The sequence below is a fragment of the Euleptes europaea genome, chromosome 10 (genome assembly GCF_029931775.1).
Source record: "Euleptes europaea isolate rEulEur1 chromosome 10, rEulEur1.hap1, whole genome shotgun sequence".
Taxonomy (NCBI): Eukaryota; Metazoa; Chordata; class Lepidosauria; order Squamata; family Sphaerodactylidae; genus Euleptes; species Euleptes europaea.
In genome coordinates, this window is record NC_079321.1 from 29818265 (window position 1) to 29944582 (window position 126318).

The 126318-nt window shown below is 42.1% G+C and overlaps 1 protein-coding gene across 1 annotated transcript; it reads left to right on the forward strand.

The window, feature by feature from the left end:
- The first annotated feature begins 3160 nt into the window (after positions 1-3160).
- MBOAT2 (membrane bound O-acyltransferase domain containing 2) lies at positions 3161-104587 on the forward strand. The gene is made up of 13 exons (XM_056856366.1): positions 3161-3257; positions 28684-28829; positions 34949-35026; positions 65554-65649; positions 71696-71751; positions 73487-73541; positions 78619-78802; positions 96684-96876; positions 98216-98319; positions 99849-99913; positions 100687-100819; positions 102277-102428; positions 103911-104587. The coding sequence occupies exons 1-13, from the start codon at positions 3186-3188 to the stop codon at positions 104128-104130; spliced, it is 1554 nt and encodes a 517-aa protein (XP_056712344.1). The 5' UTR covers positions 3161-3185; the 3' UTR covers positions 104131-104587.
- The last annotated feature ends 21731 nt before the right edge of the window (positions 104588-126318 follow it).

A 126318-nucleotide genomic window follows, 5' to 3' on the forward strand; every position in this document is an offset into this window, starting at 1 on the left:
CTCCCTACGCATTTTTCCCTTTAATAACGTGTGTGAGGTTTATTTCATGTATTTGTGTGTAATATGCAATTAAGGCATTCGTGCCTGGAAGCAACCACAAATGAAGCTGCCATGTACTAGATAAATCATTGATCTATCGATCATGGGTGCCAAACATAAGGCCCAGGGGGTGGATGTGGCCCCTTGAGGGCTCTTATGTGGATCACGAGCCAGCCAAGGCAGCCACTCCCCCTCGCTCCCGATCTGGGCAGCCAAGCAGCTGTGGGCTTGCCAGCCGAGGCAGCCACCTCAGCCAATCCCAAGGTGTCAATGATCAAAGACTGTTAAATAAAATACTGTAACAGTGCATTCCTGAAGGGGGGGCAAATGCTCTTAGGAGCCGTGTCACTTGCGCTGTGCCAACTGCCATGGATGCTGGCATAGTGCCACTTATGCCAGTCCCCCTGGATCGCGGTGGCAGCGTGGGGCTCGGGCACTTGGCGGGGCTTCCCGCCGGTATTCTCCCAGCACACGTCCCTGCGCCGGCGTCCAAGGAGGCGTAGCTGCCACTAGGCAGCTTCCAAACCCCTTTCAGCCCGGGAACGCCTGCTGGGATGGCGGCAGTCCTGTGCCACCTTTTTATGTGGCACAGACCCTATTTTTCCTATGGGGGGGGGGAAAGCCCTTTTTCCTGGTTTTATTTTGGAAAAAAAGGATTTCCCCCTCTACGGTGGTTGGGAAACCTCTGAGGAGGCTTCTCAGCTGTGCTGTTCTGGCTGCTGTGGTTTGCCCCACCCCTTCAGGAATGCACTGTAAAAGTGCTATTGTTTTAAGCATGTTCATATTGTAAGTAAAACAATAATATTATTAATTGGCTTTGCCTGTGTCTTCTATAAAGTTTGTATCTCTGGTACCTGACATTAAATTTTATGGTACACATGGCCTGGCCAGACCAAGTGACATTTATTTCATATCCAACCCTCGTAACAAATGAGTTTGACACTCCTGGTCTATCAAGGTCCATACTGTCTACTCTGAATGGTCTCAGTCAAAGAAGAGAGGTCTTGCACATCACCTACTAACTGATCCTTTTACCTGTAGATGCCTGGCATTGAACCTGTGACCTTCACCATGCAAAGCAGATGCTCTGCCACTTAGCCATGCCCCCCGTCCAGTATTCCACCCTATAGCTATCCCATATCCTGGCAGATGTTTGTGTAGCTTTTTTACTGAGACCTTACAAGAGAGGAGGTACTGTCAAAATGTATAGCTGAACCGTAGGAGTATTAAGACAAAATACATTCAGACCGATACATAGTCAACTCAGTTGCCCTTCAAAAAAAGGTAAAGAGTGATGAGGATCAGAGAACCATCAAGCTCCCATATATACGAGTCCGCACATTGCAATGGCAGGACCATGAGGAATTTACCCGAAAGGAAGTCGCATAGAATCCACTGGGGCTTATTCCCAAGTAAGCATATACATGTTTTGAGGAATGCAAAAAAGCAGGGCATACACTATCTAAAAGAAAGACTGACGGAATACCTAAAAGCTTCTTGCTCAGCCAGCGTGGTGTACTGGTTAAGAGCGGTGGACTCTGATATGGAGAACCAGGTTTGATTCCCCACTCCTCCACATGAGCGGTGGAGGCTAATCTGGTGAACTGGATTTGTTTCCTCACTCCTACACACGAAGCCAGCTAGGTGACCTTGGGCTAGTCACAGCTCTCTCAGCCCCACCTACCTCACAGGGTGTCTGTTGTGGGGAGGGGAAGGGGAGTGTAAGCCGGTTTGAGTCTCCCTTAAGGGGTAGAGAAAGCCAGCACCCAACTCTTCTTCCAAAACGTCCGATATTTCATATCTAAGTAGAGACACTGTAGATTACCAGGGACAATTTTTGGAGCATTCCCACAATCAGAAAAGATGCTGCTGCAATCGCATACAGGCAGAAAGTTGTAGTACAACCCTGCAAAGAATTGCATACCGGACATTGGAGTGACCCCAGTACCGCCTCGCACCGATAACCAGCACGGAACTGGCGCAGAAGCATCCCCCCGTCTATTAAATAAACGAATGGATACCTGCCCCCCCCCCCCAGGAACAAATAGCCGCTTCTCCGCAAGGGACCCTGTTTCTATTGTCCCCATCGCCGGCCAGGAGATCCCAGTTCCACCGGCATCCTTTTTAAAAAATATATATTTTTTTTATTATTTTCCCAAAATTATTATTAATCACATAGTTTAACAATGACATAAACCGCCGTGATTTATTTATTGGAAGCGTTTATAAGCCTTCCTCTTCCTCCTCCCCCCTACGTTTCGTCCACTCTCTGCACCCTCCCCTCGGGAAGACGCCGCTGACACCATCTCCCCCCCTCCCCGCCCCGCTGTCAAAATGGGAGGCTTGGAGAATTTACTGCGAAAATCATTTTTTAACGGGACCATTTAAAGGACACCCTTTGATCTAATCCCTTATTTATACTTTGTATTAATTTTTATATCAGGCATTGATTTAATAACGTTGGATACGACAGGAACAGGTTGGTTAAAATAATATTGGGATTAGCTCCGTTAGCAAAAGTTGACACAATTTATTTTTAGATGGGAGAGGGGGGGAAGTCATTTTATGGTTAAATTAGAGGCATTACTTGTTTTAACTGTTTATGGTTACTGTTCTATTGTTTTTGTCGATACGTTAAAGGAAGAAAATAAAAAAAATATTATAATATTTATAATTATTATTATAACATTTATAATTATTATTATATTAAAAAAAACACAACCCCAGTGGGAGCGCTCCCACCCGCCGCCTCGCCCGCACGCCCAGAACAAGGGCACCCGCCTGGGACCCCTTCGCCCCGCCCCGGCTGGCCCGCGATTGGCCCCGCTCGCCTCCCCTCCGCGCCACCCTCCCCGCCTATTCCGACAACAGCCGAAAGGCTCCGACGCCGCCGCACCGCGATTCGCCCGTCACTCAACGGCGGGGGGCGCGCGGCGATTGGGCGGCGCGGCTGCCACTCCGCGAGCCTCCTTGTTGTCACGACGCCGCTCCCGGCTGGGCTCTTCCCATCCCCGCGCTGCCTTAGCCGCCGCCGCCGCTACTGATGTGCCGGGCATAAGGGCGAGCGGGCGGGCGGTGGCGGCTGCGGCCCCCTTTCCACTTTCCCCTCCTCCTCCTCCGGAGTTGGGGAAGCGCCTTCTTTCGCCATGGCCACCAGCACCACCGGTTCCACGCTGCTGCAGCCTCTCAGCAACGCCGTGCGGCTACCCATAGACCAGGTGAGGACCCCGGGCATCCGGCGGCGCCTTTGCAATTGCAGGGGGAGGTGGAGAGAGAGGGCTGGGGGGGGGGAATAATTCGGGGAGGGGGCGGAGGGTTTCCCTTCGCGCTCCCTTACCTTATCCCCTCCCCCTCGTTCGAGCAGGCGATCCCTCCTTCTTCCCTTCCACCTCATCACGACCCCACCCCACGTTGCATCTTGCAAAATACAGGGCTTTTTAATCCGCAGGTTTGATTGGGTGGGGGAGGAAAACGTGGGTGTGCAACTATTTCTCGTGCGTGTCCGGGCTGTGGGCTGTGTTATGCACAAAGGTCTGGAGGAGAGGAGGGGGGGATGGAGGAGAGGCAGTGTCTTTTTACACACACCCCCATTTTTTTTGTGTGTATGTGCCATCATGTTCTTAAGGGTGTGTAATGGGTGGTTGCATGAGTGCAGTTCACTCCTCTGATAAACCCTCCGGGGATGCAAAACGCTGTATGGAAATCTGTGTATGGCTTTGAACGTGCAATTAAGCACCTCGAGGTGCTGTTGGGACTTTAAAAAAAATGGTTACAGGTGTTACGGTAATAAACAATACACCTAAAACGCCGTTTCAGAAATCCCAGGCAATGTATATGCAGTCTTAAGGCAAGGTAGTTACAGCACAAGCTGATCATATTTACTCAGAAGGAAGTCTCGTTCTATTAAATGAGGCTTACTCCCAGGTAAGCGGTTTTTAGGATTGCAGCCTGAGTTGCTTACTTTGTGCTCAGCCTTTTAGAACAGCAAATAGCTACAATCCTGGTTGTGTTGAAGTCTCTGGGATGGGGGGGGGGGAGTGAGGATCTCCTCTGTTTCAGTGTAGCCCCAGAAAGCTGTAACAGTATCACCCTTTTTTCACTAGTCTATACAAGGGATTTCAGTGGTTTGGTATGTAGCAAGCCTTTAACAGGTTGCAGTTAATGGGTGGGGTATGCTGTAGAGCAGTGGCATATATTTATTTTATCTCTGTGTCTGAATGAATACAGTATATTGGGATAGCTTTGCCTACAAGCAGTGTAGGGCACACTGTTGTATCTTGCCAGCAAAGCAGAAACTGTTGTGAAGTCCATGGATGTTGCAAGTAAAGTATGTGTGACAGCAAGATGCACAATGCCTGTGTGGAAACTGAGGCATACAAAACAAACTATTTGCCTGGTACTATAAAATAAAGGGGCAATATGGCTTCAGTTTACAGGCTGCCTGATGGACATGCTTGTCTAGAGACACCAATTTTAAGGACTTTTGAAACAGTACATCTCATACATTGACTAGAAGAAGGCTTAGAAACTAACTCGATTTTTAACCCCCCCCAAATGCTCTCTGATTCCTAAACATGCATACCATTAAAATGCTCTAAGCAGGCCATATAAACATGCATTTTTTGAAAAGAAATAAAAAGAAAACTTATCTTAGTAAAGGTTAAGTCCCTATTAACACAGGAAACATTTTTTCAACATCATAATATTTACTGAAGAGCAGTAATAGCTTCAAACAACTTTAGTAATATATTCTGTGTGGAGTTGAGTGACTTGTACATTCAGTATATTGGAAGATCAGTGTGATTGCAAAAGTTTAATGAAGAGGTCAAAGCTGGGGATGTGAAACCTATTCTGTTATATTCAGCTCCCACTTTGCTCAAAGGTATTTGGACAGATTAGGGACTTTATATAGCTTATTTGAATAGCAATGCTTTGAGGGAACAGACTCCTCCATATATGGTTTAGAGTGATTCTGTTCTGTGCTGGGTCCTTTCATTTATGTTGATTTCAGTGGAAAAAAATTTTTTTGCATTGGAATCAATGAGGCACAATTGATTTACTTAATTTGTACCCAGCATTTCTCCCCAGTGGGGTCCCAAGCAGCTTCTATTATTCTTCCCTCCTTCATTGTAACCTAACAACAACCTTGTGTGTGATAGCTTAGGCTGAGAGTGTGTGATTGGGCCAAGGTCACCCAGCAGTCTTCCATGGCATAGTGGGAATTCAAACCTGGGTCTCCCAGATCTTAGTCTGACGCTCTTGTCAGTACACCACACGTATTGAGTGTGAAACTCAGCAGAATTTAACTTTATCTGAGTTGCAGCCACTAGGTGTAAGCCATATTCCATCCCCCCTGCCCCCAATACAAGTAGAGTTTAAGCAGCTGAATGTGTATGGTCACGTCTTGTTTGTGAGGTTAGTTTACTGTGGGTACGCTGGTATTGCAAATACATCACTGTGAAGGGCAGAATCCTGTTTGGCTATAACATTCTAACCTGTGCCCACTGGATGTTTAGGAGCATGTTTACTGCAATAAATACTTGTATAGCAGATATGTACCTGCAGCAAACATGGCTGCTGTGTAGAAGTATGAAATGGTTAAATCTGTGAAAGACAGAAAGATTCTTAGCAGCAAGGGCCAGAAGACTGGGCTTATGACTTATCATATATCTGTGTAAAAAGTGTGAGTTAGGTGTTGTATTTCTTTTTAAACTGAGGCATGAGTATTTTCAGTCAAGAATTGTCAGCACAGCATTTTAAAATTCTGTGATAAGTGCTAGTTTTACTACTGTTTGGACCACTGAGAAATAAGTTTCCTTCTATTGGTTGTTGAGGCAGGATTATGCTCTTCTGATGCTGAGCGTAGTACAGTATAGACAGAAGAATATCCAAATGAAGCCGCTTTGTTTCCAGAGTACCAGAATTAAAAACACACACACATACCACCAGCAACAGAGAGGAACTTACAGATGCTATTGGAGGACTGCTGAAGATTTGTAACTGTAAAAATAGAAATGGGCGTGCTGGTAAAAAGCATGTTAAGTCTCTGCTTGGACTTCCTTTGACAGTTTGATGCTCTGTAGTTTAGTAAAGCAGCGTGATTTAATGTTGCCTCTTGATGCTTCTTGGACTGGTGGCAAGTCCTCACCTATCCTGCAAGCGTTTGAGTTAAGAGTGTAAGAGCTTTGCTGAATCAGGCCACACATAGTCTTAACTAGTCCAGTATTCTGTTTCACACACCAGACTTCATCAGGAAGCCCCAGAAGCTGGGCAAAAGGGCAATGGCTGTCCCGACACCTGGTGTTCAGTAGTACTGTGCTTCTGTGTGTAGCATGTCCCTTTCACTTCACCTTGTTATTGGTTCATCCAGACCCCTCCAGTGGTATCCCAGGGTCTCCTCTGGGGCCAGTCTTACTATGACATTTTCCTTTACTGGCTTCTCTGTCTACCTTGTGCCTCTGTGGGTGGGTGAACCGCAGAAACCCGTTCTTCAGACTCCTGATCTTGGGCCCTCATGACTTGTTTCTTATATCCTGCTTCAGAGATCTTTTGACTGTTGCATGTTTGTCCTTGCTTCCCTTATTATCAATAATTATTTTCATTTTTTCCCTCTCCCCACTTCCTCTGTTCTGAAGCAGCAGAATCCCATGCATCCATGTAATGATTGAAACTAGTGTTGCAACTTGGATAGCTATCATTAGTTTTCTAGCAATGTGCTATGAAGTAAGAAAAGGACTTGTTTTGCCATTTTCCACATGCAGATTGATCTCTTGGTAGACAATAGTAACGTTTCCTGTCCATTTTTCAAAAATAGTGTATCTTTCTGCGTTGTTTTCTACTTTTGTAATACCATTTTCTGCATTGTATGACACATGTCTAATACTACTTTGGCTTTGTTTAAGATTTCTGTACTCCTTGCCCTCCTACATTGCTTATTAGATGCCTCATCCTATTAATTGTACTGATTCACACTGTAATCCAACTTGAGTCTCAATAAGAGAGGCGGCATAAAAATGTTTTAAATAAAATAAATATTTTAAAGCATGTTTTTGCACTAATAAATTTGAAACAGTCATCATATTGACCAGCAGTAAAGATACTAAAGTTTTCATTGAATTGTTGGGAAGATGGTATGAAGCTGGCAGTAGAAAATGCCCTGGCTTAATTTTAATTCATATGGAACTGAACTGTCTGATTTTCTTCCTTTTACTTGTATTGGTGATCAAGAGCCACATTCAAGAGCTGTCCCAACATCTAAGGTTTTAAATGGGTTGAATGACTTGTCTTGGATGTTAACAATTGATAAACTTCCCACCTAATACTCAGAGTTACCTCTGCCTGATTCCAGCCTCTTCCTGCCTTTTTCCCATGGGTGGGACTTCCCTGTTAGTTCAGAAGGATCGGCAGGCTTTTTGCTTTGCTCATGTTCTGTGTAACCCTGATGACTATGGAAGATAGAAATCCTTTTTAGCAATGCCGCTTTTTGGTTGCCATAGAAATGGGCAACTAGTTGATAGACAAGAGGTGTTGTGAAGCTTCTAAGGCCAGTGGAGAAGAAAAGCTGCCATGTTAGACTCAACAGACCAGGCCTTGCAGTCCTCAGGGCAGGGGAGGAGCGGGGAGGGAAGCAGGGGGGAACAGATACACATAGGAACCCATTTGGGGTAAAACAGGTTACAGCTTCATTGACTACAGCCACTGGTGCATTGGCATGGCATAGGGCACAGATCCAGGAATCAATGGAATCCTTTCCAGCCCACTTGCTGAGGGTAAACCTGGAATGGCAAGTTCTGTGGTCCTTCATGGGCGCAACCCTCTGCTTGGCCTCCTTTGCCACTTGTGAGTGGAGCCAAGCGTCAGCCCCCAAGCTGGTCGTGTCGCTGCATGGCTTAAGGGGGTCCCCACCTGGGGCAGGTGTGCAGGCACAGCCTCCCCCCAAATTGGATCTGTTCCAATGCTTAGAATACCTCCAAAACTGTGGCAAGAAATAACACAATACAACTGCGCTACAAAACATGCAATGGAGGGAGGGACGGAGGGGTGACCGAAGCCAACTGGGCGCAAGCCCAGCAGCCACGTGGCTCTGTAAGGGAGAGGGCCATATCAGCGGGAACGCCCCGTCCCTCAGGTCTTTCCCTGGTCCATCCGTCCTGGCTGATGCAGACAGCTGGCTATTGGTCAGCTGGGCTCCACCCATGAGGCCAGCAGCCATGCCCGCACAACCTCACACTGCTGTTGGGGAGCAAAACCTCCTTCCCAGTCCCACCCCTCAACCTACAGCTGCAAAACAGCCCCAGGTATGTCCAGGGATGTGCCAAACTGCCTCTTGCTTGGAGCAAGTTATTTTGAACTCCAAATCTGGAAACTCGGGAATGCATCCAACCCAAAATGACAGCAGCTGGGGAAAACCAGGTGCAAAAAGGGTCACTGGAGGGACAATTCTGTAAGAAATGAACATATCCTATATAATAGAAGCATTGAGCTTTCACTTGTACAGATGCAAAGCAATACTGTATGTATAAATGCAGATGTGTGGTCTGTCTGCAAGGATGATACAACTTCAGAGAGTAGCTTATATGATGAAACATATTAAATAGCTGCGATCACATATGGAAGGTGGAAACTGCACTGTAAACTGGGTGTTTTTGCAGACCATCTCCAGTTTAGTTTAACAGCTCTGTACCTACTGAAAGCTCATTTACACAGATGAAAATCTCGTCTCTGGCTTTGTCCAATAACAGCCAGTGCAGTAATAGTACTCTTACTAAACCTGAATGGAGTTGCGAAGAAAATGTATAAAAGATGTCCCAACTGTAATGGTCTTGCACTATTGTATGGCCTCGCCTGTTTCATTCCACACTGCCACAATCCATGGGTAACTTGCGGGTGCCGGGCACACTTACCCGGCAAGTCTGTTGCTCAGTACCTGTCTGGCATCTCTTTTGAAGGCCAGACATTCTGTTTATCTAAATCCAGACTATGGTCTTTTGAGCCCCATTCAAGTGTTAGCAATTCCACTCTCTTGCCATTCCAAGGCAAGATGGATCTTCTAAGATGATGGAGCTTGCAGCAGCCAATGCATCTTCTAAAACCATGTCCTGAAGTGTGGGGACAGACCTTGCAACTTCCCACTGCTTGTCTGGGTGGCAGTCCTTTTTCAAATATTTCTAAATGCTGCCAATTATACACTGCCAACAGCATACGATTTACGGAAGTATTGTAATGGGGATGGGGGAGAGACTGGTGTATAAGATGATGTGGATAATGGGGTGGTGTTGCTAACTTTTGCTGAAGACTGTCCATATTTTTAAAAATAATTAAATGTAGTTTGAGAGGCTTCACTTTACATGGTGTGTGCATGTGTATTTCTTCCATTCCACAGTTGCTTTGGGTCATGCAGGATATAGGAAGGTGCAGGTCCTGTTTGCGCTTTAAAACTGCCTTCACCTTTAAAAAAAAAAAGCCAGCTATTATCTGTTTGTTTCCTCTGAATATTTTGTGAAGCCTGGGTTTGGGAAGGAAGAGTAACAGATTCTATAGAGGTGGAGCACTTCTTGGGTGTAATCTAAATCTGAAACATTTGTGTTCTGGTTGTTGTACATTTTTAGGTTCAAAACGGGCAGTAACACATTAGCATAGCATATTTAAAATACTTATCCTTTGATAATAATGATTCAGGAGGCAAGAAGAAATTTCAAACTTTAACGTTGCTGCCCATAATGAATTTATTTTGGGGCTCTATATGAAACATTTTAAAGTTGTATTGGACGTAGACAGGGTGTTTAAAATATTAGAATGGTGTAGTCCTCTAACTTTTAAAGCGTATTTTTAAAAAATTGTTTGGCCTTAATAAAAATTATATTTTTCAAACACAAATTTTTGAGTTCAGTTTATCCTTTGGCGATGTTTAGAGAATGAATTGAGATGTTTCTGAGTTTGTTTTGAGGATGTTACTGCTTGGGGAAACAGTGAAGTCTTCCGGTTTCTGTATGAGGAAGACACAGAACAAACTGGAGGCATGTCAGTTCAAGAACTCAGAAAATGAGAAATCCCCAAAACTGCTTCAGCTGTGTAACATGTAATGAAGTATTCCAAAGTAAATGGCACATGATGGCAAATGCTACTTTCTGGGATTATCCAATGATTGGTGGTGGGAAGTGCTGTCAAGTCTCAGCTGATTTATGGCAACCTCACAGGGTTTTCTAGGCAAGAGATGCTCAGAGGTGGTTTGTCATTGCCTTCCTTTGCGTTGCAACCCTGGACTTCCTTGGTGGGCTCTCATCCAAATTCGGACTGGGGCCGACCCTGCTTAGCTTCCAAGATGTGACGAGACGGGGCTACCCTGGGCTATCCAGGTCAGGTCACCCGATGATTATATTGTTAAATTTAAGTAACGTTTGACGCTAGTGCGCATATGCTATCCATAGTTTTGAGTTGGGGGGTTCAAGAATCAAGCAGGGTTTTGCATAGTACTGAATACTGAGGCTCTAAAAAATCATTTATATTCCACCTTTCTCCAATGGGGAACCAAAGCAGCTTACCTCGTTCTCTTCCCCATTTTATCCACACAACAACGCTATGAAGTAGATTAGGCTAAAAGTGTATGACTCCAGGTCACCCTTTAACCTTCCAAGCCGGAGTGGGGTTTGAACCTAGATCTCCCAAATCTAGTCTTTACATAGTTATAGTATCGTAATGCATTATCTCTCTCCTGTTAACTTTGTTAATGTATCAACAAACTTCAATCCAGTTTAACACAAATTGCTCAACTGCCTCCTGTCACTAATTTTAACCACGCATGTCATCTTTGTGAACATCGCTCTTCAATTTTTCTGTTTATATTATACTCAGTGGAGGAAAGTCAAGGTTCCCTGGGCTTGTTGTTGGGAGGTGCTGTTTGGTAGTCAGCTTCAGTGCAATGTTTATTTATTTTGTTATGTTATACAAAATTTATACCCTGCCTTTCTGCTAGCACAAGGATCACCAGTACGTTGTGAAGGATGCATCTTGCACCTTTTCCATTCACCATGGTAAAGAGCAGGTGCCTGATTTCTCTTCAAGTGCCAGAATCCACAAGTGTGCACTTTTATATGATTGATAGAAAAAATATAATCAGGAAGGAACTCTGAGGACAGATGCAAACCAGATTACAGAAACAGAAGATATGCCTTCATGCTTTCCCCCCCCACTCTTCCCCCTACACACCATACAAATGTAAGTTAGTCAGTCTTTATAATGACCCACAAGCCGTTCAGAAGCAGAATGAAACAGATAAAATAATATAATATTAATTAATTAATAATATAATATTAATTTTCTACATAAAATATCTCCATGCATCACTCGCCCTAATATATCTAACAGTTAAAAAGTTAGGAGGATCTAAGTAAATTATCCACTGAATGTTATCTCAGCCCATATTTTCATTGCAGAACACAGAACATAAGAAAGGCCTTGCTGGATCAGACCAAGGCCCATCAAGTCCAGCAGTCTGTTCACACAGTGGCCAACCAGGTGCTTCTAGGAAGCCACTAACAAGACGACTGCAACAGCACCATCCTACCACTAATAGGCATCCTCTGATACTAGAGAGAATAGGTATGCAGCATGACTAGTATCCATTCTAACTTCACAGAAACTTCACCACAGATACAGTAGTTCTTTTGTCAACCCCTGCCAATAAGATTTTGAGAGTCTTCTGCTCAGAGAATAGTTTTTTATCAGCCAACACAAGTTCTAATAAATCCAAGCATGCCTGTATATAGAATCTGGGGTGGAATCTACAGTGAACACATGAACCAATGTCTCAATTAGGTTAACAGAGCAAGGATAAAAATCTACAATTAGATGGAATGTTTTTGTATCTTCCTGTCAAGAATCATAGAGTTGGAAGGGTCATCTAGTCCAACCCCCTGCCCAATGCAGGAAATTAACAACTACCTCCCCCCCACATCCCCAGTGACCCCAACCCCAACATGCAGGATCCCACAATCGAAACACTCCTGACAGAGTGCAGGTGGTAACATGTTAAATCTAACCAGCATGAAGACATGGTGATACCATGGAACTGTTAATATAGATAGGTAAGGTACATATTGATGTGGGGTTAAATACTAATGGAGCACACACCATGGGCTTTAACCAATGTTTCTTAGAAATCAATATCCTTTATATGGTCATTAGTCACTAAATTAGCTTTATTTAACCCCATAGATTGTTTTAAAGTTATTTATTAAACAATACGATGGAAACAATATACAACAAAATACATGTAACAAAAACATGTATAAACTACATAAGAACTGGGCCCCGAAACTAGAGAATACATTGCAAAAACTAAACTAGAACTGTAGAGCCACCCAATGAAATGGTGCAATCCACAGAATGGGCAGAACAATGAAAACTGCCCAAACCACAAAAGTGTGAGAACATTCCCCCCTTCTTTCCCCTTTCAATTTATTGATTTGCTTAGCTTAATGGACACACATACTCACATATGGATTCTACCAGGGGCTTACAAAGAATTAGAGTTAAAAGCAATCACATTGAAAAAGTATGCATCTTACTTCCTAATTATTAAATTAGATTGTTAAAGGGCTGTGTGTGACCAAAAGTGGTCAATTTCTAACCTATTGGGTTGAGCCAAGTTGGAGTATAAGGATCAGTCATTAGGCTGTAAAGAAATTTGTTCTGATCACTGATGAAGAAAAGTCAGACTTTAAATCTAAAAGTTGCTATCCAGGTCAAATGTATAAGTGATGTAAGACCAGTTTCTAATCTAAGAAGAAGAGTTGGTTTTTATATGCCGACTTTCTCTACCACTTAAGGGAGACTCAAACCGGCTTACACTCACCTTCCCTTCCCCTCCCCACAACATACATCCTGTGAGGTTGGTGGAGCTGAGAGAGTGTGACTTGCCCAAGGTCACCCAGCTGGCTTTGTGTGTAGGAGTGGGGAAACAAATCCAGTTCACCAGATTACCCTCCACCGCTCATGTGGAGGAGTGGGGAATCAAACCCGGTTCTCCAGATCAGAATCAACAGCTCCAAACCACCGCTCTTAACCACTATACCACCTAGGCTATTTAAGAATTGTTCTCAGGGATTTGAATTAATTAGATAGAAGGAATAACCACCATACAAATGTGAAGGTGGAATCTGGATTAATGTGGTAATATATTTTTAATAAAATAAGCATGATGGTTTTATCCAAATGTGGGCTAGTAATAAAGTTGTGCACTGACCTTTCAGTTTAACAGGTCATATTTTTTTCCTGTGCAAATAACGTAAACTGTAGGTAGGGTATGTGCTTTGTCATGGCTTTACTTGTAAATGCAGATGACAGTTGCGTATTCAGGTGAGTAGCAGTACTGAAGTCATTTAAACTTAATATAATATGCAGACTTTCATGATGTTGCTGACTTTCATGATGTTGCTGAACAGAAGCATTTTATTTGCATAACAAGGTTTTCTCTCTGAAGCTTTCTTTTTGTGTATGCAGGGTCAGAACATTCCTATGCACCTGGTGGTGTGGGTACTAAAACTCTGGTACGAGCTAGCCCAGAGGAATTCGGAAACACATTTTCCACTTGTTAACATGTATTCATACTTGTAATGAATTATATGTAGCAAAGGGAAGAGTGCACTTGCAGCAGATCTTGAAATGTACCTTGAAACATAGGTTTGTTCTATAGCTAGGGAATGGAATATTAAAACTACTTTGTAATTAGAAGATCATGTTGTATTTCAGTCTGACATTGACCTAGGCATTTGAACTAAACCTAGAAAAGAGACATAAAGCACGTTCGCTCTCCAGGACTATGAAGCTCTGTGAGCTTGTAACAAATATGGCCAGAGCAATTTTACACGTTCCACAAACTAGGGAAATTTCACTAGACATGGATGTCGCACTCCATCTGACTTGTTGTTGACTTTGCAAGAAGGGTTATTTTGTTGAAGAGCTTAGGCACAGCAGAGCTCCTGAGTTGTGAAAGACTCAGTGGAGGAGAATGACAAAGATTACTACACGGTTATAGAAATTCAGCATGGTCCAAAGCCTGATCCTGGATGCGTTCATGGTTAAATAGCAAAAACTCCTGCTTTTTAAAATCATAAGAACATTTTTTAAAAATTCCGTCACTTAGGAACATGAGATAAACATGCACATACCCCACCATTTTTTCCCCTTTTTTGAAGAAAAGGGTTTTGTGCCTAGGCACATATGTCTTGTAGAAAAGTTCATTTAATTGGCACTGTAATCAGTCAGTACCATGCTGAAGCTAGCCAGATATGTAAGTGACTTTGAATGGCACACTTGCATTAATGCAGCCCTTGTAAATGTGCATGAGTCTGTCCTGATTCACTTTATGTAAATGATCTGAATTAAGGTAGGCTAATGTGTATGCCAGTGAATATTCTGGGGCCCTTTTAATGCAAGGAATATCAACAGAACAATGGTATTTATTTTACTAAAGTTAAAATTTCTTCTTTTCTCCCTTCCTTTGAGAATTAGAAATTCGTGCAAAATTCAGACACTGCAACAAAGAAATGCAATGCCTGGTGGCCTGAATGAATCAACATCATGAGAAGTGCTGTTTATGTAGAAAACCATGATTTAAATATAGTCTTATTGACTAGTGAGTTTAATCATGAAAATCTAGTCTTACTGATTAGTGATTTAAATTGTTATTTAAATCAAATCCACCCTGCTAGGTGGAAGGAAAACATTGGGCTAAAAGATATACCCCTTCCCTCTGTCTTAGGCTCAGTCTCTATTTGAAAAGAAAGCAGACATTCTGATCTGCTATCCAGATAGCAAGCCAGCCTAGGGCTTTCATTGAGGAGGACAATTATTTTAAACCTCCTTGAACCAAGAGGAAAGGTTGGATATAAATGTTTTAATAAACAAACAAATAAATGACAGACTGGTTTGCTTCCTATTTTCATGAGGTTTTAACGGTTTCATTTTTTTTATAGTTGTGTTTTTGCTGGAGCAGCCTTTGGATGGAAAGGAGCTGGGGGAGGGGCTGAGGCTCAGTGGTAGAGCATATGCTTGGCATGCAGAAGGTCCCAAATTCAATCCCCAGTTAAAGGGACTAGGCAAGTAGGTGCTGTGAAAGACCTCTTCCTGAAACCCTGGAGAGCCGCTGCCAGTCTGAGTAGACAATACTGACTTTGATGGACCAAGGGTCTGACTCAGTATAAGGCAGGTTCATGATGTAGCAGCCTCATATTCACTTAATCCACAAGCTTGTGTTTTAGGTTCAGATTGTTTCCATTTTTCAATAACATTTTCTGTACTGGGTGTCCAGTTTACGGTACAGTTATTTTAAACAAGCTTTATGAATATAGATTCATGTCTAAGATGTTGTTTGCTGCGGGGGACAGATCCTCTGTCCTCCAGTTTTGAAGGACTGAAGCTCACCTGGCTTCCAGATCACTTCAGAGTACTAGCCAAAAAACACACTGATTTATCACTGGGAAGCAATAGCTCTGCTCTAGGACTCTACCCCCATAAGTGCTACCAAGGAGTCCTAATGCAGTCATTATAGTTACTTCCAGTATAAAACTGAACTGGTTTTCACCCTATTTTCTGGTAGATAAGATTTCAGCACAGAAGATCACCACTTCTAGCAGGATCTTTGAATTTTTGTTTACAGTGTGCTTCTAGCCTGTGGACTGTTGAGGTTGCCAAACGTTTTATGCTTCTGGGTTTTACTAACTGATATTTAATTGTTGTTAATTTTAATGGTTTTTTATTTTTATCTTGTTTGTGTGCTGCCTTGAGCATGGTCTCTGAAGCATATAGATTCTGCTTTCAAAGGTAGTAATATCCAGACCTCCAATATCTGGACTGATAAAAAAACGTTTTGGGCAGGCAGGCATTACTCACAGGCCCTCATCAGCACCATTGATGGCTCAGTGTACACAAAATTATTAAAAAAATTGTTTAAAATTACATTCAGGCTATGTGTATAAAGTATATATAAAACATAAATGAATGTTGTGCTTAGACTTTGGCTCCATCCCCAAGATATCTCATTATGTATATGCAAAAATTTCAAAATATTCTAAAATACGGAAAGATCCAAAATACGGACCACTTCTGGTCCCAAGCAGTTCAGATAGGGGATACTCAACCTGTAGTGCAGGAGACTGCTTAGCAGGTTTATGGTGTACTCCTATGCAGTTACTCCACTCTAAGCCCATTGAAATGAATGGGTTTAGACTGGAGAAACTCCCTTGAGGCTTGCACTGGTAATCCCTGATGCATTCAGACTTTATTTTTGTCCTCATAGTGTTAATCTTCAGAAAGGGCTAGTTAATTTGCCTTCATTTTGAAAGTCAGTAATTAGGTTCATTCTTTTTTTTTTTTAAGCGTGCTTTTGTAAGGTGAAAGAAGTCTGATTTTCATGGTAGCAACTGTAATCCCAAATAGGAAAACCTCGTCAACAAAACAAAACCTTTACAAGAGTAGTCACTGTTTCTGGCCTAAGGTGATCAAACTTGCAGAACAGAAATAGAATTGACGTCTTTGTGTGAAATTCTGCAAGTTCAAATGTCTCCTTTCCTTTAGTATTCTTTTAAAAAGCACCTCTAGTTAATGTCCTTGATCTGTAGCCTGCTCAGACTAATCCAGCCAGGGGTTAAGGATTGTGCAGCAGTTTCTCTTCAGTTCTTCAGGTACAGAACAAGTCAGACTATTGGTCCATCTAGCTCAGAGTTGTCGGGTTTGACTGGCAATGACTTTGACAGAAGGCCTTCCCCGTATCTGTTGCCAGAGAATTTTTAAATTGATGACGATAGAGATTGAACTGTGGGCAGGGGGTTAAATCAAAAGCGTGTGTGTGTTTCTGAGCCACTGCTTTCCCTCCTCAACAATTCTCAGGCATTCCAGGGCTGGCAAAGAACTGAAAATGCTCCAGCTTAGCACGGCATGTTAAGAGAAAAAAAAGGGTTGAAAGTGAAATCTATCTGCTCCAATTATGAGAGTTCACTGAATCCTGGAGGTTGATTTCCTGTTGATTCCCTCCTTCACAATTCTTTGTGGTCCCCTAGCTTGTTATATATAATAGAGAAAAAAATCCCTTTAGTAAAAACGGTATTGACTCGATATGGTATTATCATTTGTGCTCTTTATATGGCGCAACATATTTATCTACCTCAGTAGAGCTGTAACAGAAGTGGGTCAGGTCCTGAATTAATGTCTTCCAATACTGCATGTTGGCTTGAGGTGGGGAAAGCATTCGGTGTACGCATTTGGGAGAAACTCTGAAGGGAACTTTTATTCTTTATTAATGGGAAATGTATAGGAGTTGAAGGTCAAATTTTATATACAGTCAATGGTAAAATAAGGTAGTATTGGCATTTGAGATTTTAAAAAAAACTGTACGTTGTTTATAGATGGGTATAAAATTTCTCCACTGAAATGAGATGCTCTTTGTAATACAACTGAATTTTCTATTTCTGATTTCACCGGATTTTTATTAAGTCATAGGTATAGCTTTTCTTTGGCAGCTAACATTTTATGAGCTGCCTTATTCTGTCTCCTCAATAAGTACCAGCCTTGGATTTTACTGCCTTGCATATATGTATGCCACTGGGACCACAAAGACAAGAGCTGTCAAGATACCTGGGCTCAGTGGGATGTGATTAATTAAACACGTTTCATAAGAACAGCACTTGTTCTAGGAAACTGCTAGAACAGTGTCCTCACATTTATTAGTAAGGATTGCTTTTGCAAGTAATTTGCAAACTATATACAGCTGCATTTAAAGTAGACTTGAAATGTGTCAGACAAATTGGGTTCAGTAGATATCAGCCAGTATTTCTGCATATATGCATAACGCAGTTTAGGTTAAAAGGTAAAGGTAGTCCCCTGTGCAAGCAGTGGGTCATAACTGACCCATGGGGTGACGTCACATCATGTTTACTAGGCAGACTATGTTTACAGGGTGGTTTGCCATTGCCTTCCCCAGTCGCCTACACTTTACCCCCAGCAAGCTGGGTACTCATTTTATTGACCTCGGAAGGATGGAAGGCTGAGTCAACTTTGAGCTGTCTACCTTAAACCAACTTCCATCGGGTTCGAACTCAGGTCGTGAGCAGAGCTTGGACTGCAGTACTACATCTTACCACTCTGTGCCATGGGGCATTGGCTAAATATCATGCCTATATTTTGATGCTGCATTTGTACAGAGGAGAAGTGCTTGGCGCTCATCTAGTGTTACATAGCCTCTTTTCTGCCTTGTACAGTTTCTTCTGTGGTGACTTTTCCAATCTGGTTTATTGTGGATATATCTAGGAAGTAGAATGTGCATCTGTGATGGTAATTGATGGTGCTATGTCTGATGTGACCCTCTGTCATCTTTCACTGATACTTTGTTTTCTAGACCTTGAGGCAGCGGTCAGAAACTGTAGATCTTGGGCTAGAACACTGGGCAAGGTGCCACATTGTCTTCAACCTTCATCCTCACCCACATATCAACATAACAATAGCTGACAAAACTACAGAGCTTCAGAACAGTATGTGCCCTTTCCAGGGTAGGCTTCAAACACTGCAGAAAACGCATGAGCAGTTTAGCCTGTTTGTTCCTTGGCCGTTCCTTTCCCACTCTCACCCGGATCATTAAGCTAATGCTACAAGGGTACAGGTGAGCACTGAACCAGTGGGCACAATTGTGGACCGACTTTGGTCTACAAATTCCCAGTTGCCTTGCCTATCTCTGCTTTAAAAAAACCCCAAAAAACTGGGAACTCTGTCCTCAACTCAGAAGCAGATTGTCAGGTTTTTAAACAAGCAGTGTTTAAAAAAGAATTCTTTTTGGAGGAATTCAGTAGGACTAAGGAATACCAGGGTTGCTGTGCAGAGGAAGGCACTGGCAAACTACCTCTGTTAGTCTGTTGCCATGAAAACCCCAAAAAGGGGTCGCCATAAGTCAGCTGTGACTTGACAGCACTTTACGCACAAACAAGGGCATGAGAAACCAAAAACAAGCCTTTTTTCCTGTCTAACCAGTTACAATATTACCCCTTTACTCAGGCATTTCAGGAAAAGTGACATTTCTCAGAAACTGGAAATGCCTAAATTTGAGATCCTGTGTGCTTTTCCATCTGAACAATTTAGCTCTGTTCACAAGGTACAAGGAATATATGTACAATCAGTGTACAGAGTACACTTGATTTTTTTTTGTGTGGGTTGAGTAATTCTCACGTTCCATTCAATACATGTACGGCTCAATGTGTGACTTAAACCCCACATTTATCCAGGTGCTGGTCCCCAGTTTCATTTGTATGAAACAGCCAATGTACGTCCTCTTGACAATCAGCTTATACGTGCAGTGACTGTATTTGCATTCACTGTAACATGTGAACAGGGATAGAATCTCAGGGTAGTTCCAGAAGGAAATCAATTGATTTCAGTGGGAGAATTAAACATGGTCTTGACTTGGTCTTACTTAGATTGTTGTAACTTTGCCTGGATTATATCCCTTGTATGTAGAATGATAACTGGATTTATACTTTCCAGAAAAAAATGTGAAGGAGTCTTGTGACACCTTAAAAGATTTATTGAATCATAGACACCCAAGGCTAGCGCCTGTTTTATTGGAAGCATCTGATGAAGTGAGCTCTACCCATTAAAATTTGTGCTTCAATAAATATATTTGTTTTTAAGGTGCCACAACACCCCTTTGTGTCTCTTGCTGTAACAGACTAACATGGCAACCACATAAACAACCACACAAGAATGTATCATTTTTTTAAAAAAAGGATAATAGTTAGACAAGCGAATGATATTTTTTTAACTTTAAAATTACTTTTTTATTAGACAGATTGTATGGTATTCATTTGATATACTGTTTGTATCCGTCTGAGCTTATTTTCTAATAGAAACGGTATTGTTGTTTTTATATATTTAATGATTTGCCTCTTCCCCTTTTTTCCTTTTGTATCCAACAAATATATAAATAATAAAAAAAAGAATGTATCATTTTCAAGGGTTTTTAAAAATTGTAATATAGAGGTTCACATTTCAAATTTGTAATATAGAGGTTCACATTTCAAATTTATTAATACGGTCGATTGACCAATCACGTGCCAATACATCAAAATTTCCAAACTCAATAGTTTTGCACCACAGAATTGCAGACTGCCTGTACATATAAAGGTGTAAGATCAATAAAAGCAACCCCAGGTTAAAATTATCATCTTAAAATTGATAAAATTGTAAAATATTCTAACAATCATGTTCTAATAAAGTTCTGCGTATTTTAATAGCAATGGCACAGAACTTGGCAGTTTGGAGTGTAAGCTGAAGGTCTTCTCCTAATAGGAGCTTTTTTGCCAAAAGCTCAAATGACTCTTCAGGGAATTTATCAAGTAGGGGGGAAATAAGCTTTGATCTAATTTTGTGGTAGAATGGGCAACATATCAGTGCATGTTAAGTATAGAGGTTAAGAGTGTGGCAACCACTTTGTAAGTTTCCTACTCCTGCAAGCTCATTGCATAAATTCAAGGCATCAATAATGTTACAAGTTTCCCATTTGCTATCTGTATCAATGGCATTTGCTGGTGTAAAGAAACTCGTAACGTGATGGTCTTGATTTCATGAGACAGGAAACTCACCATGATGATGCTGACCTCTGTGGCAACTTTGTAATGTTCAGAGATGGTCAAAGTGAAGGAGAAGATCTTGAGATATGTAAGGAGCAAAAGGTGGGGAAAGATTTTTAGAAATGGCGATGGTCTTCTGCACTCATCAAATAGACTTTTTTGGCAATTCTGCCTGCTGGCCAGTGTCTTGCTTACTTCAAAATTTGGGTTGTAAACTGCATTGCTTCCTTATACTATTGTAAATTAATTGACTTGTGAAGGTATTCCTCATTAGTTGGTGGGAATTCTTCAGTTTGATGAATAAAGGTAAAAGTAGTCCCTGTGCAACCACCGGGTCATTTCTGACCCATGGGGTGACATCACATCCCATTGTTTACTAGGCTGACTGTGTTTATGGGGTGGTTTGCCAGTGCCTTCCCCAGTCATCTTCCCTTTACCCCCAGCAAACTGGGTACTCATTTTATCAACCTCAGGAGGATGGAAGGCTGAGTCAACCTTGAGCCGGCTACCTGAAACCGACTTCCTTTGGGATTGAACTCAGGTTGTGAGCAGAGCTTGGACTGCAGTACTGCAGCATACCACTCTGTGCCACGGGGATCCTGTGTGATGAATAGGAAGGGGAAATATGGTTTTTCTCAAATTATACCTCCTAATGGGCTTTTTCTTAATCTAGGCAACAGAGATTTTACAAACATACTTATTGAGACTCCATTCCCCCCCCCCCCCAAATTCTCATTCATCAGCTTCAGAAAGAAAGGACAGGTGTTTTCCCAGTAATACAGCCTGGCCCTGTTTCATGCACCTAGCCTAATCAGTGAAATAGACTACAATCCTACTTTTTTCATAAAAGTGCCCCTCTGAACTGTTCAGTCATCCCATTGCCCTATTCCCTTTTATAAACATTCTGTTTTACGAAGTCTTTGGAAAGATTGTTTTACACAGTCTTTGGAAAGATTGAAGTCTAGGAGCCTTCTTGATCTGCTGGCAGGTCAGTGTTGCATAGATCCATGTGATGTGATCAGCTGAGTCAAGTTAGGGATCTATCTTCCAGGCTTAATGAAAAGTTAAAGAAAGTGCTTTTTTGCAGCTGCATCATCTTCTTTATTAATAATACTTGGTCCAGTATAACTCCAAGGCTGTTAACCAAGACTGAAAGGGACAGCTGAGCTGCTGCATTATGCACCAGCTGGAGTTTCCAAATTGATTTTGTGGGGAGACCAATGTACAGTGCATTGCAGTAGTCTAGCGTGGTGTGGATTGATGGCCAGATCAGGTGGCCAGATCAGCCATCTTAAGGGGGCATCTTTTGGGCTAGGCGGAGTTGGAAGAAAGCCTTTTTAGCAACTACTTGCTTCTCCACTAATACAGTTGTGTCCAGTATAACCCAATGCTTTTAATTGAGTCAGGTGAACTCCTTCAAGTGTGGGAAGCACAGTGTTCTTCAAGATCTCTGTCTTCCCGATCAACATTATCTCTGTCTTGTCAGGATTCAGTTTCAACTTGTTCAGTGAGCTTCATTTTAATACTCAAAAATGTATGTGGAAGATTAAGATGTCGCCCTAAATTTAAATTAAGAATATAAATTTATGGTAATACCATTTTAATGAATAATTATTCCCTTTTATATATGGATTACCGTAACTTTATTGTCAATGGTAGGGAAGGGAGTTGCCAAATGCCATATAATGAAATTCACTGTGTCTTTCATAAATGGTTGAGGAAGCTAAGGTTTTCTGTAAGATACTGAGCAGTAGAGGAACTGTAGCTCTTTCACTTTAATATGGTGTTTACTTTAAGGCTGTGCTGGGTCTGTGGTAAATTCCATTGTCTTTAAGTAGCAGTTTTGAATATTGCACTCACATTGAACCAATGCCAGGACCAAATGGCATTCAATCTTTGCCAGTGCCATTTCAATGTGGCATCCTGAGCTTGGAAGGACAGGAATTTGTTTCTACCCTTGATCACTTTGCAAGAATAGGTGCAACAGGAAATATTGCATCTTTTACTATAATTAAGGCATGATGTTTTCTTTGAGCTTGCTGGTAGTCTTGAAAGACATCAAGTACAATGGTGTGGGTAGTTTAAAAGTGCTATCAGTTTCTGCAGTTAGATCAGTGGAAAAATGGTTTGGCTGGAATCATTCTTGGGAAAATAGCATCCTTTTGATACAAAAATTTCTGTGGGATTAAAAAATCCAGCTACCATTCTAAAATACCAAAGCAGACAGTCAGGTCCCACCTTGGCACATCTAAGAGTTATGGTTTTGTCTTTACTTGGTCTTAGATGGATTAGTTAAGAGGAGACTTATACATTCATCAAAGCGTGACATCAGTGTCACCCCATGTAGCTTCAATGGTACTGAGGTTTTTTCTGATTACTCATACATGGAGTTTTCATTCTTGTTTGCAATACAGGTGGCAGTTGCAAGAGGTAATTGTTAAAATGCTTGTCTCAACAAAGGTCTGCTAGAATACACATTATCTTTTTAATGCAGTGTTATGCTAGCCTGTTGTTCACCTTCTTCACTCAGTTCTTGATTGGTTGATCCCCTCCCATTTCCAAACACTTGGGACTTAATTTCTGTGTTAATTCATCTATATGGGATTGTGTTGTATGGAACAATTTCCAAATTATTTCCCTCAGTGTGTGTTCTGTGATCCTGCTTAGCAGAATATCTGCGCTAAAAAAATGGTATCTGCTTTGTAAGTCCTTGAGTACAGAACTACGTATTACTCATGTAACACAAGCTCTAAAGCTCGAACAAGAATGGATGTCAGAAAGCCTTTGCAAAGGAGAGTAAATGACAGATGGGAGGAGTTGCTTCCTCCACTTGCCATTTCCACAGTCACATTTTCCCTGAGGCTGTTTTTTTTCCTCCAGAGTCAGGCTCAAGTTGTAAAATTTCCCAAAAAATTGATGCCACGGGGTGGTGGGGGGAAGTGTTTCTGATTCTTGGGGAGAAGGGAGAACACATTTGGGGAAAAATAAAATATGTGCCATACATTATCAAATTGGAGCTAAACTCTTTACTTTAGCAGCATAAAATGCACTATATGTAACTTAGTGCATAATGTAGTATTTATGATACTTAGAAGGTTAGCATTTTCAAACAATTTACCGCACTTGTATTCCCAGCGATGTATTAAGAGTTTGAAAACGTTATAAAAAATACTGTTTGCACTTTGGCCCCTTTAGCTGCGAAGATGTCTTCCAACCATTTATTAGCCGTAGTATCCAAAAACCCTTTTAAAGCGATGTTTTTGATAACATTTTCGAACTCTTAATACATTGCTGGGAATACAAAGTGCGGTAACCCCCAGTAATGATCAGTACAGTCAGATTTAAGAGATGGACCATTAAACTAATACTGTAAGGCAATGGTTCTCAATCTTTTGTATCTTAACATCTTACCAATCACTCCATCAAAGAACCAGGGTTCCTCCCATGATAGAAAAAAAAAAGCCTACTTTGTCTAAGAAGGATGTCTGTTTGGCAAAGGTGTATCCTGTAAGTGGAACTTTGCTGATAGTGCTGTGCACCTAACCCACTGGGTGAAACTTCAAAATAATGTTGGTTTATTTAATACCATATCATCACACATAGGAAGTGTCAAAGTAACTGTGAACAGAATTAGCCAAAATTAATCATTTATTACAATAAACAGTAATTTGGAAGAGATAATCAAGTTTCTTTCTCAAATTAGAATCGGTTTCTGGAAAACCCATAGTTTGATTCCGACCTTTTATTTTTGTTTCCACTGGCTTCAAAGAACTGAAGAATTCACAGAGATCAGAAGAAAAAACTCTCTTTGCTCTTTCATATGTCTTGATGGTAGGTTAAGTTGTGGTAGGTTACGTTGAGAGTGTATAATTGGTTCAAAGTCACCAAGTGAGTTTCCATGGCAGTGGTGATTCAAACCTGGGTCTCTGATTTTGGTCTGAAACTCTAACCACTATACCACACTGGTTTTTGCTGTTGAATAGCACCAAGCAGCTAGGCCTGGTTACTAATGCAAGCTGGCTGGTGGTTGCTGCTGGCTCTGACCCTGATGAGTCCTCCCTTAAAGCCCAAAACATCCTGGAAAGGGCCCTGCCCCCTCTCACCTGCCATTTACTGAGAAATCGAGGCTTGAATACTGCCAATACTCATGTGGTTGCCTAGCAATGGCTGTTGAGGTCATTCTTTTTTAAAGCTACAGGTGCTACTTCTATTATTTTGACTTTTTAAAACCACAGCGCCTGGGATGTTTGTCATATTTGTGGAAAGATCTGTCTCATCCGTTCATGGCTCCAGTCTCCATTAACTATGCACACATGTAGCTATATTGAGAATTAGATATATTGATGATGCATGTACAATAGACTATTGTTATTTGCGATTTGCTACCTGCAATTTTCCTTATTCGTGGCCTCTGGCCCAACCACATGATGCAGTTCATGGAGGAAGTATGCATGCCTATTGAGTTGTGGTGGCAGCCATTATGCTGGCCCGGCCAAGAGCGATATGTGACTTGAATATTGATGATGCATGTACAATAGACTATTGTCATTTGCGATTTGCTACCTGCAATTTCCCTTATTCGTGGTCTCTGGCTCAACCACATAATGCAGCTAGCCCAGACCCCCTCCCCCTTGACTCCAAGTGTTCATAGATCTTGCCATTTGTGCTAATCTAAGGAACAGAACCTCTGCAAACAGCAGGGGTTTACTGTGAAAATTTTGGTAAACACCAGTGCCTTCAGCTGCATACAGAGCTTCCTATGGTCGTGTGCCTGTAGAGTTGACTTCTTTATCATCTACTGTTACTTTGCTGAAAACATGATTTTTTTCCAGCATGTTGTCTCTTAGTCACTTTGATGTCTGTCTGCTTCCTTCTCTAATGAATCTGTGAGATGAATTGGTTTTGCAGTGAAAGGCGTAGTGACACTTTTATTCAAGATTAATCAGTGAATATTGGTATTTTAGGTTCTAAGTTTTGAAGTGGGCTAAACCAGGAATCATTATGATTATAAAATGAATGAGGGGCAGACAAAAATGTAAATTGCGTTGGGTCTCCCGTTTGGTACAAGAGCAGGATATAAATATATTTTTAACCTATTATTACCTCTGTGGTTCTGAGTCAGGACCCTGGTGGTTGTGACTCTCTTGCTGGTAGGCTTTGGAGGTAGGTAGATCTATCTGATTGTTTTGTCGAAGGCTTTTACGGTCAGAGTTCATTGGTTCTTGTAGGTTATCTGGGCTGTGTAACCGTGGTCTTGGAATTTTCTTTCCTGACGTTTCGCCAGCAGCTGTGGCCGGCATCTTCAGAGGGGTAACACTGAAGGACAGTGTCTCTCAGTGTCAAGGGTGTAGGAAGACCACGGTTACATAGCCCGGATAACCTACAAGAACCAATATCTGATTGTTTATTTGCGGCCCTTGGCCAGATAAAACAAGATACATGGACGCTTTGGAGGTAAGATGTGGTACAGAACAAGGTGTGAAAGGAGTATCTGGTTTGGGTTTACCTCTGCATAATGTCTGCTTAGCTATCTTTTCTTCATCTAGAGTTTCTAGGTAGAATTATTTCCAGCAAGGGATCCTCAGAAATATCCTGAAAAGGAAAAACAACAACAGTCACTCCTAAAAAGATAATGAAATCAAAAAAGAAGCCAAGCAGTAAGGCAATACAAGTGGCATGAAAGTAAGGGGTGGGGTGGGGAAAGTAGCACTAAAGTTTAAAGAATAAAGAGAGGAAAGTCTGTTTACAGTGAATTAAGTTCTTGTCTTTTATGCACTTTTTCATTAGTCAGAGGCAGCCTGTTCCATTCTTAGGAGAAGTGACTTTTCCTGCTTATCCAATTATCCAAATTTATGATCCAATTATTTTCTTTTGTAAGATCAACTTGACAGTTACCTTCAAAGAAAATTCCCTTCCTTGTCCATCCTTCTGATCAAAGGAACCCTTTTAATTGTCCCATTTTTAGCACTATGCACTGGTGTGTGCCGGGCTCATATAAGCAGCTCTGTGCTTATATGCTCATCATATAAGCAGCTCTGTGGCTCTTCAGCTTTGTCATCAGTGCTATAGCCCCTGTCTTCTCATTAAGCAAATGGGTGAATTATCATATTCGCCTGTCCTTCACCACATCTCTGATCTCCGGAGATGAGATCACATGGTTAGTCTGCTTCCGCTTAAAACAGATTATTTTTGCCCATAATAGCTAGGCCTGGAATAGACCAAACTCACAGAATAATCAGCTTGGAATTCTTTGAGGTTCACATACTGGGGCTGAGGACTAGATTAACAAAGGAAATTGTGATTTCCCCATATTTCAGTGACTGTAGTAAGACCTCCATCCCAGGATCAGATGTAGCCAATAGGAATTGGAACTTGCTGTGCCTGGAAAGCCATGGATTTCTGTTGAATTGGAGGAAGAACTTGCTGAAATATCCAGGAGTCATTCTGAGTGCAAGTTTGGAAACACAACTTTGGTGCCAGGGCAAGGATGAATGGATCTAATAATATTGGAGCCCCGTGGCGCAGAGTGGTAAGCTGCAGTACTGCAGTCCAAGCTCTGCTCACGACCTGAGTTCGATCGCGACAGAAGTTGGTTTCAGGTAGCCGGCTCAAGGTTGACTCAGCCTTCCATCCTTCTGAGGTCGGTAAAATGAGTACCCAGCTTGCTGGGGGTAAAGGGAAGATGACTGGGGAAGGAAATGGCAAACCACCCCGTAAAACAAAGTCTGCCTAGTAAACTTCGGGATGTGATGTCACCCCATGGGTCAGGAATGACAGAGTGCTTGCACAGGGGACTACCTTTACCTTTTACATCTTCTCAACATTGAGATCATGCCACAAGGAAGTGCATTCAGTAGTCCAGGTTATGTACCTGGCTACAACCGAGGCTTTTTAGAAGGATGTGGTACATATTCCTCCTTTCACCTCTGAATGTCAAGATGTCACATTGTTACATTGTATTGGAACTTTATGGTTACAATCCAATTATTACCTTCTTTGACTTATAGTTTTCTATATTCTGATTATAACTGCATATCTAACAGTACGTTTCTTACTTAAATTCTTACTTTCTGTAAGAATTCTTACAGCATTTGATACTGCTCTCTGAAGGACAATTATCTGTTTGTGCCAGAAGCAGCTTCTGATCTGATGATTGTATTTCATAGGTCTAAATCAATACATGAACTTAACAGGATTTGTTGTATCAGGCCTGTTGGCTTGCATACACAGTATATACCTTACATGTGAGATTTATATTTATCTGGTTTTGGAAATCTTACATACACAAGTTGCAAGTATTTCTTGGCTGTCTAGATCTTAACTGCCCTTCAGAGGAAAGCTACTAGTAGCAGTCATTTCTGTTATACTTCATATAGAGGCCCCTTCATTTGCCAATGTTTATCCTGTTATGTCCTTACGTGAGAGCCAGTGTGGTGTAGTTGTTAAGAGTGTTGGCCTAGTATTTGGGAGACCAGGGTTTGAATCCCTACTTTGCCATGGAAGCTCGCTGGGAGGAAAAGAGAATGATGTAAGTTGCTTTGAGTCCCCCTTGGGGAGAAAGGGTACAAATGAATTGAATGAATGAATGAATGAATAAATAAATAGCTCCACGAGAAGTCCCTATTATTGCTTTAGAACATACATTTACCCTTTCTTTCTTGTATTTGCTTATGATAAATATGGGGGAATGCAACTAAGTTTATCATGCTGTGCAGAGTTTCCCTTCCTTAATGGATGGAAGTATTCTAGACAAAAATCTTTACATTCTTTGAGTTTTGAACCTCCTTCCAGTGTACTAGCAGTTTGGGTTTTTCATGTTGGGGAATATTGTGGAAGTGTCAAAGGGGGTGAAGGGCACGTGATGGTCACGGATTATTCCACTTTCCTCGTGGTTGATTTTTAAAATTGCTATGTGCTCAGTCAGCTTACTGCTGAGTAAATGGAGAAAATGAACTGAGTAAATGCAGTGTTGAACAGGGCTGAGACTCTTGCATATAATGTGAATAATAAGCTCTTTTCCCCCCCTCTGCAGGTCAACTTTGTAGTGTGCCAACTGTTTGCCTTGCTTGCTGCTGTTTGGTTTCGAACTTACCTTCATTCAAGCAAAGCTAGTCCATTTATAAGGCATGTTGTTGCCACCCTTTTGGGCCTTTACCTTGCACTTTTTTGTTTCGGATGGTAAGTAATTTGATTCCCCTCCCCTCCTTGCAATACACAGGTTTTGCTTTCTCGTGTCAGTTTTTATTGTTACTATGTGTTATTTATGCCCTAACCTGGATGGCCCAGGCTAGCCTGATCTCGTCAGATCTCAGAAGCAAAGCAGGGTCAGCCCTGGTTAGTATTTGGATGGGAGACCACCAAGGAATACCAGGGTTGCTGTGCAGAGGAAAGCACTGGCAAACTACCTCTTGCCATGAAAACCCCAAAAGGGGTCACCATAAGTCAGCTGCGACTTGAAGGCACTTTACACACACACACAAATGTGTTATTTATAGTCCGCCTTTCTCACTTGGACTCAAGGTGGATTACGCAGAGCGAGTCAATGCAATGGATGGATGGGGCGTTCAATAAACAACGCAGTAGGATTAAGGTTGTAGAATCAACCAGAAGTCTAAAAACAGAACTGAAGCAAAGCATAAGTATTAATATAACACATTAAATGATGCAAAATTCCATAGTAGGCTCTTATTTTCAACAAGCTGTATGTTACAACATATGTTCCTTGTTGTGGGGGGGGGGGGGGCTGGGGGGAAAAGTGATTGAATCCCTCCAGTTACCATGTTCAGGGAAATTGACATGATGGGTTCCAAACTATGGTCAACTAAATAAAAGCTTGAGAGTGTTTTTGTTTCCTCATCATACTGTAAAGGTATTAAATTGTCCATGCTGAAATGAGAAATTATTCATTTCCCCCCTCTCTTGCTCTCATCCCTGACCTTCCTTTCATTCAGAGAGTTCAGTGCAGCCTTCATAATACTCTCCTCCCTCCCTCTGTCCTCACAAAAGCCCCCATGGCATAGATTCTCCAAGAGATATTAGTGTTTGGCTTGATAACGTTATGGCTGAATTGGGAACCTGACCCACGAACAGAGATTACGTTCTTTTAGTAAGGTAGCATTTGGCCTCCTGGTCCAAAAGTGGCAGCTCTTTGCCTCTCACCTGTAGCTATGAGGTGCTATAAGCCCTAGAAACGCCCGTGCTTTGTGCTTTATTTCTCATAAATCTCTGTCCCTCGTCCCTGCCCCTGCTGCAATATTTGAGATGGTTATACTGACATAACTTACTGGGCTGTCCTAAATATAAGATAATGGCTTGTACCTACTGGAATATTTCTGGGGGTGAAAGGAGTTCTGCTCGTGGAACATGACTTCCTTACCTCTCCCCTCCTGCTACAAACCAAAATGCACACACACACACAGTGCTGATCCTGTGTGCCTCTTGTCCTCTAAGGAGTTGAGTTTTGGGGTGGGCATTTTGGGCTGCAGTGGGAGAAAGGAGGTGAGAAAATCACACTCTTCTGACAGTCCTTCGGTCAGCAGGAAGACTCCATTGGATCCAAGGCTCTACATGCAAAGTATATAAAAATGTATGAAAATATTATTTATTTAACTAAATGTATTTAAATTGTAGGAGCCCCGTGGCGCAGAGTGGTAAGCTGCAGTACTGCAGTCCAAGCTCTGCTCACGACCTGAGTTCGATCCCAATGGAAGTTGGTTTCAGGTAGCCAGCTCAAGGTTGACTCAGCCGTCCATCCTTCTGAGGTCGGTAAAATGAGTACCCAGCTTGCTGGGGGTCAAGTGTAGATGACTGGGGAAGGCACTGGCAAATCACCCCATAAACAAAGTCTGCCTAGAAAATGTCGGGATGTGACATCACTCCATGGGTCTGGAATGACCCGGTGCTTGCACTGAGGACCTTTACCTTTATTTAAATTGTACACCAAAACAAAAAAGTATATCAGAAAGATGGCTTGGTTGAAGAGTGGTCTTCTTAAAATTGCTTCCAATTTTTACAGATCTTACTGACCCTCCAGTCTTTATATCCTGCCCATTTGAGCAGTTTTTGATCACAATTAACAGTTAAATTGTACACTAAAACAAAAAAGTATATCGGAAAGATGGCTAGGCAAGAATAGTTTTCCCTAACAGGCCTGATCTCAACATGCATTACATTCTTAATGTATGGAAGAATTCATATGTTTGTTTCAATTTGTACTCTGAAGCAGTAGAATCTTGCTGTGGGATAAACTAGATTTTACATGAAAATGAATGCTAACATCCCCCTGACACTTTTTAAAGGTCTGTGTCAGACACAGCTTTTCTTATTGGAGAAATGGCAGCAGGAGAGGGCACAATCCTCTACCCATTCTAAATAACCCCTATATTGCTTTCCCCCCTATGGAATTCAAAATATGTGTGTGCCAATTCGCCTGCATTTGGAACTCCATGTGAGAAAAGCCCCTTGTGACAGGAATGAGTTAATTATTCCCTTCCCAACCAATTCTCCATTTCAAATTGACCCTCAACTAGAATGCATGGATATTGTTTATGGTTTGGATCCTGTCGCACATGAAGCTGCCTTCTTCTGAATCAGAACGTTGGTCCATCAAGGTCACTGTGGTCCACTCAGACCAGCCAGGATCTCAGGTGGAGCGCTTTCATGTTACCTACTTCCTGAGCCTTTTAACTGGAAATGCTGGGGATCGAACCTGGGATGCATGCCAAGCAAGATGCTCTACTGCTGAGCCATGTCTGCTCCCCTGCTGCGTGGCCCAAGAGGGACACTGAAAAGGTTGTGCAAGATACTGTGAGGCCCAAGTAGACAAAAGGTGACACAGGATGGTGCTACAGTGAGGCAGGGAATTGAGAGAACTCCCTGTTGCACCTGCAAAAAAGCTGATAGGATCTAGTTCTGCCTGTCAAAGGGAGAGAGGGGATCTCTTATGCAAAATGCAGATAACGTTAGTTATGTAGCTTCCTGTCATCTAGCAAGTAAACGAGTTAGCCTGCTAAGGTGTCAAAGACAGATGGTACTGAACCTTGCTCAGAGCAGGCCAAAATAACATAATCAGTACAGTGATTTATTCTCCAAGGTGGTGTTCCTAATGCTGCTGATGCTTCAGAAGCAACATTAATCTCAGCAGTGTGGAAAGATTGGAAAAAAGCCTTGAATATAGAACTGAAAAGTTACGTTTCCTTGCCTTTTGCTTTGTGGTGTAGAAGTTTAACACTAAAAAATAAATAAAGTACTGAAAATGTAGCTGCTTTGTCCAGGAATCCCAGTGGTCCATGAACATTCTTCCACAAGCCTTTTGTAAGAAATGGGGGATGAGCCCTTCTCATGCCCATCTGGCTAGTGTGAAAATGGAGCCCAGGGGTTCTCCGCTTTGAGAAAAAGGGGACAAAATCATCTTCCCCTTTCGAAGTGCAGCAGCTTGTAGGTTACCAGTGAGAAAATATACTGATTGGATGCTGGGATTTAGTAGCTCAGACCTAGGAACTTCCAACTAGGCGACTGACACCAAGGAGGTAAAGCCCTCCTACTCTGATTACCAGTGGAAATTATTTCACCGTTAAGACAGGCAATAAAAGCAATGGCTGTTTTCAGTTGAATACCAGAAGTCCTTGTTTTGTATGGCACGGGGCTCTTTCTCTTAGAAACTCAGAGTTTTCCCAGGTTTCTTCTTACCCCTGTTTAGTTGGCCTCTAGTCTCGCTAGACGTTATAAGGATGTTTCTTGTGTTTGATGCAGATTCTTTCCCAGTCAGAGGATGAGTTTGTGGTCAGATCCATTTCAGTGACTTGGCCTCATAGGCTGTGTACTGACAATCCAAACGAATCAAACTTTTAAAAGTGTACCTAACAAAGTTCACAGAGCCAGGGTGGTGTAGTGGTTAAGAGTGGTTGACTCTAATCTGGAGAACTGGTTTCGATTTCCCCAGTCCTCCACAGGAAGCCTGCTGGGTGACCTTGGGCTAGTCACAGCTCTCTCAGAACTCTCTCAGCCCATGTGTAGGCAGGCTGTAGCAAACCATCTCTGAACGTCTCTTGCCTTGAGAACCCTACAGAGTCACCATGAGTCAGTTGTAACTTGACGGCACTTACCACTACAACAAAGCTCTTGCTGTGTTCATTATTCTGATATGTGTGCGGTCCTACATGGGTACTGTTCACACGCAGGCCTGCTGCAAAGAGTTTTTTGAAGCCCCCCAAAACCCTACTGGCACTCCCCCCCCCCACTGTCTTCCTACCTTTTACAGAATGAAGTAGAGGGGGCAGAGTTCCCTCCCTCAGTTCTCTTTCTGCCACCATGGAGAGAGGTTCCTCCATTGAAGTTCTGTTTCAACAGCTTCTTGCCAACAACAACTACATACCTCAAACCCTTACCTCCTTAGAGCTGATTGTCTAGGATATGGTACAAAAAGCATTCTTCAAAAAATGCAGGTCCCTTGGGTCCAGAATTCCATACACCTATGGCCATGATGAATGCTTTATGCGCTTTGGCGAAGAGCGCGATGTTTCGTTCTTATCTGTTTGTTGCCAACACAGTCCCGAAGCTAGGCACAATAGAGCTTCCCACCTAAAAGTGGTTCTCTGGGAAAAGGCCTTGTCCAGTGCTGCTTGTGAATAAAACCCAAGCAATATACTGCCTTCTGATGAATCCGAGCTTCTTCAGCTCCTATGGATCTGAGACCAAGCCTGACCACCTCAGATCTGAAACAAAAGCAGGGAAGACTATGGGCTCTGCTCCCACATTTCCTGAATATAGCTCCTCAGAACCACCTTCTAGGAAGGCGCATCACAAACATAAATACCCACTCGGGCAGCCCAAATCGAAATTGTTGTCTACCCTTCCTGTCATTCTATACATTGACTGCCCGCTACAGCTGAATGCTCACTCCACTCGAGTTCAGTCCACTTCAGGTGCTTTCCACCATGTTCTTTCTACCAAATCAATTTGCAAGGCTGCAACATGGTCTTCATCATGCACCTTCACAAGACATGACATGAGGGGTATAGATGCCACAAAAGAGGTGGCAGTAGGAAGAAGATGAAGATATGGTTTTTATGTACCAATTTTTTCTGCCTTTTAAGGAGAATCAAACTGGCTTACAATTTCCTTCCCTTCCTTGTCCCACAACAGACACCTTGTGAGGTAGGTGAGGCTGAGAGAGCTTGAAGAGAGCTGTGACTAGCCCAAGGGCACCCAGCTGGCTTCATGTGTAGAAGTGGGGAAACCAACCCGGTTCACCAGATTAGAGTCTCCTGCTCATGCGGAGGAGTGGGGAATCAAACCTGGTTCTCCAGAGTCCACTGCTCTTAACCACTACACCACTCTGGCTCTCAGAGTGGTCCTGTAGTCTGTATTCAGCTGAGAGCTCACACCTGCCTTCCTCAGACTGGCAAGTCAGCTCGCTGCTCTCCCATGTGGGACTGCCCAGGTGCTACAATGATGAAAACAAGGTTGCACTTACCTGCAATTGTTGTTCATTGGTTAGTCACCTGTGCAATCACAAAACCCTCTCTCCAGCCCCGCTGTGAGCTCTTTTTATAATCCATTAATTCTCCTCGTTCTGGCTGCAGCAGTGAGCTACCAAGGAAAGGTGCCCCCTCTATATCATGCTGTAAAAGGTGGAAAGACAGTGTGGGGGAGGGGGACGGAGCACCAGTGGGTATTTTAGAGCTTAAAAAAACTCTGCACCAGCCCTGCATGTCCGCAGTACCCATGTGTGAGTGCTCAGATCCACTCGATGGACTGAAGTTACAGATAAGTGCAACCCTGTTTAGTGTTTTGAGGACAACGAAGTGATAAAATTGACTGGCTAAATTGCAGGTAGCTTCTGATCTTGGCAATTCCACTACAAAGGGATTTTTAAAAGAACGGATGGTATTTATGGAGATATACCCATTTTTTCATTGTCTCATAAAAACACTCGTCGAAGAGCATTGTGGGGGAGTGTGTTGCTATGGGTATTATGCAATAGATATTTGTTTCAAATAATACAGTATTATAGATCTCTTCATAGTGGCACTGGCTGCAATTTCAGCGTTCCCAGGATATAATTTGAAATATTACATACATGGAGAACATGTGTGACCAGGGACTATGGCAGGATATACAATGAACATGTGGCACCACCTCTGAGTCTCTGAAACTTTATATGCAGACTTGGTAGAAATAAATTGAATAAAGATGATTTTATGGTTTAGGAATGAATTAATCAGGACAATATTTTTATTGCACAGAGCTGAAGAAGTACTTGGACTAACAATATTTAACATTTTTGTCCCCCTTAGGTATGCCTTACATTTTGTTATACAAAGTGGAATTTCCTACTATATCATGATCATTATAGGAGTGGAAAATATGCACAAGTGAGTACTGAGATGGTCATAAATGTTTTAAGTGAACTTTAAAAAACAAGCAAGTGGGCAGAGCTTTAGAAGATCAAATTGTCCACATTGAGTGAAATAGTGTGACTGAAAGACGGAAGACAGTCTAGATCTGTTTTTGCAAGGAGTTGGAAAGGTCTTTGCTGATTTTGTGGGGGAGATGATTTTATCTAAACAGATGTTTACAATTACTTCAGTGAAAATATTTATATTTATAGATCATATTTATAATATGATAATTATAGAAATTTGTGGTCTTTTTAATCTAATATTTTACAATTGAAAGAGCAAATTGCATGAGATATGGTGGCAAGCAGGTTTATCCTGGCACACAACCAGTGCAATCCTAAACAGAGTTACATCTGTTGAAGCCAGTGGGCTTAGAAGGGTGTAACTTTCTTTAAGATTACACTGTACATACTTTATATTGAACTTAATATATATTATTAGGTACTGTTAGGACTGTTTTCCAGTGTCTGAATACACCTGAAGAAAGTAGTCTTTTTATCTCTCTTTCGCTCTCTCTTCTGCTGTTCAAAGTGCCAAAAGCGTGTCACACTTACTGTTTACAAGAATGAACCCTGGGGAGGATGCTGTAATTCTCAGTATTTAGCGCTTAACATGTTTTCATTGCTTCATCATAAATTATGTGACTTGAAGGTTTGTAATACATCTGAGTGCAGAGTTGTGTGAAGGGTGAGAGTGTAGTATTTTGTTTCCCTGTCATCTTTTAAAGGAATAAAAAATACATGACACTCTTTTTGCCCTTGAGTAGTCACAGTGTGCGTGCTTTGATTTAACTGGGATTGTTTCTATTCAGCCTGGTTGTTGCCTTTTAGGGAATGCATGGGTTGTGCTTGTCTCTCCCTTCCGGTCATTCCGTCACACTAGAATATGTATTGTCGTATCTGTGTGAGCTGCTTTATATGGATGTGGTTACGAATGTTTGGGGGGATCTTTACTCAGTGCAAGAGGATGATTGAGGGTCCTATATGGGGGAAAAGCAAGATGAAATAGTTCAATAAAAGAAGAATAAATATCTAACTGCCAGAGATGTAGCATTAAGTAGCTTCTTTCCGCAGTGGGAGGGGGGAGGGTTACAGGAGAAATAACTCCCTTGTTTTAGAAATGATTGATATTGATCTGTAAAAGACATGAAGTGGTTTTGGCTTGCCCGTTTACATCCGATTCCTTTGGTTATGATAAATCCTAAAAACAATTGGTTTGAACGATTAAAAAAGTATAAATGATATGGATATTGAAAAGTCTTTTTAGGCAGTGCAGATGTCAAACTGTGTGGTTAAATGCTGTTATCTTCGGATGATTTCAGCGTACCCATCTGAACCTTGATTTTGCACATTTTGGTGACTCATTTTATGAGCCTGGAGTAAGAAAGACAACACCGTATGGGCAGTACGCTGAACTACATCAAGGCTTTCTAAAGCTGGTAGCTTGATTTTGTGGTATTACTTCAAAAACTTGTGCACCCTGGACTGCAGTGGCTTTCTACCATTCTAGACCCGGGACCTATCTTTAATCCCTAGGTAGCAGCATGGAACTGCAAGCACACGGCAGGGAGTCATGAGGTGTCTGAGTCATATGACAGGAATTAGGGAAGACGTCACTGGTTTCAAGGCTAGAACTGTGGGTATCAGACCAAGAAGTTCAAAGACAGGAAGCAGAAAGAGCAACCGGAAAGAACCAGAAAGAGCAAACCGAGGGCAAGAGCCATGTAGAGTCCATGTCAATCAAACCAAGCCAAGTTTTATTTCGATACAATATCAGCTCTAGGTAAAAATCAAAGGTTAAAATAATAAAATAAAATAATAAAAGTTGATGATTCTGGAAAGATCTTGTACTGGGAAACGTTTTCAGTTAGCCGTTTACGAATCCCACTAGACCGGAGGCAGAATTTGGCTACTTGAATGGTTATCTCCCGAGACGAGTCTACTAAGAGAAGGGAAACTTTAGCTTCTTCTGTTCTCCCAGGAAAGGATGATAATATGGGGAGAATGTACTGCGATCTTATGTCGTTGTAGAAGGGACATTGCAGAAGAACATGTTCTGCTGTTTCCAATCCATGTCAATCAGTGAGTGCATACTTCTGATATCTCTCTCCCCCCCCCCCAGTTTAAAAAAAGAGTTACGTTTTTGGTAGAAGAAACAGTATTTTAGCAACATAAACTTTCATAGACAATTGACTGTCTGAATAATTATTCAGTTTGTGATCATATGGCCTATTCCTGAATGGAAGTGGTTTTTTTTTTTTTACTGCAGAGGATCTGCTTTGTAAAGGGCAAAGGATAACTGATGCTTATTTCAGTTTGACTGTGAAAGTTGCAAGTACATCAGATGTGTTTGAGGAGTTAAAGTTGAATCCAGCAGGTTGGGCTAAATGGATGGATTTGCTTTTCACTGTGAATCTGCTGCAGTTTCATTTGAGATCAAAAGGGTGATGTTAAAATAGTAAAGTATATGAAGAGGAAGACCCAACAAGAGATGGATTGATTCTATAAAGGAAGCCACAGCCCTCAATTTGCAAGATCTGAACAAGGCTGTTAAGGATAGGACACTTTGGAGGACATTGATTCATAGGGTCGCTATGAGTCGGAAACGACTTGATGGCACTTCACACACCCACACACACCCACACACAAAGATAACCCCTTGTATTGATAGTTGGTTTTGTTTTTGACACTGGAATGTAGCATGTGAGTATTGATAGTTGGTTCTCTTTTTGACACTAGAATGTAGCATGTGTGTTTGGCTGGCAGAAGCCTTCAGAAGTAAAAGTGTATTTATTAATGAAGCTGCACATTCTGAGATGGTGCCACAGGAAAAAAAAACTTTAAGATAGCAAATACTAATGTGTGGTCTATGGATACATGCAAGCCTGTGGGAGCAGGATTTGCTGGGAGCTTTGATCTTTGCTGCTGTTGATGTATTCAGCTTCGTGTCATACAGGTTGAGTATCTCTTATCCAGACATCCGATACCTGGACTGATCTGAAAACCAGACCTTTTGAGCTGGCATGCAGGCATCAACTCACAGACCCTCAGCAGTGCCATTAATGGTTCAATGTACCCAACATTATTAAAAATATTGTTTAAACTTACATTCAGGCTATGTGTATAAAGCATATATAAAACATAAATGAATTTGGGTCCCATCCCCAAGATATCTCATTATGTATATTCAAAAATTCCAAAATATTCCAAAATACAGAAAACTCCAAAATACGGACCACTTCTAGTCCCAAGCAGTCCGGATAAGGGATACTCAAATCCAAAAATAAGCCACAGTCCAGGCAATAATTTTATTGGGACCAGCTTCAGTGACACAAAAGTTTATGCAAACCTTCAAGACACCAGTGTACATCTACTAACCCCAGCAGTCAGCACAAAGATCCCTTGAGATCACGGCCTGAAACATGGTTTTTTTCATCACATCCTGTCTTGGTTTTTTGTTTGTTTGTTACATCTAGCTTGCAGAAGAGTTTGCTGAGCTCAAAAGCTTGCACACTCTTTTGAGTAACTGTTGCTGGTCTGGATAAAGGTATTATATGGATGGTGGTTTTTTTTTTAGATTTAGATTTTAGATTTTTTGATTTTGATTTTTGGACCAGTATGGCTACAAACAAATAAAGGAAGCCACAGCCTTCAATTTGCAAGATCTGAGCAAGGATGTCAAAGAAAGGAAATTTTGGAGGACTTTCATTCATAGGGTCGCCATGAGTCGGAAGTGACTTGACGGCACTTAACACCCCCCCGCATGGCTACAAACAAGGAGCCTCATGGCGCAGAGTGGTAAGCTGCAGTACTGCAGTCAAAAGCTCTGCTCACAACCTGAGTTCTACCCCAACGGGAGTCAGTTTCAGGTAGCCGGCTCAAGATTGACTCAGCCATCCATCCTTCCGGGGTCAGTAAAATGAGTACCCAGCTTGCTGGGGGTAAAGCGTAGATGACTGGGGAAGGCAATGGCAAACCACCCTGTAAACAGTCTGCCTAGTAAACATTGGGATGTGACGTCACCCCTTGGGTGAGTAATGACCCGGTGCTTGCACAGGGGACTACCTTTACCTATGGCTACAAACACCTTCCGGGTGTCCTATGATCATGAGTAAACAATCTATGGAATACTGGTGTAAATCTTTGTTCAGGGCTGTTTTGTGTATGTCCTGTGGACTTCTGGAAGGCGGTGAGCAGTTCCACATCTGGGTGATCTGATGCAGGTTCATAATATGATTCATGTGTTCATCTCTAGTATAACTTTTTCTAACCCTATATCAGAAAACGTTGCCATAAAAAGAAGCATGCTGAGAAATATGAACAAGTACAGTCCATAAAGGTTTTGTGGATACTTGTTAGTAGTATAATCTGTACAAAAACCTGAAGGTTTTTTTTTTAATGAGGGGTTCACAAATTAACTCTGCTGCTGCATCATTAATCCTGATTACTATATGCATCCTAGAATGAGAAAGTTAAATGAAAACTGACTTCTGTGTGGTTGACCTCTTTCTTAAAACGGATTAGGGAAGTCTCGTCAGTCCTGATAGAGATGAATGAATTACTGGAAATTAAGAATAGGAAGTAGGCTGTGAGTTAGTACTCTCATTCCCTTCTTGTGAGTGAATTCCTCGATCCTGATGCACTATTCCCAGGTTGGGTGCTGAGTGTGATGCTTGCAAACCCATGTTGATGTGGATTTGAACAATCTGTGTAGCATTCTGGAGGGAGTTGCAAACATGCGAGCAGTGATGCTGCTTTACTATCAGGGGCAGAAATTCAAATTGCTACTTAAGCTGTCACAGCAAGGGGCTTACTCAGCAGATCAGGGGTGTCAAACTCCATTGTTACAAGGGCTGGATATAACATAAATGTCACTTGGTCAGGCCGTTCCATGCCTTGCCATCCTAGATTGAGAGTGGCGGGGTGGCTTCCTTGGATGGCTTGTAGGCTGGATAAGAGCTCTCAAGGGGCCGGATCCGGCCCGCGGGCCATATGTTTGACTCCTCTTCAGTAGATGTTCATTAAAAAAAAACTGATGCCCCTACCATGTCACACAGTGCTTTTGAAATTATCTGTTTTCAAAATTAATTTAAACTATAATGTGAGCGTGTGTATGTATGATATAGTTTAAACTTCAAGACACAAAAGCATAAAGTCTCTTGGCTTCATGAGACAAGTCCCATCATTATCTGGAAAAGACACTCTGAACAAGATCCAAATAGCTTATTGTAGAGATTGTATCTGCTTCAAAGTACGCTTTCATCTGCTGATGCACATGAGCAAGCTAGGCTGACTAGGCCAGCAAGCTAAGGATTTCATAAATCTTATGTATTACTACACTGCTTGAGTACCAAGCTTGATTCTTAAAACAAGGACAATCAATTTCAGAAGGTAAAATCCTGTTTTTTCCTCTTCTCATAACTCTTCAGTTTTCATCAAGGAGTGACTGCAACTTTCTTATATTTCTGTAATGCTTGTTACTATGCTGCCAAGTGATTTGGCTGGCAACAAATGAGCTCTGAATCACAGAAGTATTGTTATATGCTTTATTACCTCAGCAAAATTACTCCTGTCAAATAAATCAGTCTCTCCTACCAAAGAAAATGGCAAAATCTGAGGCATCTAGAAAAAGTCAGTTCAAATGTATGTTCCTTTTAACCATCATCTTTGCATAAAAAGGCTGCTCGCAGAATAGGATTAAGAAGTGCAGGGCAAGTTGTAAATGATACAATTGTTCTCTTGGAATGTTGGTGTGTTGACTTGAATATTCTTTCAATGAAAAGGCTTGATTTGAGTGTTTAGACTCGGCTAAGGCTTGCTAGAGTGGGTGTTGTACATAGCTCTTAAAATATGCTTTTGTCATGGAGCTTCTGATTAGGACAAGTGTAACATGATTGGCATGAATCACCCAGTAAACATAATCACTACAGCTGTTTAACATGAATATGTAAGAGACTTGCATTAGGAAAACAGGACAAAAGAACTATGTGCAATAGGGCACAGGAACATAACATTTGCTAAACATTTTTTTTTAAAATAACCAAAGTTTCTAGTTCTTTAGGGCAGATCATATTAGCGCTCCTCTACTAGGATATAATCATCTTGATGCTTCTTGTGTATGGGTTTGTTTGTGGTTCTTGAATTGAGGTCCTCTGAGCCCATATTCCACTAGAGAAATGGGATAAAAATATTTTGCATAAATTGTGTTTAAATTTTGAGATGATCATTTTATGTGCACTTTAGGAGATTAACTGGTTATGAAAGGAAGACTTAACTGACTTGCCTTTTAATTATCAGTTTCACCCAGAACTGTCCATTAATTAAGTGATAACATGAACTCTTGATTTCTTAGATTAAGCTAGAGTGGCGGAAAAATTCACAATTAAACCCAGTAATTTATCACTCAGAGTAGCTTTAACCTTTTTAATATTGCAGCATGCAGGAACTGTGCACATTAAGCCAGTAGATAAAATCAACCAAAGTAACAACACAATAAGAAAGCCACCCCAAAGCAACCTTTTCCAAAGGATTCAGTACATTAAAAAAAAAAAAAAACTTTCACCTGCCACTTAGAGTCAAGAAACTTTATGTAGAACTAAGGGAAGGATGTTCCACCGATAAGACACCACAACAAAAACACCCCTTGCTCTTTGTGGCTTTCATAAGTGGTGGTGGTGGGGAGCCAAAGCAGGGCCCTGAATCCCTGATAAATATATTGGATCTTAGGCATGTCTTCAAGGTTGAGCCTGTGGTTTCTTGGAATTGCAATTGATCTTCAGAGAACACAGATCAATTCACCTAAAGGAAATGGCGTTTTTTGGAGGGCAGACTCTTTGGTATACTGTATAGTCTAAAAGAAACCAAAGCCCTAGAGTGACATCACATTCCTGCTGAGCTTCCTCCCCTCCCCAAACTCCACCTGCTCCAGGAATTGCCCCCAAATCTCCAGATATTTCCCAAGATGAAATTGGCAACCCTGTCTTCAGGGAGCTTGGTCACAAATGGTTTAGAACTGTAAAGATAAGAACCAGCACTCTGAATTGGGCTTGGAAGCAAATACGTAGGTGGTGAAGATCTTTTAAGGATTGGCGATCTGTGTTGCTTAAAACCTTTGCAGAAATCTGATCTGAAGGTCACCAGAATATGCATAACCATGGCCAGATCCTGCTCCTTGAGGAGGTGTGCAACTGATAAACCTGTTGGATCTAGAAAAGGGCACCATGTTGCACATGAAATCCAAGCCTCCATCTGTAGAGGAAGATCTGAAAGCTCTTCCTTATGATATGTCTGAACTCTCATTCCAATATCCACTGCGCAGTATGTACCCTGTCATATCTATATATCTAATTCCCTCGCCTGCCCCCTATCTGCCTAAATCCGCAAATGGGGGGCATACTTACCCCAAATAGATGTTTTTGCAGACCTGGAAGACCCCTTAGGTCTGCAGACGAATCTGGCATTTAAAAACATGAGGAGGGGGTTTAACCCCCACCCCCAAATAAAAGGCATTATCAGCGCAAGTGCACTTACCTCAGACTGGTGGCAGTAATGCCACAGCCCAGGAGCCATGCTGGGCCCGGCGGGGGCCTTGGTGCCTGCCCGGAGTGGTCTGGGTAAGCAGCCGAGAGGAAGGGTGTGGGGAGAGGGCTCTGTGCGCCTGTCCGGACTGCTCCAGGCGAGCTGCCAAGAGTTGAGAGAGTAAGAGAAAGGAAGCCTCACTGCGCCATTGAGAGACAGGGAAGGGGGGAAGTGTCAATGTGGTTTTGAGAGGGAGGGAGAGGTCTTGGCGTGCTGTTGATTAGGAGGTATATATTTTGGCCTCTAAACCAGTATTGGGAAAAGCTTTAAACCGCTCAGACAGACTGTAGCGCATAGCACTATACTGTTGAGCATACTACAAAGTGTTTGCTCAGCACCGTTGCTTTGTACTTCTTGATTCTGAGAGTTTTGTTTTTTATTACAGTAGCATTTAATATGCAACTTTTTAATACTCAGTTGATTACCGTAAGGTTGCAATACCTTTTGATACATAGGGGTAGGCAAAGTCATATGAATTTTTAATGAAACTACTTGCTGTTTCACTTTCCCAGCCAATTCTGGTTTTAGCAGGAATTTGTGCAACTCATCACTAAGATATTTCTTTAAGCAACCCTGTTAAGACCAATCAGAGGTAAGAAGTAGAGTGTTCTTGTTCACATCATATGTGGCAACTTTTACTTTGGTTATCAATATGCGTTGTTTAAAATTTGGAAACCACATTTAAAGATCTTTGGGGTTAGAAAACATTTGTGTTTGGAAGTATGAATTTGGGTTGTCTTTGTGGATTTAGGGAGGGATGTTTGATGCATTAGGTTATTTTTAGGTTATAAACCTAAGATGTATTAAGGCTATACTCAGAAATGTAAATGATGAGAAACTTGTTTGCAAGCACGCGTGATAAACGTGACTCCCTGATTAGTCACGTAGGGCTGTGTATTCAGTATAATTTTGAGTGTGTGCAACATCCTTCACTGTTGTCATTTGCAATGCTAATAAACATGTTTGCTTACAAAACGAATTCAAGATCTGAATGAAATGTGTCCCACAAATATAAACACACGTAGGCCACCCACAAGGACTTGCAGGGGTCACTTTATTGTCTCCTGTATTCCCTTCCCACACTATGTCATCTTTCTGTCGTCCTGGCAGCCTGCATATCCTCTCCCCTTTCCCTGCTTCTTTTGACTTCACACAACACATAGTTAAATTGTGGAACTCCCTGCCCCAAGATGTGGTGATGGCTGCCAACTTGGAAGGCTTTAAGAGGGGAGTGGACATGTTCAGGGAGGAGAGGGCTATTCAGGGCTCCTAGTAAAAATGGATACTAGTCATGATGCATACCTATTCTCTCCAGGATCAGATGAGCATGCCTATTGTATTAGTTGCTGTGGAACACAGGCAAGATAATGCTGCTGCAGTAGTCTTGTTTATGGGCTTCCTAGAGGCACTTAATTGGCCACTGTGTGAACAGACTGCAGGACTTGATGGACCTTGGTCTGATCCAGAATGGCTTTTCTTATGTCCTTATGCTCTTATGACTTGCCAACCAACCTTTTAAAATCAGTCCTCCCAAGTCTTCAGCTTTATTTATTTACTTCATTTATACCCCATCTTTCTCCTCAATGGGGGCACAAAGCAGCCTTATATCATTATCCTCTCCTCTGTTATCCTCTCCTCTGTTATCCTTTCAACAACCCTGTGAGGATAATGGCTGGCCCAACGTCACCCAGCTAACTTCCATGGTAGGATGGAGTTTTGAACCTGGATCTGCCACAACCTAGCCTGGCAGGAAACACAAAGGTCCCCAATGTTGTACGAACGAAAGAAAAAGGGGAATAAACTAAACCAAAAATTGAACTGAAAAACATTAGGGGTTGAGCTAAAAGCAACAGATAACAACAGAAAATAAAAGGAATATATTTATTCAGTGTGCACTGATTTTTTTTAATCATCAAAGGGTGTGAGAATTAGGCTTCATTAAAATTACTGCAGACCTGAATATTGCTGAGATTTAAAAAAAATCAGACAAAGTTAATGAAACAAGAATGACACAATAAACCACAAAAGACCAGACATGTTTCAGCCACTTGGGCCTTCTTCAGTGGTCACCAGTATAAAAGCTTAAAACTCACATCACACGTCTTTGAAAGATTTCTTGTTGATGACACCACATCCTACAAGAATTGTACAACCTGTACCAGGCTATATAACACTGCAGTATTTGTGTGTTGACATTGAAATATAAGACCGATGCTTTCTTTTTGAAATCCATACAACGCCACACACAATAGGAAATGAACAACCACCTGGTCAGGGTTCCTAAAATATGTTATATTGTATGCTATTGGAATATGGATTTTATGCTTGTATATTGGTGACCACTGAAGAAGGCCCAGTGGCTAAAATGCGTCTGGTTTATTGTGTAATTCATGTTTCATCAACTTCGTATGCTATGGTTTTTATCTCAGCAAGACTCGAGTCTGCAGTAATTTCAATGAAGCCTAATTCTCAGGCCCCTTGTTTTCAATCTTCAGTCGATGCACGCTGAATAAACATATTCCTTTTTATTTTCTAATTCTGTTGCCTTTAGCTCAACCCCTTAGGGCTTTTCAGTCCCCAGTGTTGTACCCACGAGCATCATGGGCACCCTGGTGCCCACCAGGTGTATTTAGAAAGTGGGTGGGGCCAGGTGGAGCTTCTCAGCAGGACTTCTGACTGGCCATTGCAGATCTGATTGGCTATTCAGATTTTAAAAAGCTTCCACCGCAGCACAAAACACACAGATTGTGTGGAGGCTGCTGTTGGGCCCAGGTGAGTTGGGTGACATTAAGTTCTCTGAGCCACCGGCATACCTGGGTGAATCACACATACTGCCAGTGGGTCCTGCACATCCTCCCCTGACCACCTCCAGTTTTGGCATCGCCGGGGAGGGGGGCGTCACCACCTCAGCAGCTGGCAGGAGTGGCAGGTTTCATGCCTCCTCTCCTGCTCCTCTTCAGTTTTGTCACATCAGCAGCTGATGGGGGCAGAGAACAGTGGCTTCTGCCCCCTCTCCCCTGTTGCCCTCCTCCTTGCATGCTTGCTGCCCTTTAACAGTTGTATATGCTTGCCCAGAAAACTGTTCTGTTTTTTTTTTTTTGTTTTTTTTTGTATACCCCTCCTTTTTTACTTTTAGGCTTTTTCTTCAAACCTAGATTCGAGTCCAGTAGCAACTTAGAGACCAACAAGCTTTCCAGTGTATAAGCTTTCAAGAGTCAATGCTCCCTTCGTCATATACAAGTCGGAATGGAGATCTGAGTCCTTATATCCCAGTCAGAAGGTGGGAGGGGTATTGCAAAGAAGGAACGCAGGATGCAGAGGTACAATACGCATTGTAATCAGCTTGATTAGAGCAGGAAAATTATGCTTAAGAGCAGAAAGTTAGTGTCTGTAGTGACATAAGAATCCTATGTCCCTGTTCAGCCCTGGGGGGGGTCCATTGTTCTGAATCTGTGAATGAACTCAAATTCAGCAATCTCATAATCTCCCTTTGAAAAGCTATTGCAAACCAACATGGCTGCCCTCTGAAACTTTCTTCAAATGAAGGTCTCTTTTCTCTCTCCAAACCCTAATCCACAGATTTAAGTATCTGCATGTCGGACCATGTTGAGATTTATACACTGATAGAGTTAATAATGTACTCTTATGAGGACCAAATCTTAGTGAGGCCAAACATGTGGGAAGCTAGCCCTAACTGTGCCATCGTAAGTAGAGTTACACTTTTCTATCTCTGCTGGGTTTCTAAATGCGTGAATCTTCTTTGTTGTTTGGTGCTCCCACCAGCCAGAATAGTACTTTAGATTCCCATGCTAGTGCTGTGGCTACAATAAGTTTAGAGTGGGTTGTCCTTTTTCTATGGCTAGTCAGTGATGGTGTCGCAATTTGTAATTTACTGGTGCACAGTACAAACTTGTCCTGTAATGCTTGTTTATAATTAAGTGCTATTTCCTCCTAGGGTTCTTTTCTGGGTTAGAAACAGGTTGTGTGAAGTCCTGTGCAAACATGCTCAGCTCTCATCGGACAAGTACCTACTGATAGTAGCTTCATAGGCTCATCAGTCAAAGTTATTTACTGCCGCTGCTTTCTCTTTGCAACTCTTCAATTGATGTGCAATCAGGCCATCTGACCAAGCAGCTTTTTGTGCAGAGAGCATCTTCACTTGAATCAGACTTCTTGACTGCTTCTTGCAACGTCTCATGTGGCTGTATTCTCACATCGAGATCTAAAAACCCTTCTTGTTTGTGTGTATGTGACTATTGAATTTCTGAGCATTACACAATGCAATATGTGTGTGTATTCTGCACCATTAATGTGCATGTACCAATATGCAAAGACAAATTCCTTTTTTGTGGTTTTACTTATAAGACTCTCCAAATTTGCAAAAGTTCATACTGGACTAAATGTTGTTAGTCTTTGAAGGTGCTGCTGGACTTGTGTTTTATTTTGCTCCAATAGATTAATACAGTTATCCCTTTGTTACAGCGGTAACATCTGTATCTGGTTCCATTTTTTCTCCTTATGGACAGCTGCTTTTGGGTTTTTGATACTTATTCCAAGTTTCTTTGTGTGGCTTCTAAATAGCTGCCATGACTAGTTGTATGCAAAGTATGATTTACTGTTTTGTTCTTAGATCTATCGTAATATACTCTGCTTTCTGTCATGCTTACAGTTGGCTCATTTTCAAATGCAAGAACAAAACACTTGAATTCCAGGTTGCTTTTGCAAAAACTCTTTTAAAACTTGAGCTCTGGTTTGGCTTTGCTACAAACATGTTACTGGGGTAAATTGGTTAATGACCTCAGGCACTTCTCTTTTGCTTGAATAGTTGTAAGGATTAATTACTGTGTATGTAAGCAATTCTTCACTTATCGAGATTAATGCTTATATGTGAACCATTTTACTAATCAGTGTATATATATATACTCAGTATATATATGTGTATGTATGTGTATGTATGTATGTACACACACACATACATGCACGCGCACACACACGTGTGTGTGTGTACAGGGGATATGGAATGGTATAGTATAGCCCGATCTCATCTGATCTCGGAAGCTAAGCTGGGTCAGTACTTGGAAGGGAGACCTCCAAGGAAGACTACAGAGAAAGGCAATGGCAAACCACCTTTGCTTAACAATTTGCCTTGAAAATCCCACCAGGGGTCGCTGTAAGTCAGCTGCGACTTGACAGCACTTTACATACACTTATATAATCAACTAGTTCACTGAAACAACTGATTAGTAAAATGGTTCACATAACCATCATTCAAGTTTATGCCCCAACTACAGATGCTGAAGAGGAAGAAACTGAAAATTTTTGTGCAAGTGTCTAGGAAGAATTTGATCACACACCTAAACGAGAGGTGTTGATAATAAAAAGTGACTGGAACGCAAAAGTGGGAAACAAACCAGTGTAAAGAAATAGAAGAGAACAACAAAAAAGGAAGACAAAAGTAATGACTGCTGAGGAGTTTCATGAGTTTAAAGTTGACAATGAAGAAATTGTTCAAGCTTTTCTATTCTTTGGCTCCATCATCAACCAAAAGGGGGAAAAGCTGAAGTATGTAGAAGCTTGTGCCACAGTAAATCTGTTAGCCTTTAAGGTGGGTTTTGCTGTAAAACACCAACACAGCTACTTCTCTGGAAGCAGTTTCTAGTACTTTTGGGAAAAGAGCTGTTAAACTCAAAACAGATCGGGCCATTTCTGAGAACAAATCTAGTCTTTTGCAGCTCCTTTGGGGATTTTCCTCTTGTTTTTGTTTGTATGTGGAGAAGAATGAAGCAACAATGTTGCAAAGGAGAACAGTAGCTTCTTCAACAGGATCAAGTTTTTCTTCCCTTACAAGTACATAATTGAGAAGTGCTTGGATGTGCAGGTAATTTTTTGAAGAGGTGCTTAAACTTGATGCTTGGAAAAATACCACTTCTAACATCTGTGTTAAGCAGAGGGTCAACAACCAGGACTCTTTTTAGGATTACTGGTATGACAGCCTCTCTAGCCCCTACTTACTACTTTCTACATGAGTATTACTTCCATGTAGGAAACAATTTGCCCATACCTGGATGGCCCAGGCTAGCCTGATCTTGTCAGATCTCAGGAGCTAAGCAGGGTCAGCCCTGGTTAGTATTTGGATGGGAGACCACCAAGGAATACTAGGGTTGCTATGCAGAGGAAGGCACTGGCAAACCACCTCTGTTAGTCTCTTGCCATGAAAACCCCAAAAAGGGGTTACCATAAGTCGGCTGTGACTTGTCGGCACTACACCCCCCCCAGGAAACAATTTATACCTTGTGAACATAATCGTCATCAGTTACCACCATTCTAAATGTGCAAGATTCTCCTAATGTTGATAAAAGCTTCCTAGTTGCAGGATGTTTGGCAAAATCTTAGTCTTTTGCTTTAACTGCTGAAAGTGATTTGATTTATTCTCAACAACTGCATTTTAAAGACAGCATCAGTATGAGCAGCTAGGCCTTGCTCTTTTTGATGCAGGACCAGTGAACCTGTTGGCTGCTTCCACGAATTTTATGGATGCTTTAAAAATACGACGCAGCTGTTTTATACACTAACAACCTGCATCACAATTGGGCAGTATACACAATATACACAGCCTGGGGCCAAACTGATAACAAAATAAGAACCCCTGAGGACATTTGAAGGAGCTGGGTATGGGGCAGTTGAGAGCAAACTGGGATGGAATGAATGGAAAGCAGGATAACTAAAATGGTAGGATACTGTCACATGCATAAGCCTCAAACATAGCACCTGTTCTTTTTAAGCAAAAGCTGCTCATCAGTGAGGCGTTGTCCCTTGAGAACATAGTCCAAGCACTGATGACAGTAGTGGCTCATGAACACCAGAACTGCAGTTCTTTCAGCTTTCCCTTGTCCTGCTCAGTTGTCTAGATGCATACGGCTTAGAGAGCAACAAAGAAGGAAAAGGCAGTAATTGGGGGGGGGGGGGGTTGAGGAGATACATAAAGGGCCAGTGCTGATTATTGGCATCCAATGTGGTTTTAAGTTGAGACTCTGCTGCTTGTAAAAGAGCTGCTTGTAAAATAGCCTGACTCCGTAGGCCAAAATAACTTAGAAAACTTCTAAGGCAGAACTTAACCCCCTCTGGTGATGCAGATTGCACTGAATTTTTTGGGTGAGAACTTCTGCACATTGAAGAAATGGCATTAAAGGGCCCCAAGAGATTTGCATTTCTACACATCAGCTTCCTTAATTGGGTAAGGGCCCTTGTCTTTGTGTGTGTGTGTGTGTGTGTGTGTGTGTTAAGTGCCATCAAATCGCTTCCAACTCATGAATCATTGTCCTCCCAAACATCCTATCTTTGCCTTGCTCAGGTCTTGCAAATTGAGGGCTGTGGCTTCCTTTATAGAGAATGGAGGGTATCAAAAGACTGCAGAGGATAGAGGACAACAAAATGTCATGTGGAAAAAAAAAGGAAATGCAGCATATTGTGAATTAATGCACTTGCTCAATCAGATTCATAAGTTGTAGAAAATAAGGGTCCATTGCGTGGACTGGAAAGTGAAATTGTAACAGGAGATGAAGAGCGGGCAGAACTCTTCAATTCCTACTTTTCCTCAGTTTTTTCTCATGAGGGAAGTGGTACTCAACATGGCATAAACAGAACATGTGATGAGGGAAGGGATTTGCAGCCTAGAATTGGCATTGGGGTAGTGCACAAACACCTGGTTTCTTTAAATGAAACAAAATCCTCTGGGATGAATTGCACCCAAGGGTACTCAAAGAACTTGCAGATGTAATTTCGGAACCTCTGTCCATTATTTTTGAAAAGTCTTAGCAAACAGGTGAGGTGCCAGAAAATTGGAGGCGGGCAAATGTTGTCCCCATCTTCAAGAAGGGGAAAAAGGAGGATCCAGGTAACTACCGACCTATCAACTTGACTTCTATACCAGGAAAAGTGTTCAAACAAATCATCAAACAGTCCGTCCTTCAGCATTTAGAAAGGATGGATCTGATCACTAAGAGCCAGCATGGGTTTCTCAAGAATAAGTCATGTCAAGACTAATCTTATCTCCTTTTTTGAGAAAGTTACTACCTTGCTGGATCAGGGGAATGCTGTAGACATAGCTTATCTAGATTTCAGTAAGGCTTTTGATAAGGTTCCACATAGTATTCTAGTTGACAAATTGGGAAAATGTGGGTTAGATCCTATTATTGTTAGATGGATCTGCAACTGGTTGACAGATCGTACCCAAAGAGTGCTAGTTAATGGTTCCTCGTCCACTTCTAGAGAAGTGACTAGTGGAGTTCCACTGAATCAATTGCCTCGCTCAATCAGATTTATAAGTTGTAGAAAATAAGGATTTTAAAGATGAACATGATAGGGAGAGCGTTCTACAACCGTTATAGGACAGTCTTACTTTTGGTTTGATTTGATGCTTAAAGCAATTAAGACTTTAAAAGGGAAAAAAGATATTTCAACAAATGGAATAATCCAAGCCTAAGTTGGCTGGAGGAGCACACTGGGGGACGATTCTGATTTTCCGTACTTTTGTCATCGTGAGAAACAGTGGAGACCAGAGATGTGGTTTTTGTAACTCATGTGTTCAAAAAATTGTGCTACAATTTATGGGAGTCTGACAAGCACAAATAATGAAGTTCCTTGTTGTCCCTTGGTGTTTCCTAAGGCAACAAAAACAGTAGTGCTCAGTTACTTCTACCATTATTGTTGCTTGCTTGCTTTCCTGGAAGGGTGAGAAAAGCTGAAGGATTACAAAGAAAACAAAGCCTTGAAATCTGTACAATATGATAAGAACTGAAATTCTTCAGATAAAACGTGCCCTTGTTGCCAAGTAGCTGGGACTGCACACTTAGTTCAGAGAGGAGATAGTGTACCTACCCCAGTTTCATTTTTCAGCATGTCGTGGTCATTAGTTCCCCTTTCTGTATAATAGGAATAGTATTACGTGTCACAGAGGGAGTTACAAGAGTAGTACCATAAAGCTATAAAACACTTTTGCAAAATGCTAGTGATGTGTAAATGAATAGTTCCACTCGTTAACATTTGCAGAACACAGATTCAGAGGAACATCAGCAATTGGCAGAAAAAGATGTCCCCTGATTCCCAGTGGTCTCTTTGTGTTTAATGTATACTGCTTTAGTTTATGCCTAAAGGGGGGGGGGGGGAAACTGATGAAACTTAAGGGCTTCCCTTAAAACTGATACGGAAACTTCAACAGGTCCAGGGACCCCTTGGATGGCACACATCCAACTGGTGCTCCGCCAGCTGCACTGGCTCCAGATTGAGCACCGAATCAGGTTTAAGGTCTTGGTACTGACCTTTAAAGCCCCCAATAGTCTGGGACCAACGTACCTACAGGACTGCCTCTCCTGGTATAGCCCCCCAAAAGAGCACTTCACTCGGCTGGAGAACATCTGGTGGTGATCCCTGACCCAAAAAACATCTGGCTGTCCTCAACCAGGAACAGGGCTTTTTTGGCTTTGGCCCCGGCCTGGTGGAACGCTGTGCCCAGCGAGGTTCTGCAGGGCTTGTAAAACTGAGCTGTTCCACCAGGCATCTGGTTGAGGACAGTGACAGTATTTCAATCGGTATTCCATCTAGCTGGCCACTCCTTCCCCAGTTTCCCTGCTATGTGCCCGCAAATGGGATGAAGTTATGGCTACTACAGTTGTGATTTATCAATATTTTTAAGGCACCTGGTTTTATTGTAAACTGTAACATGAATTGTTTAAAATTTGTTTTAAACTGTTGTCAGCCGCTCTGAGCCTGGCTCCGGCCAGGAAAGGGTGGCTTATAAATAAACTAAATAAACTAAACTAAACATAATTTTTACTGATATTTTTACTGGTATAACTTGACAGCATTTACAGCAGGTGGTGACCACTGAGGGCAGGAAGCCTCCAAATAGTCCTTCAGTTAAGTATTTATAACATTTGTATCCCATCTTTCTGCCCAATCAGGGCCACCAACATGACTAATAATGAAAACAGTGTAATAAAATATAACACCATTTACGGTGGTGGGCAACGTACAGTCCACAAGTTGATTGAAGTCTGCCACTTAATTATCCTTGGGAGAAGTTCTGTGTACTGTGACACGTGGACAGGCGTTTTCCCCTGGCTGTAATGTTCCTTTCAGAGACTTTATTCCAAGCGTGTTGTGTAAAATGGGTGCCAGAATGGTAGCGGTCATGCCTTGTAACTTGCGGAAAGGAGTTTTGAAAAGGCCTAAGTGGCTAAAGAATCTGTCTGCCCTTCATGCAGTGAAATTCCATTTCATGCTTATCTGTTAGATGAGCATGATACAGACAAGATAACTCACGCTAGACTTTTATGAAGCAGCTTTTTCTCCCACAGGCTTTTTCTTCCAATGAAAGGATTAATGTGGAACTAATTGAAAACCGGAAATGTCTCTGTGGTTGGTAGTGTGCACTCTTCCCCCCCCCTCTAAAATGGGCAAATAACTGGCTTTTCAGTGGTTCTCTGCCTTTTTGTATTTTTATTTAGTTATTTGTGTATTACGTTTATATGTTGCCTTTCTAAAACCTAGAGGTGGCTTATATAGAATTTCCAGCAGGGTCTCCCATCCAGGCATGGAGTTTCACGGCAAGTAGGGATTTTAACTTGGGTCCCTAACAGTGCTAAGGAAAGTTACTCCGGTCTAAGCCCATTAATTTCAATAGGTTTGACTGGAGTAACTCTCCTTAGGAATGCACTGTAAGTGTACTGCACCACTCCTCCCTCTGAGAAACTATTGCTTTAAATTCCAGTGAGAACGTAAATAAGATTATTGTCTGATGCAGGGCAGTAGGTTGGATACAAAACTGCAAGCTGTGCTCCTGCACTGGGGAATGTTATCTCGCTTTCTCCTTCCCACTTCAGCCACCTGTTCTTCCCAAAAAGCTACTCTCGAGGGTCAGAGTGCCCTTGGGAACAATACGGGAGGCAGCAGGGGATGAGGAATTAGCAGAAATCATCCTCCCTCTTATGTGAGTGCAAATGGGAGCTTGGATTTAACCCAGCCCTGCAGGTTTTCCTTGGAAAATGATGGTTTTGAACATATCCTTTTTATTTCAAAGCCAGATACGTTCTGCTTGCAGGCAGCCTTGCAAATTAGTCTGGAGAATTTACTGCTCCACAAATGTCACTTCCAGCACACACAATTACCTACACCTTACAACATGAGTCGTTTGGGGTCTACTTGCCTGGCAACAATTCTTATCGGTAGTTGTTACTTGTAGCAAGTGGTCAGGCAAATTACTATTTACAGAACTGGTTGCAGGGACTCTAAACGAGGCTGTAGTGTTGCTTCTCCCAAAAAGCTCCAATTTTATTTTATGTGCATTGCTTATTTGTGTAAACGGACTGATTTAAAATATGTAATAAAGAAGCCCTAAGAAGATAATTGAAAGCTTGCCCATGTTGTAGGCTTAGCTTCAAAGGATCCGCCACCGCATGAATGCCACCTATTAGTAGGAATCTGATATGGAGGATCAGGATCTTTTGTTTTGATCAGAAATGAGGATATGTACAAATATCTTTAAATCACTTTTTCTTGTGGTCCCTGTGTTTTGTTTTTCCTCTGCACAAGTTTTGCAATGGCTTCAAGTGAATCACTTGGTTTTTATTTATAGGCTGTCTAATTGAACTGTTTTGCAACACAAAATGGATTACTGTATATTACCTGAGTGTTTCATAAGGTCCTTTCCTAGAAAATCAAAACATTTGTCAAATAAGTCTAAATAGTTTTGTTCAGCAATATTCAGCCCTTCCTCTGCTGCACTTTGGAAAAATGAGTCAAAGCTGGCAAGTCTTTGTTTCCCTCCATGCCAACTGTGCAGATAATTTCTTCTTTACATACTTTCTGTAATATTAGGGCAGCTTTAATCTAAACTATTGAATGCCAGTTAATTCTTTTAAAGTAATTATTAGAGGTTTGATTCTCCAGTTCGGGGCAGCTTTTCAAAAATCTGATTGGGCAACGAGTCCTGAAAAGTCCCAAGATCAAGAACCTTTAGGCAAGTTGCGTACAATGCACACTAGTTTTGTTTAGAGGTTGGCTATGACGCCCAGCTATAAATTACCCAGAATAAGAGCTGAAATAGAAGTGACATTGTACACGTGTTCCATTGAGTATTTCCCAGCTTTTGTTTTACATTAGGCATGTCCAAACTGTGGCCCCCGGGCCGCACGTGGCCCAGGACAGCTATGAATGCGGCCCAACACAAAATCGTAAACTTATTTAAAACATTATGAATCAGCTATCATTAGAGTTAGTGTATTTTATGTGCGGGCCAAGACAATTCTTCTTCTTCCAGTGTGGCCCAGGGAAGCCAAAAGATTGGACACCCCTGTTTTATATGTAGCCATATTTCCACTTGTCTATCTCTCCGGCAGTATTCCATGTGTCTTTGGTGTCCTCTCAATCATGTGGATGTTTGGTAGCACTCCCGTGGGTTCAGGTGGAGTACGAATACATTTGCTTGCTTCTGTTTCTTCAGCTACTTGATGATGCTTTTGTTTTTGTTTTTTTGGAAATCCATCCAGTGGGAGTGGGTGGAAATAGCAGATATTGTCGAGGTATATACTCAGAAAAAGTGGCCTCTGCAAAAGAAGGAAGCCTTGGGCACCCTGGAAAGTAGTGTTTTTCTCCCTGTCAAAAAATATGTCTGTTTTCTGGGAATTAATGGGTGGCAGAGGGACCAAGACTACTTTCCCACATAAATATGAGACACTCAAACCCTCACATACACTTCCTTGGCAGCAGTAGCTAGGCATCAACTCCACTACTTGGCAGGGTGCCAGAGGCCTTCATATACTTCCCTCAAAGTAGTAAAATACCTGTTTGGAGTCTTCTACTGCCCCTGCTCAGTTGGGCAGGCCACTACTCAGCAAGTGCGTGACTCCAGACTCACCCCTACGACTGAGCTGTTGATCATTTTGGAGCTGTGTGTTTTCCTGGCACTTGCTAAGGGTTCTGACCATGCCTCCGTTTGGTGGTGGAATGAGGGAGAGAGGGCAAGCACCAGCAGCCATCGTCCTAGAGGATGACTACGCTGCAGAAGGGGATGCTGAAGTCATATATTGGGTCAGTTTCCAGGGAGACAGAGAGAAAGCAAGGCCAGGCAGTCTTATGATATCTCACTCAGTGAGGTGGTGGGGCTTCTTCTTAGCAGCCCAGAGCTGACAAAATCTCATAGGTTGGCTCCTGGAGCCTCGGGGAGGGGGGGAGGCAACTTGAAGAAACCTTGAGACCCCCTCTCTTTTCCAGCTGAGATAAAAGTTCTCAGAGAATGGGCAGTGGTATCAGCTGCCACATTCCTTACATTTTCACTCGTAATATCAGATTCTTAATGTTAAACATTACCCTTTTATAAAGAACTGTAGTTTACACTCTGTGTATATTTGATAATTCAGTCATAGCTCTGTTGACAAACCGTATTGTTATTCAACTCCCAGATATGCTTTGGACTTCATGGGACTTTCTAGACTTTCTGGATAGTCAGGAACAGCCTTGCATGTTTCTGTTTTATTGCCAAAATCATTTACTACAAACAAGAATTTTAATTAATGCAGTTTATTAATAACAGTTGCAGTACTGAGCATCTGCTTGCTTGTAACTGGGTTTTTCATAAACCGTGTGCTTCCATATTCATTGCTACAGCAGATTCTGCTGTGATAAGGGAATACTAACGACTGTGTAAAGTTTGTGTGTCAGATTATTATTATGCACGTTGTGCTTGAATTCATTTTCCCCGGTGCTAATTATTTGAAATGCCATCTTCCGTTTATTATTTTCAGAGCGCTGTCCTAACGGAAGCAAGTATTGTCAGTATCGGTTTTTGTATTACATGGTAAAACAAACGGGGAGAGGGAGCTGTGTGGAAAGGGAGTCATTGTAGATTGTTCTGCAGCACAACTGTTACCCAGAACAGTTTTTTTTTGCAGACTTGGCCTGCAACTGTGAATATTAGATCTCATTTATTTTTCCAATAGTTAACTTGTATAAAAAGTCTTATCTCAGGACTACGAAAGCTACTCCTGTACAAAGAAAATGGCAATACCTTTATGCCTAATGAGTAGTTGACCTAGGGTTGCCAGGTCCCTCTTTGCCACTGGTGGGAGGTTTTGGGGGTGGAGCCTGAGGAGGGCCGGGTTTGGGGAGGGACTTCAATGCCGTAGAGTCCAGTTGCCAAGGCGGCCGTTTTTTCCAGGGAACTGATCTCTATCGGCTGGAAATCAGTTGTAATAGCAGCTATTACCTGGAGGTTGCAAACCCTGCAGGTGAAGTAGCAAGAGAGGTATTCTTTTTTATTTTGACAATCCAATAAGGAAGGATCAAGTTTATGATTAATTCATTTGAAGTAAATATTGCACTCCCCAGAAATGTTAGGTATGAAGGATACAATTTCTTTACTAGAACTCACAAATACAGGAGAAAGCATATAGCCCCATAAATGACCAATTTAAAGTTTTAAGACCTAACTTCTGATTTGGGGAGCTGAAAGTGAATCATTTAATGGGTTGCATAGTGTGCTGCATGAAGCTGGAGAAAGACAGCCAGATTATTGGAGCGTAGTGCCTAGGAAGTGACGGGGGGCATCAGAAAAGCCCTACAGTTAAAATAAAAAAGCTAAAAGACAACCAGCCTTAGAGCAAAGGTTCAGCAGTAATAGCAGCCCCAGACAGAAGCACATAGAGGTATGTAGAAGTAGCCAAGGCCTGCTAGAAGTGTGACATCAACTTCTGTCCAACATATGGAAAAATGCTAAAAGGTGGTAAATTATACATTTTAGGAAAATGATTACAATTAGAGAAAATGTTAAAAACAAGTTAGTCTTCACTGGGAGACACACTGCTTGGATTCAGTGGAGCATTTCTGCAGGCAGAAGGATTTCTGTCCGTGGAGAAACTTCTTAGCTTGTCCCTCCTGCTGCTGCCCAAAATGCTCCCCAATGCTGCTTTTAATTGTTACACTCAGTTTGTTAGCTCTGAGAAGTGGGTGCATATGGATTGTCTTATACATTATCAGAACACTGTGGGCACAGAAACTGACCCAAAGACTCAATAAAGCATTCAAAGCTGAACCATTTCAACAGTCAAGTACTGGAATAATGTCACACTCTGGTAAATGTAATCTGAACTGCAGGTATAAGTATAATGATTGCAAAGGGGTTGTTGTGTTAGTCTGTTGTAGCAAATTAAAACCGAAGTCCAGTGGCGCCTTAAAGACTGTTTATTTCAGTATGAGAAACAGCTTCAGATCTGTAGTTTTGTTATGAAGACGCTATAGAAATAGACCCAGAAAAATTAAAAGGATGCTTATATGGTGGGTTGGATTCCACTTTGATTTCCATGCCAATTTTTGCCAATTCTCCCACTTTGTGCAACAGCCTGAAATGTCCACCAAGGAACAAAATGCTGCTCCTTGGAGGGACCACTAGGAATAACATCAGGGAAAATTAGAGTTCTCCCATGAGTAGAAGGATTGGCAAAAGTCATCCTCCCTCCTTGTGGCTATGGAAATCAATGCAGGATGCAAGCTGATGTTTTTAGATCCAGATTGCTTACTGGAGCAGTCTTCATAAAATTAATCCATAGATTACTGATCATACACTTTATCAAATTCAAGAAGCTTGGAAAGGATTGGGATTGCACATAACTCAAGGAGATTGTCAAGGTAGAACCCAAGGAGTGGTTCAGTCCAATGGTCGTTTTGAGAAAAGGAGGCAGAGAATAGATAAGGACTGAAGAGAGAGAAGCAGAGCAACTGCGTACTATAGAAGTCATCAGTAAATTGGCAACACTATTTTTATGGACAAAGCAGAAGGAAAATGACCCAAACTAAAAAAAAAATGTTGGGTACCCAAAAGGTTGGGTGAAATAAAATACAATTAAACAATGAAATATATTTATTACAAGGTGCTCATGCATATACTCAAAACAAGCCCTTATAGCAACAAATACAGGGTTGATAATCTAAAACCACTTGCCAGATGCGTTTTGCCCACCAGGCCTTCTTCAATGGACTAGTAAAACATTATGCACACACAAACCTTCATTAACAAACAAAGTGATTTCATATTAGCCCGGATAGGTATTATAAGGTTTATTACAGGTAGACTCTGTGCTTATGGTACCAGAATGTTACTGAAACATGTTTGGAGTTGTAAAACTACACCTCCAAGGAATTTAGTTTAAATATATCTTTCTGGAACGGGCTGGCATTACATTCAAAGTGTGCATATCAATATCAACCTAAAAAATTATGATTCTTAGCCTTTGTGTAAAAGACAAACTCTTGTTCTCATAATTGACTGGAGAATCTTCCAGACAGAATATATAACTGGAGCGTCTTTAATGTCTGTCTGATTTTAATAATTTGGTGTTGAAAACCTAGTGGATATTATTCTAATAGCATTCAAAATGCTAAAAATAACATAATTGCCCACTGGCAATGAAGCTAGCATTTGTCCAGAATTGCCTATGTTGCATTTGCCAAGAATGTTAAGACTTTGAAATATCACTGGTATATTAGAATGGCTGAGAACACTTAGCTTAATCTAAGTGAACACAGAACAATATCCCTGCATTCATTATGCCAATACCTGGCTGCTGCACTGCATTTTACATGTTCTTCAATTTGTTTCACGATAAACTTTAGCTTGAAATTGGCATACAGAATTTAGCTGATGAAAAGATGCTATTATAAATTCATTGTACGTACAAAGAACTATACCAATGAGTCAAAATGTTAAGGTATTGTGAAGAATTAAACCCAGTTATTTAGCACAGTGGATAAAAATCAACTATTTAGAAATACAAATAAAAAAAGGATAAACAATTAAATTGGATTTTTAAAATAAAAAGATTTTTGAGGAAAAATCTATCTAAAGATAGTTTTCTGTTTAAAATACATTATAGTCCAAAGGTTATTCATCATGAAATAAGGATTAGTTTTTAATTATGTAGCATGATTCTGTATATTCATGCAATGTTTACATTTTTCGGTAAATGAATTCCATTAATCCATTCACTGTGCCATGCTCTTCCAGGGGTTTATGTAAAATTATTTTTGGCAGTTTTTCTATCTGGAAGATATCTCAGGTGCTTTGTTTTGCAGTTCTCAAAAATGTGAATTTGTGTCTGCAGAGATAACATGCCTCTTCTTCACAGCAAAAATATTTAAAAAATAAACATTCAGAGTTGAGAAAAAGACCGTAATCCCATTGTTCCTGTGCAAATCTATGTACGCAGAATCAGCCCCTTACCTCTTAAGTGCTAAGTTTCAATAAGTTCAATGAATAGAAGATTGTTTGGGGTGGAATAGATCTGCACAAGGAGCTAAATGTGAGGAGGGAGAGGCAAGTAGTAGAAATGAAAGGGAAACCTTTTGAGCAGAATACCCCACAAGTGTTGGGATCTTTGTGTGTATAGCCTGAGGTTTATCATATTATTCTCTCCCTGGAGGAGAAAATCTATAATTAGGGTTGCCAGGTCCCTTAGCTCCACCGGCGGGAGCTTTTCAGGGGCTTGGCTAGGACATGCGATGTGTGCGCTCGCCTGGCATGATGCGTGTGCGCATTCCCCATGCTGCACCTATGTCACTTCCGGGTTTACCCGGAAGCGACGCAGATGCTCTAGCGATCTCCGCCAAAACTCTATGGTTTTCATAAAGTTTCAGCGGAGGTTGCTCAAATGTTCGTGTCGCTTCTGGGTAAACCCAGAAGTGACATGGGTGCGGTGTGCATGTGTGCATGCACGTGTTGCTGCCGAACCTCAGCGGGGTGGATTGGCGGGATTTTGTCTGCTATCACCAGGCACTTGGCAACCCTATCTATAGTGGCAGCAGGCCATAAAAGAGGACCCAGTTTGGGAATATTTTAATGAAGTTCCTCTATTTATGGGTAAGGCAGGCATGCGTGCAAAATGCAAACACTGCAACAAAGAAATGCCCTAATGAAACTGGAGATAGTTCACCTCGCAATAATTTCATGATTATTTATCTATGTATTTCTAATAGTATACCCAAATCAGTAATTTTTTGATACAACTGTAAAACTAATCTGAAAAGTTATTATTCTAAACTTGAAACCTTCCGGTTTGGTGGATGGGAAAGAAGAAAATTGGGATACATTGATACAAGGAGTAGATAATGTGTTTAAAATACGTGTTAATAGTAGCCAAAGGAATCATCCTTCCTGTATACACAAAGGTGTAAACATTGGGGTGAAAAGGCCATAAAATACAAAAGGCTGCAGGTAGGTCTGTGACATTTTTATGTAGAGCCAAAATGTGTATGTGATGAGAACAGTGACCCTTTCACAACTAGGAATTGATATTACAGGTAAAGTCTCCCATATTCTGACTGACCTGAAAACCGGACCCTTTCGTGCTTTCAATGTTTCCTCTCACCTACAAAAATAAAATTCAGTGGACACTGCCTCATTGCAAGTGGGGACTGAAAGCCTGCCATTGTTAGTTTTGTTTGTTGTTGCTGTTGTTGCTGATACAAGTATTCTGGTGAGATAGTTACACGTTTGCCTTCTGATGGTTCAGTTTACACAATATTATTAAAAGTATTGTTTAAAATTACATTCAGGCTATATGTATAAAGTGTATATAAAACATACATGAATTTGGGTCCCATCCCCAAGTTATCTCATTATGTATGTGCAAAAATTCCAAAATATTCCAATATATGGAAAGATCCAAAATACGGGCCCCTTCTGGTCCCAAGCAGTCCGGATAAGGGATACTCAACTTGTACCATCTTTCTAGCTGTGCTACCCTAATTTGATCCTTAAAATTGCAGAGAAACTAATAAATCCAGTTACATCCAAATGGAATAGAATAAAATTTGCTGATAAATTCTAGTTCAGTATTTTCATCCAGGTTTCTTTAAAGAGTTTCTGTTGAGGTGTGGTTACTTCAGCAGCAGAGTATTCTAAAGGACTGTAATGCACTCCTAATGACTGCTAAAATTAGCAGTTTTTAATGTCAGACTCATGTATATGGACTGACATGAATCCTGTAAAGTAGCAGTATTGTTGGCAGAGGATGACATTTAAGGATGAAATGGTGAATGAACTGCTGGTAAAGATAGGTTTTGTAATAGTGGTTAGCAGAGCAAACATGGCAGCTGTTGTCATAGTTCTGGAGCCTGGTCCCTGTGTCTATTAGATGGTCCATGGCTACTGGTGAATAGCTGTTTATGTAACTGAAATAGGGCTACCATTCAAGGCCTGCAAGAGAAGCACCTCTCTCTCTGCAATAGGCTGTTGATCACTGGTGATAAGTTGGATGTGAGATTTTGCTGGAAGCTCTAGGTGACAAGTGGTGATCCATCTTTCTTGTTTACAGAAATCTGAACATTCTATTCATGTACACATAAAGATGTGAAAATGTCAGCTTTAGCAGTGGATGCTGCAGATGATGGCACCATATAAGAAGTATATCCTAACTTAGTAACAATCTTTTCAAGTAACAGCTCTGTTGTGATAAATTTAGTCCTTGGGCTGCTATGAGTAGCATGCTTAGTTGCAAAAATCATCAATGCTTCTACCCTTACAGTAGGATAATCTTGGATAGTATTTAAAGCCCTAAAAGCACCCCCCCTCCCTAGAGGACCCCCCTCCTCTTTACAAGGACTTCTGGTGGTGCTTGGCCTTCCGGTAGCTCATTTAACCTCAACCAGAACAAGGGCTTTTTAAATTGTATTCCCAACCTGGTGGAATGCTCTGTCTGAAGATACTTTTGCCGAGTGGGACCTGTCTAGGTTCCTCAGGGCCTGTAAAATGGAATTATTCCTTCAGGCATTCCACTGAGACAATCTTACTGGGCCTGCTATCAGCTTCTCTCATCATCATGCCAGAGTGCCAGTGTATTAAATTGTTTTATAGAATATTTGTATTTTGTATCTATGTTGTTAAGTTGGAGGAACGCTCCTCCCTGCTGCTTGGGTATACCTGGCATTGTGGTTCCCGATATCCCTGTATGCTGCTGTGCCTGCTCATGACAGCGTCTAGGGCTTCAACCATGAGACCTTATTTTACTATTCATAATACTTTGAGTTTCTGCTCATTCTTCCCTGTTGCGCTAACTTGGGCAGCACAGGAACACTTCGGTCTGGTCAACGAGTCTCAGTCAGCTGTACTGGTGGTGGACATTACTGAGTATCTGGGATGTTTAAAAACTTTCTTGCTGGTATTGTTTCAATCAGTGTGCTTTGCTGTGCAAAAGGGAAATTCTCGTCATGTATTCTGCACCAATGGTAGTGCATTCCTAGCATTTCTCTCCCAAGATTGTGGGGGGGGGGGGGAAGAGATGAGAAGAGAATGCAGAAGGAGTTACTGTTGCTAGAGAGAGGGAGCATCTGAAAGGTGTAGCAGCTGTGCTACATCAAGTAACAAGCTGCCAGTCCTGGGTGAGTCATGCAAACCACATGATATCAAATTGCCCTGTGTTGTTGCTGAGCCTGGCCCTGATGAGCCCTCCCATCAAAGGCCAAAACAGCCCTGGAAAGGGCTCTGTCCCTCCCCTACCTTTTACTGACAGAAACCAAGGTTTGTAGGCTGGCAATACTGTTGTGGTTGCTTGCTACTGTTCAACAGCAGAAATCCCATGAAAGCCAGCGTGGTGTAGTGGTTAGAATGTCAGACTAGGATCTGAGAGACTCAGGTTTGAGTCCGCATTCTGCTGTAGAAGCTCACTGTGTAGCCTTGGGCAAGTTATTCTCTCTTAGCTTAACTTACCTTGCAGGGGTTTTGTGAGAATAAAATGGAGTAGAAGAGAATGATGAAAGGGTCTGGGTCCAGATAGAGGGTATAAATGAAGTAAGTAAATGATAAATAAAGCTGATGATGCAGATCAGATAAAAGGTAAGTTGGTGGGTGGGAAGGAGAAAAGAAAGCAGTGAAAGGTGAGGATATGAGGGTTGCCAGAAGGAGGGAAAGAGGAAATAGTTTGGGGAAGGGGGTACAGGGAAAAGAGGCATCCCTCACTAGTCCTTGCAGATACCCCATCATGCAGCTGTACCTGGCACCATGCAACATGGCCCAGGTTGTCCCAGAGAGAGGCTGCCTGGGAAGGGAAGGAGGGAAAGCTGAAGACAGGAGCAAATACAAGAAGGTTGGCTGATGGGTGGAAAGGAGAGAAGGAAGCAGGAAAGGGAGAGGCTATGGGGGATTTCAAGGAAGGGAATGAGAAAATAGTGGAGGAGGGGTAATGAGATGCCCCGTGCAAGTCCCTGTGGGTCCCCCACATGCGCCCCCTTATGCAGCTAGTCTGGTGTTTTGGACTGGGTTTTCACCAGTACACTGAAGACACCCAGCTTTACCTGTTGGGATGGCCAGCCAGACACCGCCCCGGACATACTGGCCAGGTGCATGGAAGCCGTGATGAAATGGTTGAGATAGAGCCGACTAAAATTAAATCCATCGAAGACGGAAGTCCTGTGGCTGGGCCAGGGAGGGTCGAACGTTGTACGCCAGGTCCCAGCTCTTGATGATGTTCAGCTGACACCTGCATCCACCGTCAAGTGCCTGGGTGTAATTCTGGATGCCCCTTCTCAGTGGAGGCCCAGGTCTCAGCCGTAGCCAAGGCGGCCTTTTACCATCTTTGCCAGGTGAGGCAGCTGGTGCCATACCTCTCCCGCCTTGACCTAGCCATAGTGATCCATGCAACGGTCACTTCCAGGCTACTCTTCTGTAATTCACTCTATGTGGGGCTGTCCTTGAGACTGCTGTGGGAACTCCAGCTGATCCAGAATGCAGCAGCGAGGATCTTTACAGGGACCCTGCTGAAAGCACATATCCAACTGGTGCCCCAGCAACTGCACTGGCTTCAGGTGGAGTACCGGATCAAGTTCAAGGTGTTGGTATTAACCTTTAAAGCCCTACATCTTATCTGTGGGACTGAAAATTGACTGGCTGTCCTCAGCCAGAGCCTTTTCTGCCCTGGCTCCAGGCTGGTGGAACTCTCTATCTAGTGAGACCAGGGCCCTGCGGGGCCTGATGCAGTTGAGTTCAGTAGGGCCTGTGAAACTGAGATGTTCCACCAGGCCTATAGTTGAGGGCAGCAATGGTTTCCATTGTAGCTGGCCTCCTTTCCCTTTCCCTCCCCCTCTTTCTCTGCATGTTAACTGGGTGGGCTGATTGGGGATCCTGACCATTCCCCTCTGGGCTGGCTGCTTGCTATAAATTATGCTCCATCTGGAAATTAGATTTAAGATTTATGGTTTCAATGATAAATATTGTTATATATTAACACTGACTGAGGGTTGTATAGTGGTTTTAATGACGTAAGCTTCTCCGAGCCCGGCCTAGGCTGGTGGTGGTGGGGGGCGGGATATAAGTTTAAATATAAATAAATCCCAAGGGAAAAAAAAACTGATTTACAGTATTTTCACTGAGTTCATGCAAAGGACTATAACAGCTAGCTATAAGTGGTTTAAAATACTGCACTTATGTGAAACCAATAAACTATTCTCATTTCCAAAAAAACGCAAATTGAAAGTAAATACTTTTTTCAAAACATGGACTTTTTATTTGAGACTGGAACCATTCAGACAATGTGCATGAAGAATGTAATTGGCTTAGTACTGTAACTAACATTTCAATGTTTAATATGCACTTAAATCTAGATAGGTTTATATATAAGGCCATTGAGACTGGTGGTCTTGCTTCCAAGCACAGTAAGGAGTATGGCCATTACTTTGGGCTGCATACCTACAATCCTAAAGCTACTTAACTGAAAGCAAAACACGCATTATATCTACAATGTATTAAAATAGGATTATAAACTAAATGCATACAGTCTTGGTAATTATTTGGAAAAGTATGATTTTAATGTCTTTAAATAATTCATCCAAGTTTATAAGAATGACTGGGCATATATCATAGATCATTTTTTTTTTCCTTTTCAGATATTGTTTTGTTTTTGCTTTGGGATACCTCACTGTGTGCCAAATTTCTAGAGTCTATATCTTTGACTATGGACAGTACTCTGCTGATTTTTCTGGGTAAGAATAAGTAATATATTTCCTGTAACGCAAGTTATTTTTGCTGCTAACTATGATAGAATTAAATAAACTTCCTAGTAATTCATAGATATATGAATAATTGAAAGATGTAATTAGTTCCTATGATTATTTTTTTCTGATAGCAGGGGTGTTACCCTAAGTAGGCAGTTTCCACTTTAGTTTGGGGGAATTACTGGAAACATAGAGCGAGAAGGGGTAACTGGGATTGATAACCTATGTATACCAAGATAATCCAGGGTAAAAACTCTTAAAAGAGCAAGCAGTTGTACAGTTGAAAGGAGCTAAGAAATGTAACTCAAGCAATGAGCATGCACACACGAAGCATACAAAAGCTGACTAAGAGAAAGGGGAGGAAGTTGGATAGGGTTTCAGGGATGGGTGATAGTTACCAATCTTGAAGGGACATCCAGGGAAAGCAGCACTGAAGAGGAAAACAACCAGCATTTCCAGGAGCAAAAGGAAGAGCCCCCCGTAAGTGGGGGTACGTGCACGAATCCAAGGCACACACACTATGTATGAATGGCCAAAGGACCAATGTTTATATCCCAAAATGGGTCCTGAGGCGGTATGAAGTAAGCTGGCAGGAAAGCCAGAGACAAAGAATTGATTGCTTCTCCGAGGTTCCAACAATAAGGTAGGAGAGGCTTGTTGAGTCATCAGGACCCAAGAGAATGCCTGAACTAATTATTCTCTTGAATACTGACTGATTGCTGGGATGGGTGCGGATAGGATAAACAATGGTCTGCTCAAAGCACTGATTAAATCACCTTAGGGTGACACAGTGGGGATTAGCTGGCCCCATTGTTCAGCCAGGTACACCGTGGGGCTAACCACCTTCCTGCCCAAGCTTGACACACAAGATGGATCCCAAAACTCTCTGAGAGGCATCCAGTTTGTGGGGAGCAGTGTCTTGCTCTTATGCCAGTCTTTGGCCCCCGTGCCTTTGTGGCACCCCTTAGTGGGAGGAGGAGTCCAGCTGCTTACAATTAGCTCCAGAGTGATCCATCCACCCATGGGTAGTGCATCTGTGCAGGGAAGAATCACTCCTGTGAAGTATGAAGGTGCTACAGGGGAGCATGGAATAATTCCTTCATCAGGAAAACCTGTGTGAAATGTGCTCCCATCCCACTATCTACCCACAGATACCTCATATCCTGTTCCACATAACCCTGCTTTTTAATTCTAAGGATCTGAGTAGATATTGGTTTTGGATTTTGCTCTGGACCAATACAGTTACCAGCTTTTGCGTGTGGAGATTTCTGTATGACACGCCCATCTCCTGTCTTCCCCAACTATTGGAGAGTTGGCACTAGATTCTGAAACAATTCCATTCCAGGGTATTGTTGTAAGCTAATGACACAGCAACTGTTTGATTGGTGTCACACTTTGATTTTTACAGTGCTCTCTCACTTCACATGCTGCCAGAGACAACTGATAATTGAACAGTAGTAAAAAAGAACAAATTAATCTTCATTTCCCTCTTTTTTCAATGTGTGAAATGGCAGACTAATAGCTAATGGCAGTTAAATCTAGGGAAAGGAATAGTGGTAAAAGATAGCATTCCTGTTGGAGCTTGAAATAAAGGTGGAATGTCATGATAGATGGGTATGGACATGGATAATGCAACCGAGTTGAGGTGAACGTAAAAGATTTTTGACAGTACTATGTCGCCCAGATACTAAGTATGTTTGTGTGTTGTCATGCTGTCATTAAACTCCTGCATCATAAATGAAACACTGTTATCAGAACTAAAATATAACCTAAGGAAAATCTAATATGTGACAAAAATGAATGGGGCAGAGATACTCCTGGTCTGACTAAGTTTGGTCAAGAAATTGTTAGACGATACATATACATGTGTGTGTGTGTAAATGTATATGTGTGTGTATATATGTTATATATGGATATTTATTTATTTTTTAAAAATTCTAGCCCTTCCTCCCCAGCCAAGGCCAGGCTCAGGGCAGGTATCAACAGTAAAAACCCCATTACACATACACATTTATCTCATTAAAACACTTAAAACAGTAAATAAAACAAATTGTCAAATCACTAAAAACCATAGATTGCCATCTATGTAATGCATGCAGCACCTGCTGTGTCAAGCAAGCAGGCAGGCCCAACCCCCTCTAGCACTATTGCACTGAATACCAAAAAAGAGGGGGAGAGAAGTAGGGAAGCCAGCACTGATAGCACCTGTGGCTGTCCTCAGTTACAGGCCTGGTGGAATAGCTCTGTCTTACAGGCCCTGCAGAACTCTTTACATATATTATATGTATATATATATGTGTGTGTGAGTTTGTGTGTGATGGTACTCACCTGTCCTACCTTTTTTCAGGGCTCTCCCAAGTCCTGATCTCATGTACCAGCCTGCCCCATTCAGCTAGCTAAAGAGTGGGCTACTCAGTAATAAGCTAGAGGGGTTCTACAGAGGGATGCAGGAAATGGTGGAAATTGGCACAACCTTATATATGAGTACTGGCACTTAAAGATTAATAAATAAAAAGCACGGTATATATCTCACTTAAGTGTGCATCGGGGGGAAATCCACTGCTAAAGGTTAAAGGAAGGAAGTATAAATGTTGCCCCAGGTTTGGATCCAAAGAACCACAAGTAGCACTCTGCTTGCAAAATTAAACTTTCCTGTCTCCTCCTTCCATAGCGGTTCCCTGCACCTCCCAAAAAGATATTCCTGTGGGGTGTGGCATGGAGCCCTGTGGTAGAAAAGGGAAATTGAAATGGCAAGAAATCTTTCATTATAATTAGGAAATATGACCAAGAATATTAGCATACTGGCTCCACTCTTATTTAACCTATACATTAATGATATGGTACCACAGCTTTGTAATATGGACTTTCATCCCCCCAAACTGGCAGGGAAGCATATCTCAGTGCTGCTGTATGCTGACGATGCAGCAATCATATCAAGAACACCAATAAGACTTAGAAGAGCCATGGATGCAGTAGTAACATATTCCAAGGAGGGCAATTTACAACTTAACTACCTAAAAACTAACATTCTGGCATTTGCCAGGAGACCCAAGCTACTATCATGGAACATTGAGGGCCACAATATAGAACAGGTCAACTGCTTCAAGTATCTGGGAGTAATCTTCCATTCCTCTGGAAGTAGAAAAGCCCATAGTGACTATGCAGCTGGGAATGCACAAAGAAGTGCAGCTGTCATATTAAAATACCTCAGGTCCAAAGGTGGCCACTACATCCCGGCTGCCCTCAAATTGTTTGAAGTCAAGTCGATTGCTCAGCTTCTTTATGGCACACAACTAGGACCTTGTGGTAATATATCATTGATAGAACGTGTGCAATCTAAGTTCCTGAGATCAGCCTTGCAAGTCCCAAAATACGTTTCCAATGCCACTTTACGCCTTGAAACTGGCCTTACACGAGTTGAGGCCAGAATATGGATGGCTGCAATTAACGCCTGGCTCAGGCTATCCTGCCAACCTCGAGGCCTTGCTCCTTTAATTATTAAAGATGATTTCCAATCCTCATGGAAATGAGCGGTGATAGATAAAATGTCTACATTCGGCTTTACACCGCAGGTACTAACCCACATGGGCTATGATCTGGCTAAGGCAACAATTAAACAACGTATAATCGACACAGAGCGTCAAACAGATCTTACCATAACACCAAACTTCATTATTAGTGAACCCTGCAGATACCTTACTACTCCCATGGAGTATCTAAGAAGACTTGAAATTCCAAATCATCGAAGAGCTTTCACCCTGGCCAGATGCCAAGCCCTCCCGTCAGCCATCCAGGAAGGCCGCTACAGAAAGATGCCATATGAGGAGAGAAAATGCCCCTGTGGTTCTGGATATATAGAAACGCTTGAACATGTTCTTTTTCATTGTCAATATTATACAGCTATCAGAGAAAGGTTCATCTCACCACTAATTCATAAATCTTCCAGCCAGTATGGACAGTTCCATATGTCATCCCTGCTACAAGATGTCAACTCAGATATAATGTGTTCAGTTGCTAGATTCTGTGCCGCTGCAATTGACATACGACGGAGGAGAGGCTGTGCTAACCAGCAGTTTTGAAAATGAAGGCAAACAGTTATATGTGCTTTCCTTTTCTTACCAAGTGGTTCATTCATTTTACTAACTAATGAACCAGCATGTTTTATTCAGATGTTTTTTTAGACGACTGTAAATTGGTAACTTACCTATTTTATTAGTGCTGGTCATTGACTGTAATAAAATTTCTATTCTATTCTTAAAGTTCTTGACATGCTAGTTGGCCTTTAAATGCATTTACTACATGCCAAAGTCAATACAACTCCTGCAGTTCAGGAATAACTGTATTGAGTTACATTCCCAATGGCTGGCAGAAATGACCTACTAGCACAAAGGATTCTGTGGGAGAGTTATGCTGTGCCACAATATTTAAAACAGTCCTCATGATTCCACTGGTACAACCAGAAGAACATGTTTGGATATAGTCTTCTTTGAGCAGTCCTCTAGTATGAGATATGAAATTGATTTCTAGCGACTGGAAGATGCTTTCCACATGCAGAAAGACTCTTTTGGATATAATACCCCTTGGCGGGAGCTAGCGAGCTTATGAGTTGGGGTCTCCAGGTTTTTGCTGCTGTTGCAGCTTTAATTTTTGTGCTGCAGTATATTTTAAAGATTGTTTTTGGTTTTAGTTGATTTAAGAATTTATTATGGATTTAGCATGCTGTGACCTGCTTCAAGCATGAATGCAGAGAAGCAGTATATAAATATTTTAATAATAATTGCTCATTTGTGTTCTAGAGGCTAGACACAGGAGTATATTTAATGAGATATTTTTTTAAAAGATAACTGGATGAGAGAAACTTAAGTAGTTTAAGATCAGTTGGCATAAAGAGTAGTAAAACTGGAAACATACTAGGGTAGAGATATTAGTGGCTGGCTGTGTAGTAATTGATGGGCTCAATTAACTTTGAGTACTGGGAAAGTGAACAGCAATGTGGATTAAACTGGGGAGCTGACAATTTGCATTAAAACATCTTAAGAAATTTTAAAATTGGAGCATCTTCAGCCAGTCATCTTTGAAATAATACCAAATAATTATTAAAATAAATAACAATACCAAAAGCTTATTAAAATAAATTTGTGTTGTAAAAAGTGTGTGTTATTTTTCTACTTTGAATTGTGTAATCAGGGAGTGGTGTTCTCCTGGGAGCTGATGAATCTTGGTTATATTGCATTCTCTGCTATTATCATTACCCCTGTGTCTAAAAGGCAGCAAACAATATTTTCAGTACTGTGCAGGAAAACCAATCTACTCCCTACAGGCTGACTGCACAAAGACAGTAATTACTTTTATTACTTTAAAATAAGTTCAGTTTTTCAAAGTCACTAATATACTCATATGCAAATAAGTGGTTGAATTTACATATTTGAATAGGAGAAAATATAGTTATTTCGGTGGTGCCTGTTTATCAGGGGCAGTCCTTACTTTCTGATACCTTTCCTTGGTAAACAGCTCTGCCTTTGGAGAAAATTTTGAGAATGCTTAATATATATATATATATATATATATATATATATATATATATATATATATATATATATATATATATTGCACGAGTTGTTAATGTTCTTTTAACGTTACCTGTATCCTGCTGTCACAGACCAAAAGCAAAATGTTGCCTAAAAATGAAACAGTCCTTGACTTTAAGCCATGCCTATTCAAAATTTGACCCTCTCCTTAATCAAATATTGTACCCTTAGTTAAAAGACAAATATAACAATGCAATATTTTTTTCAGTTGCTGTCTTAGTATGGATATTAAAACCAATAGTTTATTTTCCCAGAATGCCTGCTTGTGTACGTGTTGTCTGCCTGCGCAAAACACTGCTAGCAATGATAGAATTGAAGTTCAAAAAAAAAAGTAGAAGAAAAGTGTCATTCTGGTTAAGCTTATCTTCTCATAAGAAAGTCTTTTCAAAATGTGAAATCTGAATTTTCTGCTTTTGAAGTTTTTCTTTATTCTTCCTTTGCCATAGCCCGATGATGATAATTACACAGAAGATTACAAGCTTGGCTTATGAAATTCATGATGGTAAGAGTTTTTTCACCCAGCTGAATTGTTATTTTAATATGTTCTTTTCAAGCTTGAAAAATTAAGGGATGTGGTGATATTTATTTTTTTATGCCTTTCTGCAATTTTTGTGTGGATTTACTAACCTGTCTGAGTGGCATGTTATGTGATAGCTAATTAAATGAAGAAAATAAACACATAGGAATGACAACCGGGAAACTCTCAAGGGACACTTTTTACCTATCCTAAATGTGCTGCAAAAAAGGTAAAGGTAGTCCCCTGTGGAAGCACCGGGTCCTTCCTGACCCATGGGGTGACGTCACATCCTGACATTTACTAGGCAGACTATGTTTACGGGGTGGTTTGCCATTGCCTTCCCCAGTCGTCTACACTTTACCTCCATCAAGCTGGGTACCGTATATACCCGTGTATAAGCCGACCCTCGTATAAGCCGAGGTGCCTAATTTCTCCCCAAAAATGGGGAAAAATTAGGCACCCGCGTATAAGCCGAGGGTCGGCTTATACCCCCTCCCCCCCAAGACTTACCTTCTGGGCTCCTGGCGGCGGGAAGCGGCGGATCCGGCGGGGGCGGCGGAGCGCCCTCCCCGCGGCCGCAGAGGGCCTCTAGAGGCCTCTCCCGGCCGGGAGAAGGCGGCGGGGGGGGGGCAGAGCGCCCTCCCCGCGGCCGCAGCAGGCCTCTAGAGGCCTCTCCCGGCCGGGAGAAGGCGGCGGGGGGGGGCAGAGCGCCCTCCCCGCGGCCGCAGCAGGCCTCTAGAGGCCTCTCCCGGCCAGGAGAAGGCGGCGGGGGCGGCGGAGCGCCCTCCCTGCGGCCGCAGGGGGGCTCTGGAGGCCGCTCCCGGCCTGGAAAAGATGGCGGCGGTAAGTTCCCCCCTCCCTCCTCCCTCCCCCCTCTACCGTATTGACCCGCGTATAAGCCGAGGCCGGCTTTTTCAGCCCTTTTTTTGGGCTGAAAAACTCGGCTTATACGCGAGTATATACGGTACTCATTTTACCAACCTCGGAAGGATGGAAGGCTGAGTCGACCTTGAGCTGGTTACCTGAAACCAACTTCCGTCAGGATCAAACTTCAGGTCTTGAGCAGAGCTTTTGACTGAAGTACTGCAGCTTACCACTCTGCACCATGGGACTCTTTTGTGCTTTTGAAATAATCTTCAGTTTCAGTGTGTATATTGAAGGACCTTTGGGAAATAGTGCTTGTAGAGCCCAAACTGAACTTTAAATGCACAGCGTAGTTATCTCTTATCAAATGAATGTTTGGATCCAAAGGTGCTGTTACAGTTATGGAATGGCACTTCCGTTGCTGGGGATGACTTCCCCGCCTTCCACTTTGCTCCCTACACTTCTCCCGACAGTGCCTTGACTCCGTAGGAGCTGAACTTGGGGAGGCTTTAGTTAGCTGAAGTGGTGGTGGGGGGAACGTTTTACTCAGATGCAAAGCACCACAGTCCCCAAGAAATTCAGAGTCTGAACACTGCTTTGGTTTTACTAAGTTGTTCTGTACCTTGCCAAACAGTTGTTAATAAAGATTAAAATTTTAATGTGGCAGTATATGGAAATTTTTGCAGCTGTTTATCTGTCCGTATATACAACTGCAGTTGACATGATTGATCACTTTGAAAAGCATGCTTCTAAAAAGAAGTATACCTTGAGACTACAAAAATGCTCCTGGTCCTTCATTTGCCAAATGAATTTGGGAACTAATGGGTTCCACTCCATTATTTCCCCCCATCCACAGGAATGTTTCGAAAGGATGAAGAACTGACTCCATGTCAGCGGTGCTTGGCTGTGAGGTAAGCTTTTTCTTTACTGCACTGTGAACTGCTATCTAAATGCCCTCAGCTGTCAGGCAGTCTGCAGCATATGAGGTGGCGAGCAGGAGCCAGAGAAACTCCTTCCGTTGCCTTGCTTTCACCCACGTTGTATTTTGCACTTGTTTTGGGATGCATCGACAGGGTGGTGATGATTTTCGGTTCCTTCTGTTGCAACTGCAAATACAGAGATGTTCACAGTGTCAATAGAGTGGCCACGCAAATGTTCACCCTGCACTTTCCTTACCCTGCCCCCATGGCTTCTGTTTTCCTCAACAACACTGTAGGATTTTGGGGGCTTAAAAAATCAGTAGTTGACATATCACTATATCATTAGGCTACAGCAGTGGTCCACAAACGTTTCGGGCCACGACCCCCTTGGTTCCACAAACTCAACCCCAGTGCCCCCTACTCTATCCAACAACACACTTGAAGGGGTCCACCTCTAGCGCCCCCCTGCTGCCCCCTTGCCTCTTAGTTCTCCTCTCGATAATCCCACTGCCCCCCAGGGGGTAGTACTACCCACTTTGGGAACCACTGGGCTACAGCAATATGTTAATTATAAAAATTTAAGCTATTGCAGTTCACATGAACACATGAAGCCGCCTTATACTGAATCAGGCCCTTGGTCCATCAAAGTCAGCATTGTCTACTCAGACCAGCAGCGGCTCTCCAGGGTCTCAAGCAGAGGTCTTTCACATCACCTACTTGCTTAGTTCCTAACTGGAGGTGCTGGGGATTGAACCTGGGACCTTCTCCATGCCAAGCAGATGCTCTACCGCTGAGCCACAGCCCCTCCCCCAAGGGAGAGACTACCATCTGAGACCTCCTTCATTCACATGTTGTGAGCCACCCTGAGCCCTGCCTTGCCAAGGAGGGTGCATTATAAATGTGATTAAATAAATAAATAAATGTCAGTACTGGCAATCACCAAAGGATGGGAATTCACTGTAACATATACATAGTTTTGCGTTTTTGCTGAGCTTGTGGGCCAAACAATATATGGACTCCTTATGTGTCCAAGAACTCCCGATGGAATTGTTTTCTTTAGTAAAGTAAAACAAATTTGTAAACTTCACAGTTAAGGAGGCAGGCCTGGAATGTCAATCAGACTTGAAAACCAGCACCAAGTGAAGCTGTTAGACACTCTGTTTTAAAGCCATTTGGTAATAGACAAATTGCATTTGGTAATAGACAAATCTCTATAGCAGGGTACCTCAACATGGCTCTCATTGGCACTATGGTACTTCCCCTGGCCTTCACCAGACTTTTCAGAAAGTGGGCGGGGCCATTGTAAGGCAAGGCTTGTCATTTGCTGTCCACATTCTAAGGAAAGGGTTTTTCCATAGCTGTAGTAGTAGCTGGAGCCACTGATGGAACAGGAAGACTGGTAAGCATCTTACTCAGTGTGTGGTTCCACTCCCCCTCAAGCAGAGAGGTAGGGAGATTTCGAACCCCACTCCCTTCTTCTCAAGCTTGCTGTCCTCTCATTATCACTTCCTAACTTAAGATTATATCATCAAGCGGCAACGTTGGTATGAATCAAAGACTGCATACTCTTCCCAGATGATAGAAATATCAAATTGGAATTGGCAGGCCTTCAATGTGGATCGCACTATTTACTCTGGGGGAAAGATCCTAGGAGATATAAGAATATCGAGGGAAATCCAATTCTAGAAAATATGATCAAGACCTGGCGAAAACTCCAACCAAGGCTATGCCCTAACCCCTCATTAATGATGGCCCCCTTTAACGTTTATGGATCCACGGAAGAAAGACGCAAATATGGAGCTATAAGATACCGAGACTTGCTAAATGAAGATGCATCAATCAAATCTCTTCAAGATATTCAAGCTGCCCATCCACAGATATCTTGGCTACAATACCATCAACTGATCTCAAGGCTATAGGAAGATTGCATGGCCCGGGGGAAACTGAGGCCTGAAATGGAATTTGATAAACTAATAAGCAAGGCAAAAGAACATCTAATGGGCAAAATTTACAAACTACTGATAATGCATGATACAGAAAAAGAACAAGTTAAGATCTGCCAAGTTAAGTGGATGGAGAATTTTGACGAAACTATCTTGCTTGACGAATGGGAACAGCTCTTTCGAAGAAATCTCAAGTTTACTTGTTGTCAAAGCATTCACGAGAACTGGCTAAAAATGTTACATAGATGGTATATAACACCAAGTGATATTCAAAGCATGAATAAATTGACATCCGGCTTATGTTGGAAATGTCAAAAGACCAGAGGAACCTTTTATCACTGTTGGTGGACATGTGAACTGGTGCAGAAATTTTGGAAGAAGATAAATGCAAACCTGGAAGGAATTCTGGGACAGTGTATAAAGTACGATCCTAAATTGTTCCTCTTAAATAAAACACCCGATACAATGAGTAGGGGACAGCAGGACATTGTAAAATACCTTGTAACAGCCGCAAGGGTGGTGATGGCGTCAGTCTGGAAAACAAATAAGCTCCCAAAAATCCAAACATGGATAGATAAATCCCTCGAGTATATTTCAATGGCTAAATTAACAGAATTATTGGAAGATAATACTGTAGGTTCTTGTAGGTTATCCGGGCTGTGAGACCGTGGTCTTGGTATTTTCTTTCCTGACGTTTCACCAGCAGCTGTGGCAGGCATCTTCAGAGGAGTAACACTGAAGGACAGTGTCTCTCAGTGTCAAGTGTGTAGGAAGAGTAATATATAGTCAGAAAGGGGGGGGGTTGAGCTGAATCATTGTCCTGCAAAAAGTATCAAAGGTAATGTGCTAATTGGTTCTCGTAGGTTATCCGGGCTGTGTAACCGTGGTCTTGGTATTTTCTTTCCTGACGTTTTGCCAGCAGCTGTGGCCGGCATCTTCAGAGGAGTAACACTGAGTAACACCTTCAGTGTTACTCCTCTGAAGATGCCGGCCACAGCTGCTGGCGAAACGTCAGGAAAGAAAATACCAAGACCACGGTTACACAGCCCGGATAACCTACGAGAACCAATGAACTCTGACCGTAAAAGCCTTCGACAATGTAATGTGCTAATCATTGTCCTGTAAGTATTCAGCTCAACCCCCCCTTTCAGACTATATATTACTCTTCCTACACACTTGACACTGAGAGACACTGTCCTTCAGTGTTACTCCTCTGAAGATGCCTGCCACAGCTGCTGGCGAAATGTCAGGAAAGAAAATACCAAGACCACGGTCACACAGCCCGGATAACCTACAAGAACCAATGAACTCTGACCATGAAAGCCTTCGACAATATTATAATACTATAGATCAGCATCAAGAAAGATGGTAATCATTTTATGACTTCATCAAAACGAACAGAATCTGATGTGAGTTTATCGTAGATGCGATAACATTATGACTGAAACAACAAACAGTAAAGAAAAACCACAAGTGAGGAGGGCAGAGTAGGAAGTTTTGCAATCGCAAAAGTTTAAATAGCAGAGGTCCCGGGGCAAGCTTTGTCACTTTAATTCATCACCAGAGAAGACCCCCGTAGTGAAGGGTATGCTAGATATGTTCTCCTCTTCCTGTTTCCCTCAGTATCCATCTATCAGATAACAAAACTAAATTTCAACGGGGGAAAAGCAATCCACGAACCAACTCAAGTTAAAACTGGGGCAAGACAAAAGCTCTGACAGAGGCCGGGAATAGAATGGAGATAATAAATAGTAGGGAAATGTTTGTTTGTTTGCTGCTGTTGTTGGTTAATTGTTGTTGTTTGTCCCTCCCCACCTTCCTTCTGTATCCCCGTTCTTAAGAAAATAAATAAAATATTATATATATATATAAAAGCTTGCTGTCCTCTCAGGGCTGAACCATACTTCTACCCAAAGAACAGATAACGCTAACCTTGACAAGCCAAGAGCCAGATTCTGAATAAGGCAACTTCATGGGTTCAGCTTGGGATGCTAGGCTATTCTTTTGCAAGTGAAGAGGAAGGTATTGCATTTGGAAGGTTTCCACCTCCTGTGGGAGCCATTTTGGGGTGATACCACTCTTACTCAAGACTCCAAAGGTGAGGGGAGGGGCTGTGGCTCAGTGGTAGAGCATCTGCTTGGCATGCAGAAAGGCCCCACGTTCAATCCCCAGCATCTCCAGTTAAGAGACTAGGCAGGTAGGTGATATGAAAGACCCCTGCCTGAGACCCTGGAGAGCCGCTGCTCGTCTGAGTAGACAATACTGACTTTGCTCATTTTATTTAGGGACATTTTTCAGGAGCTTTGGTGTTTGAGATTTGCCTTTTGGATTTCTCCTCTAAACAGTGTTTCCCCTAATAATCCACTTATTAATGCAGGGGTACTCAACATGGTGCACATGGGCACCATAGCACCTGCCAACACCTTTCTAGGTGCCTACCAACTGTTTTTAGAAAGTATGGTATGGCTCATGGGGCCCTTGCCTAGCAGCGCTTCTGATTGGCCACTAGAGATCTGATTGGCTGTGCAGACTGAAATAATGTTGTTTCAGCAGCTACTGCTCATGTGAACACACATGAAGCTGTTATACTGAATCAGACCCTTGGTCCATCAAAGTCAGTATTGTCTACTCAGACTGGCAGCAGCTCTTCAGGGTCTCAGGCTGAGGTCTTTCATATCACCTACTTCCCTAGTGTTGGTTTTATTCTCTCTCACTCCTCGTCCACAGCATATTTTTAAATTGCCCCACTTCTCCTCATGCTTGGGCTTCCTCTGTGTGTGGTTCTTCGTCCTGCAGCAGCCATTTGGTAGTTGTGCCCAATAACATGTGTCAGAATCTCAAAGGTACCCACAAGCTCAAAAGGTTGGGGACCTCTGTATTAGTGGCTTCTCAGCCCACATACAAAATTCTCGTAAGCCACTAGTGGGCAATAAGGCTTCTTGAACGTATGCTCTATTATCTCTCTGTCCGCCTGTATAGATTAAAATGCAGATCTTATATCTTTGTTCTTTTCCTAATTTCAGTTAGATTATCATCACTGCATGGTATTAATACTAGTCTTATAAGTAGGCTTCTCTTTAAAAGCATAAGTAAAAACTCACCAGTTGCTTGTCTTTGAATTACAGACGCATGCCAAGTCTACTGGAGTATTTAAGTTACAACTGTAATTTCATGGGTATCCTGGCAGGCCCATTATGCTCTTATAAAGACTATATTACTTTCATTGAAGGCAGATCATACCAACCGACACAGTCTGAAGCAAATGGGAAAGAAGAGATAAAATATGAACAAACAGATCCCTCTCCAAATGTAAGATCTATGACTTTTGCAGTGCTGCTAATTCTTATATTGTCATTGCATGAGAAGCTTGGTTTGTGTTACTTGTTCTACAGGCATAGTTCCCAAATCGTATATGGGCCATGAATGGTGGCATCCATAAATGATGCAGTTGTGCTTTCAAAAAAAGAAAGCAGTCCCTCCGTTTACAAGTAAATATTCTCCACTGATGCTCACTTGATTGTTTTGGCCTTGTGGACCGATATTTAATAGCTTGGAAACAGTTTCATATAGTAAAATACCCACCTTCTTTTGGAGTTTGCAGTATAAATGAGCTCCATTGGGCCGAGAGGAGAAAGAACGAGAATAAATGGAAATACTGCATACCATTTATTGTCCAAAGAAATAGCACACTGTGGCTTTGTATCCAGACAACCAGAAGTGAAATAATATCTGTGTAATGGCTCTTTTCAGCTCCTCACCCCCAGCCATTTACACACCCTAAAAGCTCCTCTTAAGAGTTAGAGAAGCCTGTGGCACAGCATAAAATTTCTCTCATATTTCACTCAACTTTACTTTTCCCTAGTTTATACTGAGGCTGAGTAGAATGCTTGCTTTACTTCTTTGCTGCTCAGCTAAAGACCCTCATTTGCTGGCCAAGTTTCTCTCCTTGTGCATGCATGTACACAGCTCTCAGCTGTTGTTGTGTCATGGGATTCTTCCAGCTCAATAATGTTTCCTGTTGTAGCTTCTTAAAATAATGTATGGCTTCCCCCCCCCCCCCATCTATGCTGTTGATGCATATCTCAAGGTTTCCATCAGCAGGGATCCATTCTAAAGAGCCTATATTTCTGCAGAATGCTTGCAAAATGCTTTTCAGCCTAAACTGTTGCATTTGCAAAAACCATAAGCTGCCATAACTTCATCTGTTCACAAGGTTCAGGACCCAATATTCCACCCCTTTGGGTATTAAACCATTCCAAAGACTCCTATTCAATCCTTTTATAAAACAGTAGTCAAAGAACCCCACCATTTACAAAAAAACCAACCTTGAGACAGGCTGAGTATTAGCATGAAGAGCCATGCACAGACTTTTAAAATGTGAACAAAATCACTGTAAAAGGGATCCGTATGTTCATAGTATTTACAGATTTTTTTAAAATCAAAGAATGGCAAAAAGAACCCTTGTAAAAATATGCAGGCATTAATTTGGGCAGAGTTCTTGGCTTATATATGCATTGTAGGTTCTTCCTTTGTTCAAGCCCTAGTTCAAATACAGCTTCTTCCAAACAGAGAAGAGTAGATGTTGGCTACCAATCTCCCCCCACCAAGCATCTCTGTTCTAACCCAAAAGACAGACTGCTCCTATGGATCATAATAAAATGTGCTTTACTCAATGAGGAATTACCCAAATAGAGGAGATGTGGAATACTGGACAAAGTGTTGACACGTACAAGAAGGTGACTTTTTAACCAAACCAACTGAGAACAATGGAGTCATTACTTTTGACAGAGATGGCTTATCAGCCATTTTACAGCTAGTATTAGTCTGGCAGGAAAGGAAAGATTCTTCCAACAAACCTTTAACAATCATGCAATTAGTGTGTGTCAGACCTGCTGGCTTCTGCTGTGCGTGAGAGACAGGAGAATTTCCACATTTGTCTATTAGTTAAAGACAGGTTGAAAATAGAAAGGGAATGGTTGAACTCTTTGGCTGTCTAGAATGTAGCTGGGGGGAATTTGAACATCTTGACCAAAACTGAAAAAAGACACCCATTCTTTTTGGATGTCTAATGCATCTATATGTGGGGAATGTATTTCATTAACAGGGGGAGCGATGGGAATTGTAGTGCAGTTTACATTATGCTTTACATAAGCAGAGATATCCTTTGACTTTGCCTCTTTGTGTTAGCATAATCCTTTCCCCAGGTCCTGACATGATAGCACACCTCATGTTTAGCTCCAGTTTCAAAGTAAGCATCTTATTTAGTGAACAATGTTAACTGTGTGCCTTCATCTTTGTTCTCTTCCTGTCAGATATTGCCTGTCAGATGCAGGACGAACCACACTGCAAAACAATAGCGCGCGCACTTGTTGTGTTGGAAATATTTTAGTTTTTTGATAGGATGAAATGGCATAACTAGCCCTCAAAGTTAGCAAAGGTTTGCATTTTCAGCTTTATAGTATTCACTTCCCCACTTAAATCTGATACGTTTTATTTTCGTATCATTAAGAAAGGAGGCTACTAATACGTCGACCTGGACAGATGAGGCATTTCCTTATTTCGTGGTTGGTGACATTCCCCCTATTGGTAGATCATGATTGACGGGGACATGAAAACAGGTCTAGTCTTGCTCTATTTTAATAGAATTTGGCATAAAGCATGAGAAAGTGTACACGTTTGAATTTAGCTCAGGATATCTTCTCTCAGGGAGCCAGATCTATTGTATAGCAACAATCACTTAACCTGATGCTACTATACATCTGCTGTGGAACTTCTGCTACTATACATCTGCTGTGGAACTTCTGCAGGAACTAGGGGTTATGGCCATTACTTTGCTGACATCCACCAAGGAGTCTTCTTCCAACAAATGTCCCTTCCTCCAGGGGAAGAGCCACTTACATTGGAGGAAGGCTTCAGACTTTGCTCAGTGGATAGGTTTGCCAGCTACCAGGTACTAGCTGGAGATCTCCTGCTATTACAACTTATCTCCAGCCGATAGAGATCAGTTCACCTGGAGAAAACCCGGCCGCCGCTTTGGCCATTGAACTCTATGGCGTTGAAGTCCATCCCCAAACCCTGCCCTCCGCAGGCTCTGCCCAAAAAACCTCCTGCCGGTTGCGAAAAGGGACCTGGCAACCATATCAGTAAAGTAAGAGGGTAAGGGTAGGATCCAGCCCCACTGAAAATAACATTCCCAAATCTTATCCTTCTTTCTCTCCCCCCAGGAATGCAAATGTGTGATGCGACATCACGTCGTGCATTTCATTGTCCCCTCAAGTCACAGTCGAAGACGTGTAGCAATGGCTGTAAAGTCTGTGTGGCATCATGTTGCATGTTTTGCATGACTCGGCGTAACAAGCGAAAAGAACGGGGCTGTTCTTTTGCCAGCAGCTGCACGTCAGCCCTAAAATTGATACGTATAGTCCTGGCCTGGCTTTCTTGCCTACAGTTGAAGTGTGTCTTCTGTCAGGAAACCATGGCATAATGGGTTTTCTCCCTGCAAATACTGATGTTGTTAGATGTGTAATTACTTACAGGTACAGGTACAGATTTTTTGTATATAGCCAAAGGCCATTACAATCAAGTTGACAAAATCAAATCAGATTCAACAAGAAAACTAGTTAAAATCAAGTACAAAAATAAATGTAAATCAAATACAAATATTGTCCAGTTTAACTGCAATGCTGGCTTGAATTTTCCTGGCTGCTAGGGCAAAAAGAGACATATTGCAAGTAACAGCAGAGTCAGTGTCGGACAGGAGAAAAGAAAGCTTCTTCTGATCACTAAAACAGCTAATCTTAGATAAAAATGAGGTGAGGAATTTAGATCTAGTTCATGGTACAGGGAACAATGCAACAGGTAATGGGGGAGGTCCTTGAGTTCTGAGGATCTGCAAATACATAAGCGAGAGGCCATCGGGATTTGGGCATAGCGTCCGGCTAACATGGCTATTGGCATGGTCTGAAATCCTATTGATGTAAAAGCGATAGATGTAATTACTTGATTTTTTAAAAGTGGCCACTGTACATTTTGTAAAATTTCAAGCAGTAAAAAGAAACTTGTTTAATGATATTTTAGCAACATTAATGCATCTACATTGGCTTATGTAGTGAATAGAAAAGTGGTGTTTTACTGTATAAACTTGCTAGAAAGGGTCTGAAAAGCACAAGGTCAATGTGAGGATCTATATAGAAACCCGCCTTCAAAATATCAAGTAATAACTTATTACAGGTAGGTTTCCTTTATTCGTACTGCTCCATATGCTTGACATTTTATGTTGTTTATGCTGCATTAGCTTTCTGTGTTATTGTCGAGAGAATGTGTGTATGCTCTTGATATTCTACACTTCCTAACTGGTGCTAAGAAAAAATCTAGCTGCATTTTTATAACACCAGTGAGTTTTGCGTGTGTTTTGGGAAATCATATGGATTGCATAACTCCTCTTGCATTTGCTTAATCAAGTTGCCCCTTCAATTTGTTTTCTTACATAGAGTCACACTTCAAAGTTTGTCATCTTGCTGAAATGCTTGTCAGATTTTTTTTTGCCAGATTCTCAAAGATTTTATTCAGTAAAAGAATGCATCGTTAGATTAAGTTTAACTTTCATAAGTTAATGATGATCAGCAAATGTGAAGCTGTAGGTGAAGGAACTATGTTCTGCCTAATCTAATAAGCTTCCTTTCTTGTTTGAATTTCATTTCTGTAGCATAAAATTAATGACAGCCCCTTCTGTTAAATTTGTTAGGCGCATGATGGTGAGTTTAATGTAGTGGTTTCTACTGTGTTAATTGCATGTTAACTGAAACTAGTCAACGTTTCTGAAGTGACTTATTTCATATATCCCTCCTATTATGCCTTTTTACAAGCTATCGTTTGTTGGGGCTCAAAGTGGTGTCAACTGTCTGAAATAAATGTCTATCTTCGTAAGTTTCTTTTTCTTACAGCTATTAGCTACCTGTTAAATTCTTGTGTTCTTGTAGAATAAATCCACTTTGCTTCTGGCTTCTTCTTAAGAATATTTTTAGACGCTGAACCCCTTGCTAATTGCCTGCAGTGTGTGCATAACTCAACATGCGGCAATCCCAAATGCCACAAGCAGTCAAAAAGCTTCACTGAGCTAATTGCAATTTGTGAAGCTGCCAGGAACGCATCACACTGAACTCCCTCCAACAGGTATCTTAAAATAAAGTTTTAATCGCTTAGGGCCTGATCCACTGAGATTAGTCCAATGTCTTTCCGTTGATTTTGAGCTGGGGGTAAATTTTAGGTATCAAATAATTATTTCCCAAACAAAGCACTTGACACATTCAGTAAACTCTGTATCACCTTTCAGTGTAAAAATATTGTATTCTTCTGCAGCTTACAATTGTGTGTTGCTAACATCGCATAGCTTGTGTAATGTAACTGTGGAGAACATGAAGTAAGAAGGCCTCAGCCATGAAGTCAGTTGAGTTCTTTGGATGGTACCTCTCAGCCTTAGATCTCAATTCGTTAATATAGTTGGCACGTTTCAACCTAGTCCTTTCTACTAATGGTGGCACCCAAAGCTTGAGTACTAGTTTTAAAATAACAAGTACAATAAATGTGTTTTTTTAAGCATTAAAAATAGACCAGAAAACAGGGGCTATGGTGAGCCCAAATGAATCCTCTTTGTGGCCCTGCTGGAGGCCTGTAGGGGGAGAGGGGCAATGCTGGCAGAAGTCCTCACCTTGGCCTTTGGGTGGTCTTGCTGCTACAGCTTCTGCCTCTATAATCTATAATAAGGCCGGTGTCATTCTTCGAAGATTAATGTATGCAAAGTACTTTGTGTATTCCTCCTGTTCATTATTTATTCTGTGAGGTGGATTAGGTGGAAAGGATGCCAAGATCATCCAGTGAGCTGGCCTAGGATTTTAACTGGGTTGCTTACATATCTTAAACTCACCACTATGGGCCCTGTACCATACTGACTCACTGATGTATTGAGGGAAAAATCATAACAGCAAAAGCAGAGTGTGGTGTCATACCTTTTGCTGAACGATGCAGTGTTTGGTATAAAACTCCAGAGTGAGGAAGCCTTAAATGGGGTGGTGAAGATTACTGTGGTAAAACAGAAATACAACTATTGTGAGTCCAAATTGATACAGCTGCATGATTAAAAAAAGCTATTTCAGCATTAAGTATTTAAGGCACTCGGGTCCTTGGAATAGAGACTTCATCTTGGCTAAAATTTTAAGATGTAAAATTTCATTTGGCATTTTAAGTTCAACTTTAGTCCTTTGAAATGGATATGAAATATTGATACTTTTTGTGTGTGTTTTGCTAATCAGTATTATGTCAGGATCAAATCCCCCACTCTGCCATGGAAACTTGCTGGATGACCTTGGGCCAGTCACACACTCTCAGCCTCGACCCTGGCATGTATTAGGACAGGAGACTACAGGGGCATGATGCGGAGGCAGGCAATGGTCAACCGCTTCTGAATGTGTCTTGGATTGAAAACCTCACCAGGGGTTGTGATAAGTTGGGTGTGACTTGACGGCAAACCCCCCCCCCCACAACTTATGTCTGTTCAGTAGTGAAGTCAGGGATGTTGAGAGCCACCCTGGGCTCTGGACAAAGATTCCATCTAGGCCCCCTCATGTGACCTTCATCCTAATCAAATATCATAACAAATCATTTGGCTGGCTATATCCACAAGTTTATAATAATAAAAGGATCTGCATTTCTGTCTGTCCATTTGTGGCAGGCATCAGAAAATAAAACTAGGATTCTCAAAATTGGCCACCAGCATCAGGATGATTGTGGGAGTTCCAGGTCCAAAAATGAAAGGAATCGGAATATCTTGGCCCAGGTTATCTTCACCTCCCATGCTATTTGCAATGGAAGCTAAGCCTGTTAAACTGTTGACTAGGATCTGGGAAACCCAGGTTTGAATCCCCACTCTGCCATAGAAGCTTGCTGGGTGACCCTGGGCCCATCATACACTCTCAGGCTAACCAACCTCACAGGGTTGTTGGGAGAATAAAATGGAGGAGAGAAAAATGATGTAAGCCACTTTGGGGTCCCCCTTGGGGAGAAAGGCGGGATATAAATCACATAAATAAGTTCTAACTTCTGTTTCTCATTTGTTACCACTAAGGCAGATTAACATTAATTATGCTTGTAAAGGGTGGAGGGGGCGAAGCATCCTTTTACTACTTTGATAGATTATGGGGAAATATTAACCCCTCCTTCTGTTCATAGCAGTAGTTTGCTGCTATTATGTGCTAAATTGCCAACCAGGGTGGATGAGAAGGAGTTAAGACTGAGAAATAAGGGGGGGGGGAGGTAGAAGTGGAGATTGACGAATGCCAGATCATGAAAGGAAGAGAGCAAAACAAAGGAGGAGAAAAGCGTGAAAAAGAGAGAAATGTAAGAAAAGACAACAGAAGGTTTTTTTTTTAAAAAAAATGTTTTGCTGCCGCACACTAATAGGGCTGCCTCTTTGCAAGATCAGGCTGTGCAGGAGCTGGGTAGAACTAAAAGAAGAGGGAAACCGTAGACTGCTGGAGATAACCTTTTTAGGAGGCTGCATCCCGGCAATGACTGTAGCTTTTCTTGGCTGGTCTTACCTTGCTCCAACGTTGGCATGGCTGTGCTCTGCGTTCCCTGCACCCCTAGTGGCTGCAGTCAGAACTGCATTACAACGTTTCATGCTTTCCATGACTGCAGCATGATGCTGGCTTCAGGGGCCCTCCAGCTGACTTGGGCCCCCATAGTTTTGTCTCCCCAGTACCCCCCTCTGGATGGCCTTATTTGGAGTAGGATCAAGGAGTTCTGGATTCAAATCCCCACTTGTCCATGAAGCTTCTTGGGACATAATTATTTTGAGAATAGGGGTAGGCCTTGCACAGCATTCAGGGTTCCTTGGAGGAGACGTATGGTAAATCAAAATGAGTTCAAATTTTGGAAGAAACAAATATGTGAAAAGAGTATCATCTTTCTTGTGTGGCTTAATGATGGTTATCTGGTTAGTCTGTAATTTCAATCTGAGATTCCTAAACAGCAATCCTAAACATATTTACTCAGAATCCTATTCAGGTCTGTTCACTGGGGCTTAACCGTGTGTTTGAATTGCGCTTTTACTGGTTTTTTTCATTGCTATGATGAAAGTTGGACAATGAAGAAAGCTGACAAGAAGAAAGTTGATTCCTTTGAAATGTCATGTTGGAGAAGAGTTTAGAGATACCATGCCAAAAAGACAAATAAGTGGGTTCTAGATTAGGGCTGTGCACCATTTCCCCCCAGTATATATTGGGTTTAATAAACCCGGAAATTTTAATAAATAAATAAAAAGCCGAATATAAGGATTCAGCTTTTTCAAATCAAAAATTGGGGAGTTTATTAAACCTGAACCCCAAAAATATGTAGCGCAGAGCTGAACGCTGGGCTTGGTAGAGCCCAGCGTTCAATTCTGTGCCGTCTGCTCCCATGAAAGTCCATGTGGACTTGGGAGGCGCCCCAGTGTTCAGATTGCCACTGCCTCCTGCCTCGGATGTCCACATGGACTTCGGAGGTGGCAGGCGGTAGAAACCTGAATGCTGGGGCGCCTTCCAAGTCCACATGGACTTTGGAGGCAGCAGTGGTGAGGATTCAGTTGGCAGGTAAGGGGGGAGGGAGGGACGGAAGGGGGAAATGGTGGTGGGGCCAAAGCGGCCCTGAATACTGCCCCAAAATATGGCATTATTCAGGATCCACTTTTTCATCTCCCTTTAAGTGCTGCCAATTTTTTTACTGGTAACCCCCCCTCCCTGAAAAATACAGAAAAGGTATTTTTTGGTCCTCCCCCCCCCCCCCAGTTCAGCTTTAGCTGAATGCACACCTCCATTCAAGATCTAATCAAGCCTGAACTCTTTCTAGAAGCTAAAATGACTAAACAGAGGCTATCATACTTTGGTCACATTACAAGAAGACTCGCTGGAAAAGACAATAATGCTAGGAAAAGTTGAAGGCAGCAAGAAAAGAGGAAGACCCAACATGAGATGGATTGACTTCATCAAGGAAGTCACAGCCCTCAGATTGCAAGATCTGAGCAAGGCTGTTAGTGATAGGATATTTTGGAGGTCATGAATTCATAGAGTCACTGTAAGTTGGAAGCGGCTTAATGGCACTTCACATACACATAGGTGATGCCACAGCAGTATAGTAATTTTATTGGTAACATATTTGGCATGAAAGCACTGCTTTCCTACCCTTGAAGTGCCGGAGATGATAAAGTAACCTCTCATAATGATTTTTAATTTTTTTTAGTTTTATTGAAGTATGCAAAGTATTACAGAATATGCCAAAATAGATAAAATATACCCCCAAAAACATAGTACAGAAAAAAGAAAGAAAGCGAAGGAAAAAAAGAAAAGAAAAAGTGAAATATAAAACAATACAAAACCCGACTTCCTCTCATAATGATTTTTATCGTGCGGGATCCCAGTTCACCAGTATGCTGGTATTCCTTCTGAAGAATTGTCACAGTCCTTAATATTTGCCTCAAATTTAATATTATAAAACTACGTACTGTACTCGTTCTTGACTAAAGTCCCATTTGTGAATTATTTATTAAAGATGCCCAGAAGGAGAGTATTTTAATATTTGGGAAGGCTCAAAGCCTTCAATCAGAGAAGTCCAAGGGGGGACACCATGATGATCCCTGGGATCAAATATACAATCTGAGTTCTCAGTAGGAAAGAAGCAAAGACCCTTATTGAAACATGGGCCATTAATGCACGGGAGGTTTTGCCTTGGATTTGCCACTCTCTAGATGTACATTTTCCCCATCTGAATTCTCAAAACTCAACAATAAGCCCCTATGGAGAGTTTTGAGAAATCGGATGGGGAAAATGTGAATAAATGGCCATAGTCTTTTCCTCTTCCTCCAGATATTGCATTTAGAATGCAAATAAAAACCTTTTTATACATTAACCATCTTCAGGCTGCTAAACATTCTTTGTCTTAAATAACCAAAATTAATAGCTGATGTTAGAGAAGAGTGGAAATGTTTATGGCTGATGTTAGAGAAGAGTGGAAATAAAAGGAATATCTTATCAGGAGAAGTCATAAAACTATAAAATAATGTTGAGTGTATATTGAAGTGATTCATAGAACAGGATCTAGCAGTTTGCTTTTAAATGCATCTGCCGGTGCGAAGAAATCACGGGAGAAGTTATATCCCTCTTCTATAATAATTCCTGCTGCATCTAAATAAATTAAACAGGAATACATTTCATGTATGTTCATTACTCAGCTAATGTAGGATTATACTTAGTATTGTTTATACTGTTGCTTCTTGCATTCATTGTCATGCCTTTCACTGTAGTTCTTATTGTTAGAACAGTATCGTTTTCACTTTCCCTATCCTTGTGCAAGAAGAGGTTAGTGTGACTAGTAAGCATTGGTTACCCTTTCTCTTCCTTCCCTCTGGCTTAGTTACATTTCAGTGATTACCAGTCTCCTTAGATTGTATGTGATTGGACTGTTTAGCAATAGCATAGTACATGGTGGTTGGATAATGTTTTTTGCAGGGTTTCTTAGTGGAAAAATACTTGATAATATAAGAGCCTTGCTGGATCAGACCAGCATCAGGTCTCACACAGTGGCCAACCAGTTACTCTGCAGGTCCAGCAACGGGCCATAGAGGCCGAGGCCTTTACCTGATGTTCCCTTTATTTTTTAATTTATATTATTATTATATCCTGCTCTCCCTGGCAAAGCCTTCTGGTACTGGTATTCAGAGGTTTAGTGCCTCTGAATGTGGAGGTTCCCTTTAGTCGCCATGACCAGTAGCCTCTGGTAGACCTGTCTTCCATGAATCTCTCTAATCCCCTTTTAAAGCTGCTTTTGCCTGTGATCATCACTATATCCATTGGCAGCCAGTTCCACATTTTAATAACTTGTAATGGAAAGAAAAAGTTTTATCTGTGCGCTCTCTACCGCATACATAATTTTATAAACCTCTATTGTGTCTCCACTGAGGCATCTCTTTCCTAAATTGAAAAGTCGCTGACTCTTCAGCCTTTCCTCAAAGGGAAGGTGCTCCAACCCCCTCATCATCTTGGTTGCCTTCTTCTGTACTTTTTCCAGTGCTGCAATATCCTTCTTGAGATATGGTGACTAGAACTGCACACACTATTCCAAATGAGGCCGCACCATAGACCTATAAGGGGCCATTATAATATTGGCCCCAGAAGGTCGGACCAGAACCAGCGGGTTGAAATTAAATCAAAAGAGTTTCCAACTGTTAGAGTGATTCCTCAGTGGAACAGGCTTCCTCAGGAGGTGGTAAGCTCTCCTTCCCTGGAGGTTTTTAAGCAGAGACTAGATAGCCATCTGTCAGCAATGCTGATTCTATGACCTTAGGCAGATCATGAGAGGGAGGGCATCTTGGCCATCTTCTGGGCCTGGAGTATGGGTCACCGGGTGTGTGTGTGGGGGAGGTAGTTGTGTGTGGGGGAGGTGAATTTCCTGTATTGTGCAGGGGGGTGGATTAGATGACCCTGGTGGTCCCTTCCAACTCTATGATTCTATGATCCTGTGATTCTATTTTCAGTCCTTTTCCTAATAATCCCCAACATATGAGTTTGCCTTTTTCACTGCTGCAGCACACTAGGTTGACACTGTCTTGGAGCTGTCTACTATGACCCCAAGATCTTTTCCCCTCTCAGCAAGTTCAGACCCCATTAATCTATACTTGACATTGGGATATTTTTTGTTCCAGTGTGAGCACCTTACACTCATCTGCACTGAACTTCATTTGCCACATTGTAGCCCACTCACCCAGTTTTCAGAGATCCTCTTGGAGCACTTGACATTTTGCCTTGGTTTTCACCACCCTGTCATCTGGAAGCTCGGCTACTACGCTGCTCAAATAGCACTGCCCCCAATATCGATCCTTGTGGTACCCCACTGCTCACTTCCCACCACTATGAGAACTGTCCATTTATTCCTACTGTTTGCTTCCTGTCATTTAACCAATTTTTAATCCATAAAAGGACCCATCCTTTTATCTCATGACCGCTTTATTCAGGAGTCCTTGGTGAGGTACTTTGTCAAAAGCCTTTTGAAACTCCCAGTATATAATGTCTACCAGGCCATTGTTGTCTACATGTTTGTTCACTTTGTCCCTTTTGGTTTGATCGTGTGAGGAGATGGTAGTCTTCCGTAATGGAATTGTGAATTTCTCTAGATTGCACACCACCAACAAAAAATTTAGGTACAAAACTTGATCTGTCCGTTTCTCAGGAAGATTTTTTTTAACATTACTAAATATAGTATTAAGAATAGCCGACATTCTAATACAAACAAAAACTAAAGTTTTTTTTGGGGGGGGGGGAACTGACTAAAACAGGACTAAACTTTTCCTGTAGATCATCTAGTGCAATTCTGTGTCACAATGAATGATCCTAAATATATCAATCAACATATGCATAATGCCTGAATGCCAGTGTGTACAGTGGTTAAGAGCGGTGGACTCTAATCGGGAGAATCGGATTTGATACCCCACTCCTACACATGAAGCCTGCTGGGTGATCTTGGGCTAGTCACAGTTCTCTCTGAACTCTCTCTCAGCCCCACCTACCTCACAAGGTGTCTGTTGTGGGAGAGGAAGGTAAGGCAAGTCTTGTAAGCTGGATTGAGACTCCTTAAAAGGTAGAGAAAATCACTCTTATTCTTCTCTCCCTCTGCCAATATAATAAACATTATCCTGGCTCTAGTACACTGCAAGAATACAAGTAAATTGGGGATAAGCAATAGTGCTGTAGCTACAAATTCCTATCCTGTAACATGGAAGATACTGAACTAAAATTTTGTATAGGAGATAATTGGGGTGCCGAGGGGAGAAGTATCCATTTTAAGTATCCATTTAATTCCTATCCTGTAACATGGAAGATACTGAACTAAAATTTTGTATAGGAGATAATTGGGGTGCCGAGGGGAGAAGTATCCAGACACTCCATTCCACCAACTATACACAACTCTGGTGGTCCATTTATTAAAGGAAAGTGAGTTGCATTCAAAAACCCTGAGGAAACAAATATTCACTATGTTACTTATCACCCATTCCATTAAGCTGGAAGCATTTAGCTGTACAGCAGTGGCAGTCTCTTTGCTTCAGTACCAGGCTGGTGGTTTATCTGTGACAAAGAAGATGCTGCATCTATTGGGATGGTGCCCTGGTGGCTAAGTGAGTTATAGAAAGTCATGACTGAGGGTGAAGAAAGCATGAAGGTGAACACCAACATTGCTCAGTCCACCAGAGTACAAAAGGTAAAAGGCAGAATTGATTATGATATCCAAACTGAGTTCTTAGTAGAGGTTCAGGGTGAATATGCCTTTCTCAGGAGACCTTCAGAGATCTAGTGCTATTTGCGGGTGTCTCTGTGGAACTAGCAGGACATTTGCAAAATCCTTTTTTAAAAAAATTGTAACTCGAAAAAATGTAATTTCCAACCTATAAGCAGCAATAAAAAAGGACCCAGGTAGCCCATATAATTAAATATTGTTTACTTTTAAAGAAATAAAATGTAATTGTTACACCGTAAGGTAAAAACATAAATTTGATATTTAGATAACAGAGCTTCTGGTTGGATACTGCAAAATTAGTCAACATAATTTTCTCACCCTCATCATAACAATAGGCTGTAGAAGTTCTATACTGGATTTACATTGGTACAGTCTAAGAGTTTAAATCAAACATTGTACAATGGATTAAAAGTCAGTTTTCCTCATAGCCCCTGAGTGTACCAGCTGAGATTAGAACGTGAGACTTACACAAGATGTTTATATTCTCTAGAAAGCTGCTTGATTTATAATCTAGGCCAATTTTGCCTTGTCACCATAGACTTTCTTGAAGTGCTGTTTGTTGTGAAATGTAGCAGGAATTGTGGCAGATGAGGCATTTTATGAATGGATGGCTTTTAAAAACTGAGCAAAATTAAGCTTGTTAAAACATTGATATCTGCTGCTTTTTTTGTCCCCTTTGTAAAATCAAGGCATCCGAGTAACATAAGCAAGTTATACCAAATGCCCGTACAGTCCTTTCTCTGAGCAACAAATAAACAGGAGAACTGGAAATAAAAGGCAGGTTGGAAGCAGAGGTGGTAAAATGACAAAGCATAAATTGTGTGGGAAACGTGCTCAGCAGTAAACGGGTAGATAAGTTTGCATTGCATACTTGCTGCATAAAACTGCAGAATTGGAAAAATCACAGGTTATAATGCTAGAAGGGTATTTGTTATGCTATAGGAGTACAATTTATTCAGTTAATTAACCGTTTTTAAAAAATTACAATCACAACTGCTGCTAACCAGAGGCAGATAACACTGCAAGGTGACTTCTGTATGGCAATAATACTCTGGTTTTCTTGGTGGCACTGCAGCACAGCATAAACGAGGCTTCCACGTGACCGATATCCCTGTATTTCTCCCTGCCCCATTCCCTTACAGTGGCCATTCTCTCCTGTCCCATGTTCCAGGTAGGGGTGCTATTTTTTTTAATAGGCAGGTAATATATTACTACAATGTCATGACAATCAGACTGTATCATCCTATGAATCTTCCACTCTTTTTTAAAGAGCAATATGATATCGAAACTGAGTTCCCCTTATATTGTGGCAATATAAGGGGAAAGGCATGTCTGGTGTGACTTATTTCAGTGGACCAGCTGCCATTGTTGAGACTGTTGTGGTAAGAATTCTGTTAAGTTGAAAAGCGAGAACATCCTTACTTCTACAAGTGGATACATTGAAGATCGTATTTTTGTGTGTTATGTCTGTCTGGTTCACTGACAGCTAACAGCCACACTATTACAAATTAAATTACAAATAATGTGCTTAAATCTGTTATCCATTAGTTGCATACAATATATGATTGGCAAAACCTCTCATATGCTATACATGCACTTCACAACTTAAATCAAAGAAAAGCTTTGAAAGGTGATGGGTAGGATTTGGAGAGGGCAAAGAAAGAAGAAGCAGAAGAGTTGGTTTTTAGATGCCGACTTTCTCTACCACTTAAGGGAGAATCAAACCGGCCTACAATCACCTTCCCCTTCCCACAACAGATGCCCTGTGAGGTAGGTAGGGCTGAGAGAGCTCTAAGAGAACTGTGACTAGCCCAAGGTCACCCAGCGGGCTTCATGTGGAGGGGTGGGGCATCAAACCTGGTTCTCCAGATTAAAGTCCACTGCTCCAAACCACCGCTCTTAACCACTACACCACGCTGGTTTCTAGAGACCTCAGTTAAGACTGGGTAAATCATATTTCAAATGAAGGGTGGTGGTGGTGGGGCGTTGTACATGGCTATATGTTTTCTTGTTGCAATCTGTATTGTGGGAAAAGACCTGGCAACATGTATCAGCATCTTGCTCTCTGCTATGGAATTCAAATACTAATGCAAAAACAACGCCAGTTGCCACAATGAGAAGCCAGGTACTACAAATCTTAGGCCGAGTGTTCCCTGCTTCTAATCCTGTGGGGCTAGGATCTCACTGGCTGTAAAACACAGAAGAGTGCAGCTAAAGAAAAAAAAAAAAACCAGTCTCCCTAGTTTCACCCCTTTCCCCTCTTGCCCAGAATAAACGTTAGGTCACCACCATGGCTAACAGGTGAGGTGAAGGAAGCAATTAGAGAAAAAAAGTCTTCCTTCAGAGACTGGAAGGTTTGCCCAAACGAGGCGAACAGAAGCAAACACAAACTTGCACAAAGGAAATGCAAGCAGAAAATTAGAGATGCAAAAAAAGATTTTGAGGGGCATATTGCTAAACACATCAAAACAAACAAAAGAAATTCTTTAAGTATATTAGGAGTAGGAAACCAGCTAGGGAAGTGGTTGGACCATTGGATGACAATGGGAGTAAAGGAACTCTAAGGGAGGATAAAGCGATTGACGAAAAACTAAATGAATTCTTCTCATCTGTCTTCACTGTTGAAGATACAGGGCAGATTCCTTCTCCTGAACAGAGATTTTGGAGAGGGGAAAATGAGGAACTGAGGCAAATAGTGGTAACAAGGCAGGAAGTCCTAGAACATCTAGACAAACTGCAAACTAACAAGTCACAAGGACCAGACGGTATTCATCCTAGAGTTCTTCAAGAACTCAAATGGGAAATTGATGAACTTCTAACAAAGATATGTAATATGTCCCTTCGATCAGCCTCTGTATCAGAGGACTGGAGAATGGCCAATGTAACACCCATTTATAAAAAAGGTTCCAGGGGGGACCCAGGAAATTACAGGCCAGTTAGCTTAACGTCTGTTCCGGGTAAATTAGTGGAAAGCATTATTAAAGATAGAATTGTCAAGCGTATAGAAGGGCAAGGTCTGCTGGGCAAAACCCAACATGGCTTCTGTAAGGGTAGGTCCTGTCTCACTAACCTATTAGAGTTTTTTGAAAGCGTCAATAAGCATGTGGACAGGAATGAGCCTCTGGATATTGTGTATTTGGATTTCCAAAAAGCTTTTGACAAAGTCCCCCACCAAAGACTGCTAAGCAAACTTCATAGTAATGGGATAAGAGGACAAGTCCTCTTATGGATTGAGAGCTGGCTGAAAAATAGGAAGCAGAGAGTAGGAATCAATGGTCAGTTCTCCCAATGGCGGGATGTGAGCAGTGGGTTGCCTCAGGGATCTGTGTTGGGACCGGAGCTTTTCAACCTGTTCATCAATGACCTGGAGTTGGGGTTAAACAGCGAAGTAGCCTAGTTTGCAGATGACACCAAATTATTTAGGGTGGTTAAAACAAAATCGGACTGTGAAGGATCTCTGCATACTGGAAGAATGGGCATTAAAATGGCAAATGAGATGCAATGTGAGTAAGTGTAAAGTGATGCATATTGGGACAAAAAATCCCAACTTCACATATACACTGATGGGATCTGTGCTGGCAGCAACAGACCAAGAAAGGGATCTTGGGGTGGTAGTGGATAGCTCAATGAAGATGTCAACCCAGTGTGCGGCTGCTGTAAAAAAGGCAAATTCCATGCTGGCTATAATTAGACGAGGAATAGAGAATAAAACTGCTGATATCATACTGTTCTTCTACAAATCTATGGTGAGACCACACTTGGAATACTGTGTACAGTTCTGGTCACCACACCTAAAAAAGGATATTACAGAGCTTGTGAAGGTGCAGAGAGGAGCAACCAAAATGATTAGGGGACTAGAGCAACTGTCCTATGGGGAGCGGTTAAGACACTTAGGGTTGTTTAGCTTGGAAAGAAGGCGGCTGAGGGGAGACATGATAGAGGTCTATAAAAATATGCATGGTTTGGAGAGAGTGGACAGGGAGAAGTTTTTCTCCCTTTCCCATAATACTAGAATACGGGGTCATCTGCTAAAGCTGGAGGGTGAGAGATTCAAAACAGATAAAAGGAAGTATTTTTTCACACAATGCATAGTTAAATTGTGGAACTCCCTGCCCCAGGATGTGGTGATGGCTGCCAGCTTGGAGGGCTTTAAGAGGGGAGTGGGCATATTCATGGAGGAGAGGGGTATTCATGGCTGTTAGTTAGAATCGATACTAGTCATGCTACATACCTATTCTCTCTAGTATCAAAGGAGCATGCCTATTATTTTGGGTGCAGTGGAACACAGGCAGGATGGTGTTGCTGCAGTTGTCTTGTTTGGGGACTTCCTAGAGGCACCTGGCTGGCCACTGTGTGAACAGACTGCTGGACTTGATGGGCCTTGGTCTGATCCAGCAGGGCCTTTCTTATGTTCTTATGCTGATCAGGACCTTCAAATTGGATTGCTTAGAGCAGGATGGAGAAAGAGAGAGCTGTCTCTATATCTGAAGGTGGGTGCGGGGTGCATGCATGAAATCAGTGTGCCCACAACTAATGCTCCAATATACATGTGAATGCATAATTTAAGCTTCTAGAATCGCAAAACTCTTTCATATGTCACTAGGAGCCATGAAAAGTGGGAAAGTGAGGTACTTCTACCATCCTGATATGAGGCCACCCGGTGCACGTTGTTTTCTGTCTCCCCCTTGGAGTCTTGAGGGATTTTGATTGCCACTAGACTACTAGAAAGCTAGTCAGGTCCTGCTGGGGTGTAATACCCATTTTGAGCGAGCAACGGCGATGGCTGAATGAAAAAAAAGAACACTGTTAAATAATTCCATTCGCAGTTGTATTTTTAAAAGATGCTCACCAAGCCTAACATGTTTGCATGTTTCAGACAGCTGTGGCGCAGAAACTTGTTGTGTGTGGACTATCCTTATTGTTTCATATGACTCTTAGCAAAACGTTGCCTGTAGAGTACAACATTGACGACCATTTCAGAACTACAGCATCACTGCCTACAAGGATTATCTACCTGTACCTGTCTCTTATGGCTGCCAGGCCCAAATACTATTTTGCATGGACTTTAGGTAAGCAAGTTTCTTACCATGTATTTGTACATACTGTATAATATTGTCCTAATTTAAAGGCCAGGCTTGAGACAGTGCCCTCTTGTGGGTTGAGGGAGAACTATTTGCAAACTGTGTGTGTGTAAAGTGCCGTCAAGTCGCAGCCGACTTATGGCGACCCCTTTTTGGGGTTTTCATGGCAAGAGGTGGTTTGCCAGTGCCTTCCTCTGCACAGCAACACTGGTATTCCTTGGTGGTCTCCCATCCAAATACTAACCAGGGCTGACCCTGCTTAGCTTCTGAGATCTGACGAGATCAGGCTAGCCTGGGCCATCCAGGTCAGAGCATTTGCAAACTACTGTGAAGTTTTTAATAAAGAACCAGATACAAATTGATATTCAGCTGCTAACAAATCCGTTTACCTGAGTTTAACATTAAAACGCTACGTGCGATTGTATGCTGCTTGGCATTAAGTAGCAGCTGTTATTGCTTTTAATCATAATAGCATTATTGCTTCATAAAATTAGTTAAATGTTGGGCTAGAACCAAACAATGGAGTTGGATCTAAATGTGCTTTTCCACTTTACAGAAAACCTTCCTTGAGTGGAACACTACCCACTGTGAGTGGAAGGGATTGTTTCTGTGAGTCAAACCTTTGGACTTCATTCCATGGTTTAGGTCCAGCCCATTCTGTTTAATAGTTTAGCTTAAAATTCTTATATTCTGTGTTCTATGCCTGTGTTTTTGTTTTTTGAAAAATTGCTAGCATCTCTGTACACCTAATCAATAATTTTATGTATTATTGTTTTAGGGGGAATGGGTTGAAAAGTGTAAATTAACATGCAGTTAATTTCAAAATGGCTAACAACCTGTTTTGCTCATCACTCTGACACTTCAGTAACTCAAATAGTTTCCTGGTGTTTTTCACTGGACTTAGATGTACCTTGTTTGAGTCCATTAATATGGTAGCTTAACTTTTGCAGCTTTTTAGGCTGATAGCAGTAGATTTCTGTAACTCTGAAGGGGGAAAATATCCTTTTGTGTTTTTTTAAGGGATTTCATTTTTTATAGCATTGCATCTTAAGAAACGATGCCCAGTATAGGTTGCCTGGATTTAGGAGGTGGTACTCAGATTACAATGGCTAAAGAGTCAATTGGGGTCTTGTGAATGCTACAGTTTCAGGAAATGGCAATAATTGTAAAGAGACAAAGAAATTGTTTTCATCAAAAGTTGTGAAGAACTGTTCCAAACCTCCCTTTGGGAGAAAACCCCAAAACGCAAAGCAACTTTTATATGGTTAATAACCTGGTATCTAGTTATGTATAACAAATTGCCTCCTTTGTGTGTGTGTGTTTGCAGCTGACGCAATCAATAATGCAGCAGGGTTTGGTTTCAGAGGCTATGATAAAAATGGAGTCTCACATTGGGATTTGATATCAAATCTGAGAATTCTGCATATAGAGGTTGGTACACAGATCTTTTGTAAACGTTTGTGGAAATTAAAAATGTAGCATTTGTATATGGCCCTCTGATATAACATCTGTTTTTAATTATTTAACTGATTAATAATTGGGGATTGTTTTGATGATGTTAGCTGCGCTGAGCCCAGCCTAGGCTGGGGATAGGGGGCAGGCCATAAATCGATAAATAAATTAAATAAAAGTAACATACCTTGAGGTAGGGGGTACAAAACTGAAGTTGCCGCTGCAAAATTAAATACTTGAAGGGGCAACTGGTATTCTGAATTGTTGAAGTAACCCCCTCCCCCCACAGGATTTAGTATAATTCCTTCACGTGTGCCACAATTCAACCCTGGCACTGAAAACTGGCTTCAGGGATAAACCCTAGCAGGATACATCTCAAACTAAGCCATGACTAGATCCAGAGGTGTTCTCTCTTCAAAATTCAGGGGGTTTGATGGGAGGCTAAAAAAAACCAAAACAGCACTCCCAAGAAGGAAAAGCAGAGGATTGCAAGATCACAACGTGCTAGAAAGATGATTTATCTGTGCCTTGGCATGCTTGGATCACAGTCTTTCCCTTCCTCTAAGTTGGCTCCTCCTTTTTGCCAAAACATTTACACCCCAGTAATGGCAGCAAAGTGTGTAGCTGCTTCCATTCGGGGTATACCAGTATCTGAGACTTAAACTGTGGATGAATCAGCATCTTCTCAGACCACCTGCTACTCCAGAGGCTGAAGCGGAACAGCTATCAGGAGGCAGAAGTTAACAGAATGTGTTTCCTCTTAGCCCCAACAGTAACTGTCTCAGTATCTCTCTCAGCCCCGCCTACCTCACAGGGAGTCTGTTGCGGGGAGGGGAAGGGAAGGTGATTATAAGCCGGTTTGGGTCTTCCTTAAGCGGCAGAGAAAGTCGGCATATAAAACCAACTCTCCTTCATCATCTGCAATCTTACAGAGTCGCGGTGGGGAATCCTAATGTCGAATTGGGTTTTTGTTCTGGTTTTGTGCCTCGGGCCCTCTGAAAGTTTGTGTTCTGCCACCAGAGGCTGGGGGGTGGGCAGTATGGTGCAAGGATTGAGGGGAAGGGCCGTCCTGAATGAAATGAGTGAGTGGCCAAGTTCTATATTATGCTGGATGCACTCTCGGTATGGGTATGTGTGCTGGGGACACGTATGCAGCTGTCTTTGGCAGAACCAGCTCAACAGCTGCTTCTGGCATGTTGGAGCATCCTTTGACTAGTGCGGTCTCAGAAGGCTGCCTAATCCCTGTGCATGGGTGAACCAGCTGTGCTCTGCCAGCAAGTGTAGCTTACTGGCTCTATTGAGGACTGTGCAGCTGCAGAATTTGAAATAACGCAGCCAGGGCAGCTCAAAAATCTTTTTTTTTCCATCCTAAAAGAATGCTTCATCAGTTGCCTGTCACTATATATTTAATAACTTCTTAATATGGTTTATTGTATGGTATAAATAACTGTACAGGGGAAATCACTTCCGCTCTACAGAAAATAAAATTGATTTTTTTAATTTTACAGTTTTCAACAAGTTTCAAGATGTTTCTTGATAACTGGAATATCCAGACAGCGCTTTGGCTCAAAAGGTACAGTCTGTGATGTCCTTTTTCTTGCTAGCCTTCTCTGAGGGAGTGTGGGAGAGTAAATTTTGCCTGATGATAGTCAGGTCTGAGGTATTTCTGCTCTGGCTAGCAACCTTGCCTAACTGTGTGCTGAACAAGAATAGTTTAGCTGCTCTTTTTTATATGAACTTATGTTTGGCGCTTTAGTAGTTTCTTTGGTGTCGATCTCTCTTGACCCTACTTTATGGGGACAACATTGTGATGTTCTGCCAATCTCAAGATGCCGAAGACCTCTGAGACAGTTGTTTTGCCTGCTCTGGTGAATGCCTCAGAAAATGGCTGGAACTTTTAGTTCATGGTGACCAAACATGGGTAGCATTAAAAGAGAATGGCTCCTGCTATGCTGCCTGTGGGTCATTTGAGGGACCATCTTGGAGTTTCTCATAGAAGGGCATAATCAGTTTCCAGTTGCTCGCACTTTAAGGCCAGAAGCTATCTCCTGGAAGACTTGCACTCAGAGCAGTGGAGTACATTCAGCATATATGCTAACCATTTCTTCTGTGGAAAAATAATGTCATACCTTATAAGGAAATTAATTCCCAGGCTGGGCTGTCAAGTTTCTTAAAGGATTTGGGTTGGGGGTTATTCGGTGGCGTGGATCTCCACGGATGGATGCTGCTGTGTGGAACTTTAAGTAAAATATAAATTGAATTACTTTATGTAGGTTGTTTGTAAAAAAAACAACAACACCCTAAACATATTTTCTTTCTTTTCCTTCCCTCCCCTTAAACTTTTAGAGTATGTTACGAACGAGCCTCCTTCAGTCCAACAATACAGACTTTTATCTTGTCAGCAATTTGGCACGGGGTATATCCAGGATATTATTTAACGTTCTTAACGGGGGTGCTAATGACACTTGCAGCACGAACTGTAAGTACTAGTGCAAGTATGCTCTCGATGATTATGAATAGTATAAATACAAAGCCACATTATAAACTTCAAAGTGGCGCTTGGCAAGAGGCACCAATCTTGAAATGTCTTGCACAGGTGAATAACTGCAAGTTATTGATTTGTCCAAGTCATTGAAACTTGCAGCTAAGAATTACCAAAACATTTATTTATTCAGAATATTCTATGTGGCTTCTTCAGAGTCTTGGTCAAGGTGGCTTACAATGAAAAACCAGAGTATAAACTGCAAGCCATTAAAAATACACAAGCAGCATAAAAACTATCCATAAAACAGAGCAGACCATTAAAAAGGTGATAAGATAAATCCCTGAGTAGAGTGATGTGTTTTAGTCTGGTGCCTAAAGGAATGTAAAGTAGGTGCCAGGTGAGCTTCAAGTGGGAGGACATGTCAAAGGCAAGGTGCCACCACGGACAGTGCTCTGTCTCTAGCCGCCACCTGCCTCACCTCTGAAGGCGGGGGCACAGAGAGCAGGGCTTGAGAAGCAGACCCTAACTGATGGGCTGGATAGTATGGGAGGGCATGGTCCTTCGGGTACCCTGGCCCCAAGCCATTTAGGGACTTAAAGTAAGAACTAGAACTTTGAATTGTGCCAAGAAACTGATGGGTAGCCAGTGCAGATCTTTCAACACAGTTTTTTTTAAATGTCATTTTGGCTTTGTAAACTTCGGATAAGTAATAAAAAAAACAGTAAATGGTTTTGTAAGAGCAATCCATCCATTAGCTTAAAAACAGGCCATGGTTAGTGTTAGAGAACTGTCTCATTGGATGTTGTGATGAGAGTACAGGAAGGAAGACGTCTGAGAAGGCTGCAGGGACTGGTGTAACAAGAGAGGAAATGTTGGGAGGGTTGGGTCAGGCAGGAGATGGGAGTGTGGAGGACCAGAGAGCAGGTGCACAGATTTTTATCTATTCAGTCAAGGACTGATAGCTTTTTTTGGTAAGCTGTTTTACAGCCAGGGTTTCCAGGGAGTAAAAGGAAGCATGAAGTGGACCAAGCATGAATCGTTTCAGCCTATTCCTAATGCCTTTCATAAGATCAAATGACTGATGTTCCTCATTGGTTTCAATCTGTATTAGAAAGAAAATGATGGAAACAAGCTTGAGACTTTAGTTTCTCCAGCAATCTGAGCTTGACAGAATACGTAGTCAAACGTCTGATGGGGAAAGTATAAAGAGAAGAAATAGGGCTTACTCATAGACACACAGAGTTCAGCTTCCTAAAGGAAGTGCTGTGAAAATCCAGTGCTGTGAAATCTACAGCAAATGGAATCCTTCCTTATGAAAACATATTGGAGCAACATGGTGTTAAGATCATTTTGGCTGTTATCTAGATTGTAGTTTCCTGTAAGCACTGTAAGGATGCTACATATTGTAAGGATGCTGAGGTTCTACTTAAGTGTATCACTTCTATGTTTAGATAAGGAAGAACATTAGGCACTACTTCATTGATTCTCCAGCCACTAAATTATGTTACGATATGATGACGTGGATGACAACTCAAGTAGCAATAAGTTATACTGTTGTACCATTTGTACTTCTCTCTGTAAAACCATCTATCAAATTCTATAGGTAAGTGGACACTTCATTAGCATTTAGAAAAAATATTCTAGTGGCAAGTTTTTGTTTATGGCATATGCATTATGTAGATTAGTTCACTGACAACTGAGGAAGAAGTAATCAGTGTCAGATTTCACACGCTTGGGATTTCAGGAGATACTTAGTGCTTCATGAAGAATCAGACATCTTACTATGCATGTATGTATTTATTTATATCCCGCTTATCCCTGATTGGGGACTCAAAGCAGCCTTTCACATCGCTCCCCCCTCCTACACTTAATCCCAACAACCATCTTGTGAGGGTAGGTTAGGCTGAGAGGTTGTGATGGGCCCAGGGTCACCTGACAGGCTTCCACGGCTGAGCAAGGGATTTGAACCCAGTCGTCCCAGGTCCTAGTCGCGCACTCTAACCACTACACCACACTGGCAAGGTATCCTTAGAATCTCAGATATTGTTTTAACAAACAGCTCTTAAAATTATGGAGAGACAATGGAAAATATTCAGGCAGTATCTGCAGAAGTCCTCGGGTGTTCATGAGGGAAGAATTTTCATGCCCTTCAAGATTTTGTGTACTTTCTCATTGTTTCCAATCATTTCATTCTAACACAAATAGCCTGTTATTTTCCCTAGCCTACTTAGTACTTCAGAGTTGTGTGCTGACTGAATAAGGCCAAAAGCCCACAGGACGCGCACACACGGTATAAACTGGCCCCTTAGTTACTTTTTGTACTGAAATTCATTAAATGTGTGAAACTAAGGTGAAGAATGGATTTACAGTAAAAAAAGAAAAAAAGAGGAGTTCACTAGAAATTTCTGCTCTTTTTAATGATCACATTGTTGCAGGGAAGGGGGGGAATAAAGAAGCCAGATTCTAACTTGCAAGAGATTTGACCGCTCCTGTCTATAACAGCTCTCATACTGACAGTGTTGCTGGAACTTGACCTTTCCTCTCATCCCTGTAGGTCCCTACCTTGCAGCTTCAAAGATCGTGAAACTCCCTCAGTGCACCTTAAAAAACTAACCACATTTATTCCACATTCGCTTTTGTGAGTCAGAGGTCACTTCTTCAGATACTATGAAAAAGAAATCCTAATCCACATTTTTATAGGGAAAATTACAGAACGGGGGGGGAAGAGAGAAGTTGGGGCAGAGAGAGCCTTGATAGGAATTTCTGAAGATAGATGTTAAGTTGGTTCTTGTAGGTTATCCGGGCTTTGTGACCGTGGTCTTGGTATTTTCTTTCCTGACGTTTCGCCAGCAGCTGTGGCAGGCATCTTCAGATGTCCTTCAGTGTTACTCCTCTGAAGATGCCTGCCACAGCTGCTGGCGAAACGTCAAGAAAGAAAATACCAAGACCACGGTCACACAGCCCGGATAACCTACAAGAACCAATGAACTCTGACCGTGAAAGCCTTCGACAATAGATGTTAAGCATTAGTGTAAAATGCTATAGATCAGATTGACTTAATATTTATTTTTATTTCTTTGTTCAGCTCCTGGTATTTCTGCCTCCACGTTGTCTGCATCGTAGTGTTCTTGATATTTACGACGAAAAGAACTCAGAAAGGAAGTAAAGAGCAAGAAGGCATCCAGGACTCTTGTTCCAAAAAGCAAGAAGAAGAAAGCATTATGGGACATAACAATTATTCTACAACAAATAATTTCAATCAAAAACGAGAAATCACATGGAGAAACACAACAATGAAACAATGATTGGGGGATGCTATGTTGGATATATTTTATATTTTCAGAACCCATTTATAGTACCTTTTAAAGGGGTTTGTATTTGTCTGAAAAGATTATTAGTTTAAAAAACACTATATCCCTAGGGAATATTGAATACACTAGTAAGAATGGAAACAAAGCAAATTAACCTCTCCTGTGCCATGCTCCTGTGGATCACGCCTTATAGAAAAACAAATTACCATTATTTCAGTGGGCACTCAGGGCTTACAGTGTATGTCCACTGGGTCTTAGGTTTGCCCTTTGCTGAATGTACTTTCTGTATCCCAAGGCACCGATGGGGGTGAAGAACAAATTGTGTCAATCCAGAGTAACAACAGGAAAATATTTTTTCCCAAGCATATGCCTTGCCTTAAACCCTCTAACTATTGAAATAATGTTTCTAAGTGGAATTTTAATGTTATTAAATATGGGAAGCATAGTTAAAATGTAGGTTTTTTGTGTGCTGGAGGACAAAATAGGAAAATGAAAGCAGAAAGTCATTGGTGTCTGAATCTACAAAAAAAAAGGAATTGCAATAAACATCTCAGTATTTGGAGGGTTTGCTTAGGGTATCAAATTATCATACTGGATTGCAAATGTTGCCAATGCTAAATTATAGGAAGTTTAAGTTTGACAAACATCCTCATTACAAAACAGCCCTCCCCCAAATATTTTCTGAACTTGAAAAACGTACCCTTTGTCCAGAGCAAAATAGTCTAGTTTTATTTTATTTTGCTCTTTCGGTATGTGTGAGCTTTGCCATTAGGTACAAGATGGCACTAGCAGAGCTGCACCCTTCCGATAAAATTCCTCCTTGTTGTTATGTACAAACCATTTTGCAAGGGGTGACCTTAAGATACAGTCACTTGGAAACTTTTTCAGAGATGTAAAGAATTAGTGCAAGAAGGTGCTTATGATATAAGTATAGCCAGATTATTTTATGGTTATAACTCAGTTTATATTAAACAAAAGATGAAATTGTTAAATAGGTATTGTGTAGCTCATCTTCAACATTACATGGCCTGTAACACTGGAAAGCTTGTGGCTTAGATATCCCTAAGCCAGCAGTTTGGATACGGAGATCATACTGTACCTTTTTGATAAAATATTACTGACCATTCTGTTTTTTTTTTCCCAGTTTTGTTTTGAAAAGTCTATCAAGGGAAATGATAAATACTGGTCACTTTATTGTGAATATGAGTATTGCTAAAGTAATGAAGTACTAAAGGGCTATAATTTTTCATTTGCTTATTCTGCATAACTTTTTTTTTAACTTTTGGTGAATGCCACAGCAGCAGTAATGAACATCCAGATGTGATTATTTTAACCATAAGATTAATTTTATTTCTGATAATATTTTGTGCTTTAATTGCTGTGAAGCTGCTGACTGGTTTTTTTCTTCAAATGAGCATAGAAGGTAAGATTAGGTCTTTGTTGGTGTCTCACAGAAAACAAAGTATCTGGATATAGAATAGACATCTTAAACTCATGGATCTACTCTTGAATCAGGAATAAGAACAGGACATCCTACTAACTGATATACTAGATATTTGGGGACAATTGCTGTTATGAAAGCTAACAAATGTTAATTAGATTGTTAAAATGCAGAAGAGGTAAAGCAGGTAGCTGTGCATATTGAAAGGGGCTTGAATAGTGACAGTGTCATACAAAATTGTAATACACATACACACACCTCTTTTAATGGTATGAACTGAATAACCTATGTCAAAAGCTGAAGCATATTTTGCCTCATCTACAAGTGTCCAAATAGAGTGCTTTTCTTTTCCTGATTTAAGAGTGAATGAGAGGCAGCTGTTCACTTTTTGGGGCGGGGGGGGGGAATGAAGGGGCGCACCCAGAAATCAGCAGTGTGGGAATTAAACCCCCACCTTATTCTGTGCAGCTCTTAAGTTTAGGTTGGGAAAGTCACTTCTCCAATTGGTTACAAAGCCGCAGCCCTTCTTTTTGTTCCCAGTGGTTGGTGGCAACCATTGAAAGCTGACTGTTGTAATCACTCACATTTCTAGCTTTAATGTACGTCTAGATGAAGGCCTGTCAAATGTATTGATAGGGAGAAGGGATGGAGTGTTCCAGTCCTTTCCTAATGCCATTCATGCTCCACACTAATATATTCATTACCCAAGTCAGTGATCTGAACCTGCTCCATTCACTAGGCAAGTAGTAAACGGGACTAGGAAGTTAAGAATGAGGATAGAATGCTCTTCCACCTATATCACCTGATTTCTTGTTCATGGCTATACTTGTCCAAGGGGGGGCGTGCCTCAGTGGTAGTACATCTGCTCTGTATGCAGAAGGTTGCAGGTTCAATCCCTGGCGTCTTCAGTTAAAAGGGATCCGGTAGTAGGTGATGTGGAAGACCTGAGACTCTGGACAGATGCTGCCAGTCAGAGTAGACAATACTGACTTCAGTAGACCAACGGTCTGATTCAGTATAAAGCAGCTCCATTTTTGTGTGTATCCCTCACTAAGGAACAGCAAGAACAGGGTTGGTTTTTCAAATATGGCCTTGTACCAGACAAGGCCTCCAGGCTGGGAGAAAGAGGCAAGAAATAGTCCCCCATGCGCTGGATAGGAGAGGTGGCAAAGAATGGAGTTTCCTTAAAATCTATTATTGTCTTTCTGCTCCCTTATATGTTGTTCTAGAATGAAATTTTATAGTTGCATCATCTTACATTCACTTATAAGTTTTCATTTTTTTACTGTAGCATACTTTGTGTGCCAAATTATGTTTTCTGATACAAATAACCATTTGGCATAGCTATTATATACATTGGGCCCTGGCTTTCTTATTTTTAATTTTATAGCAGATGAAAAATTACGTGCAAAATATAATAATTGAATTAGATTTCTTCTTGAATTTAAAAAGAATTAAAAGTAGTCATCCTTTATGTAAGGACCCCAATCCAGCCAAAACCAGCAGAGTCTAAATCCCATTGAAAACAATGGCACTAAGGCCGCAATCTTAAGTACACTTACCTGGGAGTAAGTCATGCAGAACTGATGGCAGGTAACATGGTTTTATGGTAGAGATTTTCATCTCTTGGATGCTTCTAAGCTTATGTACATGAAAGTAGATTTTGCCTTCTGTAGGCTAGAGCTAGCATTAAGGGTATACCAGTAAAGTGTTACCCAGGCTGTCAGCTCTTTGGTAGGAGCAATGGCAAATTGCACTTGTTTCACAGTACTACTAAGGTAGCTGATTGTTCCCCAGTATAGTCAAATATGTGAGACACCATTTTAAAGTGGTGTAAAAATAATTTTCCTATGATACGAATTGACTCTGGTAGCTTTTATCTTATTTTGGAAATTTTTTTAGCAAATGTTTTCAAACATTAAAACTCATTCCACTTGGGCTTTCCATAGGGTTGCCAACCTCCAGGTGGTGGCTGGAGATCTCCCGCTATTACAACTGATCTCCAGGTGACAAAGATCAGTTCCCCTGGAGAAAATGGCCGCTTTGGCAATTGGACTCTATGGCATTGAAATCCCTCCCCTCTCCAAACCCCACCCTCCTCAGGCTCCGCCCCAAAAATCCCCTGGTATTTCCCAACCCGGAGCTGGCAACCCTAGCTTTCCAACACAAAGCTTGATATTAACCAAACAAACGTACCTTTCCAAGTTAACATTTTCTGTTTTCCACTATTAAATTGCTACACTTTGATTTGAAATACACATCTTAGAGTTTTCTCTACACACATCTGTTGTCCCCACGTTAGAGCCGCCGCCTGTTTGAGCATCAGTGTAATGTCCTGCAGCAAGGCGAAGAGTTCCTGCTGGTTGAGATTTTGATACTCCCGGACACTGGCAGCTAGTTGCTCTTAAACCCCAAATGCAGACAGTCTTTCAGCCTTGTACCTGGCTTCAATCCTGGACTCACTTGAAAACACTGGAACCTTTCCCCTGCCCACCCACCAGAATAAAAATTCAGCCTCAGTGCCCTGCCAGGCTAAAAAATAGTAATGCATGCATTACTTTTGGCACTTATACAGAGCAGCTCCTGGGTTAACTGTCTGGCTGACTTCACCATGGTCAGAAACTCCAGGCTCATCTTGATTTAAGGTCTCGGCTCTTGAATTTCCACTGCACTTAAAACCAATGAGTTGAGCTGCTGTGTACGAGGCAACGATCTGAAAGCATCATGTAGCAAATGCATATCAAAGGTGCATCCACACTTTGGGTTTGAAGGGGGTCATAGAATATTTGCCTACACATTTTATTTTCTGCCTTTTATGTGTGTGTGTCAAGTTCTTAAAGCTTTTTTTTTAATTAATATTGTCACTGCATACTCGTTTTCCATCTTCATTTATCTTGACTATTTCTATGCTTTGGGTGTGTCTGACAGTGGCAAAAAGTGTCATACAAATACAGTAGTAAGTAGATAGTTATTCTTGAAACCAAACCTCAAGTGTATTCTAGTTCAGTTAGAGAGAGAACGATTTCCATATGTATTAAATGGAAAGCTAGTACCCAATTTCAGGATGGATGCATATAGGATTATGAAAAAAAATTAAAATATTCAATATAAGAATGGGATTTTAGTTATTTCCTACCTGGTCACATAATGAAAGGGTAGCTCAATGCAGTGGTAGTTACACTCCCTGCCCCCTCAAATATCTGCTTTTTGAGAGGAAAATATGCTTCAAAAGTGGATAGTTGCAGTATTTCCTCAATTTTGCCTTCCCTGGTTCAGAATATAAAGACCTTGTCTATGAATTTCATTTTTATTATTCCAATATATATATATTTTTAAAGAATTGTTATTTTTCAACAGATCCATAAAACCTAGGTCTTAGTGTACGGTAATTAAAGATACCACTGTGTTAGTTTACACTGTGATGTGATATTTTAATAATTACTTATTTCTAGTTTTGTCTCAGCAATGCTACGCATCAGTAGCATACTGCTATGTTTTAAAAGTGTTTTTAACTTGCCTATAAATGTTTTTCTAATTTGTGTCTTTCAAATCTGATTAAACGGTAGTTTAAAAAAAATCTGGAATTTTGGTTTCTATTTAATGTTGCAAACTGATTGTTATGATACAATCTGGAATGCATTTTTTACACACTATAAGGTCCTGAATGAGAAGAAGAACTGCCAAAGGGGAGAGAAAAAAAAACTTCTAAAACTAATATTTGTATAATAGATAAAGCTACAATTCATTTAATGAGCAGTGTTCAGAAGAGGAAAGGTGTTCAAATGGGACCAGTCAAGTATATTTAATACAAAAATAACATAAATAATTTAGGAATAGATGTGTTCAAGTCAGTTTGGGTCTAATTCAGTTTCATCTGCAAATTCAAAAATATATTACGTGACTTGCTGGATTTCCAGGGCAGCGAGAATCTTGCTAGCTGCAGTAAGAAGAGCCTTGTCTTCCGGTAATGCAAGGGAATGGGACTAACTCGGCTTCTAAGAGACAGCACGGCTGAGGTCTCTTAGGTACAAGCCCTGGAAAGAAGCTGCATTCAACTTCAATCAAGAATGCTTAAAAGGAAGCTATTTCTTAAATTGACATTTTCATAGGCGTTAGAGTGCAGCAATGAGAAATGTCAAATAGGGAGGGACATAAGAAGAGCCATGCTGGATCTGACCAAGGCCTTTCAAGTCCAGCAGTCTGTTCAAACGGTGGCCAAAAAAGTACCTCCAAAGCCCACAAACAAGACAAGGACAGCAGCACCATCCTTCCTGTGTTCCACAGCACCTAATAGGCATGCTTCATGACTAGTATCCATTTTGACTAGTAGCCGTGGATAGCCCTCTCCTCCATGAACATGTCCACTCCTCTCTTAAATCCTTCCAAGTTGGCAGCCATCACATCCTGAGGCAGGGAGTTCCACAATTTAACTACACATGGTGTACAGAAATAGATCCTTTTGTCTGTTTTGAATCTCTCACCCTCCAGTTTCAGCAGATGACCCCGCGTTCTGGAATTATGAGAGAGAAAAAGGGAGACCTGTGAGAAGTCATGGGGTAACAGAAATCCATCCCTCATGGCCACCGTGTTTTCCCTTCTTGCTCATAGGTAACACCTATGGGACACTTCAGCTCAACAATGGAGAGTGATATAAAATCATATCTAATTTGAAAATGTGGTCTAGCATATCCTTCAGCCTTTCTCCTGGAGTCTCCATGGATATTGAGATCAACAAAAGACATGGGCCAACTTAGTGGAATCCTCTTTTAAAGTGTAATTTTAAAATATGAAATGGCAAAACAAATCGGTAGAAAATATATTTCACCTCATGGAAAGAAGTATGATTATTTTCTTTCCTCACCTGTTATACACAAGACATTTTGAGTCAGGGTAGCCCCTAATGATCAAATGTGGTGGTCTTTCCCTTCATATAATGTTGAAAGGGGTCTATAGAATACGATCAACTAGAAGGGGACTGTCAGTAGAATAAACAGCTATGCATTTGGTCTTGACATGTTCTTGCTGCGTCGGAATCTCCCAAAAAAGTTCCATCTCTTAAAAGGTTCTGCCTTTTCTAATAAGACATGCTGTAAAGTTCAACTTCGATGCTTCACATCTGACAGAGTACTTGAGAGTTAATGGGGTTCAAAAATCAGGGCACAGTATTATTCAATCAAGGTGAAAAACTCCTCGAATAATTAACCTTCTCATTTGCTGACCTTCAGCTGAAGTTTATCTAACCTCCCAAACTGTATTTCATACTCATTGCTCTTAACCCTCCCCGCCAGTGTGTTGACATGAAAGCATTTTATCATGGGATAGTACAAAAGTGTGTCTATTTCATTTTAGTTTGAAATAGTTATTTTCACTATAAATTCCTTTCATTATAAAACTTAATCCAAGAAGTAAAGATGTATCGCTTTAAGGTGAGGTTTCTATTGATGTGATTCCTGTTAAAAATTCAAACTGCCCTTTGGTACTGTTCAATATATTTCAGTATCTGACAAAGGGCACACTAGTAGATTGAAGGGCTTGTTTATAAACAAAGCGAGCTAATCTTTCAGATGTTTCCAAGGCCAAGTCTTTCCCCACTTTTTGATAAACAACCCCAGCTCTGAACCTGATACAGAAGTAGGAAAGGGAAACTGAAAGCAGTGTTGTCATAAAATGTGACACTCTGAAAAACCCATGCAATGAAAGGCATGCAAAACTGGGTATGACTTGAGCAAACAGCCTTACAAAGGAATGGGGGGGGGGAAGAGCTGGGAAATGAGGTCATGTGACTTTTCTCTTCGCACTCAACAAAACTAGACTGATTGTAATGCTCATTTCTAAATCAACAGGGCATAGTTGTCATAGAAACCTAGTGGCTCTCACAATTTTTGAAGCTATTTCCCAGCGATTGATTGAAAAATCATGAGGCTCATAACTGGCTTCCTTAGATTTTAATGTGTTAGGATTACTAAAAAAAGGCAGAAACCTGTAAGAGATTACAGCAAATTTTACTGGCTACAATGAAATGCCATGTTGAACTATAGCCTATTCAGATACAGGCTGCTCTATAAACTGTGCCTTAGTGGATACATACCCAGCTAGGATTTTAAGCCATGGTTTGGCTTCTTAATTATAGTTCGTACCAACAGCTTTCTTGTTATGTCCCAAGTTCAGAAGCACTGTCCCTTGTGTCCTCCTAGATTCAGAGTTCGCAATTTAGAGCAGAAGGAAAATCTAACTACTCCAACAGCATTCATCAATTAGGGTTTCCAACTGCCTGGAGGGGAAAAAAAAGCCCCGTTCCTTTAATAGATGCTTGTGGGATGTTATTTCCCTCCATGCCAGGAAAAGCTTCAACTGCCCATTTCCACACATCACGCCTCTATTAAAGGGGTGGCCATTTTCTCCAGGCCCGTTGGTAACCCACTGGACACAGGAACACATGAAGCTGAATCAGTCCCTGGGTCCATCGAAGTCAGTATTGTCTACTCAGACCGGCAGCGGCTCTCCAGGGTCTCAGGCAGGGGTCTTTCACATCACCTACTCGCCTAGTCTAACTGGAGATGTGGGGGACTGAACCTGGGACTGTCTGCACACCAAGCAGATGCTCTGCCACTGAGCCACAGCCCCTCCCTGGGTGTGTTTGTTCCCCTGCAGAGCGGTTCCGTGAAGAAGGCAGCCCACAGCTAACTGTACACGTGAGTCATGGCTCGCAGACGGGTATAATTAGGTCTGTGTATATACTCTTTCCCTGAACCAGACTCTTCCCTACCATTCATTAACCTTGTGTGTGTGTTAAGTGCCGTCAAGTCGCTTCCAGCTCATGGCGACCCTATGAATTAAAGTCCTCCAAAATGTCCTATCTTCGACAGCCTTGCTCAGATCTTGCAAACTGAAGGCTGTGGCTCCTTTATTGAGTCAGTCCATCTCTTGTTGGGTCTTCCTCTTTTCCTGCTGCCCTCAACTTTTCCTAGCATGACTGTCTTTTCCAGTGACTCTTGTCGTCTCATGACGTGACCAAAATACGACAGCCTCAGTTTAGTCATTTTAGCTTCTAGGGTCAGTCCAGGCTTGATTTGATCCATAACCCACTGATTTGTTTTTTTTGGCAGTCCACAGAATCCGTAACACTCTCCTCCAACACCACATTTCAAAGGAATCTATTTTCTTCCTATCAGCTTTCTTCACTGTCCAGCTTTCACACCCATACATAGTAATAGGGAATATGATGGCATGAATTAATGTAGTCTTGGTTGCCAGTGACACATCCTTACACTTCAAAAGCTTTTCTAGCTCCTTCATGGTGAAGTGCCATGTTGTCTTATAGAGTCCAATGAAGACAACTAGGAGGAGGTTAAAAAGAGCAACAGTTCTTTATTTAGCTAAACACAGACCTGGGGGTGAAATAACCCACAAATAAGATGCAGAGTTACTCACCCGAGAAAAAAAGGAAAGTCAGTATCATTTATGCATTCGCATGGGGCAGGCCCATGGCTGCTAACAAGCAGATTGATACACAAAAGCACCAATGCACATTAGGTGTCTACTCCATTCTAATTAGCATAGCCTATACATATTGCCCGAAGGCGTCTCTAAGCAAGTGATCTTGGAAGTAGGTCTTGTAATCTTGGAAGTAGAAAACACATTCCTAAGGATGAAGGTAATTCAGAACTCTCTGCTGGTGAAAGGCCGTACCAAGCACAGAGAGCATGATTTGTTGGTTCATGGCTCCCGGATGCCAACTTCCCACAGCTTCCATGTGTGCGTGTATGAATACACAGTGTTCTAAACCAGCCCTTATATCTGGGCATTACAATGGCTGCCCTTCCCAGTCTCAACCTCCTTCTGATTCCTTGGCTGCAGTCTCCCTTTTGGCTGATGGTGGAGCCATGAACCTTACCCTGGCCTTTAAGAGAGGACACGCCCTTCTGTACCGACTTTCCAGTGGCCAGGAGCCAGATTGCAAGCAGCCCTTGCCTCTTTTTTGTTGGGGGGGAGGAGGAGGAGAAGACTGCTTCCCCTCCAGGCCTCGCCGTTGCTGTTCTGCGCAGGCGCGGGGCGGGAGCTGCCCAGGGTTCGGCTCCTCGCGGCGGCGGTTGGCGGGCCGTTGGGGCGGTTGGCGGCTCACGTGACCGGCAGGGAGGCGAGGCGAAGAGGGAGGAGGCAAGATGGCCGTCGCTTTCAGCTGCCGGGCGAGGTGAAAGAGGGAGAGCAGGCGCTCTTCTAGTACCACACCCGGACTCTTTTTCCTTCTCGTTCTGCCGCGACGACGCTTCTCTCTTTTCCCTCAGCGGGGGCTCTCTCACGGGTAAGGGGGGTGGTGGCGAGAGAGGGGGGGATGGGCTGAGCAGGACTGCGGAGAGGGCGGCGGTCGTGGGAGCTGAGCTGTCAGACAAAGGGGCGGAGGGGGGGGGGCGGCTCCTTGAAGCCGCCTCGTCTTCTTCTCGGCTGGGAGGAAGCGTCGTTGTGGGCTTGCTGTGGGGAGCCGCGGCCTCTGCTGCCCGGCCGGTGCGCAGGTAGGTAGGGGCTCGGCTTTCCGGGTTCGGGTCTTGACGGTGGGATGTTTCGTGCCGCCTCCTCTCGCTATCCTGCCCAGGGAAGTTATTCCTGAGCGCGAGAATGGTTTGGATGCTTGTGTGCCCCGTTGGCGCTGGGACGTTTGTTGGCCGTTGGCATGGCAATTGGTTTCTTTCTTTCTCCGGGGAAAACAAAACCGGACATGTTGAATAAGCTACTGAAAACAGGATAACAAGAAGGGTGGGGATGTCAGAAATTGGGAGGCCCATTGTGGAGATGAGGAAAATATAGTTTATTTATTTATTTCACTTATACCCCATGTTTCTCCCCTGAGGGAACCCCAAGTAGCTTACGATGTTATCACTGCATTAATATCTGCATGTTATCACTGCATTAATATCTGCATTATCACTGGGGCTTTATAGGTCTTAAATTTTCCAAGTCAGGGTGGGTATTCAAACAGGATGTCTGGTATGCTTTAAAGCAAAGGTTGTCCACCTTTTTTTTGCTCCACCCCCCCTTTTCACCATTGTTCAGAATATAATTCCCCCTTCTCGAAATAGTCTCAAAAGGTGCATTCCAAATAATATGCACATTGCTGAATAGTGGTCCCAATTCCCCCCTGGAACCCTAAAATTCCCCTTCCCCAGGGGAATTCCCCCCCTTGTTGAGAACCCCTGCTTTAAAGGCTAGCATCTTATTCTGGCTGTGTAAGCTTTCATAGGTTTCAGCCTGCTTTGTCAGATGCACTGAAGAAAATGTATGTAGGTATTGCAATCTTTTCTGTGTTGTTCAGATTTCGGTGCAATGTGCATGGAGCATCTCGGCACCTGGGGAACTGTTCCCTGACTGTGGCAGAGAATCATTCAGGAGCCATTTCAGTCTTCTGTGCCAGAAGCATTCAAGTCAGACGGTTTAGGTTGTCAGTGATATAGAACACAGTGCTTAGTGGATTTGCAGTTTTAAGTAGCGTAAATAGAACAAAGGTGAGTGAAAACACAGTTGGAAACCTACAGGCATTTGAGTTGTTTTTAAATGGTTTGATGTTTCTAACATTTTATATTAAAACAAATAAACCACTATCAGCATGAAGAAATGAAATTCACACATAGAGTGCAATTGAAGAACAAAGGGTAATACAAGTATTAACTATAATAGTTGCCAGCCTCAGTTAAGTGTGGTGTTTTCTCTCAATCTCACTCAGTTCCCCTTCTTTCTGCAGCCCTGTCAGACGCCCTCATCCTACATGGTTTTTGTCCATACAGGTCCATGGTTCCCTGCATAGCCTTTTTGGGGGTCTGCATGGAAACCCTACCCTCTCTTTTTCTTCAGTAGAGACTCTTGTTCTCTTCAACGCTAGGCATTGTATTATGGTTATAGGCATTGTCTTAAGTATTTAGGAGACTTGCCTGCAGAAGTTTATATATGTTTATATAATAAGAATTAATAAATATGATGGTAATTTAACCATGTATGTAGGGTCTTCTGAGATGAAATGTCATTGTGTTACAGTACCATTTTACATGTTGCGGTGCTGATAAATCACACTGTGTGTGTTAAGTGCTGTCAAGTCACTTTTGACTTAAGGCCACTCTATGAATTAATGTCCCCCAAAATGTCCTGTCTGTCCTATAACAGCCTTCCTCAGGTTTTGCGAACTGAGGGCCATGGCTTACTTGATTGAGTCAATCCATCTCATGCTGGGTCTTCCTCTTTTCCTGCTGCCTTCAACTTTTCCTAGCGTTATTGTCTTTTCCAGTGACTGTTGTCTTCTCATGATGTGACCAAAGTACAATAGCCTCAGTTTAGTCATTTGAGCTTCTAGGGAGAGTTCAGGCTTGGCTTGATCTAGAACCCGCTTATTTGTCTTTTTGGCAGTCCACATTATCTGTAAAACTCTCCTCCAACACCACATTTCAATTGAATCAATTTTCTTCCTGTCAGTTTTCTTCATTGTCCAATGAATCGCTAAACAGTGTTTTAACTCTCTCACCTTCATTTCTTTTTTGTTTTGCTTATTTTGGAAACTTGTGTGTTTTTGTTTAGTAACCAATTATTCCCTTAGACATTTGTACCAATCTTATTTTTGGCTTACAACTCTGGTTAACGTTAAATCTGGTTCTAGTATTGACTAATAAGTGATTATTAAGTGGTATACACTCTGACTTTTTTATTGGAAAAAGGATTATGGTTTAGTGGTTGAGCACTTGTTTTTGTATTCAGAATATCCTGTATATTATATCTTATCTTCTTAGCATCTTTAGTTAAAGGGCTGAGAGAGACTTTGGAGAGCTGCTTCTAGTTAGAGCAGAAGACAGTGAGGTAGATGAACCAGTGGTTTGACTTGGACTTGGTAGCCCTGATACTTAAATGTGAAGAAATTCACACAGGCAGGCAGGGCAGGATTTAGGTTTGATGAGGCCCTAAGCTATTGAAGGTAATGGGGCCCTTTATATGTCCAGCTGTCCTTTGTCAAAAACAATATTTACGCAGGCTAGCAGGCGGGGCCCATTACTTACATCATAGGAGCCTACACAACACAAAACACTGCTGCTGTATGTAGGTTTTATTTTATGTTTTTTATCTTATATTTTGGAAATGTACATCCAGTTTTTTTTTCGTTTAAATTTTTTTGGGGGCCCCAAGAGAGTGGGGCCCTAAGCTATAGCTTGTTTAGCTTATACGTAAATCCGGCACTGCAAGCAGGGGAAGGAATGGAATCCCCCCCCCCGCAACCAGCCTTAACATAATCAGACCTTGAATGCAGAGGCGTGCGCACTGTATGTGGCTTATGCAGCTGCTCAAGATTACATTGGTGCTTTGAGTTCTTCAACAGGGCCAGTAAGGGCAGCCCTGTATCTCTTCCACACTGCATTGTGTGTTTGTCTGCACAAGACTACTAAAGCAGCTTGTCTTTTTTCAGTGGTTAATCAGTCTGTATAGGTACTTTCCTAGCAAATTTCTTTGCATTTATCTAAAGAAAGAATGTAGACCAATTAGTGGCTGTGCTTAACTGGCATTTTGGAAAAAGAAGCACCAAAGACTAAAGGAAAGGCCTTCAAACTTCTTATCACCCCTGTTCTCCCCCCACCCATTGCATTACGGTAGTTCAGGAAGAGAATTCTAGCGAGTGATAAAAATCTGGCTAGACTCCTTATGTACTGTCATTGGGATTTAAGAACAACTAATTGTGAACTTTGAGAGTTACAGTAGGGGAGTGAAAAGAAATCTGTCATAGTGTATTGGCAGGAAAATAATGAATTATGGAGACGGAGAAGGAGGAAGTCCACTGGAAAGATCAAACCATTTCGATGTAGAAAAGAGTAGCTGGAGTGTATTTTTAGTCAGACTCAGTATTGGGGAACACTTCTGATGAGAGGCCATTCTAGAGTCAAAACAGTACAGATATTGTTCCTATTTTGAGAAGTTACCGTTTTAAGGCTGTAGTGCTGAGCACTCATTCACCCGGAATAAGTTCTACTAAATCCACTTGCTTATGAGTATACCCTTAGCAGTCAAGACTGCAATCAGAACAGCTAGGACCATGCTGTAGGAAAGCATAAAGCGGCATAGCAAATGGAGAGGCAAAGACTTTAGGAAGGGTAAAGTAGAGAATGGCCACTGAGGCTCTTTTGCCCTGCTATGCTGAAATGCTGTCAGTATGTAGCAGATATTCTAAAGCAGCCGTGCTCACTGCAGCTCACAGATACATGAAGCTGCCTTATACTGAATCCGACCCTTGGTCTATCAACGTCAGTAATGTCTAAAACCGGCAGCAGCTCTTCAGGGTCTCAGGCAGAGAGAGGTCTTTCACATCTCCTACTTGCCTAGTCCCTTTAACGGGAGATTCCGGGGATTGAACCTGGGACCTTCTGCATGCCAAGCAGGTGCTCTACCACTGAGCCACAGCCCTTCAGATGGCCACATTCACAAATGTCATCAACCCAAAGAGTGACATTTACTTCTATGTTTGGCAGGATGCCTGTACCTGTGGGAGGAATTGCAACTTAACATTTCTTCCAGCAGCAAGTGGGAACCACTTGCTGCCAGCCAGAAGTACCACCATCCAAGGGCCTTGTCCACTTTCCTGAAATATGTGGCAAGTGCCATCTTGGGAATGGTGCTGGGAAGAGCCACATGTGGCTTCCAAGCCATTGAATGAGTATATCACTGTTCTAAAGTCACTTTCATATTTGGCTCATAAGGCTGCAATTCCAGGCACACTTACTAGGCAAAAGGTATTCTGGAACTGTACTTCTCATTAAGGATGTATTGCTTGAAGCACATGTGGACTTTGCCTGTGCGTTTTATATTCTATATGAAAAACAAATGAGTGCTGCAGCCAGTGCAAGTTCTAAATTCATAATAAAGGCGGACTTAAAATATAGCCAAATGTAAGCCTTCATTGTGAAACATTTCCTAATGCTTTTGAAAGTTAAGCTCATGGAAATACAGCACTCTGTTGGATGATGCTTTGACTTACGACTATCATCAGGAAAACTGGACAATCATGAGGTTTTTGTGTTGGATAAAAGCAGAAGTCTTAACTGTAGCACTTAAACATGAAGTGAACACAATGGCCTGTAATCTAGCAGGCTCTTAATAGGCACACATTGATCTGTATATATACAGTTCCATTATTTGGTCTACCAGCCCTTTCCAGTTATGCTCAATGGGAATGGCATGAGGGGTTGATGACATGAAAAATACTGCTAGTGGTATCCAGTCTTCATGCTCCGAAACTTGAGAACAGATGGACCTGAATGAGAAGATGAGAAGACAATAAAACATGGTGGCTGTCTCCACCCTTAAACTAACCCTCTGTTCAAATGTGTTCTTACTGTAGAAATTTGGGGCAACTCTTGTGGAACATTACTTAGCTGTGTCTGTAGGTTTTGGTGTAGCGATTGCTAGTGTGGCATTTTGCTGTCCATCCCTGGCCTAGTGCTTAATGTTAGAACTTAGCATCTCTGCATTCAGCACGGAGAGTATTTTTATGTTGGATGAGTCTGTCATGTCCTTTGCGAGCCATTTTCTAGACTTGCTGGTGGGTACTGGGTGAATGCTGTAACTCATGATGTAGCTTTGCCTTTAGGAAGGCAATGGAGAGCTGTGTGGGATGGCATCAGGGGATTCTTGTGGAGGGGAGTCAGTAATGATGTTTCAGTGGTAGGAGAGAGATACTAGGATCCAGGTTCACTTGTTAAAACTACAGCGAGGATCAAAAGAGAAGAAGAGTTGGTTTTTATATGCTGACTTTCTCTACCACTTAAGGAAGAATCAAAGCGGCTTACAATCACCTTCCCTTCCCCTCCCCACAACACCCTGTGAGGCAGGTGGGGCTGAGAGAGCTCTGAGAGCTGTGACTAGCCCAAGGTCACCCAGCTGGCTTCATGTGTGGGAGTGGGGAAACCAACCCAGTTCAGCAGATTAGTGTCCGCCGCTCATGTGGAGGAGTGGGGAATCAAACCTGGTTCTCCAGATTAGAGTCCAAACCACCGCTCTTAACCACTACACTTGCCTTTGAAGTAGGAGGGTTTTAACTCTTGGTCTGTATTGCTTCTAGTTCCTTTATTTTGCCTATTGAAAGATGAGCTTTAAAATTGAGGATGAAACTTAGATGTGCAAGACTGTAGATGTCAAACAGTTTTTTATGTTAAGAATGAGTATTGGTATAGACAGTAATGGAAAAGTTTTCCTGCTGATTTATCCCTCTCCACACTGGGTCAGAAGGCATCCCTTTTACTTCTTGTTGTGGGTTTTTTAAATTGTAAGGTTATTTAAGGGAAGATGGAGGCAGGGCAAGATTTTAAAAACAAATGGTGTGACACATATGCAGAAATTGACAGGCACTTTATTGGAGACCGTAGTTACCTTTTTTGATGCTTGGTATTTAAACGTTCCCTACTGATTTGCTGACAATAAAATTAGAAGCTGCTGGTTATGACAGGCAGGAAAGAATAACATGGTTAAAAAGGCATTGTCCCTAATAGAGATATGATGATATAGCATAGTACCCCCATGCATGTAACCTCTTCTCTAGGATTGTTATCACATCTCTCTTACTCTTAATCTATTCATATTTTGGTAAGTTACTCCACACTGTGATTCCAAGATAAGACTCACTCATACTAATGTGTGAGAATTACTGAAGGTGCAAATGGAAGTCTAGGGTACCTGAAATTATGTGTATCAAAAGTCCACCTGAATATTGGGGGGAAAGCCTACATTTTAGTTGTCTCAGCGCTAAATATATGAAAGGGATGCAAATGTGCAGTAATGCCAGAATTAAATTGTTTATTCTGTGTGTGTTTGTGTCTTATGCGACCATTGACAAGAGAAGCCAAGTACTAAATCTGATGTGTATTTCTAGAGTATTTATTATGGCACTTCATGGAGCAGCGCAGGTTGCTTTGGGTCCCCCTTTGCAATGAAGTTAGTATATTGAGTTAAACTATAGGCTTAGATGCTGACTACTGTTTCTGTGGGGCATTTCAGGGTCCCATGATAGGGGGAAGTGGGAAAATTGGAGGCTAGAAGCATAAGTGCTTGCACCTGTAGAAATGCTGGTCAGGATCTCACCCGTACATAGGATGTTTAAGGTATGGGCTTTGTCAGCATTTTCCCCTTTCTCTGTGCTGTGTTTTCTTCATTCAGTAGCATCACATCATAATTGTACAAACTTTGGTTCTGTGTTTCGCTACCCTGCCCTTGAAAGGAAGGTAGGGCCTGTACAAGCTTTCTGGCTTGTCTTAAAAAGGCTGGGGTAGAGCATGGGTTAAGTTATGGGGGCTGCAAGATGTTAAGGAGGCGCAGGTTAAGTTATGGGGGCTGCAAGATGTTAAGGAGGCGCAGGTGACAGTAGGACCAGGGCCCAGAGTGAGGGCTAAGGGCCTGGAGGCAGGTATGCAGGGGGAACAAACAATGGCGTTCTAAAGTTCAAACAGGTTTGAAGGACCTGCATGGTCAAAAAGCAGGATATAAACTTAATTGATAATGTAACAAATGGTAACATAATGGAGGAGTAAGTGCAGTTTTACGCACTAGTCATCTTTGTCCTAAACATGATTTAATTCACTGGGATTAAATGTGGAAAGATTACTTTTTTTTTTAATGTCCAAACAAAATTGAAGGCCTGTAGAAGTGCTAAGGGCACTCAGAGACTTAAAGGTTTATGATTAAGAATCTGTAAGGCTGGCTGTAAGAGTTGAGGTTGATCCCACTAAAGAATGAGACGTATTTGTTTTAGACAAAGTGCAAGGTTTATAAACACAACTTTGTTACTTACTTCCTCAGCACCTGGACTTTCTACCCTTTAAGTTTTTTGTTTTGTTCAACTTTCTGCATTTTCTTAGCAATGCTTTATATATTATGCAATACCAGATCTGCTACTACGGGTTCGTGGCCTGTGAAGTTGTCAGCCATGACCAAAATGCTACACAGTTCTTGGGTGTACACATAAAATGTAGTGTGAGGTATGTCCCCATGACCTGTTCTACACGTGCCGTGAAATGAGGGGGTAGAGTTCTGAAGCGGGTCGTGCTGTTAAAGGGACAGGCTCTTAGAATGGACCACTTCTTGAGAAGTGATATGTTATCTTATTCAGCCAGTCACCTACTAAGCAGGATTCATGACTTTACCTACTTTTAAAAAGTAAGTCTTTTTATTGATGTACTTACAGTAAAAATGTGTATTGTTGCAGTAAAACAGGGACTCGCGGGGGAGAGGGAGACCCAAGATAGTTATCAAGAAAACAGTTTATTTATTTGCAGCTGGACCCAGATGCCCTAACGGGCCAAAATCTTGGAGTCCCGATTGTACTGAGGGAGAGATATTTATCCAAATTCAAGTTATGACAGCCCATCAACATTTAGGGCATATCTGATTGTAATACAAACAGAGAGGTGGCAGTACAGTAATCGCTTCACTTAGTTCTTTGTTATGGTTCACTGTAACCCTCCATGACTTTTGCCCCAATTACTTAGAGCACACAGACACACAGAGATATCCTGCCCAGCAACAAGCTATTCCTTTGCTGTCCTAATACATTTCAATACATTTACAGAAAGGAAAAGAGATTGTTACAAATTGTTAAATCAGTGGATCTTCCATAGTCAGGGGAAGTCTACCTTGCTGTCTCAGTATATATGTGTGAATGCAAGTTTCAAAGTCTTTACATTCAGTTACAACGTATGCAGTGACAATGTATGTTACAATGTATGCAATAAAGCAAGCAAGTCTTACATACTATTCAGTTTTAAAATCCAACTTCAAATTATAACAGTCAAATAAGTCTGATTTAGTATAAAGTATCTAATTCACATTCTAGAATAATAATTCAAAGCCATGCATATCGACACCTTTCTTCTGAGACACTCTGATTGAGGTCTGAAATTCTAGCCTTACTGTGCCTGTATTTATACTGTTTCAAACCCCTCAATAATGCTGATTCAGAGAAAAAGTTGGGCTGAGGAGTCCTCCTCCATTGGACTGAGGAGTCCTTCTCCATTGCCTAATATGGGCTTCCTTTCCTTTCAGTCTACTTTACTAAACTATAAACAATCCATTTTTGAGATCTGTGATAACTTTATATATTCAATTTTAACACCATTCTCATCTATGAATCAATAGTATCATGGTTACATCTTTAAATAAAAAAACTACAGTTACATTGCTTATATTGCATTAGTTAGCATTGAATAACCGTGGAGGGTGGAGAGCATCTCCATTCATGATGTCATTGGAAGGGTAGGAAGACCTTCTATAGTTAAAAACATGAAAAGGGCTCTGCTCTCCACTAAAAGGGTGGAGGAGCCTCTGACCCTACTATATTTGTCAGTAGTTTTCAGAAACATAAGCCTTTGGTTTAATATTTCCAGGCTTTCTATTCTTAAAAGTAACCAAACCTTTAGTTATGTAGTTGTTTAGTTTTGTAGTGAATAATTCTGCATATGTACAACTCAGTATCTTATGTGTAGTTTTAGTTTTATAGTGAATAATTCTGCATATGTACAACTCAGTATCTTAGATCACGTGCTGTAAGATGTTAGAGACTGTGACAGTTCCACTGAGGTAAAATTGATTGTACAGGTGGAGGCTCACATTTTGAATGCCTCCCCTTCCTCACATAATTGACTGCCCGTGAGTGTAAAACTCGCTTCGCAGGGAGCAGAGTGAGATGGAACCTTTCTCCTTGATGCTTACTTGCAAGGAGATTTTGTTAAGCATGGGGTGCGGAAGCGTTTCAAAACGGTACCCCTAACCTGTAGCCGAAGTGGTGTAGCTAGGGTTGCCAGCTCCAGGTTGGGAAATACCTAGAGGTTTTGGGGACGGAGCCTGAGGAGGGCTGGGTATGGAGAGGGGAGGGACTTCAATGCCACAGAGTCCAACTGCCAAAGCAGCCATTTTTTCCAGGTGAGCAGATCTCTATCAGTTGGAGATAGTTTGTAATAGTGGGAGATCTCCAGCCACCACCTGGAGGTTGGCAACCCTCGGTGTAGCTCACTCTATCACTTCATTCCACTGTGTACATAAGCTGGGCCTGGGGGCTGTAAGGAGCTAACTGTAAGTGTTAAGATGTGTGAAAATACTGCCACATTGAATTTGCTTTCTGTGCCTCAAACCTTTGCATATCTTCCATAGAGCAGTGCCTGTGCACCTGCCCAGTGCTGCCCTGCTGCCTTATCAATAGGTTGAAGGCAAAACTGCCCCCAAGCTAAGGCGGGATGGGGGTGGCTGGGTACCAGTGACGCTTGTGCTAATGCTCACAGAATCATACCTTAGGCCAGTGATGGCGAACCTTTTAGAGACTGAGTGCCCAAACTGCAACTGAAAACCCACTTATTTATCTCCGAGTGCCAATGCGGCAATTTAACCTGAATACCACCCCCAGAGGGGGCCCAGAGGGAGAGGCTAGGGTTGCCAAGTTCCTCTTCGCCATGAGTGGGAGGTTTTTGGGGTGGTGCCTGAGGAGGATGGGGTTTGGGGAGGGACTTCAGTGCCATAGAGTCCAATTGCCAAAGTGTCCATTTTCTCCAGGGGAACTGATGTCTATTGGCTGGAGATCACTTGTAATAGCAGGAGATCTCCAGCTAGTACCTGGAGATTGGCAACAAGTTCCTTAGTGTTTTCTCTCTACATATCAAGACAAATGGAAAGGTGTTTGGAGGATGGCTTGTGCGCACTTCAAAGGTGAAATAGGACTGCACGCCCCTCCGCCCGCACAGACTCAGAGGGCGCTGGAGAAGCCGCTGGAGGGAAAGAAGGAAAGAAGGGAATGGAGGGAGGGAGAGAAAGAAAGAAAAAGCGAGAGAAAGGGGGAAAGAAATGGAGCGAGGGAGAGAAAGAAAAGTAGGGAAAGAAAAGGACAGAGGGAGACAGAGAAAGAAAGAGGTCATTTATGCATAGGAGGTTTTGCCTTGGATTTGCCACTCTCCAGATGCACATTTTCCCCATCCGGATTCTCAAAACTCTGCATGGGGACTTACTGATGAGTTTTGAGAATTTGGATGGGGAAAATGTGCATCTACAGAGCGGCAAATCCAAGGCAAAACATCCCATGCATGAATGGCCAGAGACAGGAAAGCCTTCCCTCTCTCTCTGTCTCTCTCTCTCTGTCTCTCTCTCTCTGTCTCTCTCTCTCTGTCTCTCTCTCTCTGTCTCTCTCTCTCTGTCTCTCTCTCTCTGTCTCTGTCTCTCTGTCTCTGTCTCTCTGTCTCTCTGTCTCTCTGTCTCTCTGTCTCTCTGTCTCTCTGTCTCTCTGTCTCTCTGTCTGTCTCTCTGTCTCTCTGTCTCTCTGTCTCTCTGTCTCTCTGTCTCTCTGTCTCTCTCTGTCTCTCTCTGTCTCTCTCTGTCTCTCTCTGTCTCTCTCTGTCTCTCTCTGTCTCTCTCTGTCTCTCTCTGTCTCTCTCTGTCTCTCTCTGTCTCTCTCTGTCTCTCTCTGTCTCTCTCTGTCTCTCTCTGTCTCTCTCTGTCTCTCTCTGTCTCTCTGTCTCTCTGTCTGTCTCTCTCTCTCTCTCACTCACTCACTCACTCACTCACACTCACACCCCCTTCCGCCCGCAGCAGAGAAGGGGGGCGCTCGCACAGAACAGCCCGCAGTGCACAGGCGCCGGGAGACCCTTCCCTTCCCGCGGAGGCTCGGTGTCCTGCCCCGCTGACAGCTGCCCCCGCCCAGCCTGGCCTGCCACCAGCGAGGGAGGGGAAGGAGGCGCCCCAGAGCCTCCGCCTGACTTCCCGCCCCGCAGCTCGCCAGCCACCTGCCCTGCCACCGCGCCCTTCGCCTGTGCATGGGGCTGGGCCCCCCCGGCCGCCTCCCATGTGCCCAGGGTGAGCAGCAGCAGGAGGAGGATCCCCCGCCCGGCTGGGCCTCGCCGCCACCGCCTCCACCCACCCCTTTCAGAGTGGAGCTCCTGTGGAAAGGAGGCCCGTCTGGCGCAGAGGGAAGGAAGGAGGGAGGGAGCCCAGCCTAGCTCACTGCCCCTCTCTGCCTGCCTGCCTTGCCCAGGCCCCTAAGCCCCCCGCCCGGAGGGGATCTTCCACCCTGCCTGCCTGCCTGCCCCAAGGGGGGGATGCGGCGAGAGGCAAGCAAAGTAGGGCAGAGGGCGCCTCCTTCGCGCCAACCGGCCAACCACGCCCCTCCGCCCGCACAGGCCCAGAGGGCGCCGGAGAAGCCGCCGGCCATGCCGAGTGTGGGCGCCCGGCTTCTGTTCCCTGCTCTCCCACCCGCCTGGCCAACCGCGCACTCTCCCTCCAGCGGCGGCAATGGCGGTGGCTTCTGTGGGAGAGTCCGGGGGCCACCGCCAGTGATGTCGGAGGTTCCCCACCCCTGGGCTACAGCCTCCCCCATCCGGGGAGGGGCAGAGCCGGAAAGGCCAGCGGCTTGGAGGAACCACGCGTGCCGGCAGAGAGGTCTACGCGTGCCGGAAGTGGAACGCGTGCCATAGGTTCGCCAACGCGGCCTTAGGCTTTACATGTGGCACACTTGCCAGCAGGCCATGTCTTCAGGATGGTACATTTTGGAGAAGCTTTAGGGAAGAGCATTCTGTTTTGATGGTGGGTTATAGATGGGGTTGCCAACCTGCAGGTGGTGGCAGGGGATCTCCCGCTGTTACAACTGATCTCCAGCCAATAGAGATCAGTTCGCCTGGAGAAAATGGCCACTTTTGCAATTAGACTCTATGGCATTGAAGTCCTTCCCCTCCCCATACCCCGCCCTCCTCAGGCTTCGC

What these genes read in the sequence shown, in the direction of transcription:
- MBOAT2 (XM_056856366.1), top strand. Translation starts at nt 3,186, where the DNA reads ATGGCCACCAGCACCACCGGTTCCACGCTGCTGCAGCCTCTCAGCAAC. An exon ending in CAGCGGTGCTTGGCTGTGAG is followed by an intron (nt 73,542 to 78,618) that starts GTAAGCTTTTTC and finishes TTTGAATTACAG; the next exon opens with ACGCATGCCAAGTCTACTGG. An exon ending in TGACACTTGCAGCACGAACT is followed by an intron (nt 100,820 to 102,276) that starts GTAAGTACTAGT and finishes TTCTATGTTTAG; the next exon opens with ATAAGGAAGAACATTAGGCA.